General features: G+C 40.2%; 1 long non-coding RNA gene across 2 annotated transcripts; it reads left to right on the top strand.

The window, feature by feature from the left end:
* The first annotated feature begins 30,502 nt into the window (after positions 1 to 30,502).
* On the top strand, positions 30,503 to 124,039 carry LOC116448248. Of its 2 annotated transcripts, XR_004241854.1 has the most exons (16): positions 30,503 to 30,648; positions 31,656 to 31,790; positions 41,055 to 41,171; positions 43,517 to 43,595; positions 45,229 to 45,331; positions 50,711 to 51,137; positions 68,641 to 68,766; positions 73,019 to 73,070; positions 73,910 to 74,151; positions 76,083 to 76,304; positions 81,500 to 81,642; positions 95,498 to 95,741; positions 96,733 to 96,853; positions 98,268 to 98,386; positions 98,809 to 98,979; positions 123,349 to 124,039. It is a non-coding gene; the product is annotated as an uncharacterized LOC116448248 (long non-coding RNA). The 2 variants fall into 2 exon arrangements; XR_004241853.1 differs by lacking the exon at positions 30,503 to 30,648 and having other exon boundaries at positions 30,768 to 31,790.
* The last annotated feature ends 20,140 nt before the right edge of the window (positions 124,040 to 144,179 follow it).

The raw sequence follows: 144,179 nt of genomic DNA, 5'->3' as shown, positions 1-144,179 counted from the left end.
TATATGTACCCATATGGGTTTCTTTGACTTCATTATTTACTTGCTAGACTTGATCTGTTTTTTAGAGATAGTGGGTAATTCCTGTTCTTTTTCCTTACTTCTGTTTCTCTTTCTTTTTTTCCGATTTTGTTAGGTGATCCAGTCACAAAGTGGATTTGGGTAGTGACAGGTAAGGGGGGATGATGTGGTGTGGCTGCCTCCTGTGCTTGGTTTGATGTGTCACTGAGTTTGGAGGCAGGCAAAAGCCTTGGTGACTAAAGTTTCTTCAGTCCATACCTTCTGGTCCACAGACCATGCCAAACACTGTTTGTCATCTTGTGCATAGGATTGTAAAGTTACTTGTAGAAAGATTGTGACTAAAGCTGTGACTAAAGGAGGTATTTGTAAGCCAGACTTAAGTGTCAAGATACTTGTGTGGAGACATGTTTGGTAAATAGTGGATCTGTTACTTCATCTGTGGTAGCTTAGTTATTCATCGTGTGCCTTTGTCTCACCTTTTACATTATCCTATGTCACCATCTCATGCTGTTGGTTTCTTCATGTGCAGGAGGAGGCTGGAGGTTGCATTCTGATGTTAAACGTTACATTTTTATGAACACTGTTATAATCTTTAATCAATTTTAGTTATCTGATTATTCAAGTTCGCATTTTTTCTTGGTTCCTACTGTTATTGCCATTTGCTTGGCAGAGACGGAAAGAAGGTGACTGTTTCATCTAATTCATTACTTAGAAACTCATTCTGAGAAATAAAAAAAATTATGCAGCTGATTCCCTGCATTAACTGTATGGCCCTGACAACTACCTATCTCTTTCAGGAAATACTTAATAGGCTGAAAATAATGTGGTTTAGACTTTTTAGGATTTTTTTTTTTTTTTAGTTCTATCTGTCTTTGGGAATATAGAAGAGAAAGTAATATAGAATAATTTGGCTGCCTCTTTATTAGTGCATTTGAAAAGTACTTGACAAAGCTTTTTCTCCTGTATCTATTTAGAGATTGGGTTATTTGGGGTAGAGGCTCTGCCAAATGATGACTTGTGTTGGATATGTTATTTCATCCCTGCTAGAACTGAATTTCCTGGTGTCTCCCCACCATCAATTTCCCTGTACTTGTCCATCTGGTATAAAAATCGCTTCCACCCCCTGTCAAGAAACCAAAGTAGAGCAACTGAAACCCCAGCTCTGCTCTGCTGTGACCACAGGGAGGCAGCTGCTGAACTAGGTCAGAGGGTGCTGAAGTTCTCGCTACCATGAAGCGCAAGAAACTCGTGAGTGACATCCACTGAGTAACTTCTGCCATTTCTCCTTCCTAAATTCAATGCTGCCTGCCCCCATCGCTTCCTTTTGACCTATGATGCTGTGCCATTTTGATTGTGAATAGTGCCCAGCCCCTGCTCAGTCTTTGTAAAGAGCTGCTTTAAAAACAATATTTTGTTTGTCGCATTCATCTTTGACTACAGTGGTGACCTCTGTTATTACCTCCATCTTCTTACAGTTGATTTGCAAGAATCTTTGATCTTTGGTACATCTGTTGGAGGAATGCTAGTCTGCAGACTCTTGTATAAGATGTACCAGTTGGCAGATGAAGGTATGGAGCAAGGCTAAGCTAACTTATTCTTTTAATTCAGAGTTAATTGATTATCCTGAATATTTTACAGCCTGCAAAGTGGCTGCTCCGGTTTGGCCAAATCTAGAAAGATATCCTCTGAGAGAAGGCAGGCTACAACCACTCCTCCCCCACCAGGTTCGGGAAAAAACAAATTTTCCTTGAAGGAAAGTGAAAGAGATAAAAACTATTTATTTAACAAACACACAGGAAAAGGATAATGATGCTAAATAATAAAACCTCTCGCTCTGCTGAGAGAAACCTGGGAAAATTTCAGAGTTCTTCTGCAGATATCTCTCTCTCCCCCTCCTTGGATCTGGGATGGGGTGGTGGGCCCACCTCCAGGGCCAAGGCCTCGGTGGAAAGTCCTCCCAATGTATTCTGATGTTGAAACCATCCAGCAGAGAGAAAAGGAAAAAAACAAAGTCCCAGGAAAACAAAAGTTCAACTCTCCAGAGGAAAAGGAGCTGAGGGAAAAAAACCTGCCGAAAGCTGGTTGGAAAGAAAAGCAAGCCGGGGACTTCCCTTCCCTCTCGCTCTCCTGCTGCAGCTGAAAAAAAAAAGGTGTCTATCTCTGTGTGACCTTGAAGAAGCTTCAAACTGCTTTGAAAAAGTTTTGCTCAGTTTTTCCTCCCCCCTCTCAGGCTCAGTTTAAAGGCACAGAAAGGCACAAAAATTAATTTCTGGGCATAAGGGCACCGATATGGGATACACATCGTGAAGTCACGCCAAGACAGTGGCAGTAACCATAGCCAATGCTTGTCCTTATGCCTTTTGCCCCTGCTTCCTACCCCAAAATATGCTTGATATTCACTTCTCTTTTCTAGTCTGCTGGTGTGGAGGCAGGCTGGGTTGGATTTATTCTTCTGTGATGAGATTAAAAATAATACCAATTTTTTCTGACTTAAGAGGGGAGGTGGCAGAGCTGGGGGAATGGACTGTGTCTCTTTATCCCTTCATATAAACCAACAGGGTGCTGTTTTCATAGAAAGGGACAAGCAGTCAAAACTTTAAACATTGGAAGCAACATTCAGATAAATTGTTGTTTACAAGCAGGCAATTGGGAAAAGAAATAGGGAGAAAGGTTATGAGTAAACATCTGTGTCTTTTGCACAGTCTTAATTTGGCAATGAGCTGAGCAGATAAGAGTTCATTTTGCTGTAGCTGGCAAAAGTTGGTGTATCATATATATGGTGTATACACAGAAAATTAAATTATACCATGCTTCTCTGTTTATACCATTTTGTGGTATGAGAAATTGTATACATTTTATGCTAATGAGATGATTAAAATCTGTGATAAAGTTGTATACTGAAGTTCAATTCAAAAATACTTGCAATTAACATAGGAAAAAGTAAAATTCACATCTGGAGAGATAATGAGATAATTTTTGCATTAAAATATGCATTGATCATTGTTAATTTCCTGTGCTTTAAGAAGTTAAATTAAAATGCTAAGATTTGGACAAACTTGCTCTTGTTATACAGGATTGAATCTTATTAAGGAGTGGAAGGGTTTGTACTACTTTGGTTATTATTGTAGGTTTTTTTTAAGCATTTTCAGTACACGCCATGTGCTAGTCACAGATCTGTGAGCCCAGATCAGAAGGCAGAATGTGATCACCTCTGTTGCGGATGGTAAGTGTAAATGGCTTGCAGCCACTTCCCATGCTCAGTAAGAACCAAACACAAAGTATTTAAACATTCCTAAACATTTTTTTTTAATATTCATCCAAGTTTAATGAGAAGGTACAGAACTCTATTGTCTCTACCAAATAATAATCATCTGGCCTTGGGTGAAATGAAACGGATATTAAGAAGTCATAATAAAGATGAAATAATAGGAAGAATCTTGCTAATTATAAGAGGTAAAGTTTATCGATATCCATTTATTTAGTGGAATTAAGTAGTCTTTTCTTGTCTTTAGGTTATTTAATAGTCCCATGTGTATGAGACTCCAAACCTTTTTCATTGTGGTTCATTTAATTTCTTCTATTAACCTTCTGAACTTTGCTGTACAGATGAAGGGTATGGAGCTGTAGTGTCTACTGTTTTTGCTGCATGTTAAGCAGTGACACTATATTTAGATGATACACTCCTTTTTCTTCTCAGTGCTACAGGGAAAGACTTTGGCCTTCCAGGAATTGTTTTCTGTCAGTAAAGTGCCTTTTGTGTTTGGGTATTCACTTTTATTTGGGTGCATTTAGTCAGAAATAAAACCGTGAACAAATTACTGAAATTTAATCTTTGCAGATGAAGTTCCCTTTTCAGTCCTTTGAATACTGTTCTAAAACCATCTGGTACACTTAAATTCACATTTATGTGGTTGCTATAGAATGAGTATTTCCTGTTAAGGCTATCTCTGATGCAGACCGTAGTCTTCCTGAAGATAGTCTTGTTGAAACTCTTCACATTGCACCATTGACTATTTGGAACGTGGACCCTAAGGCTCACACTGATAATTTTAACTCCTATTACACTATTGATCCCAGAAATCTAATGAAACTGCATAATACAGTTTTTCCCCTAACTGTTTCTGCCTATTATAATATCGGTATTTGTAAACAAACCTTCACGATGGAGCAGCTATTTTTTTCTTAAGAGTCTCTCCCTGTTCAGAAGCCTGAATCAAAACCAGCTTGTCATATTGACTCAGAGATAGACTTGATGTTGCCTGGTCCATCTCCCTATACAGACACATTTTGACACAGTGTATTTGAGTGCTAATAATGACATTAGAAGATGTTGGAAGGAGATGTAATTTGGCATGCAGAAGTGACTTTGCTGTCATCTCCTATTTTCTGCACAATTGACAGCAGATACTTGGGGCTGAATTTTTCTTTCAGGTCAGATTTCCAAGGCATGAGACTGTCTGTTAGAAACAGATAAGACCAAAACCAATATGGAAATGGTTGTCGGAAGTGTCAGGAGTGCTGAGGATTTTAAAAGGGTGCTTCAGTTTTCTGTTTATGACATGACACAACAACGTATATTTCACTAGCAATAAAATCCAACCAACAACCCCATGCCAGTTTTTAAAATTTCTCACTGGGAAAATTTTGTAGGAGTAGTCTTATCAGGGAAGACAAAATTTTTTTTCAACTAATATATCTATTTTGTCACACTCTCTAGCTAGTACAGTTTAATTTTTTTTTAAAGAAATCAAAGTAGGTATAAATGCCCTCATGATCCAAAATGCTTTCAAGCTTTCACTGTCAGACAAGTAAAATTTATATCTGTACCTCATTTTTAGAGTTCAAGACACTCAAAAAGAGAATGAAAACGTTATCTGAGGTAAAACCAAAATAGTATGCTTTCAAGTATTTCCATAGATATTTCATACACTGCTGGTTCTCAAACAGCCCATTTCATATCCCACCTCTTCCTTTCAGCAAAAACAACTGGGCTACTTATACATTTCTTTTGGTGAATGTTAGTATCTAAACTAACCTGGCAAAACTTCCCTCAAAGAGCACCTGTAAAGAGCAACTCCTCCCCAGTCTGCTCCTCTACAGCCATGCCAAGAGCTGCAGTGAAGCACTGTGCTGTGACCATCTGAGTCCTTCTTTTTGAAGCTTGTGAGTGGTGAGGGTACCAGGGCTCTACCAGCCTGTCATATCCATTCCTGATTAGCAGTCTTTTCTTTTTGCTGATGTCCTTTGCCTTCCCTTTCCAAAGAAGGTTGAACTTCCCAAAGTCACAGCATCAGCCTGACAGCAGCAGATTTTATAATGAAAGGTTTTGTTTATTCTTGTATGCAGAGGAAGGGTGAGCTAGAGTGGACATTTTTGAAATTAGGTTTTGTAATTACTAAAAGTGTTGTATAAAAAAGCCCAGATACTGTTGTGACCAAAAAAACTGGTATGTCTGGCCTTGTCTGTTTGTCTGGGAATAGATGATACCTAAGAAATAGCAAAGAACATTTCAAGATTGTACAATTACTTCCCTGGTACGTGTTATAAGATCCTCCCACAAAGACCTGTGGGAGGGTCTTGTAACTTGCTCAGGACTTCCTCAGCCAGAAGGACATCTTTACATGTAACAGCTTTTGATAAATTTTCTCCAGATGCTTCACCAAATTAGATAAATCTTTATCACTTAATTTCCCTAGCAGACAGTTCCCTCAGTTTAGTTATTCAGTGGATGAAGTGACATCTCTTGATATTACCAGTTACTCTTTTTGACCCTTGTTCTTATGCTGGAAGAGATGGTGAGCAGTGATTTCCCTGTCACTGTCTCTGTCACCTGCCTTTGAATACATGTCTATCATAACTTCTCTTGTCTTTGCCCTGGCTGAGGCATTGTGATCTATCTCATCATATTGCAGACAGAATTTGTCTCCTACCTTTTACCTTTCCTCTTATACCTTCTAGCTGAGGTACATGTCAAAGTGGAAGTACACGAAAGAGTTCAAGCAGCAAATATTACATTTTTATGCAGATATGGTAAGATATTTTCTTTTCTGTTCTCTGCTCCTTTCCTAATAATTTCTAATGTGACTTTTTGACTGCTACAGAAATTTTGGAATAGTCCTGAAAATTTGACAATTCAGTTATTCAGTATAACCCCAAAGCCTCTATTCTGGTTGGTGACAATCGGCCCAAACCACATCCATATATATATACATATATATATATATATATATATATACACACACCCCTCTACACGTATATATACATACGCATATACATATATGGAAAATCCTTTCCCTCTTTCTACGTCTCCTGCTGCGTGTGTATCACTTCATTTTTTTTTTTTTTTTTTAATTTAATCTGGTTTTGTATCTGGCACCCAGTTACTTAGTTTTGTAAATTTCTGTTGCAATGTTTCATTGTATCTAAGTTTTTGTGGGTTGTAAGGAAAGGAATATTTCCAGAAAGCACTTTCATATCCCTATTCATTCTATTTCTAGACTGTTTAGGACATTTTTGTTTCATGAGCTTGAGCACAGATCCCTGAAAAAGCCCATCTGAAAGCAACCTGTAAATTGTGCTTCGTCCTTGAAACCAAAGCAGCAGCACCTGTTTGTGCACCTCTCTCACATGCCTCCTAAAAAGATGGCTTATAAATCAGATTTGCAACATTAGCAGAATTTGGAGGAAGCATGTGTTTAAATTGCACTGGCATGCCAAGTGTAAACTATGCCCTGAAGTAGGAGGACAGGACCCTGCAGGAAGACACTTGGAGGGTGAGTTTCCACACTGAAAGGTGCTGTAGGCACAGAATTCATGCTCTGACCATATGACAAGAAGTCTCTCAGCTGAAGTACATGGTTTAATTTGGTGTGAGAGATTAATTTCACAACTTGGTCTTATGACTGCAATCTGAAGAGTGACCAGTTGTGCAGTGGGCCAGATGCTGTTGATATTAGTTCAGCCTCTTAGTTGGAGAATTCATTGTGTGAAAATAGATCTTTGTTCTCTGAAAAATATGCTTCTTTGAATTTCCCTATCTTTACTAATTGCTCTAATTAATTTTAATAGTTTATTATCAATTTCAATTCTTCAGTAAAATCTGTAATGAAAATACTCAAAAGGAATTCTGAAAGATTTGGAGTGGAATAGTGTTTTTACCACATGATTGCAAGCGTGTCCCCAAAAATACAAGACTATATGTATTTTTATTTTTAATTGGAGAGGGGAAGGAGTGGGAATGTACGAGAGTTATAGTTTAATCTAGTGAACAGTTTTGCTTCTCAGTTCTTTCCCTGCCAGATCAGGCTTTGAAAAATAGTGAAACTATTTTGAGATTTTAATAAACAATCCAGGAAATTGGAAGTTTTCATTTTGACAGTTTCAAGATGAAGTATTTTAACTTTAATATCAAAAATAATTTTTCATCTTTAAGTATCTTTTTAGAAGAGGCAGAAAGCAATTTCATGTGGAGATCACAGATCTTGATTATGGGTGATGTCATGTCCTGTTGGATAAACAGTACAGGGAAAGTAGCTTAGCTGTTGCTGAAGATACACTTGCTCTGTAAAAAATAGAAATTTTCTGGTTTGGGGTTGTAATGAAATATATTTCCTAATTATCTAAGAGTAGTAAGGACATAAAAGGAAAAATTTTATATGGAGTTTAACAGAATCTGGATTATCTGTTCTTCAGGTTGCTGACCACATAACGAGTAGAGCGTCTCTCCCAGCAGGAAGGATGAGCGTACTTGCCCCTTTGTACTGGTCAGTAGACCTCAGACCCAGATAAGACTAAATCTGACTGATGATGGTTTTTAAATATGAGACCTGAAGCTGACTTATGCATAATACTCAAATTAATTTTTATCCATCTCTAGGTAACATTGTTCTGAGTTTTCTTTCCAAAAAATGCATTTCTGTAATGAATTGTGAACAAGTGACACCATGGGTAGTGGTGGATGTAGGACCAGCTACAAGAGCAATTCCCTATATAGTTAAATAGAAAATAGACAGGAAATAAATATTTACCCTTTAGTGGTAAAACTCATTATGGGAGCCCTGAAGTGTGTTTTTTACTGGGCCAGTATTTTGACTAGTAAACAATTATCATCTACTAAAGCGGCACCAATATATCAAAGATCAAAAAGCTAATGCCATGCTGGGATATCATTTTACAATCCTATATATTTCAAATATATTATTAGGCCGGAAAGCATAAGCATGTTGAATATTTTTTCATTTGATGGTAAGGAATAAAAATAGTTTAGAAATAATTTTCTCATAAACATGGAATATGTGATCAGGCTACTCTCCGAATGGTTAAAATGAAGTGCATGGGTTACAGCAAAGATGAGATAATAAATTGTGTGAATTATTCTTTTAGTTTATTTTTGTTTGTAATAAAACTTAACTTCTTTTGCAAGCATATATTTACAGGCTTTTTTGCTCCTGTTACCTTGCTTGTAATAAATTTTGCACTGTGCTGTGTAAGGCAAGTAGTACGATAGCCAATGATCAGGTTTGCAGTAATAATGAACACTGTAATAATAGTAATATAAGTATTCACAGGACTGTGGTGAGCTGAGGCTACCTCTCTCTGTGTTCAGGCTGGTCTCAGTCAAGTCCCCAGAGTCTCCAGGAAGAACAGCCAGTTTCAAAGCCTGGTTATTCAGCATGCTGAACAACAATTTCTAAATTGTTGGTTGGTTTAAAGTGGCTTGTGCTGTGCTGGGGACCTGCCTTGTCTTCAGCTTGAGTATCCCACCTGGCCTGCCCTGTCCCTCACCTGTGCCTGTGAATTGGCATCACTGTTCCACTGCTGCTGCTCAGGAAGTGACGTGTGGCCTCTTTCCTCCTTCCTGGATTGCCTCTTACCAACTAAATAGCTGAGCTTAACAGCAGGGGCTGGTGCCAGTGCTCTGTGGCAAAGTCTCATCTGCCACGGGACTTGTTCAAGGTTAGTCTTCTGCCTGTCACTGGGGCAGTTGCCTTGTTAAGTGGAGGGAACATATTGTCCCAGTTCTTTGCTTTTAGCTGTGGTTCCCTTTGCCCCTTTTTCCCCATTTCCTCTTTCCTTTAGTTTTCCCTTTCCCTCCATTTCTGTGAGCAGTCAAAACCAATATAACATCCTATGTTCAACTAGCTGTGTGGAAATGTATTTTACAGCTGAGTATATCTGCTTGAAAAGGGTTCTTCTCTCCTTTCTTTGCAGTTAAACTAGAAACATTTCTTAATGTACGTGAAGCATGAGTCCAGACTTGACTTTATTTCTGATCACTGTGTGATCACTGTGTTTAAGGTGCTTGTGCAATACCTTAGTTTTCCTCAAGGAATGTGTAATATTCATCTCTTGCCAAGCAAGGTGTTGGAGGACATGCTCTTTCTAATGAAACGCGTTTGGTTCAATCCCAGTGGTCCTTAAAGCCCCTTAGGTTGCTGCTAGGTTGCAGCACCCGGGAAAGAGAAGGCTGCAACAAGAAAAAGATGAGTCAAAGTATTTTTTGTGGGATAGTTATCCTCATCCTGAGGGTCATGTGAGCTTCCTGACAAGTCCTGGGATATAATATATGTGTTTCAGCATCAAGCTAGCTGGGGAAAACTTGTTCATGCATGGTCCCACTTACACCCTTGCCTCTCTCCACTGCCCTAGAACGGGACCTGCCCAAGTGCTGCACATCCAGTGCCTCCAGCACCTGACACAGGTGGGAGCCATGTGGGTTCAGTGCTGCCCTACCCCTGAGGAACCGAAGTCACTGCTCGTGTTGTGCAGGAGTGGAAGGCACTGGATGCTTCCCCAGTTCTCTCTCTTCCCTCTCTTTCCTTTCAGCACATTACATGCTCCCATGTGGGAAATGCTGCAGAGGTTTGAAGGGTCTAGGTACTGCTTTTGTGGAGATATGTTGAAAAGTTTTGGCAGAGCTATATTGCTTGGATATTTTGTAAACTTTGAAAGTTTTGACAGGAACTTAATGCTGGCCTTTGTATTTTGATGCCTAGATGCTTATTGTGTGGATGCCCTAAACTTTCTGTCTATAATAAGACAATTAATTCTTTTGATATTTTATTTTTTACAAGACTATTATGACTTGAACTGCTTTTCTCATGACTCATGAGAATGGCAATTGGTAACCCACTAATATTTCTGCCCACAAGGGTTTGTAATTTTAGAAGTAATCACTTCCTGGCTGATGTAGATTTTGTAATGAGAAATACTAGATTTATGACTGCAGGATTTCTCACAGACTGTTTTATTGCTTAGAGGAATTGCTTTCTCTGTTGGGAAAATCCATCATTAGATGTCTGCCTCAAATGTTTTGTGGGCGGTTTATGCTTTGAGAATGCTAATGCAATCATTGAAACAATAATGATGATTTGAGATAATATAATTGTTCCCCTTTGCTTCACTCCAGACACAGAATGAGCTGCAAGTAAAGCTAGGTGTGGGTTTGTAAGGGGACTTCACAGCCAGAAGGGAGTAATTGCAGTGTCTGGTTGTTGGGTTCTTGCCCCATCTTTTAGGATTATTCCACTTTCCTGGAATAGGTAACTGATTTCTGTACATACTAGCTGAGAAGGGTTGTTTGGAAGAGTGCAGGATTTGTCACAGTGATGATGACAACTGATTTTGAGGAAAGTCTCTACTGATGCATTTTTGCATGGAACCTCTTTGGGTGAAAACACTGCCTGCCTGTAGGACTGACGTCCTTGGGAAAGATGTTAGAGGGATTAACTCTTTGCAATTCCTAGTGAAGCTTGGGCCTCAAAGATGTGAATTTCACAGACCTGATGGAATTGAGATGTTTCTGGGCATGCCTGCTGGATGTGGAAATTTTGGAACCTCTTAAGCTTTTGTGATGGAAACTTTAGCGTTCCCAGGGTTAGTTGATGTAGGTTGTGAGGATTAAAGTTCTGTTTTGAAATAGAAAATATGGGTACCTAAGACTGAAATGTATCGTGGATCTGTGGCCAAGGTTTGCTGTAGGCACATGCTCTCCAGGGATGTGTTGAAGCAGCTCTGGACAGCGTGGCTCAGCTGTGTGGTGCCGGGCAGTGGGCACTGCCTGGGGGCTCTGCAGCTCCTCAGGCTCTTCGGAGCACTGCTGGGGGAGCCTGGCAGGGGGGTACTTGGCTTATCAGCTCTTTCTGTTCCTCCCATGTGATGATGAACTAGTCCAGCCTGGGAGCACTAGGCAATAACTGCATGAACATGACTCTTATTGCAGATAAGGAAGAAGTTGCTCTTATGTACAGTTTTATTTTCTGTTTATTTGCTCTTCCACTGTGAGTGGAGTATGTGTCTGCTTTTGTATTTAAGTGAAGATAACTTCTAAGCTTTCTATTCTAATTTAGTATCGTTTTGCCAGCTCTATGCCAATAGCATATCTCAGCAGAGAAACTGCTTCAGTCAGCAAGGACTTTCCTTCATGAATCTGTGTCTATAAAAAGAAATAGAAAAGAGAATGAGAGAGTGATCTTAGAAACATCATGCTTTGAAGCGCCACCATGTAACCTCCAGGGCCTTAATTTCTCAAATATATTTTCCTACACGTACTCTAGTGATGCTAAAGGCATCTGTTTCCTGGAGCATGGAAAGCAGGGTACAGAAGAAGGTGGGAAACTATCTTTAAGTCACTTATCTATTCCCTTTGCATCCTGCTCTATCTGCTGTTGCCCCCATGCCCACTTTTAAGGACCCAGCTGAAGCCCTTGTGTCACTTCACTGCTTCTGTGAAGCCGCATTGTTGCATGGATTAGCATTTCTTTTCATCTTCTTCTTTCTGTGTGCAATAGCTGTGTTCTGGGTGGAAACATGCTACCAGAGAATCACCTCTGATGTATTGAAGTTTCAAATCTTTGTCTGATTTAGCATATTTTTGCTTTTTAATGTGATTCATTTCTGCACTGCTGATCTTATTCTGTATTGAAACAGCACATTTGTGAATGATTCAAGTTAGTTTCTGGAAAACAGTTTCAATAACTTTCATTTATTTAAACTATTAAAATAGTTTAAAATACAGAGAACAGTACCACTCCCGCTTTCTATTTAAATTGCTCCTCTAACCATTGAAATAGCCTTGAAATAAAGTATCTTGGGTTCTGCTTGACCTGATTCAATGTAACACTTAAGAAGCAGAATTACTGAAAAGATAGTCAGATGCATTCCCTATTTGGCTCAGGCTATTGAAATGGGAAGGGTATGAGTTTGTCACAGCTATTAATATGATATTAATCCAGGGTATATTATATATTGCTTTAAAGTCTTATCAGGAGGACTGGATATCCTTCTGTAATGTGTTCTTTTGCTTTTTCTATACACTGGTATTTTGTAGATGAGCCGTTGCTCAATATGTAAAGTCTAAATGGCTCTTCTTATACGATCGAGTATGATGTTATTGAATGCCTTACAAAGAGGCTGTATCCTCTGCACATTAAGATTGAGTCTGGTGCTTATTACAAAATCCAGACTTTTCAGATGCTAAATATGTGTTCTATCTTACAAGCTAAAAATGGTAGACTCCTGACAGTTTTGGGCTGTTGAGGCTAAATGACTCTCTTATGTCCATCTTTCTCTTTTTTGTCCTTATGGTTTCTGTATTAGGCCCTAGTTCTTAGCAGTATTAAATATCTCTGTGGATCCAGATGGCTAGAAAGTAGTAATGCCGTTACAGTCTCTATTTTCTGAATCAGGGCTCTTGTTATTCTGACTTTTCCTATAGAATATCACTGTAAAAATGTTAGATATTAACATGGTGATAGCTTATTTTGTGTCTTCGATTGGCTGTAGAAGCTTTCATTGGTTATTTTCAGGTTGTTAAGATGTGTACTATAGCTTCATGCTGCTTAAGTTTGCTTCTACTATTCTTATTTTAGGTGGGTGTTCAGATGCACAAAGGAAAGCTTTTAAATCATCTATGTGTACAGTTCCTCCCATGATATCTCCTTGCTTCCATGTAAGTAAATAGTTCAAGAATTTCTTGGTTCATTTCTCCTCTTCTGATGAGAATCTCGTAAGAAAATTGCATGAAAAACCAAGGAATTAAACTCTCTTGTCTGCTTTTATGAATAGTCTGTCTCTTTCTGTCCTCTAATTTTTTATTGATTTATTTTTAAAAAGTTATTCTGTGCCTGGTTTATCAATTTGTTGGCAGTGTGTTGATAAGAACTTTATTTCCATGGCCTAGTCTCTCTGAGATAATTAAAATTAAAAAGTTCCACTCCTGTTTTCCTGCACTCAGTTCTTTTAGTTCATTCATTGGCAGCAGAGGCACAGTCCAGTCCTTCACCCTGTCCAGTGTTCAGCTTCCCATTCACCAAGATTAATAATCAGAGAGCACGCACATGGAGGGAGGTATTAATTGTCATTACTATGTTGGATTATATCTTAAGGAGTCTGGTTTTGCTCCTTACTGTCACAGCACCTAATTGAGTTTGGATGGATAAAACTATTTCTAGGCTACATCTGATGCATGATGGTGCTCCAGAGCCCTTACTTGTTTAAACATATAAGCCATTTGAAATAGGGAACACTAAAAAAAGTTAGTGGGGTGACAAGAAAAATGATCTTATTTTGGAAGGAGTGCAGATACCCTTAAAAAAAAAAAAAAAGAAAAAAAAGAAGGAAAAAACTAATAAACATGGATAGTGGAACTATTCATAAAAGACTCATAAAAGAGGTCATGAAAAGCAAACCTCCTAATTTGATTTTTAAAAAATATTTAAAGTACAGAAAGTGAGATGTATGCAGATTAGATTGTTCCCAAAAGAGGTTATTAAAACAAGTGTCACTTGGTTTTATTTGGTTAGGTTATTCATAAAATTGACTGCATAGCTATCTATGTGAACTTGCTGAAAAAGCATGAGAACTCCTGAAAACCTTTCCCTACGCTGTTCCTTTTCCCTAAATTTTGTGGCTTGTGCACATGTGGGGGAAAATATTAATTTGATCTGCATCTCAATTCATTCACCACTTCCAGAAGACAAAAATCTTAATTGTTTCTGAATAGGAAAAAAAATAGTTCAATCTTAATGTAGGAAAACTTGGTCGAACCACCACTAAGAAGAGATAAACGATGTGTAATAGATGTAGTTTAATACAAAAATAAAAGAATGAAAAGAATATTATGTACCTTTCAGGTTTGGGTTGTAGTCTTTTCTGGGAATTGCTAATTATGTTGCAGTGATTGTTAATAATGCAAGTTTATTATTGGTACATTAGTACGTTTTTAACTGTATCCATACGAGTAAGAAATGGGTACAGAGTTCTCAGAACTGGCAAACACAAAATTGAAGCTGTGTTGTGAAATGAAATAAGGCTGGAATTCAGCCTACAAGTTAAATTGTTTTTGAAAAAGTAATCAGCAAAAATACGGACTTATTTCATGGATAAGCTGGACCTTATGTTGACAGAGTCCTGTTCAAAATTATTTTAAGAACACTGCAAAACCTTCTTCCTTTGTGCAAAAGGTGTGAATAAATATGCATCCAACAGTAAACCACATTTAAGATATATTAGGGAAAAAAAAAAGTTTGTTAATGACCCCAGCTGCAGTTTGAGGACCCTTCTCCCTGGTATGGGCTTTGTATCCCTTGTTAGCACATGCAGATTCCAGCTCTTCCTTGTACAGGCAGCAGCTAAGGCCACTCCATTGCATTTATCACATTTCCTCTTTTAAAGATTAGCATGTAATAGGTGGACAGAAACATATTACAACTTTAAATCTGCATGTGCTCTCTTATTTTGAAACTGATGGAAAATTAAAAAAAAAGACCCCAAACCAACACAAACCCAGCAAAACAAAACAACCCACTAACAAATGAATGTTTAGCAATTGCTTTGCTTTCCATCTCCAAAGAGAGGATTTCAGCCGCATGCCAGGGGTTGTGTGAGGGTTGCAGAGCAGACCTGGGGAATGAAAATTAGATCTCTTGTCTAAGCCAGGTTGTCCTTTCTTCTTTTGAAACAGACCTGCATATACCTATTAGTTAGGGTATTTTCAGTCATTATTACACTAAAATGCTTATCTATTTTCCTGTCAACCACCTCTCTCTTTGCTGGTACTCACTTGGACAAGGTGGATTCTCTTTCTTCATTAATTACTGTAGGTGCTGAGTCAGAGAGCAGGGTCATGTAGAGGTGGAGAGAAGCAGGGGGAAGTTGTGGAACATGAATTCACAAGTTTGGCCTGGAGCAGACATGTTTCTTGATGCACAGGTAACAATGTTTCTTGTCCCTTTTCCTGTCTGCACATCTTTGTCTCCTTTGTGACACTCTCCACTCTTAAGAAGGAGGCTGGACAGCAGAGATCTTTAACATAACAGGCATATTTCTCAAAGGGAGCAGTTGAAATGATCTGACGCTGAATATGTTTAAGGCTAAATTGTGCATATTTATCCTTAGTTGAAAAGGATCATTAGATTATGCCTATGCTCATATAAAATCCACAGTAACCTGCAGTGAGCCTGTCCTCTCTTTTATGGTATTACAGATGCAACTATTTTACACATAAATAGGGCAAGATATGAAACAGAGTGCGTACTACTTTGAGCTGGGAGACACAGACCATAAATCAGGATATGTGTGCATAATTACAAGGTATCAGAACAAGTCCCAAGGGTATTTTTAGTACTGTAAAATGTTGGATAGACCTGCTTTCCTTCAGAACATTATCCTTCTAATTTCTTCACTCCTAGGTACCAGACAGTTTTGTTGGCCAGATTACTTGATATGGTAGCAGTGTGATAAATGGCAACTGAAAGAGTATATTGTGTTTAATTGCACAATCAGAGTATAAAACTACATCTGATTAAATAGTGCAAAGGCTCTGAACTAATTTTCTGAAAATGTCTCCAGGGTTAAACACTTTCTTAGCTAACATTTGGATGTGAAAGTCAGAGGCTTGTTTTTTTTGTACTGATGTGCAATATTTTGGCAAGAGAGAATCACAGAATCACTAGGTTGGAGAAGTCCTCCAAGGTCCAACCCTTAACCTAACACTTCCAAAACTATGGCTAAACTATGTCCCCAGGTGCTATATCTACACATCTTTTAAATCCCTCCAGGGATGGTGACACAACCACTTCCTTGGACAGCCTGTTCCAGTGCTTAAAAGTCCTTTCAGTGGAGAATTTTTTCCTAATATCTAATCTAAACCTGGTGCAACTTGAAGCATTTTCTGTCATACTATTGCTCGTTACCCAGGACTGCCTCCCACCTTGCAGCTTCTTTTCAGATAATTTTAAAGAGTGATAAGGTCTGCCTCAGCCTCCTTTTCTCCAGACTGAACAGCCTCAGCTCCCTCAGCTGTAAATTCTTGGCTGCCACTTCAGGATCTACTTGAAAGCCATCAGTGAATACCTGGTGCTCAGAAGCTCTGAGTGACACGGGCTGTTTAACACAGGCAGTGTCTTGGGCAAAATTCTCATTTTGATGCATGTAAAACTACAGCAACAAAAACAAACAAAAAATGAGGGAGGAGTGAGATGAATAGAAATGTCCCATCTGTTTGTATTGTCCATTTGAGCTGCCATTGTCTGAGGTGACAGGAAGGAGGAGGGTGGAAAACAAACCACCACTGAAATGAAAAAGCATGGGAAGTATCTCAGTGGTAAGAAAAGCCGTGCTTTTTTCTTTTTCACATAATGGAAGCTTCTGTGCAGCCTGAGAGTGTGTATTCCCTATTGCAACAGAGTTCGGGCTTAGGAGTTTAGTTAGAGCTTTTATGTGATTATTGTTCCTAAGAGCAGATTTCAACCCTGCTGTTTAGTCAGCATTGACAATTGCATCCAAACAAAAGGGGGGTTGTTTATATTTTTTTCTGCATTACCTGGCACTAAATTTCTAATTCGGCCCCCAAAGTACTGAATCCAGATTCAGTTTTCCCTGACTAATTCAACTGTGTATTTTAAGTCCTGTGCTATCCCCTGTACCATCCTACATTTGCACAAAACCAAAGCAGTATTCTTACAAGACCTTAAAAAAGTGGTTATCCCATGTAATTTCATAAGAGACTAACAAGATTCCTTGAGATGTTCTGTGTGTCATTCCTGTCTCTGTGTAAAAAGAAGCACCTTGGATGGCAGGATGGGTGCACCAAGTGCAGTGGTAAGAGGGGATAGAAGAACAGAGCTACCAAGCTGTCTTCTTTTTCCTTAAGGAAGATAGGAGAGGAACATGTGAGATAGTAGGTATGAGAGATCTTATCCATTTCATGGAAGAGGCTCTAGATGAAAAAATTCTGTCATGCTTTTGCAATGAAACTCTCCACTGCTACTGTAACACCTGTAATCTTCTCTGTGAGTTTCTGAATAAGAATTACTTGTCATCCTTTTATTAAATGCTTTTCTTCTAAAAGTGAAGATAGAAATGTCTTTTAATGTGTTTCTAAGGTTCAAAAGGAAAGACCTCTGCACTGATCTAATTTTCTGAAAGCCCCTTATTCTGATATACTTCTACCTTTTGTGGAGCAACTAGCTGTCATTTAGCTTGATTTAGCTAATTTACTCATATCAATTAATTGGATAATGAGCCATAGGCAGGCTTTCGGTATCTGAAAACTATTACCTTCATTTTCCCATTTTCTGTAGGAGAAAATGGACTGTACAATTTCCCCAAATGTTCTAAAAGCATATGTCTATTTTAATAAAATTAAATTGCCACAATGTTATTTGTCTTTCCTGTTCTATATTATTTTCAAATCAATTTTTTACATTGTTCTTCACTTATTTGTACTGTGTAAGGACGTTCTCATGTCTTAAAATGGTGACATCACTCATGATGCCTGAACATCTGCACCTGTTGCTTAAATTGTGTAGCTTGCACTAGTAGCTCTGTGGGTGATATGTGGCAGATAATTTCAAACTAGATAGATAATCATAAAGCTAGTTTGCTGTCATTTCATTCCTTGATCTAATAGATAAAAGAAGTCAAACTCATGATACATGTTTACTACTATGGATGGCTGGGCGATTCTTTTTTTTTGTGACTTGTTAAAGTATTTGTAACATAGCCTAAAATATTTTGAGATTAAAGGTGCTACACCAACTAAAGGGACATTAAGCAATATGTGTCCTAAACACAGACCTTATCCAGCACTTGGAAATAAATGCAAAAAAACCTACTTTGCAAAGGTATTAAACATTTAACAGCCTTAAAAATATATTTTTAATAACCTTATAAAATAGGCTTTCAGCTTAACTTTTATGCAGTGGTAATGTTCTTCTTCAGATTTTCACATATACTGATAATAACATCAAAACACCTTTAAAATTCACCATATGAAGCATTTGGGGAACTTTTTTATTAAGTCTGGTACTTTTAGTTTTATAATTGGTTAGAATTATTACTATCTGACTTGCACCTGCCTTTTCTTTATGCTCCCACCTAGGTAGTTAGTTTAGTGATATTGAACCCTACTGATTTTGACAAGATAGAGCTTTCAGCAGCAGTTCAGGGTCTCTGGATTTTTCACACTGTGGACGGACTTCCAAGGTGACTGGTGTTCAAGATGCAATCTTTGCATCTTAAAGATACCTCCTCTGTGAGCAGATGATGTCAAAATGTATGTTTCACTTTATATACTGTGATTAATTTCTATGAGTTTGAGATATCACACTTCCTATGCAGAAGGGCTGGATCTGTAACTTTTGTGTTTGTCCTCATGACAGGTCTGTTTTCAATACACAGTTCAAATGTATGCCTAAAGCAAATAAACGCGCTAAAGAACTCACACGTCTAAAGAAGGTGAGGTTTTTTCCATATTTGTATTATTCTTATTTGTTTCAAACCATGTAAATCATACGTATTCTTAGCAGGAAAATTGCAGTGGTGGGAAATTTTATATTAGCCCTAAGATAGACCTTGAATATTAAGGGTGAATCTTTTAAGGTTTTAATATGTGTTAATATGCAGTTTCCAACAATTAGTTGAAACTCTAAAGGTGCATTTTGTGAAGGCCTGCAGCATATTCCTGAGGGCTCGTTATCTTGTCAAAGCTTGTAAGATATGGACACTGCAGGAGTGATGTTGTTACTCAGTGGGTTAATATGGAGTTAGATTTTTTTGCATGGTGCTAGGAGGGAAATGCTACAGTAGATACAGATGGAGATGAAAATGCAAGATCCTGATTCTAAATTTGTTTTGGACAAATTGGATTTGTTACTCTTCAGCTTTCATTCCGAAAACTCTCTTGTGACTTTATTGTCAGCTGAAGTGTTTGACTGAGAAGTGTGTGCATTTTAGTGATGGATATAGTGATCCTGGTAAACACTTTGGGGCTTTCGTGATGCAATATGCTGTGTAAGTGTTTGTGTCATTTTATGAGGGAGTGGGCAGAAGTTTATTTAAGTAAAAAGTAGAATAAAGCCCACACAGTTTCAGCAGCCATTAGTTTCATTGAAGCTACGACAAAGATAAGAGTTAAATGATTTGTGGATATATACAAATGTCGTAAAGTAAAAAAGCAACACAGAATCCAATGCCATTATTGCTGGGAGAAGTGCCAGCATTCTCATTATTTTTAATGACTTCCAAATTGGGCCCGTAGTGACTGATGAGGTAAGCAATTTCAGATGGGAAATGTGATATACTCAATACTGGAACGTGCTGAATGCCCTCAGTTGTTAGGGGCCATGGCTGTGCTCAGGATACTGTGAGAGGCAGCAGACAAATTGTAGGTTGAAGGTCACTTCTTTACAAAGAGAAAAATGAAATTTTTTCTAGGTTGCTGAATAAAATAGAACAATCTAGATGATAAAAATTGTATGTAATGACACTGCTCATGAAAAAACATTCATCACTGAAGAAAGGTAGATACTAAAGAAAACAACTATAGCTCTTTAGATTCATTCCAATATTAAAAAAAAAATTAAAAAGCACCAGACAAAACCCTTAGTAACTGTTTCTGTTTATTAAAAAAGATAAGCATCTTATGAAGATATGGTAGTTGTTAATAATGAAGTGACAGCTGTGAGAGGCACTTACCTCAGAAGCGGGTGGCCTGTGGTTCCCATGTGCCTGATGTCCCCCTCCTGTACTGCTGGGTGTGCTGGAGAGCTGTGTCCCTCAGAAATCCCACCACCACTCATCTTGACTCCTGGTAGGGAGGCAGTGCTTTGGTGTCTCCTCCTGTGTAGGAGGGAGTTTGCAGAAGTAGTTCCTCCAAGAGGGAAGGATCCCAGTTGGAAACACCCCTGACTGCCTGTGGGGCTGCCTGGCTCCCTGGGCATTAAGCAGGATGTGCAAGTCAGGAGTACTGAACAGTAAATCAGGGAGACTGCAAATGCTGGAAATGTTTTAATGGCAAAAAAACATTCAGAACCTGGGCTCCATTTTTTTCCCTCTGGCACATATTTTCTGTATGTAGAACAGGAGGCTGGGCAGCTTCTTGCCCCCATCTGCCCCAGGCTGACCTGCTGGCTAGCCTGGGGATAAGGCATCCCTTATCATCCCTTCTGGCTGGGTGTACCTGCAGAGCTATGGTTCCTATTGTGCCAAATATGCTAAAAATTAAAATATTTTCAGTTTTTTAAAGGTGCCTATTGGGACTTAAGGCAATGAAAAACAGTGCTTAGTGCTGAGCAGAGAAGTTGTATAGTGCCACTCATGATGATGAAATGTCAGCTTTGGAAGTTAAAATTACTGGAAAGATGACCCAGTGATAGCACGCAAACCCAAAAATTTGGCAAATTTAAAGCTTAACACAAAGCTGTGATTTTTTTTCTCTTTTTTTTTTTTTTTAATTTATTTTTAAATGATGGAGCTTGCTGTGATATGATACTCTGAAAACTAAAAATATAGCTAGTTTGCAAAGATATTAGATAATTTCATAGAATATTGGTCAATTGATGGCTATTAAAAAAAAAAGATGACAGGCAGCCCCTATCTTAGGAAACCCATAAATTACTGGTTGCTCGAATTTCAAGAAATAAATCAGAGGAAGGCTCATTCTCTGTGCCTCTCTTTTGGTTGCTCCATTACTGATCACCACAGAAATGGGGCACAGTGGTGACCTCACCCCAGAGCCAATGCTGTATGCCTGCTCCCACGTCCAAAGGTTATTTGCAGGGTCAAATGTAGATGTAAGAAGTTATTATTGTCTCATTTATAGTTCAGCTGGGAGCCTTGCAGTCATCATCCAAGCCGTTTGTGCCCTGGTGGTCCTGCCTGTTTTCAGGCACCCCAGATGTGGTCTTAGGCCAGAGAAGGTGAAGAACATCTCTCAGCAGGCTAAGTAGCCTCTGCAGCCGAGCCACTGCACATGGAGTTGCGTGGAAATACAGGTGAGCGCTCTACTGTATAAATTTTCACTGCCCTTGAGTATAAGTTACTCTACACGCATAGTAATATCCATAATTAAAATACTCTCTTGAAGTAAATAATTAAATGAGGATTACGGTTATGAGCCACAAAGCGACACAGGTGACAGGGTTACCTTAAGTAGGACAATTAAACTGTAAATTAAAATTAAATTTCTCCATGTAAGTAGAATATTGTGTAAGGTAATTATCTAAGAGTAATAGGTTAGGTCTGTACACTGTATCAATAAATCCTAGAGATCTTTAGAAAACAGATTTTCTACCCTTTTTTTTTGTATCAGTATTAAAAAAAGAAAAAATTTAAATGAGAAAAAAAGCCCAAAGTACAGTTTCAATGTTTTTTGGCAAAATTGATGTTTTGTTGAAGTTTCGTTTAAGTGACATTTTTCCTTAGCAAATGCTTTTATTTTTTTTTTAATGTAGTGCAGATATTGAGTCCTGTGGGAGTGTTTGCTGGAGAGATGCTTCTGTGCCTGAGCAAAGCTTGGTTAGAAGGAGAATGTACCATCAATGTTAGAAAGTTACAGCTTCTCACTTACAGGATGCACTATAATTGGTTCTAGCTATTAGCACCTTTGTGCAAGCTCAAAGATTATTTAGTACCACATTACTGAATTCACTATATTTCATGTTTTAAAAAAAATAGTTCCTGTGTGAGTTAAAAGTCAGGTTTTATTTCATTCTGTTTTAACAGAATTAATTTATTCTCCAGGTACAGAGTGATCCTAGGTCCTGACAGTCCCTAAATCAAGGAGTTATGAGCTGCACAAAATGTTCTCTAGATAGTACAAACATGTTTTTGCTCTTTATTTTTTTTTTAAACAGATCAGTGTTGTAGAAAATACTAGTTGTAAACAAAATTTTGGAAAAAACCCCTGGTGTCCTAGTCCAAAGTCAAAAAATCTTTTCTGAAAAAAAAGTCATGATTTTTGAGAAAAAGAAAAGATTTGTTTTCCAAGGAAATGGTGTTTGAAAAACACTGTAAATTAATGCTACAACTAGAAGTCAAAAAATAGTTTGGTTGTTTTTTTTTTTTTTACAAAAATAACGAAATGAACTAAGTAAAAATTAGCTTTAGGAGAAGTAGATATTTAAAAACAAATTTCAGGAGTTCTGGAGGCAATCTCAGAAGCTTTGGGCACTTCTAGTACTACCTTCATTACTCCTTTTGGAGTTACAGATATTTTTGGCTTTGTCCAAGGGAGTAGGGCAGCAGCTGTTGCAGGGGCAGTTAGGGCTACTCTGGTGTGGTAATGGCAGGATTTACCAAATCCTTGCCACTCACGGTCCCTCCTTACACAGTTATTCTGACTTTGTTCATCCAGTCACTTTTGTGAGTCAGAACGTTGTGAGCATGTGAAGGGTCTGTGCCCTTCTGTCCTCAGCAGTTTACCGGCAGGTCACCGCACTCCTGTCATTGCACAGCCCCGTCATGCTGCACGGTGGCTTCCGGGGAGGGAAACACGGCCGGGGCTTGCTGCTATCTCAGCTGCTTTGCTGGTGTTATTTATCACAAAAGTAGGAGAATTATGTTATCTAATGCTTAGATGATTTGTTATGATATGCTACACTTGCACAGAGTGGGATTTTTATTAAAAGTTTTGTTAAAGTAAATAATCAGAAATTCTGATTAAAAAAATCCAGATTAGACTCTGAATAGAGTATTTCTGTATCTTTTGCTAACCTTAGAATTTAAACCATGCCAGGCTGCTAAAGCAGAGCATCAAAATGCCTCAAAATATTTTAATACTTCTCATTTTTTACTGAGTCATTTTATACTGTAATTTTTAAACTCTGCTTCTAATGTTTTAACCAATTTATTAAGAGAAACAAGATTTTGACATCTTTGTTACTCTCAATTCAGAGAGAAAGGAACAGTTCTGTCTTTGATGTACGATCTTAAAGCTGGAACAATTTAAATCACTTTTTAGATATTGTACTCCGTTTAGTAAAATATTTAGTGCCATTATGATAGTGTAAACCATTAGACTGCAATTACACTAGCACAGCACAGAGCCTAATAGTTCTTTTGGAACACAACAGTGATGCATGATTGCTCCATTAGGATTGGAAGTCTTGAAGCACTAAGGTTATTAAAAAAAATGAATCACATTTACGGTCTTGATTTTGTTAGATTGTAATAAAAATATCTTATTTATGGGTATAAGTACTACTGTGTCAACCTCTTAACGAAGTATTAAAAAAATAGTGCAAGAACTGGTAAGGGTTCTTTGGATTACGGTTATGAGGTTTTTTTGCCTTGCTGCAGCTGGAAATCCAGAACCTCATCTGTATCTTCCCAAATGTGTTTTACAGGCAGGTTGTACTGCGGCGTGTTCTCAGGACTTAAATGAGACTGTTTTTACAGATATTTATGAGCAGTGTTTTGAGGATTGTGAGAAAGTTTAAATCATGTTATTGGCTAAATATTCTTTTTCAAAAAATGCCCAAACGTACAGCCAATATGCTCACATAATTTCAAAGACAAATACCGATGAAAGGAGGAAGCATTTTCTTTTTGCTACCTTGCTTAGCTTGGAAAGCATTTAATAAGAGAGTTTATACACATAGCCAGCTTTTCACAGCAACAGGGGAATAAAAAGCATTTTGAAAGTAAAAAGGAGATGGTAAAAATTTTAAAAATGAGATCAGCCACTGAAGAGCTGCATTACCACTGATAGTAACATCTAACAAACAAAAGTGATTTCATTTGAAATTGCTGGCATTCCTTTACATTTGGGCATATGGATGTCAGTAGCACATCTGCCTGTGCTTAATATAGTCAGACTGCAAAAAGACTGAGGTAGTCACTACTGAGATAACTGTTGGGGACTAACAACTGTAGGTATTTGAAGATAATTCTTTATCCAGCAACTGATGTACTGAAAAATAAAGAAGGAAAAAACCGTAATTGGCTGACAAATTCATTTGAGAAATTAATTTAGAAGTTTAGCAAGAATTTCTGGGGGTGTGCAAAAACCCTTGAATTTTGGGCAGAAAATTATTTGTGTGCACTTCAAAAGTGGAACGAGAATGAGTTTTGCCTATGATGACATGAGGGATCCTGGGCTTACCCTGGTGTTGCAGGAGTAAACATGCAGCAGCTTGGGTGATCAGCTGGTGCAGGGGCTGAGCTTTCCTCATTGCATTCTTGCTGCAGGAGTGCACCCAAGAGAGAGGAGAAGCAGAAATCAGAGGGAATATGAAGAGTGAGAAAGATGGTTAGACTGCAAGAATAAAGAGAAAGCAAGAAAAAGAGAATGTATGGAATAGACAGAAACAGTGATGTCCCTTACTGTTGGGGCCCTCCCCCCCTGCCATGGGGTCCTGGAGAGGGGCCCTGGGGGGAGGCACGGGATTTCCCTGCCCCTGGTCAGCCTCGTTCCCCGTTGGTTGTTTTGTGTTCCCTGTGCGGGCAGGGACCCTCGGGTGCCGTGATTGCCTCAGTTCCTCTGCAGAGCCCCGGCCATGCGGCTGGGGAAATAAACATCTCTCTGAAACATCTATCAAGAATCAGCCCATATATATTATTTTCCAAGGGCCTCGTTGTTTGATACATCGTGTTGCAGTAGCCCCACTGTAACACCTTGCTGTAAGGGATTCCTTGTTGTGAGTGGTGGATGAAGAAAATTTGTAGACTTTTAATAGCTTTTAGGTAGAGTTAGACAGTATCGTCTGTAGTAGCTCATTTCTCTTAGTTTGGTTGACTTGTCTTTCACATTGAAAAGTAGTTCAAGTCAGTGGAAATAAACTTTTATCTTAGGCTGATTAAATATTGTTTAACTTGCATTCTCTGAAATAAGTGTAAAACATACAGAATATGTTAACTGTCTGCATCTGCAGTTAACCCCATGCTTAAGTCTACGTGAATTATGGTTTTGATATGGAATTTAAAAATGTGTGAGCATAACTTAAAACACTCTATTAGTGAGAAAGGGGGTGCATTTTAATACAGAATTAACAAATATGACTCAAGGGTAGAAGGTGTTGTTTTAGAAAAATGATACAATTTAAATAAGGCAGTTGAAAAGAACACATTAAAATATCTTTTTTAAAATGTTTGTTCTTTGAATTGTATCCATTTGCTTGACAGAAACATGTAAGAAGTTAATTTGTATGAGCTGTGGTACAGGAGTGACCGGGATCCTTTTAAGGTTACTCTGGAATGGAGGGTACTGCATTCTTTGCAGTAATTTTTTTTTCTTTTAAGTAACGCAGAAATAGCCATGAACCTCTAACATTCAGGGTCATGTCACAGTTCCTGGATTTGGACTAGCAGCTGGACCCATCCACCAAACTCCTGCGGGCTTGGGACTCTGCTGACTGCCATAGAAGACAGTCCTATGGCTGATAATCACCTCCAGTAACACCAGTTCCTTAATAGCTGTCAGGAAAAGACAAGTAATTGGAAATATGGCAGTACTGAAGGAAACTGCTTCAAAAAGCTGCAAGTCTCTTCCTCACCAACTTTTATATAAAGAATCCCAGGCAGAGTACCTCAGCATACACAACACAGGCTTGTGATCTTTTCTGTGTATTTTAGTGGCAAGATGGATGTTATCTTCCCTCTTATTTGGGATGCTTTCTAACAAGATTTACCTACCATTGTGCAATTGTCTCTCATCTAGATAATGTGGGAAAACTGCTAAAATCAAGCAACAAAAGTTCTGTATAAATTACTTTGTTGTGTATTAGCAAAAGTGTATGTAAAGAGTCCTGTATAGCCTTTTAGGGCAAATCCGGTTCCTCCCCTGTACGCTGTAGAAGCACCGATAACTTTAAGTGAAACTTGGGGTGAATCTGTACACTGGTAAGTGACTTTAGCTGTCTGTGCCTTGGCTTTGACTGCATCCTCTGGCTGTTCTCAGCAGCTGCTTCTTGTTTTCGAAGCTCTTCCCACATTTTATTGTTTAAAATGAACTCTGGCTTTGAATACTGTACCTTGATTTTGTTGTTGTTCCGTTTTGTGGCACTCTTGCAAGGATTTTTTGGCTTATTTTCTAGAGGAATGAAGTGAATATGGCCATGCTGGTGTCTCCAGGGCACTCAGTAACTGCTGTATGCTGTTGCTGAGTTTCAGCCACGTTTGATGGCATGAGATGTGTGGAGTCCTTCCCAGGCTGTGCACCATATCTCCACCTGTGTCACTGGGGCACCCCCACTTGCCTTGCTGATGCCTTGTACTGGCAGAGCTAATCTTAGCACTCTCTTTCTTGATTACAGTTTAATGTAGTTAGTTAGGATTTTGAAGTTTGTTGACTTGTTTTTTCTCAAATATCAGCTGTCAGAAGCTCACACAGGTCTCATGAAGCAGGTGCAGTTTTTGAACTGATTTAAATGAAGAAGGGAGAGACATTTGGTAAATATTAATTGGGAGACACTGAGTCAGGAGAGCAGGCAAAATGGAAAAAAATTATGAATTTGACAGTGCCCAACAAATGTTGGGGTTTTTTTGTTTGGTTTGTGTTTTTGTTTTTTTGGGGAGTTTTTTTTTTTTGTTTGTTTGTTTGTTAGGCAATGTAGAGATTTGATTTTGTGATTCTGTGGAGTCCTTCAAAAGGCTGTGCCCTCTGACTCATTAATGGATGGAAGCATTTGTTGCCTGATTGTGTGGCACCTCAGTCATTATCTTTTTCATGAGTGTTCTAGTTTTGGATTCCTTCTATGTCTTCTAATATTTCAAAGAAGTAAAAATGATAACATGGGAGATAAACATGGAAATTTTTTCGTCCAAGTAACATAGATTGCAAAAAGCTTACCTTGAAGCATTGAACATGAAGTGAATGCAGGAGTCCGAGCCCATTTTAAATGCTATCTTGGTTTTATGACAATTATATTACAGTTTCCTAATCCATGGACCTACCTTATGGGAAATATTTGTAGATAAAACTTCATGGATCGTGATAAAGTAAGGAAAATGTTCATTTATTCTCTGATGATGCTGAAATCTAAAAAAAAAAAATATTATTGCCTACATGAAAAAAACAGGAAAAAATGTTATTTATACTAGCCAGTACATTTCTACACATTTTTCAGTGAGATTTTTGTTTATTACTGACTGAAAGGGGAACTTTGACATTGGAAAGAAGAATTCATTGTGTTCAGACAGCAAGAAGGCTATGGATTGCATCAAGCTCTTTCCCCCTCGTGACTTTTCTTCGTTTGTGAACTAAATCCTCTGGTATTTGTGTGCTCAGAGTTTTGCATGGAGCACTTCAACACAATGTGCCTGCTTGGGGGAGTGGAAGGAATGGCACACTTTTAACAATTGTCCTTGAGGCAGAGAATGACAGGAAGGCACATTGCCATGCATCATGCTTTATTTATGCATGTGGAGTGCAAGGTAACCCACACTGGGGTCTGCTGTGGGAGAAGGCACAGTGGTGTCACAGAACTCTGAAAGTTCAATAAAAGCAATGAAGGACGTGCAGCTTCTCTGTATCTGCTCTGCATAATGGCAACTCTGGTTTTTACAGTGCCTGGATGCTTGGTTGTCCTGGGATTTAGTGAAGGACATGCTGAACCAGTGCATTTGCTGTGCGTACTTCATGCTGATAGTCTGGAAATGGAGCAAGTCAGAGAGAAATGTAGCTTTTGGGATCATTAAAAATCCATTTTCATTAAAAGCCATGCATTGCAGTGACATACTTATTTACACATTCATCCCCTGTCTGCCTATGTCTTACAGATAGAGTGAAAAAAGAGGCTTTTCACAACAATTTTAAAGCCTAAATGAAAGAAAAGCATTCTATTTACCTTGAATTACTTACACGCTGCACTTGTTTGGCTCTTCTTCACGCTGTGTTGAATGGCAACTACTCTGCATTCTTTCTTTACCTCCAGTTCCTTTTGTCCTATCTATCTATCATTTGTTTTTATCTATCTCTTCCGCCTATCTATTTCCTCTTTGTGCTTGGAGTTGGTTGCAAATTATATTTGTGATGCAGGGAGCTTACAATCTGACTGTCTTGATATTATTTTATGCAACCATGACTACCGTAAAAATTGGCTTTACCGCCTATTTTGTGTTATTGATTCAAGCCCATTTCAGAATTAACTTGTTTGGAATGATCTGGCAATGTTGTGTGCCCTAGGTTCTCTCAGGAAAAATTCATCTCTCATAACTAAATGCAATAAAATGTTCAAATATGTCTAAACACAGTTATATTTTGAATTTAGATGAAAACCTTATGGAGTCAATCAAATATACAAGGCATGTGCAAGTTTTAGTCCTAGACTTACAAGTACTGTATTGCAGAAAAAAAGTATTCAGAGACCAGCTTTTTCCTAGAGATGTGTCCCTTATGTAGGCTTTATGAAATGCCTAATCTCATCATTCATGTTTCTATCCTGAATTGGTTCGACATAATTTTGACATTTTGACTGTAGGACTGTATCTGTAATTCGAGATTATTGCCTACATTCTTTTAGGGATTTGACGTCTCAGATCTTAGTTTTACATTTGTCCTCATGGTTAGGTACAAATATTTGTGTGCTGATAGCCAGTGGAAAGTAATCTATGAAAATAAATCTTTCCTCATTAATGGCTTGACTGGTCAAGTTTGAACTTCATCTTACAAACAGAGAAAATTAGATGCTGGTATAAACAGGAAGATTTTAGAACATGAATTTATTGTAATGTTAAAATGTCCAGGTGTTAGAAACTGTTCACTGACATCAGATCCTGTCCTGACTATCGATAACTGACTCCTAAAACCAGTTAAAAAATAAAAAGCTCATCTCCAATCAGAATTTTTTCCAGGTACACAAAAATGGGAACTAAACTTCTAATGACCTAATAATTTAGCCAATTTCATTGCTATCAAGGCTGCCTGGGTAAGGACTACATCTCCTGAATTGCAGATTTCAGGTTTGCTGGTGTCCCTGGCTGGTGACAGAAGCCACTGGCATCTGTGCAGCCGTGCCCAGCCTCCCTGACCAAGGTGTCCTAGGATACATTGTGCTTTAGGAGCAGATTAGCTTTTTTTTGGCTGGGGGGAAAAAATGTACGCCAGATACGCTTTGAAATGTTTTGGTAGTTCTGGAACTGGGATACAAATTCTTCCTGTGTTTCCCCTCATGTTTTTTTTTTTCCTGACCAGTGAATCCTAGTTCTTCACTTCTCTCTTATTGTCTTTCAGAGTAGAGAGTCTTTCTTGAGTGTGTATTTTAAATGTGTGGAGAGGAAAAAAGCTACCCAGGTGAGTAAACAACAGATGCAAGTCTATCCTGAGAGGAGTGCAGTATGGATAAAGAGCTATTATAATTCCTCCCACATTTGTGTTTTCGTCTACTTATGAGATATATACGTGTGCCTTGTTAGCAAAGATGTTATAATGCAAAAGCTAAAGTTTTCATATCAGAGGAAACATGTATTGTTAAATGAGCTGAGAACATTCTCCCAAGGGTTAGTATTTCTCTTGTATGTGTGAAATCCTACTGAAACAAATGGCCCTATTATTTTAATTGGATCTTTTGGTATTAGAACATTTTTCTTTGTACTGTAGTAAAGAACCTTCTTTTTCTTTCTTTCCTGAAAATGGGAAATGAATAAACACAGTCAATGGATCAAAACATTTATGACTTCAGCAGTAGACTATACCAAAATAAACAGATGCACATACACATATATGAATTAAATTCATGTTTTATTATGCATTCCTCCACTCTCTCTGAAAATCTAGAAACAGGGTTTGCACTTTTAAAATAAGTATGATTAAGATCTTGGTTGATACCTTGTTTGCAATACTAATAATGACAGAGGCACTTAAACCCAAACCAAAACTACAAGAAAAAGTTACCATTTTTAAGCAGAACATAGTGAAAAATTTTGGGAAAAGATTGTATGTGTTTAATAAGTGAATTACTAATTGGGGTCTGACACGCCTAACAGTTGTGAATAGATTTCAGTTCCTGAGCTGTTATATGCCTAATTTGCTTCCGTGAGTGAGGGATTATGCAGTATAATAGGTTAAACTTCTATAGACTGTTCTAATCTGTTTTGTAGAAGATCAGAGAAGGAAGGGAGGAACTCTGTTTATTATGTTGTGATCAAAAGCTCAATAGAGTAGAAATTTTCTATGAACATAGGCTTGAAAACTAATTTGTTGTATGTTTGTTTCCTCTCTTTTCTGCAGCTGTTCAATTACAAACTGTTACTGCTGGTCAGAAAACCAAATATCTATTCTCTAGGGTAGCTACATTGTACTCCAGTGTTTGAAGACTTGGTTTCTTTTATAATTGGACTGAAATATTGATTTTTTTTTTTTTAAAGGAATTCTCCCACGCCTCCATCTGAATACTATCTGAACGTGCTCATGTATGTATGCACTGTGTGTTTAATATATAGATACAATAATAATATAAAAATTTAAACAAAATTAATTGCACTTATGGAGGCAAAACAATTTTTAGTCACACAGAAAAGATCAAGGAATGATTTGTTAAGGGCAAAATGAAAGAGTTATAGGGTTAGTATTAATTACATTTTCTTGTTTGCTTTTACCAAGTCTATGCATATGTCCTTTAAAAGGACAAATAAACTTTGAGGGGAAAAACACTTGTAGACCAACTAGAAACCAAAAACCTGGGTAGACTTCCCTTTTAGAAGTTGCCAAATATTGCTGTAGAGCCCTTCACTGAGGGAGGCTCCTGTGGGGCCATGCGTGGGACAAGGACTGCTCTGTTCAGCGTTGACAGCTCTAATGTGGGATGCCTTGGCAGGGACCAGCCTCTCCCATGCGCAGCTTGCAGAGGGCTGCTGGCTTCAGTTGTTGTCTCACATGCATGTAACTAGAGATCTACTGGTCACCTGTTTATTACCTCAGAGAAGAAACTACAGCTGCAGTGACAAGCACCGAGTTGTCTCATTTCCACTGCAGGGAGAACCACCAAAATGATGGATTTTGTTTTTCATCTCTTCACACAGAATGATCTGCTATTTTGAGTAAATTAACGAGATAACTTGCTACTTGCTACTTCCAAAGTAGGTCAGAGCTGCTCAAGCGTAAATTGCAGTAGCTTTCTGGGAATTAGTGCTGCTTTCCCCGTCCTCTTCCCTGGCAGCCCGTGCCAGCGTGTGCAGCCTCCTGTTGGGTGCTGCTGTCCGCGGGTGCCGGGTGCTGCCTGGCTGGAGCCCGGCGCTGCGGGGTCCTGAGGGCTGCACAGCACCTGAGCCTTGGCACAGCCCCTGGAGCAAACGGCGTCTTGCAGCTGTTTCCATGGCAACACATGTGTTAGAAAATAAATATTTGCTCCACTTTCACAATTGTTGTTATGCTGAGAATTAATTGACAGTAATGTTTTTTCCCCTCATTGTGCTTTGAGAGCAATTTAGAAATAACCCAGAAGTGTTTATGGGACAATGCAGCATCTGAGACTATTGCAGCTGGCTGTGTCCTGCCACGGATTTGGGCTGGAGAGGAGTAGGAGCTGATAAGACCTCTCGGTTTTGGGTAAAAGGTGGGTCAAATCCTGTTCTGCTCTGCAGAGTAGTCTGGAAAGTGGCTGTTTTGGTGGGTCTGGGAGCAGTGAGCAGTATGGCTGGTGGGAGGGCAGGAAGGGGCTGTGGGATGGGCACAGCTTTAGGTGGCCCTTTGCTGACATCCTCTGCTCAGCATAGCCATCTCTCAGGTGTCCTCCAAATGCTCACTGCCACCCCAAGTAGCACAGCGACTCACGTCAGTTCTTAGAATTAAAATCCTAAGAGTGGGAAATGTACTGCGGTAGTCCTGTAACTGGGAATGTACTCTCGGCTATATGTATGCAACTTTAGGCTATTTTGAAATAGACAATAATGGATAATTGTGTAAAATATGGTTATTTCTTAATAGTACCTGCTCATTTCACTATCAAAGGCTGTGAATTCTGATTTTTAAAAAAAATCAGTTACTTCAAAAATTCCTGGAATTCAACCGGTGTTACAAACATTCAGATTTATAAATCTTTTTGGAATGTATTTGTTTAGTTTTTTTGATAGAGGGAAGTTTTCTTGTGGGAGGAAATTTTTGGCTGCTTTCTACTGGTTTGCTTTCTGAGGTGTAAGCTGGTGGGAATAAAGACTTGTAGAAAGCAGGCCAGAAGTTCTGCCATCGCAGCATTAGAAACTGTGGGAACTGGTGTCACGCAGCATATTATTAGCTCAGCTGTATTTCCTTATCTTGATCTATTCTGTTAGCAGGACACACTGATTTTGCCCAAAGCCAAAATGTGTTTTTTTTTCTGCTCTGTTTGGGTTGTGTTATACTGTGCCTACCAGTATGGCATCAGTGTGCCATAAACACCATGACTAGTAACTATCATTTGTCACGATAAGTGAAACCGATGTTTGTCACCAATGTAAATCAGGGACCAAACACAATTTCCAGCACAAGACCTTTTGACAGAGCAGTTATTGCACCCCATTCAAAGCAGGGATTACTGAAGTGTTTGAGTCCTTGTTTAACCATGGTTCATCTTTCAGCACCATGAAAAGTCTCTTATCTGTCAATTCAGAGTGTCACACAGCTCTAGAGCAAAACTTCAACCCTAGGGGACCAGGAATAGTTGCCCTGACTCTTGCTACTGAATGGGCAGTGGTATTTTGCCACTAGTTCAAGGGAAGGAAAACATGTACATTGGAGAAAGAATTAGTGACAGTCGAAAATTAGGCCCATTTTAAGGAACTGGGGCTTTACACTCTGTGTGTGTTTACATTAAATTGGTGATTTATGTAAAGATCAAAGTAAAAGGTTCCTTTCTCCCTTCCTCCTTCTCTCTCTTTTTTTTTTCCTCTTGGAAGCACATTTAATGCTGAGGAGTAACTGAGGAGATCTTATTGCAGGACTTTTCATGGAAACACTGTAGATCTTTTAAAAGACAGAGGAATTTGGTGGGAAGAGAATAGCTCTCTGTCTTTGGTAGTCCCACTGCTCATACTGTGAAAACACGTTCTGAAGATGGTTTGAGGCATTCTTGTAATTCAATATACACAATGAGCTGAATGAATACCTACCAGCTGAAGAAGGTAGATGAAAAGGGCACAGATCTGTTTGATAATTATTAATTTGCTTACTGTCACTGTTGTGCCTTTAAATTTGTTCATGAAGAAATTTTCAATTACATTGGTATTGCTGGAAGGAGTAGGTTTAGAGAAGTATTTGAACTGATGAACTGCCTAACATGTAGGGGGGCCCATCTTTTGATCTTGTTTTTGCATATCATATGTTTTATCTAGGCTGAGCTGTATCTAACTTAAGAACTGTGCTTGATCTGGGAGGCCTTTTTGTACAAGGTTAGAACAAGCCTGAAGAATGCTATACAATTAGACTGGTAGATCAATATGTTGATATAATATAGTGAGATGACATGATGTTAATCTTGCTAGAACCCAAACATGGCTTTTTTAGCACCTAATGGCTCTATCAACTGAACAAAGGAGGTTTTAATTTAATAATTAGTTTGCTATTTGCATTGTTAGTCTAACCACTAGAGAAAAACAATGCCACATACCTAAGCTAGTAGTTGTTGATTATTGACTTCAATATTCATATATTTGGATGTTGGAGGGTTTTGTAGCCTTTTTTTATATTTGTGTTTAAATTTGACAAATTGCAAAGAAAGGAATGATTGTATCTTTTCAAGACTTATGAACATGAAGCACAGAGTCAAATGTGAGCATCAATAAAGAGTGATGACTGCCAGATGGGCAACAGAATAGTGATAGGAGCTGAAGGGCTGTACAATTTACTTTGCAAAATGAAGCAGACGTAAGGGCTGTAATAAATTCTTGTGATAAAGTGTTTGAGTTTTGAGACCACATTTGAAATCTGTCCTGCAAATATGCTCCTTCCAAGAAGTCTTTGAAAAATGGCTTATGTTATATTCCAAGGCCAGGTAAAGATAGGACACTCTTCGTTCTTTACATGTATCCATGTTGGACTTTTCCTTGAGGCAGAATCTGCATCTCTCTGCCTTTTGATGGTGAATGTTGAAAGTTTACCTTACGAATAGCGTAGGGACCAGATAAGGTAAGAAGAGGAGGAAAGCGGTATTACCGCAGGTTGTGTGTTGAGTCAAGCCACACAGTGCAAGTAAAAAGAAAACAAGCCCTAACATGGAGAAGTATAGTCCTGGGGAAGGGCCCCTTTGGGTTATCACATCCAAGTGTCCCCAGATCACACAGCTTTTCTGGTGGGAGAGCTTGGGAAACCTCCACCCCACTCTCACATGAGCCCCAAAACATACACTCATGGTGCACCTGGGCCCTGCTACCTGTGCTGCTGGTAATGCAAAGGTACCTTAAAACCCTCACAAACAAATCTGAAGACCTTCAGCTGTTTAAAGGCTGCCTGACTGAAGGACTGCTGGAACACCCAGAGGAACCACAAGTATTGTAAATACTGGGAGTCCAAAGGAGTGCCAGGCATTGGGTTGCACTGGGGTCTTCCAAGGCCAAATAGCTGTGTTTAACTTCTGGGAGCACAGGAGCTTGCTGTGTATGTGCTGGTATAGCCAGGTGTACCTTGCAGGATGCAGGTACACCCTGCAGGATGCTCCCAGGCCAGTCCTGTGGGAGCTGCTCCTGGGAGGAGAGCTGGTTGGAGATGGCTGTGCTGGGTGTCGCCTGCTGGCTGGGCTCCCCTGGCTCTGACCAAGCACAAATTCATTGTTTTCCGACCGTTTAGGGACAAGGAATTCAGAGCATGGAGAGAGGCACACAGTGGTTAGGTATCCACCCTGGCAGCAGGACATCTGAGACCCACCTTACCAAAAACTGAAATGCAGGGAGGGAGCCCTGCAGGTTCATAAAGTCTTCATCTCAATCAATGATTGTGAGACTTATAAACCAAGTCCTGCTTTTGTCAAAGTGGCTTAAATATTGGACCAGATGAATTGATGAACTTTCCATAAATATTTTAAAGAGAAATTGTTGAAACTTTTGTGTAAAATTCACAAGACCCACTTGCCTTGTCTCTTTAACAGTGTTGCAGAGCTGAATTGTCTTGTTAGGGAATAGCTAGTCTATATATTTTCCTTTCATAGGAAAGGCTCTTCATTTGGCTTCTGATTTTTAGTTCTGTCTGCTTGTTTGTTGACTTTTGTTCTTTTCATCTAATATCTGGATTGGTGGCATTGCCAAGGAAAAGCAACAAAGACAGAAAGTGAGGTTGCTTAGGTGTATATATAACGTGACCTACAGAGGCAAATTTTGGAGACTTATAGGAGCTCTGCTCTTGGCTTAAAAGGGAGCAGGATGGATTTCTGAGCACAGCATTTCAGCTAAGCTGAGCTGCTTGTGGTCCTCAATAAACTGCTGAGGAAGTGGCACCTCTGCTCTTCCAAGCCTTCTCTATACCCAGGGCTTACCCAGTAGCAACTTTCTATATTCATGGTTGCAAAATATTCTGTGCATGATACACGTGCAGCTGAGAGGGCTGTGAGCCTTGAGGAAGGCAATTCTGCAGCAGAGCACTGCTTTTTCAGGAATCCTGTCTCTCCTCCACCTGGGATGCCACGGTCTGTCAAAGCATAACAGCAGTGCAGGGGAGGTGGATTCACTTTTCTACAGAAATAGGTAAATGGTGTACTTACTTGCTTATTTTTTCTTTTTCTTAGCAGAGCTATGTGTTTAAGTATATTGTCCATTTTTTGTCCCCTTACTGCAAGTACACATTGGAAAATTAATAGAGAGTAAAGTGGCAGCTCCCAGAAAGAGATTAGAAGAAACAAAGGCAATCCTTGAAAGCAAAACATTATTGACAATAGGATTTGAAATATGCATTAGATTTGCTTATTTATATAGTGTGTAAAGTACATATGAGTTTTGTGACTTCTTTTGGATCTACACTTTATTTTGGTTTATTTTCCTTTTAACTTTCAAAAGAATAGGTACCTACTTTCAAATGGGAGCCTCTAAACAGTGATAGATTTAGAGGTGCCCAAGTTTACTCCAGAACATGGAATTTCTGTACACTTTTGATGATTCAAATTTCTGAATGCAGGATTCTCAGTCTTCTACTTAAAATTTTCACTTAAAATCAAGCTCTCTGTGTAATAATCTTTTTATGCCCAGCATTTGTGCTTAGAAACATATCCTAACCTATCACGGATGTAGTTAAGACAATAATTTCAGTTTAATGAGCCAGATATCCCCTCTCAAAGCAGGATACTATCATCAGGTTTATATTTTATATGCATATGACTTGTTTTCAACTTGAAAGCACCTACTTAAAAAATCCTGTATCTTATTCAGCAGTGATTTTGTTCCATTGTGCAATGTCATTTTCTTCTTTCTTCCTTCTTTTGAACCCTTTTTCCCTCTTCCTCGTCTTTCTTTTCTTCGTTCTACACCCTTTTTATATTTTGTACAGATTTCCCTCTCCTCTGACATTTTTATCATTTTGAGGCATAAAATAGGGCCTCTCTTCTCCAGCAGCTGCGACCCCATCCCCTGCTGTACCAAATTGACACTTCTGCAAGCAGCAGCTCTACTCAGTCACTCAAAGGCTGCGGCTTTCACAAGTGTTGATTTAGTGCAGCAGGGGATGATGTACCAGCTGTAAAACTCAGACAATAATAATAATAATAATGCTTGTGAAAAGTCTTATAATAAGAGGGAAAACTAAGAGAGTGTGGGGAGAAAAGGTAGGAAGGGGCCAGGTGGAGGGAGGAAGAGGAGCAGTGGTCCCTGTGGGGTGGTGGGGTACTCGGCTGCCCAAGGAGCAGTGGGGTGGGTAGGAGTGCAGACCATGAGCTAATTCTTCTCCTCCTTCCTCTGTCTCCTTATAAGAAACTCCTGAGACTGACAGTGAAGATGTTTTGTGTTTCTGTCAAACTGGGGAGTTATTTTGGGATAAAATCCTGGTGGAAGGGGGTGAAGGACTTAAAATACGACTGAGAGAGTGAGGGGTACCTGTGTTGTAGAGTCACTTAATATTTGCAAATGCATCTTTTTGGGTGACAAGATATTTGATATTTTTATTCTTAAGTTATATATTGCATATCCATGGATATAGAGGATGGATTTTTTGAAATATACAAGTAATGTGTTGTTATTTAAAGCACATAAATGGAGAGCTCCTTCTACATTAGCCCTGATTTACCCTCAGTAATGTTCCTAGATGAAACAGTTTACAACTGCTTTGTATCTGAGTATTTAATAAATTGTTGGCAAGACAAACTTGAAAAAAATATTGTAGGTTATATTTACTGACCACTTTTTTCTTTATTTTCATTCTCAGCCACTAACTCAGCAATTCACTTATTTCCATGGCTATGTTTAGCTATTCATCAATGATCTTAGAGCAGTGAATGAAACATAGTATGTGCTAAATATTGATATTGGTAATGATATACATGTATGATAAGACAGAACAGTTTCAACACAGACATGCAGAACATGTCAGTGGAGACTCGAAAGGTGTTAATATAACTGTGTACCAAATAGTATTGTTCATTTAAATCTGGTTACTCATAGCATTTCCCAGGTCTGTGTACAGAGTATGAATTTTTTCAAAGACTATTGGGAAGCCTGTTTCTTCTAAGTTCATTTCAGACATGGGTTTGGGTTTCTTTAAATTAATGGGAAATAAAGACATACTTAAAACTGAATGTGTATTTGAAAGCTGGTGGATTGAGGTTATATTTGTCAGGTCTTGGGTAAAACTTCCATTGTCTGAAAAGCATCTCCTTTTTTAGTATTTAGAGAGATGCTTTGTAATAGGCTTTCACAGTGATCACCTTTGTAATCTTGTTGTTCATCATATTAATTGAAGAAGCTCCTTTCTGATAACCTTTGGCTGTTCAGGATATATTCCTAAAGCCTCAAAGGCTGAACAAACTTAGGAAAGACATAATAGATCATCCTGCCTGCTTTTTTTTCCAGTGTAGAATTATTTCATTGAGAACATTTTTTAGTGTTATGTCAACTTTAGTTTTTAAAATCCCTAGTGAAAGCTTCCATATCTCTCCTTGGGAGACCATTTCACAGGCTAATACATCTTGCTGTCAGGAAGACTTTCCCAATACTCTGCTGAGCTTAAGCTTTTTCTTTCCATTATTTCTAGTTGTATCCTTTTTCCTTGATAGCTTTTACACATTAAATATTTACAGATTTTTTTGTTCCTTTAAGAAACTTTATTCCGTTTATCCATATCTTTTTGGTTTTGAAAAACCCACCTAAGACCTTCTAGGCTGTGAACTACATTTACCTTCAAACCATACAACAGTCAGATGCTTGCCACAGCATTTTCTTCAGGTTTGCTTTTTTAGGGTTCAAAAAACACAGGAGATTCCAGCTATGAGAAATCTTATAAGTAGCCTATTTTCATCAGTGGTTTGAGATAGGTCCCTTTGCTTTCTTTCTAATTCTGGATGCACAGCTCTTCTAGCCATTGTGAGTGCAGATCCCCAACTGCTACTTGGTTCTTAATTTCTCACCTCTTGGTGCTCTGCTTCACAGAAAGCCTGCATACTGCTTAGTCTTTGTATTTCTGCAGCTTGCACAAAATTCACTTCATTCTTGTTAGGTGCAACTGTTGAGGTCAGAACTCAGAATATTTCCCAAGAAGTAGAAGGCAAGAGAAAGGAGGGTGATGCTCTACTTAAGTGTGAGGCCTGATTTGGAAGTCCTGGGTTGAATTTTGGCTCCTTATTCAGGAGAAATTGAAATATGTCTATGCAGGGAAATGCAGAGAGCTGCAAAAAGTTTTCAGGGAGACTTACTAGTATGGGCCTGCCCTGTGTTTGCATAATTCAGGGTTGGAGGAAGGGGTCCAGCCTGTGCCAGCTCAGAGCACAGGCAAGCCAATGCATTTCTACCACTGAGAGACAGGCTCTGCTTCTCTGCACATCCTTCCCCTTCTTCAAGGAAACAGTTGCAGTCTCCTGCTGCATGCTGGTGGGTACTGGTGCTATACAGACCAGCAGCTGTAGGCAGCTGGAAAAATTTGCTTTCTTTTAAATGCAACTCTTTTGGTTATTATTGGTTGTAAGTGTTCTGGCTTGCAGGAAAGAAACTGAAATGGCTTACACAGCATTCAACTGTTATCTCCAGCTTGGTTTTCTAAGGAAATGTTGTTTGTCTGTCAATATTCTCTAATTACTTTTGAACACAAGGAATGTTTTCACAACTGAGTTCAGCAGTGGTAGAGATCCCATCCCACAGTGGCCTTGTGTGGTGGCTTTGAAATCAACAGAGGCACTTTTGGTGTCCTGGCTGACAAGCATGGTGTGCACCTGAGGGCATCATGACTGGGTAGCACTGGAGCAGCCCAGGAAGGTTTTGAGGAGAGACAATGTGGGGTAGGGAGTTTGGTCACTTACAAGTGAGTCACAAGGCAGAAAGTATTGGTTTTCTGCTCGTACTTGAGCTTTTCCTGAAGAGTTTTCAGACTGTTAGAGACCCAGTGCTTGTCTAATAGTTCTCTCAGAATCAATAGTTAAACTTGCATTGATTTCTGCTGACTTAACATGCTTAGGATTCCAGCTGTACTGTGGAACTTGAGATCTCGCCGTTTCACAGAGGCTTACCTGCCACAGCTGTCTGACACTTCCTGAAATACTAAGGACAGTTTCCCTGAGAAGTGTGCAGGGTGGAAACACCAATCCAGGTGCCCTTGTAACCTTTGTAGGTGTCACTACCTGCCAGGTTGCTGCTTCTCCATCCATTTTACAGAGAAAGCCTGTGCCTGGTGCGCTCATTCCCACTTATTCCCAGGTCTGCATCTCAGAATGGCCACTTGCTGCTATCTCTCTTCATTTTGGCTATTCCAAGGCATTTTTCCTGGAAATTTTAGCTGAGTTTTGACTAAGATTATTTGCCAAAGAGAATTTTTATTTTATTCCTTTTTATGTGTCTGATTTGTAGGTGCTGCTATGTATATTTTCTTCTTTACTTATACTTGCAATATTTTCTAAATTCACATCTTCTACAGCTCTTGACAATGAGATATACTACCTAATACATGTTAGTGCCTTTATTTCTATATTTAATTGTAAAGAGATTACTTTCAAATGTATTTTTGAAACAGTTTTAAAGAACAATGTTTACTGGTAAGTTTCCTTTAATTTCTTTTCATTGAGAAAAGGAATTAAAAGAGTAATGATATTGCACTTCTGCTGACTACTCTGCTTGACTGATTCACAGGGTATTGCTCTTAACATGTTGTAGGAATTAAAAAAAAGTGTCAAACTTTTTTTGGCACCAAGCTACAGTAGATCCTGTTAGAAGAAACATATGGCCTCACACTAACAGTGTTAAAGCACTGCTGAAGTATTGCATGCATGACATTGACAAATTTCCTCTAGGCTTTTTGTTTTCTGTGCTATTAAACATTCAAAGTCCACTATTTCATTACCACTGATGATACAGAGAGCCTTATTGACATTCTACCCATCTGTTCATAACATGCATTATTAAATGTGAAGCAACTAGTAGGTAGGAGTGCACTTGCCAGCTGTACAATGAATTCTCAGCAGTTTGGTGCCCTCTATAAATTTTTCTAGTATTCTGCCAGTTTCTCAACATAATTTGCAATGGGGATATATTTTTTTTTAACGTTTCACATTGTACAGAGAAAAGTTGCTTCAAAAGAATTCTTTATTTTGTTATCCTTAATGTGAAATCTTTAGATATAGTTTCAAAAAACCCAAGAGTCATTTAACATACAAAGACTGTTGCTGCTATCAGATCTCACTAACCACAGTTTCTGGGTTTTTTTCTTTCTTTTTTTTTTTTTTTTCTAGGAGCAAATCTGCTGCATTACCTATGAACAGGACAATGGGGCCTCAATGAGTCAACCTATTCATATATTTTTGGAACCCAGAGGAATTGGTTTGACTATTTACAGATTATAACAGTTGGTAGTTGAATGTTTTATTTTCATTCCCAGTTGGTACAATATGTTCACAGCTGATGTTAATGGCTTGCCCATTTGATATCACATATGGTCCACTGTTTGGGTCTCCTAAAGCTTTCTTTTGTGGTCAAGTTGCTTTAAAACTTGTGTATATTTAGGTTTGTTCTGTCTGCTGGAAAGGTGAATATGAAATGCTGAAACTGGGCAGCTTTAGAGTAAATCAGCAGTTCTGTTGATAACGATTCAAAGAATTTGCGTCTAAATGTCTCATAAAGAATACTTTTACATAAAATGGATTACAAACAAATGTCTTAGAATATCATGTGAAATTGTAAAAGAAATGTCCTTTCCTCTTTCCTTGTCTTTGAAACTGTGATGGAGTTACCCTCTAGTGTATTGATACCACTGAGCACCATCAGGACATTTTGCTGGATGTTCAGTTGCATTGGAAACCAATTTATACATAATTTGTATTGCTCAAATCATCATTTGTATTTTTATTAGAATATTACTGTTCTGATAATGTTTTGTGAAAAGATCTGAAGAAGCAAATTAATTTTTCATTTGGTTTCAAGAATAAGAGCATAGGAAAAGTGAACTAAAAAAAATGGGAACAGAAATTAAAATTACAAGCCTGTCTGAAGTTGTTCTCCTATGATACAGGAGTGTTTATACTGACTCTGAAACATAACTGATAAAGCCACAATCTCATAAAAAGATTATTTCCAAAATTATTGCATTACCCTCTGAGAGCTAAAATTCTCATTTATTCGTAGGAGTAGATCATAATAGCTCTAATTCCCTGAGAAGTGGGCATTGTATGATAATTAAGCAGGGTAGTACATTAATTGTCCTCCACTTCACCTCTAGATGTTTAACTCCTTATCTAGTCAACCAGCAAACAATAATGCTCATTTATTTGTGCCTTACAGTTCAAATAATTTTTTAACTGGGTAATTTATTTGAAATAGAGCAGAAGAAGCATATTCATGTGAAAAGGGCATTGAAATTGTGTTAGATTACCATTATTTAATACCATTAGGTGGTAGGATGCAGGTTTTATGGTTGTATTTTTCAGCCATGCAACTTTAGCCAAATAACAGCAACGTGGTTTTGCATGCAGGAATATTTCTCTAACTAATGGGATAGATTTAGCAGTTTTTGCCACATGGCTACTGCTTTCTGGTGGCCTCTCATCGATGCATGTTAGGAGAGCAGGTACGTGTGTATTGGAAGTGGTGCCTGTGCCTGTGACGTCTGGCTCCTGGATTAAATGAGGTAACTGCTGGTAGGACAGAGGCTCTGGCTTGTTTAGTTTAAGGGGAAATAGTGCATGTTGCTGGTGTAGAGTCAGCCCCTGGAAGGAGACTGAAATGGAACTGAAGTAGGAGGCCTTTTCAAGTGAATAAAGTCAGTATTCAACCTGGAGTACTAGGGAAAAAAAAAACCCAACTAAACCAAATGTTTTTGCAAATGAAACTAATAGATTAAGCAGTTTCAGGGACTTAGAAAATGACAGTAAAATTTCAGCCTGCTAGAAAGTTCACTTGAAATGTCTTAACAGAAAAGAATAAGGAGATCAAATTATTAATGAACAATCTTGGGAATGGAATGGGTACCTGTTGATGTGGTATAAAGTGTTTGTTAGACAGGACTTGGCCAAAATTTGGTGAAATTTTGGGTACTCTGACTGTACCCAAGAGAATTAAAGAAGTTAGTGATGTTGTCTTTCCCAACTTATTAGGTAGCAATGGAAGAGCGTGCAAGAAGAATTTGGACTTACTGGACACAAATTAGATTATATTTAGAAAAGGATGTATTTCTCCTAAGTAGCAGAACTAAGTGTTAAGAACTAGAAACAATACTGTTGAAGTATGGAAAGAAGTGTTACACTGATTCTAATCTCTGACTAACAAGATCATTTCTGATTGGTACATGGAGAATTATGTGCTTCCTGGGGGATTTTTGCTTCATTTGTTAATAGCTTCTTCTTATTATTATCATCATTATTGTTATTGTATCATCCAAAACATGTGAGTGCTCCAGCAAAAGCATCTTCCTGTGGTGTTTCCCTCCTCTCTGGGCCCGTGCAGCTGGGGTGAGTGGCAGTGTTGGGCGTTGCCCTGCCCCTGGGGACTCCTTCCGAGCACATACAGGCAGCCCGTGCTCCTGTGCCTACTCAGCTAGAGGCTGTTACCCACCCCAGGCCAGTGATGAAGCTGTAGGTCAGACCCTTCAAAGAACCACCAAAATACTGACCTCACTCTCTGCCCAAAAAATTCTTTTCTTCCCAAAGCAATAAGATTTTTGTAGCTCTCCACTAAATAGACTTTCTTCTTGTTTTGACAGAGAAAGAGCCTGAGGCTGGAGCTTGCTGAGAACACCACGTGGAAATGGCTTGCTCAGCTGCCATTGCTCATCAGGGAAGGTGAGGGGTGGGATGGACTTGATGAAGGCAGCTTCATCTTGAAAAACAGTTGATTAGAAAAATAACATCAAATTGTATCTTATCAGCTCTAGATGTATTTCAGGGAGTCCTCTCTCCTGAATGGGATGAAATTACATACAGTGTTAACCCAGAGTCTTCTGCAACAATGTAAATGAGTTGTTAACGTGGCACTTCATTGCAATAATAATTCAAAGCTACTAGCAGGCTTGATGGGTCTGCAATAAATGTTTTATTATTTAGGAAAAATATACTCTACAAGTTGCAATGTGCCATGCTCATTCATGCTGTAAATCAACAAAGATCAGCCGACTGAATAGGGAAAATGAAAAGCTTATTTAGGAACTGACACAAGCTTTCAGATGAGCAGGGATGGCTGAAGTTAACCGCATTCATTTTTCTTTACTTGTCACAGTTGCCACTTGAATTTCACTGCTAAAGATTGTGGGTAGTTTTGCTTTATGAAATTATATCTATGAAAACAATATTTGCATTTATATAGGCTTTGTTATAATAAAGTTAAACCTAGCACACCCCCTTGCCTCCACAAACAAACAAACCAACCAGCCAACCAGAAACCTCCATGTTAAAATAATATTTATCTGTCAGTTTTCCTAGATCTGAACAGGATTCAGTTGAATGGTTCCCACTGGCTGCTTTAAAGGCCCAAAGCATGTGACCATGTAAAATGCAGAGCTTTGGCCATCTCTTCAACTTCAGCTCTGCTGTAAGGCTGCATCTCTCCTCACAAGAGTAAACCCAGGGTTTTCTTTAAAAAAAAATCTTGATGTGGAGTGAGTTAAGGCACAGATTGGGTGACAGGGGTTAGAGACTAGGGATTAACGTGGTCCTCATGGTGTGGTTATAAAGTGCCTGAAATGGGCTCAATTACCATCCTTTTATGTTCCCTAACACCTGAAGATCCTTTCTTGAAGTTTGCAGCACGGAAAATGCAGATCCTGAATGCTGAACATTGGCTTGTACTGAAAACTGTACATGTTTGAACATGGGCTAAAGCCCCTTGCAAACTCTCTATGTTGATATCCTTAGAGAGATGTGACTTCTTTGACTGATCAGGGGAAGGAGAAGCCAGGGCAAGAGAACAAGTGAGTTAAGATAACTCATCCCATGCCTCAATGTAGGCTTGGAAAGGACAAGATTTTCTAAGCCAACTTTGGAAGTTATTCTCCTGCCCTGACTTAGGCTCCAGAAAGAATGAAGAGAACATGAAAATATTTTTTAAAGCGTTTTCCTGATGATGCCACACCCTTGGGTCATGGGTCTCCAAAGGGAAGAGCTACTTTTTGCATGGCAATTAAGCTGGACCTGACCAATGAGGATGGCAGCAGGGACTGAACATATGAGGAGAATGCTTCAGGACCAGAATGGTATGACTATGCATGAGCCTCTGACTGCAACACTATCCTGAGAAAGCAGCTCATGGATGGAGGAAACAGTAGGCAAAAAGCCAACTAGCAGGTTTCTGTTCAGGTTTATGCCTGCTGGGGTGTGTGTACTGGAATGTGCATTTGTATGAACATTTGTGTGTACGTATGTATATATACAAATGAAGCAATTTTTTGTTTCTCTGTAGTTATCTGTATATTTGTTCCAGTTTGTCAGGTGTTTGTGTCTGCCAGTGAATGGATGTTTTCCTTGGTTGTGGAGTTACTTATCCAACTACAAGATTCACTGACTATCTCAAATATCCATTCTCGGTAGGTCAGTTTGCATGACTTAAACGTACCATGATTTTGTTGTTGTGCCCAATGTGCCTGCAGGAGAGGAGCCTAATCTTGTAGCCAGCAAAACTGGCTGTGTGCTGAGAAGGCTGCTGAGACTAGAGTTCGGAAATGATGGAAATACAACAGTTTTGCTGCAGGGGTTGTTCCACTGACTTGGTCTTGAACCTGTTGGGTTGATCTGATGGCATCTCTGGTGTCAGCATCCCATGGCTTGGAAGCAACTTCCTTGAGGCAGATGCTCTGCACTCCCAGTGAGTGATGATGAGTTGGGTGTGTTCCTCCAGCCCCTGGGACAGCTGGCGAGGCCCTGCTGCTGCTGGCTGTTGATGGGGTGCTGTTGGCTCCTGTGGCTGGACAAAGCTGAGGCCCTGGCCTTCCCATCTTGCTGAGGAGGCCTCAGGACTCTTACCCTGAATTTCTCATTTTGAGTTTTCAGGATATACATGATGTACAAGAAACCCTTGGAAGTGGTATGTTACCTTCCTCTATTTATTTTGTCAACCAAAAAATTGAAATTACTTTGCCCCTTTGGAAATAATGAGTGCTTTGTTTGTGAGAATAGTACATGCAAAAAAAATTAATTTGGAGAGCTGTCTTAGAATTATTTCAAATAGAGTTATCTGAAGCTTTTGTCATCATAATCACTTTAAAAAAGGCAAACATAAGCCAAAGACTCTAAAAAAGTCACTGAGATAACACATAGTGAAAGGTTTTGAGTTTGCTTCACTGAAAAAAAGTTTTTCTTCTTGAGCCAGCCATTTATATGCTCAGGAAAAGTCCAATTAAGATGACTGAATCGTAAGTGTCATAAAATAGAGAAGGCAGAGGACATTTAATTATAGCTGTGCTGCCAGGCACCAATAGAACAAAAGAAAAAATGTTCACCTAAAGCACAAAGTACTGCCTAATACATTTGCTCTAATAAAGAGACAATATATGGTCTAAGCACACTCTTCTAAATAGCTCAAAAAGCTGCACCTTCTGATTTCCATGAAGCTGTTTTTCCATTTATCAACATAGTTTAAGAAAAAGTAATACCCTTTTAATATTGAGACCTTCAACTTTGGTCACAGGTTGAAGAAGAAGCGTCATGCATTAAAACAAAAATGTTGCCTGAGAAAATGAATTTGTGACCCAGAAGAATGTATAATTGATGTGTGTGGTTGTCTGAATGGTAGAATAACAATAGTAACCATTAGAAATGAGGGCTGGAACTAGTCAGGCAGTGAGGCAGGATGTATTTTATAGGTCATCTGGGCTCCATTCAGATCTACAGGTTGCTATTCCTTCTCCATACTTGAAAGCATTTAATAGATTATTACAAAAGGAAAAGGATGGTATGTAATAATGGTTTAAATTGAAACTGTGTGTATATATCACCACTTTGTGACTTCTAAATGAATGCTTCATTTTTAAAATTCTCCCCTGACATACTTGAAAGTTTGCCAGAGCATCAACGAATTAAAACAATGAATTGACCAGCAGCTAGGGTAAAAGACTCTGAATAGTACAGTAGAAACAGTTGTTTTCTTCTCTGGCATAGACAATCAAAAATAAGAAACAATCCCCCCAAAATTTGTTCCAAAGTTGTTGTCTGTCGTCTTCAAGGCAGATGAATTGGTTTTGTTCTCTCTTGTTTCATAATGTTAAAACAAGAAAAAAAATACAGAATTTTGGAAAGAGATTTAACTGTCACACAATCAAAGCCAAAAGCACATAATAGTGAAGTCAAATTCAGATTCCCTTCTTGCCTGGAAAATGCTTCTTTCGTATCAAAATTGATACAAGTTAAAGGGTGGAGAATCTTTTGTGCTTTGTTTCACACGAACATAAAAGTTTTATTCCTGCTTTTAATGGGTAGTATTTTACAAATGTAATGGAACATAATTTTACCAGGTTTCCCTAAGGGAAAGTCATGGCATGATTACATAGGCAGTCCCATCTCATTTAGTATAATGCTTACACTATACATGCAAATATACTACGTAACTCAAGTTAGAGGTAGATTGAATAGCATTCAGATAATCATACAGCAGTGCAGATGCTGAAGAAAGTTTTGCAGGAGAAATATACAGTGACTGACTGGTCCCTTGCAGCCACACATACCCACAAGTAATGTTTTTCTGCAATGCAGAAGATTCAAGCTGTGCCAGAGAGAAGTACCTGGCGTGTGTATGATTTGTCACTTGAGGATGAACGTCTTAGCTTGTCCCTGTTGATAGCATGTCCCAGTGAGCAGAGAGAGTGGTAGATCAAGGGGATGGGGACCTTTGTGGCTTGCAATGTTCCCAGCAGCTGGGACAGCCTGGAAAGGGAGCCATCCTCTTATGGGCAGAGCTCTTGCACTGTTACTCAGCATAACTGGCTGCAGGGCAGTGGGACGCAGAGGGGCTCCGTGGGCATGGAAGGAGATTTAAGCCACCTCAGGTAGAGGCACAGGGTAACAGAGCTGGGAGTGTAAGGATGGCAGTGTGTTCTCTAAACTCCATGCACAAGGAATTTTTCAGCTAGAGATTAAATAAATCTTTCAATTGTGAATAATAATGATTTAACATAATGTAGTGCAAGATGTAATTCTAGCACTTTTGGTATAAAGAAGCAAGTAAAAGTCTGTGTTATAAGCTAGTATGAAGGGCCTTACATTTATGGGAGTTGTAGGAGTGCTCTTTCTGGGGTGGCTTGTGCATTGGTGAAAGAGAGATCTGTAAGAGAATTGTTCTCTTTCTTCTTGTAGAGGATGATTGAACAATTTTAAAACATTTTACTAGTACGTGTGAGATTGACATACTCTCTATTTAATGAACAACAGGTAGTCTTTTGCTTCTTGTTTAATTTTTTTTTACTGAATTCCTGTCAGACTCTCTTCTCAGATCTGACTCTTATTTAATCTGATGTAGAGCACCACAGAGAAAATATGTGAAGTTTTCATCTAAGTGGTAGAACAGCTTAGTGTACATAGACCTAGTTTTGATGCTGGTTGTTTGTATATACACAGAGGAGACGATTGTAACCTGCTTGGAGTCAAAGCAAGAGCAGTTTCTGGAGCTCTCCTGGGGCACCACTGGCAGCAGAGCTGCTGCTTCTGCACCAGGTGTGCAGATGTGTTGCTGTAACTGGCATGTGGATTGCAGGCATGAGATCAGCAGTGCCTCTGGCAGCTACTGCCTCTTCCGGTAGGCAGATTCCTTCTTGTTCTTTTCAGGGAAGGTCAAGAATTAACAAATAATAAAACATGAAGCTCAACATCTTTCTGTGTTAGATTTCTTTTAAACTTTTCCTCTGTCAATGTTAACATCTCAGATCCGTAGGGAGGAATAGCAATAGACAGGTTAGCACAAAATCTCTATTGCAGGTATATGCCTGTACGTGCTGTGGAGAAAACTGGCTAAAGATGGTATTTTGAGAATTAGTTATCTTTTTTTTTGTACTGTAGTTAGTGCTCTCTGTTCACTGACATGTTTGAAGCCAAACTACCTTTTAGCAATCAAGAGGAATCTTTGTTTAATGTATTTTTGCTTTATTTTCTTTGCATTATTTGCCATATCTCAATTACATGCCAATACTCAGCAATGTGAATTGTATCAATTTCGTTTTTAGTCAAGTGTAAAATTTATCATTCAGATGAACTAACATCAGAGCAGTATCAGACTGAGAAAGTGTTTGCTCTTCCTTGCTCATTAGTTAGCATTTCATATGTGAGCGTGGGATGGATAAATTTCAGAGTGCATCTGATTTAACCTCTAAAAATGTATCTTCTTGTCAAGACTTAACTACAGACAGCAGGTAAGTACCACTTAGTACCAAGTGGGATGGGGAAGTGAATCAGGAAAAAAGGTAAACCTCAGGGGTGGAGATAAGAAGAGCTTAATAATTGAAATAAAGTTAAAAAAAAAAAATAGTAATAATAGGAAAAAGAGAGAGGAGTAAACCCCAAGAAACACAAGTGATGCACAGTAGAACTGTTCACTGCTGTCTGACCGATGCCCAGCCCATCTCCAAGCAGTGGTCAGCAGCTCTTGGCCAACTCCCCCCAGTTTATTGACAGAGCATGACCTTCTGTGGTGTGGAATATCCCTCTGGCCAGCTTGGGTCAGCGTTACCAGCTCTGCTCCCTCCCAGCTTCTTGTGCACCTGTTTGCTGGCAGAGCATGGGAAACTGAAAAAGCCTTCATTTAGAGCAAGCACTACTTAGCAACAACTAAAACATCAGTGTGTTACCAACGTTATTCTCATACTAAATCCAAAACACTGCACTGTATGTGTGTGGACGAAAATTAACTCTCTGCCAGCTGAAATCAGGGCACCTCAGGTCAGTGACATGGGTATTCCAGTGCTGTGCCAGCCCAGCTCAGGCAGGAGGACAAAGATGCCTTCCATCCCAACTTTGTCCCATGAGAATGCCTTGTTTGTCTGTCTTTTCACGCTTAAGGAGACATTTCCAGATGGAATGTAATACTGAACTCAAGTTTTGCTTCTTTGTTTGCTTTTCAAGATCGGTAACAGCTTAGTATGAGCACTGCAGTTGGTGATACTGTCAGGTGTCCCAGGTTCCACACCTGCTGCTGGCATTTTCCTCTGCAGTATAAAAGGGTGCCTCTGGTTTTTCTGTTTGTAAAACAACTTTAGCTGCATTCTATAGGACATTTGTAAACCAAGTAAACTGGTAATGTGGTTTAATGTCAGCACAAGTTCGGTAAAGGAGCCTTTTGGTTAACCAAGGCTTGTTCCATTTGTAGGAAAATTCAGATAAATTAAGGATACGTGTGAAGTAAGTGCACCAAGCCTATAGCGCTTTAAGCTCCTCTGTGGATGATCTAATTCAAAAGGAAAATGGCTGTAGTTCATGGTAGCTTAATCCTCTTTACAATAAAGTCGAATACTTTACCTCTCAGTGAGAATCTCCACACAGGGATTTAACGCATTTTGACTTACATGCATTATCATCATGGGTTTAGTTGGTTTATCTTAACTTCCCTGGATGATCTTTTGTAGAAAAACCACAGACACAGATATCTAGTACTAGCTTATTTAAAGCATAGTGATGTAGTCATGTCCTTAATCTGATATAGGTTTTAGTGTAAACATGTTAAGTGATAAGTGTGAACTGCATGATTAAGTGGTTCCTATACATTCTGATCCCAAAGGATAACAAAGGTAGTACTCTATTTGCACTGCCCAGAAATAATTGAAAAGCCTCAGTGTAAGTGCTTGGCATCTGCTTACGTGCTGGGCCCTGAAATGCCAGCGACTCCTCAGACACAATTCCAAATTCAGGAATTTTGGAGCTGAGGCTCTACAAAATAACTCAGGTGATTACTCTTATCTCAGTCTGTCCTCTGCTCTGTTTTGCAGTCCAAAGACAAAAGGATACTACACTTTGGAGGACCTTTGCCTCAGACGGTTGTAAAATCAGCAGTGCTGGAAACACCTCTCATCTTGTGTGGAGAGCTTCAATCCCATACCTGATGGGAAGGAAGGGAAGAGGAAACACTGACCAGAGCTTTTTTCAGTCCTTGAAACAGTTTTCTTTGAGAGAATGACATTTTTCATGCCAGACAGTTGGCAAGGGTCAACTGGACAAGATAGAGCCAGAGACATGGAATCCTGCATGGTGTCATCAGAACTGAAGGTTATGAAAGTCTTCTTCTGAACAGATTTCACCCCAAAAGTGAACAGAACACACCAGGGATATCCCACGGCAATGAGAGTCCTTGCTCCAGCTCAACTGAGTCAACTGGCCACCAAGTCAAATGGAATAGCAGATGCCATCAGCACGATCGTAAGTCATATGAGGAGCGGCTGAGGGAGCTGGGGGTGTTTAGCCTGGAGCAAAGGAAGCTGAGGGGAGACCTTACTGGTGTCTACAGCTACCTCAAAGGAGGATGCAGCCAGGTGGGGTCAGTCTCTTCTCCCAGACAGTCAGCGATAGGATAAAAGAACATAGCCTCAAGCTGTGCCGGGAGAGATTCAGGTTTAACATCAGGAAGAATTTCTTCACTGGAAGGGTGGTTGAGCATCGTAATGGGCCACTCAGACAGGTGGTGGCATCACCATTCCTGGAGATGTTCAAGAAATGACTGGATCTGCCACTTAGTGCTATGGTTTTGTTTACACTGTGGTGTTTGGTCAAAGGTTTTACTCTCTGAAGCTAAAGAAATTCCCTACTACAAAGCTGGGAAAGAGGAGGCTGATACTCAGAAACATAGTGGCCGCATGAGAAATCCTGGAGTGGCTGCTGTTTTCATGTCCACTGTTGCCAGCAGAGGGGAAGCATGGGCTGTGTAGGAAGATGTTACTACTGCTGCAGCATGTTGCCTTTTGTCTAAGTTCCTGTTGCCATCACATGTCAGGAGATGCAGAACGCAATAGGAACACTATACCACAAGAGGAGCAAGGAATTCTTTGCAGGTTTTTAAAAATCTTTTTCTTCTGCAGCCTTGTTTGAGTAGTTCATGTTATAGTGACTTCAGCTTGAAGCTGAGGGCACTAACAAAGCTGTTATATAAAAGCATTATTGGTATTTGAGGAATTAAGCCTATGTTTGAGGAGTTAGTTTGCTGTGTCTTATGTTATTTTTTATTTTAGCAGTGTTTGTATACCATGCTTTTGTGAGTTAATGCATAACAAGCTGGCTAAAAGTCTATGACATTAGTGAAACGGTGAACCACATAAAAGACTAAATTGCTTTTTCTCTTTCTGTAATTGCCACTACAATAAAAGCTGCCTTTACTGTAAAATTTTTCAGAGTTAACCCCTGCAGAGCTCCCAGGTTGATGAGGGAGAAGTGTGATTAAGGGTGTGTAAAAGGGGTAGAACAGCTGACTAACAGTAACTAGGGGTGCTCAAGGGCTGTAGGCAGCAGAGGGCAAAACTTGCAACCATGTAACCCAGTTCCCAAATGAATGGCAGTGCAATGAGCAAGGGTCAGCTGTGGTCCCTCAGCACAGCAGCTTTGGCAACCCTGCTTGCATCCTTTCCAATAGCCTTGCTGAACATGGCAGGGAATGATGGCATGGTGTAGACAGACAGTTGTGACTGCAAGCAAGGAGAAAAAAGGGAATTGATTTTTTTTGTGTATTCTCTGTGGCCACTGTTTTGAACAATAGTATAAATATTGTGGAATAGGAGGCCGGGTGGGTCAGTCCCCTGACCACCTGTCTGTGGGCAGAAGTTTCAGCCAGTAGAGCAATGGAAGGATTTGATGGATATGCAGTTATTTCCTGTGGGATAGGCATGCCTCCATCCTGGTAATTATGCCATCCTTATATTAATCTTAGATATAAGCAAATCTCCTTTTGCAGAAACACCATCCGTGTGTGCGTAAGTATGATAATTAATAAGTATAATAATTCACTGTGTACCAAATGTGCATAATGTAATACATTGCAAAAGTTAAAAAGAGCACCCACCAGTGGTATACAGGCTTGGTTTTACAAATCTAGTTTTGTTTTTAGAATGTAATGAAAATACCACGCCATATCATTAGCATCTGAGGGACTGTCTCTGCTAGGGAGATCGAACATACTCTTTTCAGTATTCACATTATCAAACAATCAAAATACTACCACTGATGATGAATGCTTGCCTTGCTTTACGGTTCCTGCATGATTTGTCCTGTTTTATTGTTTGGTGGGTTTTTTTTTTTTTCTTCTTCCTATTAGAACAGAATAATAATTTTGAAAGCATGGAAAATAGCAGATTTTTAAAATGTCTCAGATACCATTTTGTCTGGATAAAGGTTTGAAATGAGTAACCTGCTGTTTTAAAAAAGGTTGCTAATTATCTGAATTTCACTGTGGTTTAATTAGCAGCATCTACAGTAGAACGTGGGAGGTGGTGCTTATCACCTGCCAAGGAAAATGTTGTCTTTTGAGGAAGTTAAGTTATGTCAACCAAAATAGAGCATGATTTTAGATCTCCAATACCATTCCCTTTCAAGTCTTTGTGGGCAAGGGTGATTGAGTCTTAAGTGATTAAAAGAGTGGAGAACAGAGGTATTACTGCCATGACTATCTCTGGGCAGGTCTGAGAGCCACCAGTATCCTGGGTGCTTGCTGTGAAAGGAGATGGCTCTCACTGAGCATTGCAACCTTCTTCTTACAATTTGAGAAGAAATTAAGCCATGTGTCAGTTCAGGTGTGGCAGACTAATAATTTTCTATCTGTGAACCAGATGCAGGTTAGCAGAGGTAAAATATTTCTGTTAAAGCATGCTCTGTCTCGATGTTATACCTTTGTTGTCCTTGTTAGGTGTTTTAATAAATGGAGCCTGTAATTCTCTTTGAATGTATCTGATAGCTAAAGGGGCTGGTACAGGTAGCAGTCATTTGTTATGGACAGCTCTGCCCATAGCAGCTGCATGCATGGAAATGCTGGAATCGTCTTAATGAGGGGGCCGGTCTGAGCTGGAAATCACTGAGGTCAGCAGAAAGGTGGCATTTAATGTCCACTGGATCAAACAAAACAAGGTTGTATCCTTACCTTAGGTTAGACTTGGTAAAGCTTCTGTAATCCAATATAATAATTTTCTTGCCTGCCCTGTGAGTTTCCAAGCATTTTTTTTCTTCCTCCAGAGGCTGAGATGCAGAAAGCTGGTATCCAGGACAGGTGCAGTTATGTCATAGTTAATACTTTAGTGATTATTCCACTTTCACAAAGGTGTTCTGGGTGCCTTCTGTTTAGAAATGGCAAGGAGTGTATAAATATATTTCTGCTTTTTAATGTAGGAGTGCCTCTGCGTCCTTTCTGGAGCAATTCCCACTTTGCCCGGTCAGCTCTGGACGCAGCAGGCTGCGGGGGCCAGCCTCCGGAATCCGGGAGACCAGAGGTCTGGCTCGTGGGTCCTTCCACAGGACCGCGGCAATAGAGGCAGGTGGTGGAAGAAGGAGGCAGGCTCAATTGTGGATGAAATCCGGAAGGTTTATTCTGTCTCCGAACAGGAGACCCCGCCCCCCGGGGGTGTCCAGCAATGAGCAACCCTGAGTGCGCCTGCCAGGGGTTTTATGGGGGGGTGGCGACAGGGGAGGGATGGCAACGGCATCGAATCAGGGAAAGAGAAGGATGGGTCTGCGGGATGAGGGACACACAAGGGAACCTATCTTGGGAAAGGAAGGGAGGGATCCTCCCCCCAAGACCAATCACTCGACGCCCCTGCCAGAACTTTCTAGAAGCTTGGGAGGGGTGCCGGGGCGATTGGCAGGGGTCTGGGAGGAGACAAATAGAGAAAGCAGGGTTATATGAACACGAAACCAGGAGGGTATAAACTGGGATGGTACAATAACACGAAACCCAAAGGGGAGACCCGGACTGAACCAAACAAGACACACTCCCACATAGGAGAGTAAAATGAGACACGCATATTCCATTCACAGGATGACGGACTTAAAGTTATTTTGGACTTCTTTATTATGGTATCCACAGCAATTTTGAATTTATTAGGCAAAGGAGAAAAGCTAATCTGCAGGTCATAGGTAAATTTTTTTTAATCGAGTCAACCCATGAAAGCTAAGCCAAGAAGAAGACAAAAAAAAGCTTTCTATTAATTATTTTGATATTTTTGTGGTAAGCAGACAATTCCAATCTGTGTAGTGGTACTATGTAAGAGTTTTTGTAGTCCAGTTTATTTTTGCATGGCATGGACACCCTCATGTAGGTACCAGTACTGTGATAGGCTTTATTCAGTGCATCAGATGCATCTGTGGAAATGGTGTGAGTGAGATTCAGTGAGCCCCTGTTATGATCCGGTTTAAACTCAGAAAAGCAAAGAAAGCTAAGCCTCTGTGCATAAACTGGAAAGGACTTAGAAGGTTCAAAATATTCCCAGAAATGAGATTAAAACCAAACGAGGTTAGACGTTGGTGCCAAAAAATTGACGTATTTTATTTAATAGTAGAAGAGGCAAAGAGAAGGGAAGAGAAAAGAAAGAAAGGGAAAAAAGAAGTGTGCGTGGGGGGTGGGGGAACAGGGAGAGGTGACAGGGGTTAGGTGGAAGCAGATCACCCATCCGAGGGTCCCAACGACGTCTCGTCGCTCCCCTCCATCTGCTCTGCTGCTGGTGAGGGTCCCCCATTGCCGCCACACGCCGCCGACAACAGAATCTCGTGGATTAATACCCACTTTGGGCCAGGTGGGAATGCCCATGTGCCTCCCTTGCAGGGGCCAGTTTGACACTGTCCCTTGCAACACTGAGGGTCTGTTGCATCATTTCTGGTGCAGGGTCTGGAGATCCCTTTGAGGGGGGCCCCTGTGATGGGCCATGTCACCCCTCCTGCTGTGGATAAGCTTCCTCCCCCCCGGTGAAGACCCCTCAGCTGGGCTCCTCTGCACAGTGGAGGATGGGCAGTCACTGTGCCTCTGACCAGAGGCTTTTCCCAGATACCCAAAGCCTCTCCTCCCTCCATCCTTTGGTGCAAGAGGTCTGTGGGAGCCTGGCAGCTGATAGCCCTGGGGCTGCGGCCTCCACCTTGGAGGTGTTAAGCCTGTGCTCAGTGAATGTCCCCAGCCCTGAGTTGTTACTTTATCTTATCTTCATCAGTGAGAGGTGTAAGGCCTCAGTCAGGGCCCCATCCAGGGTGCTGTAGTCTTCTCTGCAGCTTTTGTACAATTTTAAAAGTTCTTTAAGAAAATGTTTAAGTCATAAACTATAATATTTCAGTCTCTGACAGCCCCATAAACCAAAATTAATTCCTCAGGCATTCAAGAAGGTATAGAAACATCATTAACACAGGCTGAACATTTTTTTCAGAAAAACTGCCTTTTATGATATTCTGATTTTCAAAGCATATTAACAAAACAAACTGAAGACAAAACCTGCAAATGAAAATTCCCCATTCTAGGAGATACTAAAAAGCAGGGACCCAACAGAAAGGGGTTGGTTTATATAATTTTGTAATTTTCATTCCCTTCCTATTAGCTTTTCACTTTTTGCTCATGCGCAGCTGTCTCTGTTTCTCTCATTGCTGTCCCATGGGAGTGAGTGACTGCGGCATGGCTCCCTGTGCTGTGGCCATTTGCTTCTCCAGAGGTGCTAATTGTCCTTTCCTCTCATAATGTCTAATTGATCATATAATAACTTCAACCCAGAGCATAGCTTTCCAGCATGCTTTTCCTGCAGTTTGAAACCTCTCTTTCAGACCTAAAGAATGGCTTCTTTGCTTGTGTATTTTCCCCCCAACTCTAATAGTTGGTCTCATAAAAGATATTACTTCTCTCCATAAACCTTGACTGTCTAGCCTGCATTTGTGTTCCTTGGGGGCAGCAAGCAGGAAAACAACCTCTTCAAGCCTGGAGTTTCCTTATAGCAAGAAATTGTAGCCATTGAATTATAGTTTTAAACATTAAACTACTTGTTTGACCCCATTGCACTGAATTTGGACATGCATTGGTCTTAAGAATGAAGCAGGATTTCCCAGGCTTTCCAGCCTGATGCTGGTCTGAGTGACCCTGCTCTGCCTCTAGATCCAGAAGTCCCATCAGGGAAGTACTTGAAAGCTTTGGCCATATTTTAGTGGGAGGCTGTGAAGGGACATAAGAGTCCTGTTCAGAAACAGGGACCCAAACTCCAGCTGGGGTGGGAGTCCCATTGTGGCAGTGCCAGCAGTGTCCCAGAGAGGCCAAAGGCATACAGGGTGGATGGGGGCAATCTGTGCAGTGCTGGGGCCCAGCCCTTGCCCTGATGTGTCACCTTCAGGGAGATGAGAGCAGAGAGGAATAGAGCAGGGCCATGTCCATGGCTGTCCCCAAGGTCACCAGTTACAAGAATTGTGGCTTTGCCTTTATATACATGTTTTTGCATTTGGCTGTATTGCAGGGCACAGACAACCTGCTGTATCTGCATTCATGGGCACAGTTTGCTTGTGGGAAGTTCTGTGGTAACCTTTGCACAGCTCTTAGCCTTTGGGTTGGCATACCTGGAGGAGTGGGTTTCCCCTTACTATTTCTAGGCTATTCTAGCTAGTCAGCCTTGCCAGGTAAAAAATCCCTGAGCTGTTTCTTAAACCAGATAATAAAATATGATGCAGCAAACTAAGAGTGGGTCTGAACTCATGCTAGGGCAACCTTCTGGGTCATTCAAAGCAGTCAGACTTTTTCAGACTGAAACTGGTAGTTTGGAATGTGGTTAATCCATCTATATTTTTTTGAAAGTGACTTTATCAATTGGTTGCCTTTAACTTCTGATAAGAGATATTGATGTAAGACGGAGATTGGTAAAGTATATGACTCATGAAGATATTTGCTTCACTCACTTGTAATTTCTAGTGCAAATGTGTAGTCAGCCTGCACTTAACTGAGAAAGAAATGGCAGTGTACGAAGTAAGTAGAGCAGATTAATTAAATTGGCTGTTCTTGTTAACTCTTTCTGCTACTATAAAAGCTAGCAACATTGCGTAAGATTAAAAGGTGACAAGATAATGCATCGTGATTTCTCATTGCTCTAATGTGTTATGGGATAGTCTAGATTCATACTTAGTTAATTCAAAACGTAATTAAACATTTATATAAATAAGTGTTCATTATGTTAAGAAGCATTAAAACATGGTTATAAACACTCTTTAAGTAACTGGCCAGCCACACAACATTGTTTTGACTGTTACTCTTCATTAGACAGTTTTCTTTGTGGGTTTTTAGCAGTATCTTTGGAGTGTGTGGTGCTCTCTGATGTGAGGTGGTGAGTAGAGGGCCCCAGGCAGTGCAGCACAGTCCCCACCTGCCTGTGCTAGGGGCAACCCTGACACCTAGCTCTGCTCATGCTGTTTCGCATCTCCCCATATTTATGACTGTTGTGTAAAATTCACGAGTATGTTCCTAATTCCCTAAATATGCTGATTCCCACTTTTCACAGAAATGCTTCTTGTCACTTAAAGCTGATGAGAAAAGATGATTTAAGGCACTGGGGAAACTTTGTCCTCACTCCTAGCTGCAGTGAGAATGCTTAGCTTTCACCTCATGCTGGTTCCACTGAACTGTGGGGTGAAACACAGGTGTGGAGGGGCTGAACTTCACACCTACTGATACCAGGGAAATAGACAAAAATGTGAAATAAATGTCACTGGTACAAGATGACTTCCTTGCTTGAAGCTGGGCAGTTTTGCTCTCTCAGCTCATTGCTATGGAGACCTGAGCTGTTTGGTGTTAGTGGGGTTCCTCTGGGCTACCAGTCATCTGTGTGTCAATATTAAAAATTGGTATTTTCCAGACTTCTTCCTCCCTCTAGGGTCTGTGCAGCAGCTCCCTGCCCCACTTCCTGCACTACTGGGGCGATGAGGGTTGAGCAGTGCCGAGTCTGAGTGCAGCTGACAGGGGCAGGGAGGCACAATGCCAGCTGGACTGGGATACAGGGCCTTGCACCAGGTGTGCTCCGGTTTTACTGGGCTGCTGGAGTTTCCATTTTTGCTCTGGGGCAGCTTGCTCTCCTCCCTGAGCCCTGCCACCCTGCCCCTGCCCACCCAGGGGCTGTCACAAGATTCTGGTTCCCTCATTGCTTTGTTGATGGCTTTGCCCCCTTGCAGGATATGTTAGGAAGTAGTACAGGACGTGTCTAAAAGCTCAGAAATCAGGGGTTTTTTAAACGCAAGTTCTGCCATTGCCCGAGTAGTGGCCAATGTGGTGCAGGCACTGCCACACACGGGCATTGCTTCTGGGGCATAAACACTTGTTTTCGTCTGTTCAGGGTTTGGCCTGACAACAAAGTAACAGAGGAAGGCTCTCCAGGGAGGAAAAATCTTACCATATCAGGCCCCAGAAGGGTGGGGGAGCCAAGGGAAGCCTTGCTGTGGGATCAGAGTGGTGTGGGAGCTGGTGGCTGGCAGATGGCAGTCACCGGTAGGGACAGCCGCAGAGCCAGGGAGGTCCATCCGGTATGGAGCAGGAATGGCAGCCAGGATCAATACATCACACAGTTTGGTCGGCAGCACCAGCCGAGGAGAGTCAATGTTCAAGTCGTGATGGGCAAACAGCAGGGCCAGAGACAAAGGGAGGAGCGCGAGTGTGGCGAGGCGGTGAGTGGGAGGCAGCAGTAGAGAGCAGCATGGAGCCGTGCTGGCGCGGCCATGGGCCCGATGCAGGGCCAGACCTGCTGTGGCAAAGCAATTCCAGCACGTCTTGTCTGCGTGGGGAGCGCTGCTGAACGTATGGGCACGTTTCATCGCTTGGCAGGGTGTTATGGGGACCCTGGGCTTGACTCGGAGCGTGCAAGGTGGCATTTCAGCCCTGCGACAGCCGCTGCGTGGCGGGCGCGCCATCCCCAGCCAGGGCAGCGGCTCAGCTGCCTCAGCGCTCCCACGGCTGCGTGCGCTTGCACGGTCGCGCTGCTGATCTGCTTTGTTGGGCTTTAACCTGACAGAAGGAAAGCCTTCAAGTGCTGCTAAAAGGAATAAAATTATAGTTGTACTTTAGGGAGCAAAAATGATCTCTTTTGGCATTGTGCTGTTATTGCAAATTGTGTGTGTGTGATTTATCCTAATTAAAAAAAATATGACAGACATAAGCCACAGAAATGTCTGTAAATGACACAATCTGGTCCTGTCTTTGTTTATCACTATCATAATGCATTGCTGGCCTCCTAAAATTATTAGCCTTTGTGACTTGCTAATAGCCACGGACTCTTACTTGTGAAATGGAAAGGTGTCCAATAGTAAAGCAGAATGTGAGCATTTCAATGTGGGATCAGCATTTCACTTGGTTATGCTAGATCATTCTTTATTGCTTTCTAAAAAAAATTATTTATTTTCTGCCTGTTTGTTTAGTGGGCAGAATTTTTCAAGCTTGTAGTTTAAATACAGAAAGCTGGAGTGGGGTTCAGAATTTTTCCTTTATTGGAGTGAATTAAATGGTTCTCCATTACATAAGACTGCTCTATGAAATTAATAACAGTCATTTCCCCATGTGTGTTGAGTGAGTTTTCAGATCAAACCAGACCACTGAAGGGATATACACTGCTGCATTGAAGAAAGATGCTGCGATATTCTGTATCAAAAAGGTTAAACTCATCGGATTCTACGTAAACACTCATTTTACCCCAGCTAACCTGTAAAGATTTCATTTTGCTTCATTTATCTTCTCCCTTACCCTATGCTAAACCATTCCCAGCTTCGAGGAAAGAATCATGTCTCCATTCATTTCCTATCTTGCTGAATTGCCTTCGCACTTCCTATCATCTGCACATAATCCTATTCTCTCCATTATTGTCTTAATACCAAGTACAGCACAAGATAATGGATAGGCACTGTAATAACAGTGTGGCCTGTAGGAGCCCCTCGAGGGAAATATCTTTGACGCTGGTAGAATATTAATGCATCCCAGGTCCCTGATCTTCCTCTTTCACTTCATCTCCTGTTTTCTAAACTACATAATGACTTTCATATACATGACAAAAGCATTAGAACAGAAAAAGACTCATTGATGAGCAGCAGGGCTGTGTGATATTAAGAAGCACTATTCTCAGTTCTTTGTACAGTTTTTGACCACCATCAGAGACAGTGTATGCAGGTAATTTCTGATTTGAATAGATACAGGCATAAAGAAGCATTATTGTACTCTGTTAATCCAAATGCCCATCACAGGCACTGCGTGAAAATAAATTAAAATGTAATTCTTCAATAATGCATCTGTCTACAGGATGATTTTCAGCAGATTAAAAACAAACAACTTGATATCACTTAGGCTAGTGGATTGTTATTGAGAAGCTTAATCATCAGCAGATTATGAATGGAACAGTAAATCAAAGCAGGGTATGTTAAACAATGTAGATTGTGTTGTAGCAGCAATTTACTGTACATAATTTTTTAATAAAAGGGAAAAATTGATTTTTGTGAGCGTAAACATTGAATCCTGTGAGAATTTAGCTGTTGTTATTGAAAAGGGGAATGTAAAAAATGTTATTCTTGTCATGTAGGAGCAATAACCTTTCATTCCTCTTACAAAAACCAGAAGTTTGCTCCCTTTAGGGCTGCCTTTAAGCATAACTCCTTTTCTCATTTTTCTTTCCTTTTGTGACATACTTTCTTTTGCTATCATATTTTGCAAATATGATGGTGTATTCCTGATTCACACTTCACCCCCCCACCCAAGATGTGCACCCTAGTGAAGGGGGAAAACCCCCAAACTTTCCTTTTGCCCTGAAAAGAGCTCTCCAAATTCGCACTGTGGGCTTTTGCTTTTAAATGGAGATCTGCAAGCAGATGTCCATTGCTGCTTGTCTTCAAGGTCTGGCTTTCACTGCTCCTGGTGTTGGGTTTCAGGTGAAACCTCAGGCTGGGGCCTCGGCAGCAGCCCTATCTCCCCCTGCCTGCTGCTAGTTGCTGTACGAGCAGAGCAGCTTTTGACCATCAATCATTGCTGATAATATCTGAGGAGAAAGGGAGAAATTATTTCAAATCAAGGGAACTGAGTTAGGAGCAGGAGCAGCAGCAGTCTGGTACTGGCAGTGTGCTGGAGGGGAGAAAGACTAAAGTCTGGGGGAATCAAGGATGAGAGCTAATATATAAAAGTTCTCATGGAATAAGGTCTTGAGATTAAGAAAATTTGAAAAGTACTTGAAAATTAGTTACATTCTAAATGAAAGATTAAGAAAATTTGCACAAAATGCACAGATACCCTGTGCTTTATGATGGTGGCTGTTTCCTGTGTTAACTGCTAAGTAAATGCTAAGAAGCATCTTCTAACTTCAGTGCTCAATCCTGACCCAGCCTTGCAAGGGGCTCTGGGGAGTCCAAGGAAATGTCAGGGTGAGTGACTGAAGCCATACTAAAAGAAATATGTCCCAAGAGTAAAAGAGGAGACAGCCTGTCTATTCCTGGGCCTACTGTTGTTTTATGCTCTAATTTTATTTTCAGATAATTCATTTGATTGATTTCACTGCTTTTAATGTTATTTTTTCTGTTTTGAACTCACGTAGTACTGTGAAATAGTCTAATATTGAATTATGCTGCTTCTGCATTTTAAACTGTGCTCAGCAGGGTGGAAAAATATACGTGGATCTAAAAGACATTGGACTGTACATCAGAAACCTGAAGCTGTCCCTTTGGAACCTGGTAAAAACTATGTTAGCAAGTTCTGTTGTTATCATTATAAACGCAATGCCTTTTCTTTCACATGTGTTTACTTGCCAAGAGAAAAAATGACATCCTGTGTGACACTGGTAGTGTGGTATCCCAGTTTATGAGACTGTAAACAAGAAGAGGTGAGAAAGAACTCAGTTCATTTCCGTTAGTATTCACTTAAAAATTGTTATGGTCTAAATGTAAGTCTGGAATCAAAATATTAGGTTGTTTATTTCACTTTGTTTTCAAAAATGAGTCTGGTGTATGGCTTTTGTTACTCTTCCATTTTAGCTGTCCCAAAATGAGGAGAGAAAGTACTTTAAGATCATACTGTAAAGACAATACCTCTCAAAGTTTTTTGCAGTTGTGTCACCAGCATTTGGGGGACCACCATTTGGGGCAGCCTTGGCAAACCCTCTCTAGAGGCTCTGGGAAGGTCCTGGTTAGCCTGATATACCAGTCTATTTTATGTGCAGAGACCCTTCACAGCTTTCCTTGTATTTATTGACTTCACTGTGTCAGTCACACTTCTGTGATGTTTGGTGTAACATAGTAAAGTAGGAATTATTACTCACATCATGAATACAGGAAAGTCAATGACCCCTAGCAAAGGCTGGAGACTCAGTGTTTTTGGTTTTGCATAGGCTTTTAGAGTAGGAGACAAACAGGTTTCCATCCTCAGAGACAAAAAAACAGGCCTGAGAAAAAAATAATGGCTTGTTGGTTTTGATTTTGGTTTGGCTTCTTTTTCCCCCTCAGTCTTGGAAGCCCAAGGACATCATGGTCCCAGTCCTCAAAAGAGCTGTATCTTACAGCCCTTGTACCTTGGATCAACTTTGTAAGTGAAGAAAGACTTTGAAGGTATTCAGATTACTCTGTATGAAAGATAAAAATGGATGTATTTGTTTTCAGCCTTGGTTGTAGGTGAAGCCAGGACAGACAGGACAGGAGTCTGCAGCAGTCAGGAATTTGTCTGGGTCATGAAATCTGTATCAGAGTGAATGAGTGGGTCTTCCCAGGGACTCTGAGTTGGGTGGTTGTGATGCCAGAGATGGTTGAATTCCATTTAAAGAATTCACTTGGCTCCTGTTTGTTGTTTCTGACTTACTAAATGCTGCTAATTATTGCTAGGGTTTTTTTCTTACTTATAATTACCTTCAGGTTTTTGACCAGGAAAAGTGCTGTCTTTGTAGGGCTAAAGTACAACTTTGATGTCTTTCATATACTAGCTTCTTCTCATGACCTCTGGCATATGGCAAAATTATCTTTTAAACTGACTTCTAACAATTTTATAATTCAAACCCAGTTTTATTAAACAAGAAAAACTCGTTGTGACCCATTTTGACTTTTTTTTTTAAAAAATTCAGAGTTATGAAGTTGAAATTTGCAGTTTAATTTAACTGTTATACTGTGGTTTACAGCTTGTTATGGCTCTTCTTTTAAAATGTATATTACTAGCAAGAAATCTAAATAAATTATCATAAGCCATTTTCTCTTTTCTCTCTCTCTGTATTTCTACTCTTAGAGAAAAAGATGTGCTCCATTAGAGTGTCATTGATATTATCATTTTTCATATTTTAAGAGGTACTGCATGTGCTCTGTGTGAAATACACTTGAAAGGATTTTTTTTTTTTTGTGATAGCAGTTTATGTTGTTTCTAATCTTAATCCAGGCATCACTAATTTTGTGTTTGCAAGTAAACATGGTAATGAATGAGAATCCTCCTAGCATTGTAATTGATGTTGCTCTTTTGTATCCTGGATTTCAAATCTGTGTGCAATTGTCAGTGCCCTATAGAAATGTTAATTATCTTGAATAATCCTGTTTGCCTTCATCAGGCTGGAGCAGTCCTAAGCAGTAAGAAGGTATCATCCAAGATAGTTGGAAAGAAATATGGCATCAAAATGATGCAGAAAACCAGACTGGTACAGTTGTAGCCAGGATAGGGAATGGTGCTGGGGAAAGAAGGAGCACAGGCTATAAAAAATGGCATAGGCTGTGTTTGGTAGAACTGAAGGAGATGACCTAAAAGACAGTAATTTGAAGCAGCTGCAAGATGGAGAGCTGGGACCATAGAATAACATCTCCTCCCCACCCAGGGACTTGCAGGGGTTGTTGTCTATTCCTCAGACATGCACAGGCATTTTGTGATGGTGTAGAAAGGAAGGAATAGGACAGACTGTGCTTTTGGCAGGATGGCTCCTGGAGCACTGCGTGTGCTGCTCAGGACCGGGAGCGCTGGTGGGCAGCAGTGTGCAGATAGGGGGGTGCAGCCAGCTGCACTGCAGGGCTAAGGAGCTGCACTGCCCTGGTGCTGCTGTTCAGAGAACTGCATTTGCTGCCAGCTGCATTGCTGTTTGACTAGGCAGCTTCCTTGGGCTTATTCCTGTTGTTTGAAGTAGAGGGAGAAAGTGCTGCAGCATCTCCCATGGCATTAGTTAGTAGCAGTCAGACTTCTTTTAGAGATGGTAACTGCAAGTAAGAGTAGGGTGGCTGCAGTGCAGCTGAGTCAGTATATTCAGACAGCTGAGCTGGAATGTGTTGGTGCACCAGGCTCTGCTACCTGTAGGACATGTGAACATGTGCTGGAGAGTGGTGTACACAGTTAAGTATGGTGTAGATTCCTTATCAAAATGTCAGTTCACAGTCAAATCGCAAGTCTAGAAGTCAGTGTGGAAGAATTAACCTTGTCATAGAGGTAAAAAATCATATTCATATATTTACAGAGGGATAGGGGCACTTAGAAAATTTCTATTTAAATTGTTGTCTTAATTATGGAGTCCTCTGAGGTCCCTTGATGTGGAGGGGACAGTCAGTGAATTTTGAAAATAATACAATCTGAATGTTATGATCATCTGAAATAATACAGAACAGGATATGCTTACTCGAACTTTGAACCAAAATTTGTGAAACTTTGAACCTCTGTGTTCATGATAACATGGACAGCAGACCTCATGTGCTGAGAAGAGAAAAATTACTCCTATAGAGCACAAAAATGGCTCTGGTTTGCAATTACTTGTTAATATAATTTTTTTGGCTAGTTGATGCATTACTAGAATGTTTTGTTCATATCATATTCAAATTTGGACTGCAAAGGCATGGATTTTTGTAGGAAGACCTTACGTAATTAAATATAGGAAGCTCTTGAATAATTTCTAATACTTAATGATTACTTTTTGGATTATGAGGCATGCTTAGTGACTACTATTTTCACTCTTTGTTATTTGTTGAGCCTAGGTTGCACAGTATTTTTTCTTTAGTTTGCAACCACTTTGCTGAGGTCTCTTCTGTGATCATCCATTTTTCTTTCTGGAGACAGTGTCTTGGATAGCAAAGTGGAGGCAGAGCCGTTTCTGGTGAATTCAGGCAAAGTGAAACTTTGCTGTGTAGTGGTGCTGGGCACAATTCAGGACTTCAGCAGGTACCTGCCATTATCAGGGGCTCTACCTCAGTGTGCTCATTTCTGATGTTGCTCTATCAGCATTGTTTCTTCAGAAATGTGGGACTACTATAAATTGCCTCTCAGACACTGATGAAGGAACATTAATTACTGAGGTGCCTTCTAATTTCAAAACTGGAAGTTTTTTCCTTAATGGACTTCCAGACTCTACTATGTGGAGATTAAAGTGAATTAAAAAAACTCATCAAGAAATCTTTCATGGGCACCAAATTTTGCACTCACATTAAAGCTGTTCTCAAATACTCCCCTGACTCCCTCCTGATATAGTTTCATATTTTTTTCAGAACATGACTGATCCCATTAAAAGGCATTAACATGTTTTTAATCTCATCATCAAATTTATCCTGTTGATATTGTTGGTATCTTTGTAATGCAATACAGAAAAAAATGAAACTGTAATTTGGCCTTTTCAGATTTTCAGTGCAGCTAAACTGACATGCTGAATTGTACCAACCCTCATGCTGTCAAGAGATGCCCTGAAAAAGCTCTTAGACCTGATTATCCATTGGAACAATGGCTGTGTCTCTAATTTTAGACAGCTGCAAGCAGGGTGACTCTCTGTGAAGAAGCAGGACATTTTGTGCTGCATTCCCTTCTCAGGAACATGAACTCTTCTCCGCTTGCTTAAAGCCCTGCTGTTTACAGGCCTGAAATCCTCTTGTAAACATGTGCTTCTGCACCGTGAAGGCTTCAGCTTGTAGCACTGTCCTATTCACAGACACCAGTCCCAAATCCTTGCCTCTTTTAGCACTCAGTGCCCTGCTGTTTGCACCTCTGAAATTCTTTTATGTAAAAGCTGCGCTGTCTGACTGAAGTCGTGTTCTGCTGCCCTCTTGCAGAGAATGCTTTGTGTGAGCATATACATTTTTCCTGGGTAACATTTTCTTTTCTCAGAAATTCAGAATATAAATATTCACTTAGACCGCACTTCCTAAATCAATGACGTCTTGTCGATGGGAGTTAAGTTTTCATAAAAATACCATTGTCAGGCAAGATTCTGTAGAGCAGCTACTAACTAGATGGGGGAAAATTGAATCTGTGAATAATTTGGTATCTACATATCCCTGATGACTGAATCGCACACCTGTAGCTGAGGACACTTCTTGTAACACTGCTTTTAAGTGGTAAAGTTACTGAATATAGCAAAAGAAATCCCCAAACCCCATAAAAAACCCCACATAAAAACTGAGTATAGATTTGGAAGAGGGGATATGTAAAATGCCTAGTTAAAAAAAAAAAAGAAAAATCCTGTGTTGAAGTTTCAAAACTCAAATGAGCATTGTGTGTGGAGATAAATCATTCCCAGAGGCAAATGCTGCAAGAAAATTATTCTTGTCATTTTCTATTCGTTTCCACTACCTTGATTTTAAAATCAATACTTCTAAAATATGTACATTCCAAGCTGTATCTGCAGTGCGCTGCTATGTGTAGTGTTGCATCACACCAGGGCAGGCTGTGCTCCACTCTCTTCTAGGTGGAAGCTGTGCCATTCCTGGCACTGTTTTAAATTGCTTGTCCACCTAGTGGAAGTGATGACTGAGAGTAGATGTTGTTCGTGTCTCTTAGCGACTCACTCATTGTCTTCTGTTGTGATTCTTTAATTTCTAGAGTGTATTTTGGGCATTGCTGTTACACAACCATCTGGTAGCTCTTGAATTTATGGAATCTGCCAGGGGGACATGTGCTGACATTCAAAAAGAGAGTAAAAGACTGTTAACCAAAATATTCTCCCTTTTGTTTAATAGTTAATAGTTGGCTTGTACTTGTCACACCAGAAAGTTCTTTAGAAATAAAAAAGCAAATTAAAAAGATGCCACAAAACCTTCTGTAATTCATCAAGCTGTGCTCCTACTGCTGGTTGACCTGCTTTCATATGGATATTCCTACCATTAAACAGACACACAGTAGTGTTTGTGTGTAGCAAAACCTGTGTGCTACAAATTGGTGGTGCAAACCCTTGAAATGTGCATAAGCAAAGCTACACGTATTACCTACTTGCCTTTCTGTGTGAAGGTTTTAAAGACATCCCGTTAGGGTTTCTATCAGATGGAGCTCTGCAGTTAGTGACTCCAGCCCCTGCCAGGATGTGCCATCTCCCCACATGCAGCTGCCAGGTCTGTTCTTCCCTGTTCACAGTAACACCCCATCCACCACAAAAGATTTACCTTGAGTACTTGATTAGCAAACAATGAGTTTTATTTTACCATGCAGAAGGCACTAAAGGAAACTCTTTTGCCTAACTGCACATATGCATTTATTAATTTTCTACTGCTCATTAGTGGTGCAGTGAGCAAAACCTGCTCATAGAAAGCCTCTGAAGCCAAACCCTTTGCACTGACACCAAAATTAATTTGTCTGATTTCTCTGGAACTCAGAGCTGGAACATTAGTTCTCTGGAACTAATGGAAGCATGAGGAGAGCCTTCCCCTGGGAATCTATTTGTTTAATATCTCTTATGGATGCTAGAAAACAGTTATGAAATCTTTCAGTGCTAAATTATTTTCCAGATACAATTTGGTTACTTGCTTTCATATAATTCCTAGAACACAAGTTCTGGCTTTTACAGGTTAAATTACCTTACTAAGACTAGCAGAAAATGTATATCAAACTTTTGTGCATTAGATGGAGGTACTGTTCAGAAACGTCTTGTGGTAACCAGCATGTATATGTGTATTATAGAAGCTACTGTGAAAGCTACAGTGATTCTAATGCTACTGAAGATTTAATATCAACTCTTAATCACTGTGTATAATCATATGATCTTATTGTTAATTCTTTCCTTAGTGGTTCTTGCCAACAGAGACTCTTGGCTAAAATGAGTAGTTGCCTAAATAGTACTCGGGAGGCAGCAGGACAATGGCATATGTGGAGCCACTTCCCTTTCACAAAGGGTGCAAGCAACACCTCTAGGTAAGCAAGAGTTTGCCTGTGCTGTGACCATGCTAATTTGTGGTTGAGTGCTGAACAAATCACAGCTTTCTGCTACAAACAGCAATCAACAAATCCCTGCTGGGCACATGGATGAGGTGCATTTTCCCACCCTGTGCTTGCAGCAGAGTGCAGTGCACTGAAGCTGCACTTACAGCATCAGTGGTGGGAATGCAGTGATTTGAATGATCTGGTGCAAGAGACTCTTTCTGCTGCTTCTGTGGTGAAGTGCCCGATGGCTGAAATGTACAACACAGGGTATCACTGATACAGAGTTGCACAGAGTGCAGACTGTTGGGTGCTGAGGTAATTGTCTGCTGAAGATGCTGCTGTCATTTCAGGATGTTGTTAAGGGCATAGAAAATAATATTTAAGAAGTGCTAAAAGTAGACACCATGCAAGTGAATTGTAATGCATTGAGGGGAAAATGTGATAAACTACTCATAGCCTTTGACAGTACTCTGTGACACCTCAATTTTCAGAGAAAATGATAAGCTTCTGATAAAATAATAAGAGAAAAAGAAGAAAACAGAAGTCTTTCATCTGCTTCCATCTCTCTAGTTCACAGGAGTGAATGCTGCTACAGGAGCAAGAAGCAGAGGGTAAAGGAGGATTGAGGTGGGAAGGATTGTGTTAATACCAAGAATAGGGGATATGATCAAGAAACACAATCAAGATTAAAGAAGAAAGAGAACTTTATGTAAGCTTAAAGGGGAAGAACTTGGTATGCTGCAAAACAAGAGAAGAATAAAAAAATTGGTAGTCTAATGTATTCCTCCTGGAAATACATACATGCAATATAAATTAAAAAATAAATAAAATGTATTAGTTTTTCCAGTGGGGCTGCAGCAAAATTTTTGCTAAGAGATGAGCTAACAGAATAATAATGAAGAATGTTGCTATAAATTCTCCTAAAACAAGGAGGATTTTTTTTTAAAGAGGAATTTTACTAACATGACATTACTAAGGAAGTTTAGAGCAGAACTCGTTTTAGAACCATCTTTGCAGGTTAAAGTGAGCATGTTGAAGGCAAAATAGGCAATAATGATGTAGTGGTTAGATGTGAACTACCATCAATATTCAAGTTAAAAGCTAGCAGAAATACTAGGGTAAGTAGAGGACCATTAAGTTTCATCTCACTCGTTTCCAGTCTTTGAAAGGAAGGTGAAAAGGCAGGAGGAGAAAGCAGTACTACAGAAAACAGCAGAAAAAAATAACTTGATGAAAATGATACCAGATCTGTAGAACTGGAAAGACCTAAAGGATCTATTCTTATACCAATAACACCTCTGAGATAAAAACAATGGAAAAGACAGAGGAATTATTTATCATCTGAGATGGAGACAAGAGAGAGGGAAAATACAGAAAAAGTTTAGGATAAATATTAAGCCAAGTTCTTAAAAGTATGGTTTGCCCATGAAATTGTGTCTGTGCTCTGTGATGTGCCACGTTTTGGTAGAAGGCAAAATTCACTCTTGAGTGCATTTTGAAAAAAAGATCATGTCATAGCAATACACTGGCGTTCTCCATCATCCTGTGCTCAAACTCTTCTCAAAGCCTGAACATGCAGGATAATGTTTCTCCTTACAGGGTAGGGACAAAAGCTTATACCTTTCCAGAAGAGAGCAGGATAATTTTTGGGAGATGCAGTTGAATATGCCGTACTAAATACAGCTGAAATTTGATACAAATTGTTTTTGATACAACGTTTGGGAACACTCCTCCTATTGTTAAAGGCATTGTGAAGAATGCGATGTACCTGGTGGAAGCTGTAAAACTCCTACTGAAATACATTGGAAAGCCATGGTGCTGTGTTAGACAAAAAAGTTAAGCATAACCTGGAATTTTCAGGCTTAAAAAAGAGAAAAAATGAAAAAAAGAAAAATTTACTTTCAGTATCTTCAATGAAAACCTTTCCTGGGTTCAGACCAGTCAATCTGTTACATCCATATAATGAATCAGTGCACATGGTATACAGAATGGAAGAGATATATAAGAATAACAAAATAATTTTTTAGCTAATACCAACAGACATTAACCTGCATCCTGGGACTTTGTGTAGCCTGATGTAATGCTGTGTGTTTAGGGTCAGGGAACAATGCCTTGTCCTGGAGGAATTGCTCCTTTTTCCACAATGAAGACAGTGAAGAAGTCGGGAAAATATTGGGGACTATTAGTAGGGTTGTTTTGCGTTCTTCTCTTATATATTGCCTATTGGGGATGGAAATTCTCATGCCACATTTCTGTGGTGGTATGTGGAAGAAAGCAGGCAGGCGTGAGGGGGAAGCTGCTGTGCAGGAGGCTTTCACTCCTGTAGTCAGCCTCTGCAGTGCCTTTGTAGGAGCTCTGCTTTATGTTGCAGTGTAGGGAGTTGCCAGGAGAGGGGGGAAAATGGGGAAAAACGAGGTTTGATTAATAAAGCAGGCTTGTCCCTTGAGTGAGAAGCATGGGTGATGTATCAGTGCCTGTACCAGGCTTTAGCTGTAGAGCTGTACATCCTCAATTGCATATTAAAGATTAAGGAAAGACTCCAAAAGCCTAAACTGCCAGTCTCCCTGCATGTCTTTCTGTGAGCATCGTCTCGTGCCATGGGTTCAGGTGATGCTCTTTCTTGTTTACACAACCACAAGCTTCTTGGAGCATCTGCCTTTTGCTCGTGCCATGATTAAATTGTACAGGAAGAACATGTGTTTCTCAAATGTCCCTGCAGCCCTTTGGATATGATTGTTTTAAGTTTGACAAGAGGAGGCAAGGGTGCACATGAAAGTGTGCAGTTCTGAGTTTGTTCTTTTTGGTGCTTTCATATTGCAAAGATCAATAATTTACCTCCTGTCAGGTGAAACCAGGAGATTAGTTGCATTAATTTTTGAACGCTTTCTTAGTGTCTGTAAATTGATCTTACCTTGCTGAAGTCATGTTTGCAGTCTTGCTGTACTGTGGTGGCAGGGGAGCTACACTAAGCTGTGCTGGCTGGATGTACAGCTTAAAAAGCACTATATGTGAATAAACATAGCTGTTGTAACAGGAGGCCGGGAATCATCAACAAACTGGGGATTTGATGGGGCTGGGCACTGTTTTGGTTTAGGCTGATTATTGGATTTTTCATCCAAAGTAATGTTTTGTTGTTTGTTGTTTTCTTCTCAAGTACATCCTCTGCTCTTGGTTTAGCTCATCATCCATACATACAGCACAGAGATTTAGGCTGATTTCCAGTGCTCTCAAAACGGCCAGTCAGCCCTTACCTAGCCTTGCATGATTGCCAGTGTTTTGTGTGTATGACAGGGTGCAGAAATTCTGTGTTAATGTTCTGGGGGGGTATGTTTTCAGCTGAAATCAAAGCAAGTGGCGCTGCTTGTCCTGAGCACCTTGATGCAGTGGCACTCTAGTGGCTGAGGTGCTGTGTGTCTCTGACCCCGTAGGCACCCAGTGAGTCTCAGCCTCCTTCTGCTCCTGCCTTGCTGCCCAATGTGGGGACATGGCCTCAGGTGCCTATGAGCCCTCCCAGCTGGCCATGTGATTCTCTACATGTAGGTTTGGGCACAGCCGGTGGGCTTCTGGTGCTGAGGAGCACTTGCTGTAGGAGAGGAGCCATGCCTGCCCAGCAGTGTCTTTGGATGAAGTAGAGGTTCTTCACAGGCATTTTTGCTCCATTATCCCTCTGCAAATACTATGCCTGATAGATATTATAGTGCCACCTAAAACATTGCTTACTTACATTATTCTGAAAAAATGCTGGTGGTAATCACCTACCAGCAGGCAGCAGTTCCCTCTGAGTCGAGAGGCATCAAAAAGCCTGATGCTGCACTGCTCCCCTCAACGGCTCAGGAACTGCCCTTGGCCCATGGCACTGCTCTCTGTGCTACTGTGAACAGATGTAATTCTCTGATCACATCTCTCATTTGTGCATTGATTTTGAACTAATGATGTGTTTCTGTGTGCATACCTAGGGGAAAAAAAAAGGAAATACTAGAACTCCTCCTTCATTTTGGACTGTATAGCTCAGAGCTGCTGTGGAGGTACTGCATATAGCACTGCTGCTGTTTCTGGGCTTTTATGAAGTCATTGGAAAGATTTAATTAAAACTGTTTTCTAGGTTTCATCTTCTGCAGGAATGGTCTTTTAAAGATTCTACCCATGGGGTATTGTTCATCCAATTTAAGGTATTGAAATGCAGAATATTATTCTGGTGTATTTACTCTGTGGAAATCTAGACTTAATTTTTTTTCCTGAACAGTTTGCTGCTATGTGGAGGAGATGCAGTCCATGTTCTGCAACTGCTATGAGAGGTGAGATTGAAATGAGTTTGACTCTCTGCTGCATTTTATCTAAAGCCTGCAGGTAACTCGGCCTCATTGTGTCTGAACATCATAAATATTTATTGTTTTTCTATTAAAACATTTCCGTAGATATCACTGTCATTTGTATTGTTCTGTATTTAACTAAAATATGTTTTTCTCCTTGAGATTTTCTCTAGTTCTGGTCACAGTACTGCTTGATTTGTCCATACAAGCTATTCACTCAATCTCTAGTGCTTGCTGGCAGGGTTTGTTTAGGAATTGAATACTGTGATATTCCTAGGTGTTCCCACAGGTGCACCATGAAGGCATACTTTTGCATTGCCATTGCACCAGCACTCAGATTCCCCAAGTTTCTCAGTGTGCAGATCACAGCTGACAGTTTAGCCAAACCATGAAGTTAGCTGTGCTGGCACTGTAATGAAAACACTCACTGCTCTCCTGTGCTGGAAATCCTGTTTTCAGACTCGGTTGCCCACAGCTCTTTTCCCCACACATCATCCTGGTTTTGCAGCCTCCTCTGCTTTGGGGAATTTCTCACCACATACTCAATTGACTTTTCCTACTGGAAATTGAGCCACAGTAAATATCTTACATGATCAATTCTGTTCACCCACAAAATATGACTGGCCCTTTTCCTCAGCTCCCAATCAATGCCTTGTCCTTTTAATTTGCTCTACTTTCTACCTTTCACTTATTTATTTCTGCAGCCATATTCCCAGGTCATTCTCTAGTTCTATTCAAAGGAGTTTGCACCTCTGCTGTTCAGGATGTCTCCAAAGTCCGAAGCTCTTTTCTTTGGGTGAAATGCAGTCCTTATGTCTTTGCAGACCTTCTCCCATGCCAGAAGCTCTCCTCCCTCTCAGACATTTGTCCTGGTCCAGCCTGCTCCCATCTCCATGAGACTCTTTCTGTTCTTGCCCAGCCCCAGCCCTTGGTGGGGTCTGTCAGCCCTGAATCTGCTTCCAGCCTTCCGGCCAGGTGGACTGGGGATGCAGGTCCCAGGGGATGCAGCTGCAGGGCCATGACCAGCTCTGCCCACCCTGAAGGGAGGTGACCAGACAAACTCCTGGTATGTATCTAATGTTAAACTTGTATGCTTTTGATTTACATGCACAAAACCATACCAGCTCCTACCCTTACAGTATAATTTCCTCCTGCTAGTTTTCCTTCTTTTGTATGGTGCCAGTTCTGTATTGTTATTCATTTTATGTATCTTTTATCATATTTGTCAGTAAGTCTCCAGCAGACCCAAAGCAGCAGGCTCTGTTTGCAGCAGTACAGCTACCAGAGCTTGGCAAAATAGCAGTGCAAAATCATTTGCATTAGAGCTAATAAAGACAGCTGGAATGGGCCCCAAAATATGTTCAATAAACCAATAAGAGTGACTGCTGTTTATACTCCTACTTCAGTAAAACTAACTGGTTTTCATTCAATGTTTATAGTACTATAATTGTGTAGTGCAGTATTTTCCTGCAATTTAAAACTAATATAATGGTCAATGCCTGCCGACAGTTTGCTAACAATTTCCGGTCTCATGCCTTGTGCATTTTATTTCCTCCATATGAGGGGAGGGTGAATGTCTTGCCATGTACTTTGCTGTAACTCCTGGTAAATGCTGTTTCTTTTATTGCAACCATTATAACTATCACTTTGGGGAATAAAAGCATGTTGAGGTTTTTTTAACCTCAATTTCTGTATTCAAAATTTTCCAGAAATCTTCTGGAGGAGTAGAGAGATCATAATTTAGGAAAAGAAATATATGAATTAATCAATTAATAGAATTCTTCGAAATTCTAGATGCTAACACACTGCTGTAGCTTTCCTCTGCATTCCCCCCTAGCAAGTTGAGCTTATCTGTCCCATGGAAATGATTTATTTAAAATAGAAGTCTCAGACCTTGAGACAATATTGTCCTACCAAATCTAAATATCTTGGAAATACGTGCTTATTCTGAAACATGCACATTTTGGCTTCCATAAAAGAACATGCCTATTTTTTAGATTGCTTGATGCATGCCAGCAATTTTTTATAAAGAGGATAACTGATAGACATTCTAAATAATAATGACAAATAAATAACATCCCTTTCTCACAATGCTTGACAATGCAAGGATGCTGTACAGGATTATATAGGCAAAAGTAACAGGCAAAATTTTCCTTTCCCCTTTGCCATACATGAAACAATAAATCAATCCATACTAAGTTCATTTAGCCATATTTTACATCTTCTAGAACTGGAATTGTGGAGCCTACAAAACAATTTATATTTTATCTGTACCATCTAATTAATTAAATGGCCCCAGAGTACCAGACTCACAAATCTCGTTAATAGCTGAATACTGAAATAAAGACTGTTCACCCCTACTAGAATAATATTTGCATATCTCCACCTGCGATGGGTAATAAGTACCTGCCACAAATCAGAATTATGAATTTTGCACGCCGAACAAAACCGCAGGGGAAATTATACCTCAGACATTCCATAATAATTGCAGCTAAGCTGTTTAGTGCCATCCACTTATTCTGCCTGAAGTGTTTAAAGCAGCAACAGTTGTAAATGAATTCAGGCACACATTCAAGAGAAAATGTTTTAAAAAGTTTTTCTGTCTTGCCATATGTAATTATCTTTATAGAAATGTTCATCTACAAGTTATAACATGCTCACATTTAAAATTGCAAATTAAAAAGTAAGCTACTCCAATTAAACTGCATTTTATAAGAGCATCCTTGTAAGTTTACTATGATGATACAGGGAACAGTTTGGGCCATGTTTATCCCATTGATCTCCCAGAACTGGTGATCTGTTCTTTAAACAGCTGCAGTAAGGGGCCTGATTTTTCAGTGCTTCTTTCCCCAATAACAAGTGATTCCTGGGGGAGATTTCACTGTTAAATCTTGGACAGAAATGTACTGCAATGTAGATAGTCTTTTATAGGCTGGGGAATTGGGACATTAAAGTAGGCAGCACGAGTTTCCTCTGGTTTGTTTATTTTCGTGACAGGAATGGAAACTTCATTTGGAGTAGAGCTGGTGGAACGGTGAGATGCTCGTGGTCTCATCTTCTGACTGGGAGTGTAAAGGAATGATAATGCCTGAGTTTACACTTCATATAATGATACGATTTTGAGAGAGCCCAAGAACTCTTTATAAGCACAGGTCCTGCTCAGTCAACCACATTAGGACAACAGTAGGAACTGGACCATGCTTTGCTTCAGGAACACAGGTTGGTCTGTGAATGTGGTATGAACCCACCCACTGTGTGTGTATCTGCTGCTTGTGCTCTGTGTGCCAGTTCCCACTTTACTAAAAGATGCTAAGAGCAGTGTTTTGAAGCCAGAGCAGCGCATGGTGCAGGTTCCACCTCTGTCTCCAGATGAAGACACGGAGGCATGGGACACCACCTGTCCTTGTGGGATCCCTGGTCCCAGCCTGCCACTCTGCAGGAGCTGGTGGGGGACAGATCTTTGCCACCACAAACATGAGGCATTAGGTAGCAAACTGGTGGTGACAGCCCTGCTGCTTCTTGTGATGTGTATGCATGAATTGTTGTATTATAGACTTTAGAGAAGGCAAAAGACCAACAAAAATAACTCCTCCTCCGCTCTGGGTCTCACTGAACACTTGGTGTTTTATGAAGAGCTAGACTTCCCCTTTCTGCAGCAGAGGTGAACAGAGCCAAAACTGCAATCTGAACTGTATTTGTGATCACTGAAATCAACTTTAATTTTAAAGCTAGTCTTCTGATTTTGGAGTATTTTCTCTTAGTAATGCACAGCACAGGCAAGCCTGGGTATCCACATTTAGGCTGCAGGTGAGAGTACGCTAGAAGGAGTGAGACACAAGGGAACCCTATTTCCATTAGATGAGAAGGGCAGAGACAGCCCAGAAGAAGGCACTCGATGGAAGGTGCAGATCAGGGTGTCTGAGAGGAAACCAAATCCTGGAAGGGGCAGGCAATTTGGGTAAGCATTCAAATGCATATGCGTGTAGATAAGCAAATTCACCTTGGGGTTAGGATTATGTACACCCGTCACTGTGGCCTTACAACCTGCAAATATAACCTCACTATAGTGCTTACTGTCCCTTCAGAAGAGGAACGGGAGAAACCAGGAGAGGATTGCCGCTGGAGAGGCAGCGGTGCCCTCTGCCAAGCCCTGCCAGCGACACACAGCCCCCAGGGAAGGAGGCCCTGGAGTACTGCAGCTCCTGTGCCTATAAATTTCCACATCTGTATGCTGCAAGGGGAGCAGTCATTTTGCCAGTGTTTTAGTAAAGGATTAAAAAATAATTAGGATTTATATATGTTCAAAAGGAAGGGGTACATTGCAGCAAGTCACAAGATGATTAAGTTGGTTGATTGGCTCTGCCTAGAATGACACCAGTGAGCATGAGGGTTTAGGAAAATAGCTGATAGCCTATTACCATGATGAAGTGCAGATTAACACTTCTTTGTATATTTTAGAGGGCTAACAGATGAGGTCCCTTGGATTTTTTTTTTTCCTATTACATAAAATGGCTATAGAAGCTGAACTATAATCCCTCACTAACTTACACATTAGCCCAGGGCAATAAAGATGTTTTTATTTGAGGCAGATTTCATGAAAAGTTGTTCAGTTTTATCTCTGAGTACTGTAATGTGCTGAAGGCATTTAAGTGTCCTGTTGGGACACTCTGTCCTGGAGAGCAGTTACTCTCAAAAGGACAGCAAGGCCATTGGAAAAGCTGTATTTTCTGCCAGAGGATCCTGCCCTTTCCCCTCAGTCCATCTGCCACTTTTTTGTCTTAGCTGTGAACAGAGGCCAAGCCACACTGTCAGACTGCAATCTCTGCTTGCACTCTGGTGGGTGCAGATCCAGCACCAGACAAACACGGTTGAAAGGGAGGCCTTGGTCTTCTTGCCTGCTTCCTCAAGCTTTGCCAAGTCCCCCTTCCTCTCTTCCTGCCAGCCATAAAGGATCCTGTGTCTCTGCAGTGAGGTTGCAGGTTTTCCCTTCAGTTCACACCTGTTACCTGGGATGTTCCCCAAACCAGCAGTCTGGTTCCCTGCCATAAGTTGTCCCTTTTCCTGTCTTTTCTGGAAGCCATTAAAACTTGTAACACAGCTCCCATCATCTTAGCTTGATTTTTCACAGAATCCTTTTCTCTAACCTTGACAAATGCAGCAGTAGTTCAACCATCCCTTCCCCAACAGCTCATGCTATCCAGGCTGCCTCCCTCTGCACATCCCTCCTGGCTAATTCCCTTGCTTTCACAGATAACATAACCCACTTGTCGTCTTTCACCCATCACTTGATATCAGACTGCAACTGTCTCTTGGCTCTCACTGTCATTACAGGATGGTTACATTTGCTATCAAGACCTTCATGCCTTTTCCTCTTATTCCTCCACTTTCTCTCCCTTCAGCTGGCAGTGGCACCTCATAATTACCCATAAACCTGGCTTCTAGCTGTGATTCAGTGCTGTACATTTGTCTCTGTGGCTTCTATGTTTGGAGGACTGTTGGCTGTACAGGGGTCCTCTCTCCCTTTTGGGTGATCCCTGCTCCCTCACAGACACTCCATCTTTCTTTTGTTGTCCAGTTCCATTCTATAGAAGCTCAAATACATGTAAAAGGTGTGAGGGTATCCCCTCTCTAGAGCCAAAGTATAATCTTTGCTAGTAGCTAATAGCATCAGAAAATGCTAATTTACTGCCATGTAAATACAGCAGTATATGGTCTTAGTAGCAGCACTACTTGGGTTTAGTCCCCTTCCAGTTGTATTCATATCAGCTGGCCTCTGTCTGGAAGGCAGATAAGGAGTTGGCATTAGTGGTTTCTTTCCATAAACTATTATGCAGAGAATAATCTCTGATTGATGAGGTCGTGCCCCACTACCTTACAAAGAAACACGTGTCTTTCCTGGGTTGAAACATAAGGCCATAGTTGGCAATCAGTCAGCAGTTTCTCATCGATTATGACTGGCAGGGATTTTTATTATGCTTATTTTTGGTTTTATTTCCTTCATTTATCTAAATCTACCAAAATATTTCTATTTAATCTTTCAATCTATAAAAAGTACAGATTTCATCTTATAAGATGCTTTAAGTATGTATAATAAAACGATGGCTTTCCCTTTACCTTGCACATTCCATTCATATTGTAATTTTTTGTTCAAGCTTAAGCGGTCCATGTTTCATTAAAAAACCCCACAGTATTCATATTTCTTTCATCCCTTATAAGATGGTAAAAGCAATGTTGCTTTGATGAAATTTGGCAGGTAAGAGGATCTAGTTGAATCATCTCAAACCCCTGGAGTTTTGGGCCTCCAGCTATTATAGTAGAGCAGCTACGAGTATTCAAAAATTGGTCCTTTGTTTGCACTGCATTTCCAAGCCATCTGTAGCACACAAAAGCCACAGCTCTCTTTATAGTTCAGAATGAATATTTAAAAGTTCAGTTTTAGATTTTATTTGTAGCACTTCACATCTTTCTATCCCATCTGTCTTGTGTCTCAGAGCAGTTACATTGAACTGTGCTAGGCAATGGCAGTACTTGGTCTTAGAACCACAGGTAAACGCTGTTTCCTTTCCATCTGCCATCACAGGGTGTGCACGTGTGTGATCAGGATCTGCACTGAGCACATATGGGTTTATTTATTCACATCCTCTGCATTTTTATTTGAGTATTGACAAGCAGCTGCAGATATCAGGTCATCCTGTCTGAAACTTTTCTGTATATTGCCAATGAGTGGCAGAAAAAACAAGCAACTGCATGAGTGCTGCTGGCCCTGGATGGTGTAGCCTGGCACCGTGGTGTGGCTGGCAGCACCCACCCCAAACTGGGCTGCCCCTACATCGGGAAGCTGTCCTTGGACCCATGTGCTGAGCCTCCACTTCCACAATGTGGCTGGGAAGTGACAAGTGCTCTTGGGAAAAGGGAAGGCACAAGGATACGTTGCAGTGAGAGGGGACTTGTGTCAGTTGGTGTGGAGGAGGCTGTAGGGAAAGGGGTTGAAGCTGCTCACTTCAGATGGTGTTAGCATATGCATTTGTATACTCATATATATGTTCCATGGAAAATTTAGCAAGGAGCAACAGAGCTTCTCTAAATTACAGGAAAAGAACTCATTGTAGTAATTTATCCTGTTAGAGTATTATCATCTACTTGTATCAGATTCAGTATTTTGTGTCTAAACCTTAGCTGCATCTGACAAGAGTGCCATTTTTTTTCTCTTCTGTGTTTAACTAGATACCTCTTTTGAGTCAGAGGTATTAAAAGAGAAGCAACATATCATTCAGAAAAAAATGAGAATCATCTACCTCCCATTAAGTCATTCTTCAGTTTTGTTAAATTGATCATCCCTTGTTTTTATTTTGTGCTCTGTCCTGGGCATGGATGGGACACCCTGGTGGAATTTTTGTTAGACTCTAAAGGTGTAAATGAATCATTGCCCTTAATGGAGTTCTTACTTTAATAGTTTTTTTAATATGGAAGTATATAAATTTATACATATATATGTATGTATATATGTATGTGTGTATATATTTGTATATATGTGTCTCACCATCCCGTTCTAGAAAAAATGAGTGAAATATATATGTTAACACATATCACTATGAAAAACTTTCCTATCTCAACAAGACCTTAAATACAGCAATCATGTTGCAATTCACCACAAATAATCTGTCCTAAGAGTAATGTTGTCTTCATATGAAATGAAATTAAAGTAAATTAATGAAGACTACGGTATCCTGAATGGAGATCCTGGGATTGACTAAAAAAACAGAGTTTGTAAAGCCAGCAGTTGAGGTTCTTAAGAGTCTATTATTGCCATCTAATGAGATAAACTTAAAAGGGTAAGAATTATTCAGGTTATTGTTCTTGTTACTGTTTAATAAAATTAAAAAGAATTGTTTTAGAACAAGCAATTCTGAAATATTTGACAGTAATTTAAAGTAGATTCTTATTTAGATCTTTAAAGAAAGCTGTGTGCAAGTCTGGCAGGCATGTGCTTTCATTGTTTCTCAGTCAGGTCTTCCATGAAGCCAGATGCTTGCTTTTCCAAAAATGAGCACCTTATATAATATTTTAACTAAATTTCTCACTGATCTGTGAAGGTTTATATCACTTTAAAGAAAAAAATGGGGCAATGAAGAAAATAATGTTTTTTCCCAAACTTAGTAAAACACAGGTATTAAACTGTTGTTTCTGGTAGCAGTGCCTCCAACACAGAGGTCTGAACCTCACTGGGAGTCATAGGAGTGCTTCATGGCTCAATTCCCATGAAGATAAGGGATGTTTTTGCAGTGGTGGGCCTTTTCCTAATGAAAGGCGGCCTTACCTTCTGGCTTTGCATTTCCTTACATATTCCTAAGTATTTTTTCTTAGGATTTAAAAATTTCTTAGGGTTTAAAATAATGAGCTTCTCTTTTTCACAGACCTCTGTCATCTCCAGCTAGTGCTCCCTGGAGAATTGATAGTCAAAAAGTGAACCGTGTTTCTGGTTGAATATCACATCCAATTCTTGAGTTCATGCACTGCCCACGTAACTATTCCTGTTGCTTTAAACAAGCACCCCTAAGTAAGTATGAGAATTTCACTTCAAATGTTGTTTTGGTTATTTATTATTTGGGGAACTTTTGTCTGTTATCACTTCATGAGAGACTGAAAAACACAGACAAGTAAACTTACATAATGTGCCCAAAGCACTTTTTACTGTGAGCAGCGCAACTCCCATGGCTCCAGGAATGCCATGGGGATGAGCAGGTGATGCATGCTTAGAACTTCTTGGGGCTGGGAAAGGACTGTGCTGGAGGTAAGGAAGGCATGATAAAGGCATTTATTGTATATTGTCTATTGTATGTATCTACTGTACAAGAGCTCTGCATTACTCTCCTTTTGTATTGAACTGGGGAATAAGCTTTGATCTTCAGATTGCAAAATCTAAGCTATAAAGAATTTAGAGGAAAGGTGAAAAAAGAAAATAATTTAGCTGTTAGTTTCCTTTACTTTGGGAAATGAGTGGAGCAAAAGAAAGACTTTATGGAGGATGGGAATGAAAGCTCTTCTGGCTGAATGGCCCAAGTTATTTTGTTAAAGACAGAACTTGCAGAGTGTTGTTTGCTAACATGAGCTAGCCACTGTTAGCGAGACATCAGGTTTTTGCAAAACTCTTCAAGTGAGGGAGGTAGTCAAAAGAAAGAAAAAGTGTCACTATTTTCCCTGTAAGAAAATCTCTAAGTTGAAAACTTAAATAATGGAGCCTTAGACCATGTCTTATGAAGGAAACACACTTAAACCCAAACATAACAAAAAAGTCTTTCTCTGGGGAGCTCTGTACCCTTTAGTCTCCAGCTGACCTACCTTGCCCCATTGGAAAGGCCTGAGCTCCCCAGTGAGCAGTCAGGGCTCTGGAATCATCTGGTAGCCTTTGGTCTGACTAATGCTTAAAAGTCTCTAGGGCTGCCTATAGTCTCAGGAAACCTTTTTTTTTTTCTTCATTTATTCTTTTATGAAACCTTTGTTCCTTCTGCAGAGTTGTGTGGCTGATCTATTGTAAATCTTTGTTCTATGTGCTGTTTTTAATCCTTTTGCTTTGTGTGTATAAAAAGCTGCAAATTTTCTGTGCCTTGCCTGTCTTTATCCTCAGCGGTGAGGTTCCTTCCCCAGCAGTAAGTCAGCGGGGTGGAATGACTGCTCTGCCTGGCTGCTGCCTGCCCATTTGTGCAGGTGTCCAGACCTGTTCAGCTTTTTTCTGCTCTATAGTGTATTTAAATAGCAAGGTGGGTCTGGTTCTAGTCCAAGATTTCTTAAAATAGGAACCTGGACTTACGTACCAAAGTGCATTCAGAAATACTGAAGCTTTGACTGGACTCAGAAAAGCTTCTTTTTTAAGTTTTGTAAGAGGTTGATTTTCAGGCATCTCAAGTATTGATTTAGGAACCTAGTTTTAGACATCCAGATTTTTGGATCTGGCCCAGATGTGTAGGTACATGGTGGGACTCCAAGCTGTAGTCTGTCTAAGCAGAAGGATGCTGGAATAGGGTTTATCTCCTCCAAGTGTACACATGCTCCCCTCTCCTGCCTTGCACACCCGGAACATGCAGACAATAGCAGTGTTTGCACTGAGTTCATGCTGTCTGATGGCATAATCCAGCTGCTTCAGTGTAAATCAAAAAAGATTTCAAAAATGTGCAGGTGTCAAGTGCTGACAGAACAAGCAATTAAAAATACAGGAACTGTAAGATCCTAAGAGAACATCTACCCTGAATTTTTCAATTAATTCCATCTGTATTGTCCTGCTCTTCAAAAAGCAGGACCTGTGGCTGCTGTGTGCCCGGCCTGAGAAAGCCAGCATATGTCTCCAAGGGCTTCCTGAAATGCTGTTGTATAATTTTTCTTTTAACATGAACTAGTGTAGCCTAGGGACCAGTTTCTTTAGGATAGCCAGTTCTGAAATATTCAGCAAAGTTTTTCATTGTCAAATGTATTCCATTTAATATCAAGCAGTGTGACCAGTTAGGGTGAGAGGAGAAAGACAGTTGTCTTTAAATTCTGAACCCTATGAGGTACCTGCTCAAGCTCTCCCAGCTTGAGAAATCTGCTCCCATGGAAGAGGATGGGCAGGAGTGTGGGTCCATCTGGGCCACGGCTATAGAACAGGGTTGTGCTCAAACACTGTTTTTTCAGCACTTCAGGCTGGCACATGCTCGCTCTGAGTGTGCAGTTGCACTGCCACACTTGGTGTGGTCTGTGCTAAAGGCTGGAAGAGGAAAAGCTGAAATAGAGAGACCAAGGGCAAGGATGAAAGTCTTCACCCCAGAGTATTGGTGTATTTGGTTTTTTACCCACTGTAATTTGTGAATGGTCAGGTCAGAAATGCCCTTCTGTGCAGCATGGCTGGAGCAACAACCTGAGTCCTGCTCTGTCTGCCAGCCTACTTCTTATCCTTCTCCTCAATTAGGAAGTTCTGCAAGTCATCTCAAAATCAAGAGGACGAAAAGGTACATTTGAAGTCACAGCATTAAGGTTCAAAATATCTAGAGGATATTTAAAAATTTTTGGATTTTATTCAATTTTTCCTTTCATAGGGTGATCAACATTTGCTGCCCTGTAGCTGAAACTGAAATGAATACTCATGTAATTTTGCAAAAGAATAAGTGGTAGACAATAGGAAGTTCATTGGTAGCAATTATGGTTAATGCTGAAAACAAGAATATGCACCTCAAACCACATGTGTGATTTTCATAGGTCAGTTTATGAAGTTGCAGAGAAGGAGGATATTCAAATATTCACTCGTTTTTGTGAACCCAAAGACATTTTTCAACCACGTGTTCACTGTACTTCCAGAATTCCATCAGGCTGCATGTATGCACTCAGTCCTTAAAACTAGTAAGATGTCATTAAAACATTCATTGACACAGCCACTGTCTACATTAGCTAGACCTTCAACATTACTAATTCAGCTCTTCCTGCATTTGCATGCAGCACTTCAACTACAAGGCTTTAATGCTGTTCTCTGTTTTGTTCTGCTGTCAGGTATTCAGCTCTGGTGTCTTCCTTGCTGAAGAACTTCTATATTACAGCTCTGAATACAATCTGTTTTGTATGCTCATGAACTAGCTCTAGGACTCAACCCTCCCCTATTTTATCTTCTGCAGTGGTTAATTTTTCATTTCTCTGGCACCTTGGTGAAAAGTAGTCAACACAGTTAACAATATACATTGTGCAACAATAAATATTTTATTGGCTATATAATCTGCACAATTCACAAGTTTGATTTTTTTCTGGGAATTTGAATAAATCTGTAATTTTGAATATTTGGTGAAAACTCATTTTTTATAGTATATTATGCTATTATCACTGTAAAATGTATGATCTGCTTTTTAATGGGAGCTATAGACATTACTTTCACTTTTTTCTTTAACACTGCTAAACTCTAATAAAGCTGTTTTATAGGCAGAGTAGTTTGGAGCAAGAAATACAGAGGTTTCACCCTGGGAACAGTATATAATTCATATGCTAGTAAATTATAGTGTATTCCTTACACGAGATAGGATTAAGGAGTGTCTTTTTTCAAATGTGTCTAAATACTTATATATCTACTTTATATATGAATTTGTTGTACAGTTGTTTTGTTTTGTTGTCTTTTTTGTTTATTCTGTTGGAACAAACAGATTTCTTTATTTATGTCTAGCTTGTGGTTCCTATCCTCAAGCCCATTGTAATTAAGGAAAAAATTCTGTTCTTTTCTACTCTGGCATTTCCCCTCTATACTACCGGTTTGTGTTTCTGTTCATGGTTTCATATACAGGAATCTAGGGATGAAGATTTTTTGGTTTCTTTATATATTAATAGATTGGGCTTTTACTGTTGTGCACACCTAGAAACTGTACTTGATCCAGGAGACAAAAAGATAAATTACTCTGTATGCAGGGTATTGAACTCCTATCACTATACTGTGATATATTAATTCTTTCTTAATGCATTCATCCTCACTGTGTGCCTATGAGATAGGGAGACTAAGTCATAGTTATCTCAAAGATGGGGGATTAAGCCACAAAAAACCCCTAAGCAACTTGACTAGGGCTGCACAGTGTGTTTGTAGCAAAATAGAGAGTGATCACAGCTCTGAGTGGCGGTGTTAAGTACGGGCTCATTCCCCCTCTGTTCCAAGTCTTCAACTCTTGCCTCAGAAGTTATGCTTTCATTCTGTTTGACTAAAATTCCATTTGAAATGAACCAGTAGTTCTAAATGCAAGTATCATAGTCTGCAAGCCAACCAAGGGATTTTAAATATCATGTTACTGGGAATGTAATTCCCCCTCATTTTCCCCTGTGACTTTTGCATTTTTGGAACTATTGCCCAAGTCTTTTGATGGGGCACAGCAACATTAGTACCTATTTGAATACAAACAAGATTATGACAGGAAGATGGAGCAGCTGATTATTGTGGAAGGGTTTTATGCACACAGGGAGAAAAATATTTTCATGTCCTCCAAAGGATGAGTGAAAAAGGGAGAAAATGAACAATGCCTATCAGAGCAGAGTTATCCACCATAGCTGGCTGCATTTAGGATAGTGAATACTTTCCAGAGAGGAAAAATGAAAGCTCAGGTGCTCAAACAGTTTGAAATGAGACTTGCAAATGTGTTCAGAAAACAATCTGTGATTAAAGAGTGTCTGTTTTGATTACAATGTTTGTTTCTATGAAAGAAACTCATATTTGGTAATGCATTTGTTCCAAAACTGGTAACCTAAATATTGATGCAAAGTTGTGCAGTAGGTGCACGGATTAGCTCAAGGTTTAGAATTCCCTCAGGTAACAGGAACTATCAGTTGTTTCTCTCAGATGAAGATAAATGTGTTTGCTGTTGATGAAATAGTTGTCTTTATTCTTGTAATGGAGGACTTTACTACTGCTGCTCTTAAATGTCATCCACCTTCCCAATGTCTTTCTTTTTTCCACCTTATCTGCTCTCAAAAACTCAAGACGAAGTAACCTTACTGAACGTAAACAGTTGTTGAAGTTTCATTAACCTCATCTTGCCTCTTTGTGTGAACTTAGTGACTAGAAGATCTTTACAACCACTTTCAAAGTGATTATTGTTCTGACAGTACCTCCACAAGGCTTGCTGTCTCGCCGCTGCACTGAACGGGCTGTGCAGAGGACACCATCTCGTGTTTTAGCTGGGAACACTAAGACACAGATAAAGGAATTCAATCATCTTCCTATACTAAGTAGTGCAATTTCTTTGCTTTTAGACCTATGGATCTTTGTGTAAAACTGCTTCTGCATTTTCTTCTTCCTTTACTGTCCGACTTTTCTGTCTCTAATCATCCTTTTCCAGTTCTTCCTTTTCCTTGCTAAAGATATGGCTATCACTGAGCTGCCCCTTGCTTATCATCAGCAAACCCACCTTTCAGAAAGATCTACCTTTTTGGCATGTTTGAAGTCAGTAAGATTTAGCCTTGTCATCCTTTCTGAGAGTCCCATCATTGACTATAACCCCATGGTTGACTGCTGTGTTATGCAGAACTAGGAAGGCTGCAAGGATGTCAGATGTGGTATTGAGTCTGTGCTTTGACAATTGGAAAAGACACCGAGAATGAGATTTCACAATCCCAGAAGACCTTTGAGTGATCAATGAATTCTGAGTAAGTGAACTAGTAAGTGAACTTCTGCTGGTATAAGGGCAAAATCAAATTAGATCCATCAGCTGTTTCTGTCCTGGATAGCCACTGTCGCCTAGAAATTATACAATAAAAAAGTAACTAAATCTGATGTAGGAGACAGGGGATCAGTGATGTGTTAGAATAAATGCAATGTAGCAGTAAATCAAGCACCTAAAATACAAACCATAATCTAAAAATGTTGCCAAGGAAAAGACATTTTCTATTTTCAAAATTCATGAAAATTAGGACTGAATGGACTGGGGAATAAATCTTGTTCAAAGTTCACTTAGTAAACCAGTGATGTTATGAGACTGAGCTTTGATACCCTTGTACAATACAGGCTCATCACATTACAAGTTGGCATTCTGATGTGAAAACGCTTGTCTCATTATTAATAATTGACAGAGCACATGATGGTATTCACTACAGGAGCCTATTAACTGAGCATTGGCAGCAGGATATAGTTGCAGGGAATAGCCTTAAACATAAAATAAAGGGTATTAACTAATTCATGTAGTTTCCATTCAGCTCTTAGGACAGTCTTGACCTGCCACCTTGGGAGAAGATTGCTGTGGTCAGTCTGGAGAACACCTTCTCAAAGGTTGTACCATACCCTGAGGCTCCTCAACTCTCCAACATTCTGCATGTAAGGAGGGAATTGGTGCTGAAGTGGGGCCACTGACTACAACTAGTGTTTATTAATTTCTGTGAAGGGTTTCAGAGAACATCATCCCCCAAAGAGCAAAGCTGCTTGTGCTTGGCCATATGTCTGTATTCTATGATGTTCACCACTTTCTTCCCTCTCTGCCTGACACGTCAGTGAATATTGGTCATTGAAAGAGGTAGCTGAGTGGGATCTGGTTATAACTATGCCTTGAGAAATTTGAAGTCATAATTCAACACTCAGATCTGAATTAACAGCTTCACCCACATCGTAAATTATTATGCAGAGAGGTAAGAACCAGAAAATGATTTTTTTTGTTTATTTTGTTTTCTTCCCTTAGGAGAAAGAAATGATATTCACAACTTATAGCTCTAAGGTCCTTAATTGGTTTACAATCAATCTGCAATTGTTCTTGGTTCTTCAGGGACAAGAAAGCCTAAAATATCCTGTTTTATCATTAAAATCATCAGATTTATAGAACCAGTATTTTGTAATCAGTATAGTCTGTTCTCCCAAGTGGCAGGCAATATTGATGACATGTCTGCAAAAGGTGGGTTAGACAGATCAAGCTGCTGAACAGTAGCAAGGGTACTGATATTGGTGAAACAGTGTTCTCTGCTGGAAGGGAACTAGGAAAGAGGTGCATCTTTTCACCCGGGGAGAGGGAGGGGAATGTTGTTTTTCTCATTCAGGTTAATCTTATTTATAAACTGTTAACTTTGTGTTGATTAACTTACAAGATGAATTTTTTCCTCATAATAAAGCAGCAAGAGACTTGTAGAGATACTGAGTTACAGCATCTATTGCATCTCATTATGATGTAGTAAATGGTCCCTAGATATTATGGTATATTCAGACCAAACCTATTCTTCACTTCTGTTCTTAATTAGCAACTAAAAGATAAATAATTTTGCTGTCATTGCAGCACAATAACAACCAGGGCAAGGCAATGACCAACGAGCCTTGCCCTAAATCCTGTAGCAATAAATGTTCAAACAAAAATTCCCCCTCCCCAACTTGGATTTATTAACTTGAGATGAATGATTTGGCTGTCAAAGTCTGTCAGTGCCATGCAATGAAAATAAAATCGGTGGCAGTGCCTCGTGTGTGAAGCCACTCATAGTATCTAGCCTTAAACATTAGCAGTGAAGCTCCAACTGTAGTCTGCTCCCCACCCCCATTCATTAGCTTTCTAAATCCTCCTGTCTTTGTGGAATCACTGCAGCAAGTTGAAAATGATATATGTAATGAAAAACCCTGTCTGCCTAGTGCAGAGAAGGTGGAGAAAAAGACTTTGCTTAGCAGCCGCTGCTGTGCTGATTCCAGCAACGATTAGTGCAGACTTTGTTAGAGAAGCTCACCAAGAGCAGAATATTAAGGCACAAAAGGGAAACTCATTGTTTCTAAAGATTTGCGTCTGCCTGGCTGGTTTTGTTTCCTTTTAGAGTTCTATGACCAAATGCACATAGAGACTTCAGCGGGAAAGAAATACAGACGTCTTTGAGGCTTTATTATAATTTGGGGCTATTTTCAATATTATGCTATAAATACAACATTATCTTTTCAGTATGGGTACCTGATGAGCAGGAAACAATTCAGTTTCTGCTTCAAGTGCAGGCAGAGGGAATGGCACTGCATCATAGTGCAGTCCAGTTCAAGCCAGTAAATGACTGGTATGGGGAAAATATCAACAGATAAATGTTTCTGAGTTTTCATGAACTGTGTACACACAACAATATGTTGGTTATTTAAAAAAAAAATTGTGTGTCTTCTGCAAGATACACAAAAGAGTTGATTTTTCAGAAGCATTGGATTTCACAGTGCTGATCTAAGTCAATGACAGTGCGGGTGTTCGGCATCTCCAATGCCGCTCTATAATTGTACCTGGTAAGTCAGGGTAAGAAACCTGGATGCATAACAGAGGACTCAAGCACATTCTTCCTCATAATGTGAAACAAAATATGTCTCATAACTATACAGCAGTGGCTATTTTCTTGGTGGGAATGTAAATTTATTATACTCCAGATGTAGCATAACCTAAGAGGCCAGCAATGCAGCTTTAGGGCTTCCAGTTCTATGGCTATCCCTTTGGTTTCAATGTATCTACATGCAAGCTGTTGTGGCTTGGGCACAGAAAGTTTTGAGATATTTGCATTCACACATACACAACCACATTTTTCCTTCAGGTGCCTGGACAAAATTTCATCTGTTTTGGAAGCTCTTTTGTGTCATGCACTGTAGAATACATCTTGGAGCCAGATGCTATTCTAGACTGCTGGACTTTATAGTCAGATTGTGTTGTTAAAGATGCTTTTAAATTGACTTGGTATTTATCCCACACACAGCATATAATCCAACTGTTGTTTGTATCCTGGTATACCTTGAGGTGCCCACAGAGATAAAAGCTTGTTTAATACCCAACATGCTGGAAACTTGTATTATGAAAAAGTCCTTGCCCTGAAGAGTTTTATAATTTTCAACTAATGTGATGTGAAAAACAGGAGGAAGGAATATAGATAGCATGGAGAAGTGAAATGAGTTGCCCAAGTTTTGTCAGCTGGTTTCCAGCTTGTAATCCAGTCCCTGAGCAATGAATCACACTGCTTACCGAAGGCCAATTTGTGAAGGAATGAGCTCCTACTGGGAAGCAACAGGCTAGTACATGCCTATTGACTTCCCTGCCAGATCCTCCGTGTCTTGGCTCTGCACTGTGCTTTACTACTCAGCATAATGTCCAAAAATGTTCACAGCATAGCTCAGAGGTAGCAACAGACTTGGAAAAAGCCACAGATGACCCTTTTCTGTGTGTGTGTGTATTCTGGATGCATGCATAAAACTCCTCAGGATGGCAGAATATTACAAACGGTTACAACAACATTTGATTAATGTCTTGTCTCAAAATCCACTTTGAAGAGATGCCTCAGGTATTAAAATGATAAACATGTAGTGCTAATCAAAATGATGTATATTTTTAGGATACAAGAACTCAGGGCTAACAGTGCCAAGTCTAGAAGTGCTTGCTTTTTCTTGTAATCAAAGATACACATTTACTTCTGCAATCTTAGCATGAGACTTCCTGAACCCATTGGGCTTCCATTGGGGTTGCTCAGACATGGTCAGGTATTACTGAAGATCAGGTGGCTGCTTCTTGTGAATTGAGCAAATATGGAGATATTCTTACTTTCAAGTTCTATTTCTTTTAAGCCATTGTGATGCTTAATAGAGATTCCTTTAAAAAGATTCATTCTTGTTAAGTTTGCTTTCTTTTCCATTGTAATTCCTTCATTGCATATTTTAGATACTGATCTTTTTTTTTCAATGAAAACATCAAAAATGTGTTTGTCAAATGCTCTCAAGTTCTGAATCCTATGTTCTGTAGACTGTGGGATGTGCAACTGTTGTCTTTTACCTTTGTCCCCTGAAAATTTTATTTAAAAATAGAGAGGAACAGATGACAGCCTAACAAAAGGTCCACAGTGTACTGTGTCCCCTCCTCCATCCCTGAGCCCCTTGTTCTAGCAAAACTCCTTTGCTTTCTCCTTTGATTTGCACCAATCTACCTTCAGAATTTTTCAAACATTGCAGTGCATTAAACACTACAGCAGATGGTGCTTTTTGACGGTGCCTTTCTACATGAAGCAACATTTTGTAGTGTATTCTGCATTATCAAAAAATCAAACATGTAATTATGCAAATATGTATGCCTTTATAATAATCAAGTTTTATTGTAAATGGTTGATGCACATCAATTTGATCCTGTAGTGCTGCTTTAAGTGCAGTTTAAGTGGCTTTTCAGTGTACCCAGAGGCAACACAAATGCATCTCTGGAATATTAATAAAATTCTGAATCTTTGAGACACCAACTGGTACAGCATTGCTTATACTGATTGAAACTAAATGCTAATCCTTTCCTTTATTTAAAAAAAGTCCCCTTTGTTATTTAAAACACTGATACTAGTGCGATATAAAGGGCCATTTTATTTTAAATTGTATTGTAATGTAGTTGTTAAAATAATGTCTAATCATACTATATTCAGATTCTACAATGTAAATTTGATGAGACAAGAATCCAATCATTTTACAGTCATGAAAACAGAGATGTATGTTAATATGTCCAGTTCTAATTCTGTAAATTTATTAAGGAAATATCTGGTTTTAGATTTTAATCCTGAAGGCTTCCAAGTAACTGATTCCTGAATGCTCACTCAGGTTTTGCTTGTGAAATTTAATAAGCTAGATACGTGTGGGGAAAAAAAATTCAGCAAGGATTTTGACATCCATAATGAAGTGTAAACTTTATTACTGATCTGATCCTGCCTTTTATACATTGGTTAACTTCGTTGGTCTAATGACAGCCATCTCTCTGAATGCACACACAGACATTCTGCTGTGTTCGAATCAGCAGACGGGCTGTGGATACAGATAAACCAAGACTGTAAATTATGTTTTGCCTGTTTGTTCCTCCTGTTCTGAAAGCAGGGCACGAAAGGAGCAGATTGCATTGTTCACAAGGAGAAGGCAGTAGTTGTACCATGTCCCCCTTACCAGTTCCAATAGGCCGGATGTTTATTTTTTGGGTTTGCTATAAACAGAGGCTCTGTTAACCTGAAGGCAGATTGAGAAGGCAAAGAAATGAATATGCTTCCATCCTTGCACTGCCTGGACTTTCCTCAAAACTAATTTCCTGCAAACTTCATGAAGCTTTATAGGTTGAGCTTTCACTCTGTAAAATTTTTGCCTTCCTTTTGGATCTCCATTTCCAATTTACCTTCCTCACCATCTCTCTGCCCTGCTATTTTTGTTCCATGCAGTTGATTATTGTCTCTCTGCCCTTTGTCCTTCCTCTGCCTCTTTCAATGGTATTTTTTTGGTTCCTTTCTGTGCTTGTGTTACCCCCCTTCACTTCTCCCCCTCACAGATTTTGCCTCCTCTGTCAGCCTTCTGCTCCTCATATTTTTTTCCAAATGTTTCTCTCAGTTTCCCCATTTGGTTCCTTAGTCCTTCCACAAATGTGTATTTCCTAGCTCCCATTCTGCTTTCCACATTCCCCTTCCAGGTTTTACTCTGTCTGATTTCTGTGTTTATCTTTTTATTTTGTCCCTGCTTTTCTCAATTCAGATTGGTTTAAAATATTGCAGGAAAAGCTGCTCTTGAGAAATTTCATCCAGATTGCTCTCATAGCAGCTGCTGTCCTGGCACTTCCAATACTGAATCAAACCTGAGCCTAGGGGATAGGAGGTCCTTAAAGGATCAAATCACGACTTCAGAATACTACCCAAAATATTGGCAAGCAGAACATGGATATAAACCCACAGCCGAGAGTAACTGAAACCTTTCACCACAGTTTTGACGTGATCTGATATTTTAAGGGTGGTGTTTGTTTTTTTTTTTTTCTTCTGAAATAAGGATTTTTTTCTCTCCTTATTTAGCATTCTTGTGACTCCAAAGCAGGGAAGAGACATCATGCATCTTGAGAAGGCTCTAGGGCCCTTAAAATTTTCAGTACATTTTTGCTTCTTTGCTTAATATATAAGCTCATTTAAATACTAAGTTCTGAAAAGCTATCACAAGAAAATTGTGTCAATAAACTTTCTGCTCTTACTGAGACAGCAGGTTACTTAAAGTAATCAGAGATGCTGAAAAACAACTGAGATTTTTCTGAACTGAAAAAAGGAACTTCAAATTAATAGAAACATTTTCATAAAATCATGAAAAAGAAATATATAAAGAAACAAATTAGTAAAGTAAATGACTCCTGCCTTCAGGATTTGTGAATTAATTCTCATGTATGCAAATGTGAAAATAAAATTCATGAGCAACACAATGAAAATTGCTGACTTCCCTTTTTTCTTTTCAGCTGTGACCACTCAACTTGGTTTCTTTTTAATAGTATATTTTGTCTCATCTTAAATGACATTCATGGTGAAGTTACTTGCTTTTTAAAAAGTAGTCCTTTAAATATAAATTCTGTATGCCTGTAGCACTGAAACAGAGAAGCTGCCTAAGTTAACTTACTTGATTATTCACAGAAGAAGATACCCAGATTCCTGAAGTTCAATGAGCAAATGGTTTTTATCAGTTTCATAAATCTGTTTGGATGTGAAAAATCTATAAGTACTATTACCTTTTGATTGCATTTAATATTCAGAAAGCAAACAATACCCTGTTTCGCTTCTGATTTTTATTTCAGTTGCATTTCATTTCAAGCTTAATTTAAACACAATAATAACAAAATCTATGTCTAATGCCTTGATTTCATTTGTAAAGCCACCTAGACAGCCACACGCTTTGGTGGGTTTTTTCTTAATAGTTGTATGTCAGGAATGCTTTAGATATGCTTTACCTGCATTTTATATGGGGCAAAGCCTTGAATAAGAATTATAATATTTGAATGTGATTTTGCACAAAAAAAAAAAAATGCAAAAAATTGTGGGAAATCTGGAAAAAATATTCTTAATGGGGTAAGGCTTGATAATATAAGTTTTTAAAGTATGAAATGATAGGCAATGTTCTGCCTTCACAGAAAAGATTGAAACTCATAGTCAATTAATGCAGTATTTCAATTAATACAGTATTTCATAAGATATTTGTCTTTTTAGGCTGTATTGGTCACATAATAGTGAATAAACCATGAATAAAATACAGCTCAGTAACTGCCTGGTGTTTTGTTCTACATAGGCAAACATCTGATTACTGGTGTGGCTAGAGCAATCTAGTAGAAGTCTTCGTGCAAGCTCAGAAGCTTGGCCAGGCACAAGGGATTTCACTGCCAGTTTATATGCAATGGAGTATAGGCTGTCCATATCTCTTGATTTACTTTATCCTCTATTCTGCCCACTCTGGTGTGGTCTATGTTAGACTGCAATTACATCTGAGTTACAGGTCTTGAAAAGAGTGTGAACAAAGTTTTAATGTGGTTAGAGATTGCAGAGCCAAACCCCTCAAAAGTCTTAAACTGCTCAGCAGCCACCTTTCCATGCTTTGCTTAGTGAAAAAGCAGCTCATCACTTTGCAGTGGGGGTATCTGGTACCTCCCCAGCAAATACTCCTCAATGCTTCAGTTGCCAAATTCCTCACAAGACCTTCAAATGAACCCCCATGCTCATAATAATTTCTTCTGGTCGGTTGAAGTGCTTTAGCTCTGACCATTTATGATTCTATTTATTCTTTTGAGGCTAACTTATCTGAATTCAAAACCTAGTATGTGTCAGTGTAGGTGTTTTTAAGTCAAGGTGGTTGGCTTAATGACTGCATTGAAAATAAATATATTATTATGATACTCTTTAGAGGAAAAAAGGTAAAGAGAGACACTGTTTATGTTTTATTTTTAATGATCCTACTAAATCCCAATCTTTGCTATTTCTGTCTTCTTTTGAATTTTTCCACAGAGAAATTTAAGTGTTAAATTTAACAAGGATTAAAATAAGGAAAAATATGTTTTTCCATGGAGAAACTGAAATGCAGGAATATATTATTTTGTACTAATTATTTTTATTCTAATTTTTAATACATTGCTTACAGGTGCAGTGAAAAAAGATTTTTGTCAGTAAAATGCTCTCTATGGAATCATGAATAAAACCGTATTTTCCTCAACCAGCTTCTGGTACACTCATCTGCCAGGGGAAGCCCAGGTGCCATCCTTGCAGCAGCGTAAAGGTTTGGAGCCCTGGTGTCAGTCCCAGATGTGAAAGCTGTCCCTGCAAGGCAGACTCAGGCTGAGCACATCTCTTCCTAATCTCAGAGGCTTCATCTGGCTCAGCCACCTGCAGCATGGGCAGAAGGATTTCTCCTTGTCCCGGGCTTCAGAGGACAGTCAGCAACCTTCAGGTGGTGTGACAAAGGTGATGACACTCTCTGGATTGGAAAAAAGGCACAAAGAAAAGCTTTTGTGAACACTTCACTATGTTGTTGGGTTTTTCCCTCCTTTCCACCTGAGGAGGTAATAGAGGACTGTGTCTTCTTTTGGGTTTAAGGGAGTAATTGCTGCCACTCCACACACTTCAACTTATAAGGAAATGAGTAAATCAAAGCTGTAAGAACTAGTGAAATAGTCCTGAAATAACATCTGCTCCAGGCTGTGTTCAAGAATAGGTGGGTTTGGTTAGTAGGATATTAATCCTGCAATTTCCTTGTAGGAGTAAACTTTTGAGACTGGTGAAGTTCTGCTGAGAGCTCTGGAACTTGCCATGACATGCTGCCCACATTAGGAAAACCGGCAGCTGCTTTTCTTTAACTGTGATTAGGACAATATTTCTTGACACTTATTTAATTAAATAGTATTTCAAAAGAAAATCCTTGAAACCAAACTTTCTCCCAGATGTATCCCAGAAATGCCAGCTGCCTGGTGGCCTATGCTTGGCTAATGGTGTAACCCAGGCACAGTCCCTCCATTCACAGACAGATGTCTCTGCAGTGGAGATCCTGGCTATGAGGGACAGGTCCGGCTCACTTTTGGTGGAAAGCTTAAAAAATCTGACTTTTCTTTGCAATGTATCTCTGAAAGTACTGAACAGAATTCATGTTTTCAGACTAGTCCTGTGTTTTAAGTCTGTATTTTCTTCTGAACCTAAAATTCAGATGAAGTTTCTAAACTTGTTTGTTGCTATGTTCTTAAAAAAATGTAGATTGAATTTCAGAGATGCTTCCGCTGCTATGTTGTTCAAGAAGGATATATGCTTCTGAGAAGTCATCTTAAAAGAGTTCTTTGACAGACTCCCACTTTGCATCTTTGGCTTTTAACTTTGAAATTGGCAGGAGAGGGTTTTTTGTCCTGTTTCTAAGCAAAATGAGACCTGTGTGACTGAGCTGCTTTTCTTTGCTCCTCTTTTTCAGTGCCTTCTGTCAAATAATTGCTGAGCCAGTTGATCAATTTCTATCAAGTGGTACAGGAGAGAGCTGTGAGACGTGAACTTTAGGAAGAAAATGGGTACTTAAGTATGTCCAAGGGTCCTGGGTGAGTGCTTTTACCAGGGAAAAATGACCACAAAGCCAGGAGCCAGCTCACCAGTCATCCCCTCGACTTTGCACCAGCCACAGCAGAGGCTGTTACCTGCCCCAGTGGGAGAGGTTTATGAGGGATCCTTTGGGAACTGGCACCTCAAGGACATGGGAGGCCCCTGTGCCACCAATGACACAGTGAGGTGTTTGTCAGTGGATTTACAGTGAGATATTGCTCAGGAGCAACTTGTTATCTTGTGCTTGGGTCTCTGCCACGTAATATACTTCACATGAGGCCCGAAGAACACACCTATCTTGGGGTGGCTAGGTTAGCCAGAACAGACAATTAGATGTTAAATAATTAAATTGTTTTAGCTATTAATTGTAAGTGAATGTTGTTTTTAATTGCACTTTAATAATGCCATGCCCTTTATAACCAAAATTAATGTTTTCTGTCTCTCTGTTTTTGAAGTACATGTCAATTTAATTAAACTATTAATGGTAGACAGATTTTAAGTACTTTATATTCTTCATTAAATTGTATCTGTTCAACAAGCATAAACAGGAAAATAGACTCAGAAGCAGATTCATGTTCTGCCTGATAAATCATTCATCATCAGATAAGATGATGAGGCATGCTTGTTTTTCTGTAAGCTCACAATGATAAACAAATCCACTTTTGTATTGTAATATTTATTGAGTTCATAGAAAAATAAACAAGACTGTTCACTTTTTATATCAGCAACAGGCTGAAAGCTGCTCTTTGCATTTATGACTGGTCAGTCAAGCAATATCTTGATGCTCTGAGGGTCAATCTTAGTTCATTTTGTCTAGGGTGCTTGTTAGCATAGCATTTCTCTGGTCTAAGATATAGTTCTTTCAGGGCCATTCAACTGCAGTAATGATGAATATTTCTACTGTTCCTGCTGTGTTAGCCAATTGTGTCTGGAAAGAATTAAAATAGCTTCTGATTTGGCAGAAATGATATATTTATAATGCAAATGTTGAGTAAGTCTCAGTCCTTGTAGGACTGCAGGAAGGCTGATGGAAACAATTTTTTGAAGATTGTGAAAGACAAATTATGGCAAGGTCATTTCTTCTCTGTTGGTAAAGACTGCAAATCCTAGTGGGCTGTTAATGGGCTAACAGGCAGAAATTAAGAAACACTGCAGCAACTGCTTGTGATACATTCCTGTGCATATTATACAGGCAGACAAAGATCTAACTGGTTATAATAGAGACAACAAACGTCCTTCCTTTGTGTGGCAGATCAATCAATAGCCAGGCATGTGATCTTGTTCACTATTATGTTAGTAATGAAACCTTCTTGTGATGTGACAACTGTGGAATAACATTTGGTCACAAAGCTGGTGTTAACAAGCACAACTGGCACTCTGGTAATTAGACTGATTCCTGGTCTACTTTCACAGATTGTCGATAAATGCAGTAAACAACAGGCTGCTTTCTCTCAGAAGAAGTTATATGAAGTTGTCATCCATTTGACGGTGTCTACTGTATTCTCCTTCATCTTTTATCAGATTCTGCCAAGGTGGGGATGTGCATTTCTCTATAAAATCATGTTTTACAATAGAAACTTTGCGTGCATTGTTAAACCATCTCCTAATTAACCTCAACCTTTTCTTTCTCTTGGGAAGAAAGCTAATTTCTCAGTTACAGGTAGGCAGTTAGATGGAGATGTTCTTCCTCAAATTTTCAATGTTCTCCCCTCTGATACAGCTGTGTCTGCTGTGGACAGCCATTTATATTGTTTAAGGATAAACTGAAATCTTAAAAGCTACAGATTACCCTTGATTTAAAGGCCAAGAATATAGATCACATACAATTGTAGTATAATTTTTTACATTAAACAAAATAACTACATTCAGCCATGGACGTGCTAGCCAGCTTTTCCATCACCAATTTAGGACTGTTATGTCAAAACACATTTGCTGTGTTTTTCTCTTTCCACAGACCTGCAGTAGTGGAAAGGTGAACTGTAGTTTGGTCTTTTCACCGTCATGGCAGAGTAAGAAGGAATGAGAGCTCCTTCCCTAGGCCCTGTACCTCATCCAAGCTCACAGCCTGGCTCCGCTGTAACTCTGTCTCCTCCACTTCCAAAGCAGAAGAACTGAGTTAACTGAGGTACATCTGGGAAGCTGTTCAGTTTATTTTGCACAAGCTACGTGGCAAAGCTTAAGCTGGAGGCACTGTAAAACCAGCAAGGGTTTCTATGCTTGCTCTCCTTTCATAAGGTGCACTCAGAAACTGGAAACAGTGCACAGGGGATGGTGAGTAGTGGCAATGCCATGGCATGTCTGGGCACTGGGGCTACCTGGCACTTTGCTCAGATCTGCGAAGTCCAGCTCCGTGATTTCCAGCTGATTTCAAGGAGCCTTACAGGTTTGATTTGACCAAGAAGGGTTTCTTTCTTGTACTGGGCCATGTTTTGACCACTTGCTGCAGCTAAATTCACTTTGAAACATCAAGAGAGTAGTGAGCATTTCTTTATGGCCATTATCATTCGTTGCTAGATCATAATTCCCTTTGTAATCGATGAAAAGCAGTAGGAAGGAGTGTTTTACAGTAGGTACCTAGTTTTATGCAGGTTTAATGCAGGAAGATGCCTCATTAGCAATCAGTGAACATAAAAACTAAATTCACACTCATAAACCAGGGAGAGGTTTTGGACACATTCACTGAGCCATAGGTATCAAGAAGTTAGAGGATATAAATAGCAGTGAATGCAGTGTGCTAATCTGAATGGTTGGAAATGAATATCAGAGGTGTTTATTGCTGCTCCCTTCACAGCAGTCTCTGTTCTGATAAACCACTGAGGAAGACCAGTGAGGCTTTGTAAGGCTTGTAGGTTTGTACCCTATAGGCTCCTAGGAAGGAACTGTGGAAGGTAACAAAGGAATGTGTGGAGTTTTGTCTGATGGGTCAGAACAGTGTTTAAGGAGGGATTAGCAAGAGGCCTGTAGGTGTACCAAAATGCCATGCGCTCAGGGAAGGGGCAGAGCGAGAATCTCTTTTGACTTGTGGCTGGCTGTAGATGGTGGTATGATTTTGAGTGGGACCTCATGTCACACAGAATGGGTAAGGTTGGAAAGGACAGCAGTAGATTGTCTGGTCCAACCTCCCTGCTCAGACAGGGTCGTCGTAGCGCACACTGCACAGGACTTGATCCAGATAGTTCTGGAATTTCTCCAGTGGGGGAGACTGGAAGGCAATCTGTTCCAGTGATCGGTCACCCTCACAGTAAAGAAATTCTTCATATTTAGGTAGAACTTCCTGTACATCAGTTTCTGCCCATTGTCTCTTGTCCTGTTGCTCAGCACCACAGAGCAGAGGCTGGTCTGTCTTCTGACACCTCCCTTCAGATACTGACAGACATTGATATGACCCCCTCTCAGCAATCTCCTCTTGGCTGGAAAGCCCCAGCTGCCTCAGTCTTTCCTCATGAGATGCTCCAGTTCCTCCATAATCTTCGTCAACCCCCACCAGACCTGCTCCAGGAGCTCCCTGTCTCTCTTGCTCCATCGTTCCCTGCAACTGGAGGGACAGAAATGAACCCAACTTGTGCTACAGATCCCTTGATCTGTTGACCAAAGGCCCTGAGGTCCCTCTTGATTGTTTGCAACCTTCTTGTTGGGACCCTGTCACTGCCTACCTGGAAAACCTGGAAAAATAATAATCAATGGGCTGTAGCAGGCTGGGAAGTTTCTTGGTGATGTCTCTTGTGCAGGCCCCAGGGAAGCAATACAGCTCCTTGTGGGTTGGGTCTGGTCAGTGTATTGGGCCCTCCATTCCCCTCAAAAGACTTTATTTTCTGACTACCGGTGACTACTACCTTTCTTTTTACTTCATGGAGGAGGTTTTGATGCAGGGGGTAGGCTGCCCAGTCCTAGGTGATGACTCCATCTTGAAAGAACCTTCATTCCTGTACACATTTCCCCAGTCCTCATTTTGCTGGTTCTCAGATTCCACGGCCTCATACCTATTTTATAAGGGCACCTGGGAAGGTGAGGTAAGTCATGAGGGGAATCACCTGGCACCTCAAGCAGAACCCATTTCCACTCTGCACAATCCTTCCTTGGTTGGGAAGGCACTACAGGAGGGCTAGGTCCGACCTCCTCCTGAAAGCAGGGTCAGCCATGAGGCCAGACCAAGTTGCTCAGGTTTTGTCTGGTCTGCTGTAGTGAACCTTCAAGAGTGGAGATAATGAAGCCTCCCTGGGGCACTGTTTCACTGCTGTTCTCCTACCCAGAAATCACACTAAGAGTAAAAATGCATCTTTTCAATTGTTTCTCCAGTTTCAACATGATTTTGTTTGGACTCAGTACTTCCCAGAACTCCACACAGATTTCTATGGCTAAGCCTCACATCTATTCATAAAAGACTCAGATCTGCTGTGGACACAGCACTAAGACTGCATTGACTGTCAATGGGAGTCTATAAGCAGTGAATATTTTTTTGCTGCAGGAAGTCAGAAAATAAAGTCTGGGCTTCTAGAGGAGAGCAGGTTCAAGCACTACTAGCTGCAGTAGGTAACAAGAACATTCGTGTCATTTAAAAAAGAGGTGGTTGGTCAAGAGCATGTTGAAAGCATCACATGTTTGGAGAAACAAGCTCTGCACTTGGGAGGTAACTGAAGAAACAAGACAAGGAGATGTTTTGCCATTCGTATCACTTAAGCTCTGTTGTTTTGAGATGGTTTTACCGCAAAAATGATGATGACAATGCAGAGTGTTTCCAGCACATGTCTGGATAATCTTAGCCATAGCTAAGATTGCACTATTCAGACCTTGTTGATGCACTGTCTGTAGAAAAGGTTTTTGTCAGGAAAAGCACAGCGTTCTCGCTTCTTAGGAGTATATTTCACATTCTAAAGTGATTTCTTTAGTAAGATTGAATAAATTCTAGTTTATTAGATTTGATTTCTAAAGAAATGTAAGGAACAGAGTACAGCTAAGTGACAGAGAAGTTGCCTTGGCATTTTATGTTTATTTGCTATCAGTTACTTCCATATTAAATTGCTCCATTTACAAGCTAGTATAATTTTTTTCCTAAGTGCCTGCTGCTCCGTCTAGTTGTGGAAAATGAAGCTCAGTTGTTTATGACCTGTGCTGTACTTCATCACTAACCTTCAGCAAATGTACAAGTTCTGCAATGAGAATAAAGCTTCACCGGTGGTAGCACAGCATGAGGCAAAGTATAATGCATATTACTGTGGTGCACCTGTGCTGGCTTTCCCTTGCTTATTGGGATAAAAAGTGCGCTTTATTAGCAGGCAAATAGGTAAAGCTTAAGAGGCCAATCTTCTCTGCTTGGCATATGGGGCTCCCATTAACATTAGTGAGTAAAATGGATATATTTTGACAAGAGAGCAGGGACATGAGGAAACAGATAAGTGCAGAATCCAGGTGACACTTTCATAGTCGCTTTTCTGACCAAAACTGAACGTTTTGAGTCTCTAAATGTAAAGATTGCATAACGTGTTTTTATTACTTAATAACTGTCAAAAACCTAGTGAGGAAACCAGGTCTAGTCTTCACCTTTGAGAGAACGAAGTGCCAACTTCTCCCCAGCCCGTGCTTAGGCCTATCCTCAGTAAAACACCTGTTTGAAACCTTTCCCACACTCATAACAGTTATCTTCTCGTTTTTGTTTTCCCTGTGGAAATTATTAACTAAAAATTCTTTAAAAGGGAAGCTTTTGTTGCTATCTAGATATCTCAGATTTTTTCTGCACCTTTTGAAGGCTGTAGATGCATGAAAGAAGATGTGGGAGAAGGATGAAGATCACAGATTTTCTTCTGGTGATGGACAGAGGTGTTGTGGCTCTGTGATCTCCAGCAGCCTTTCATGTCACAGCCCGTGCAGACCAGACCTGCTGTTGGGGTGGATGCTCTGTGATGGCTGGAGGGAAGAGATCAGCCTCTCCCTGGAAGGACAAAGGTGTGGCAAGCATTTCCTTAATGTTGAGTTTAGGCAAAGACAATTCTCTGAATGTCCTTCTGCACATGTACAATATATCTGTCTTCCCAATTTCTCACTGAGAGTTAGATCCTGAATTTTTAACTTGACTGGATAAGGTAACTACCCAGAAGAAATGAGAGATCAGCTGAGGAGGTTTCTAAACTAGGTTTGCTGGGGAGCCTCAGGCTTATTCTGGCTTTTCAGGATGCAGCAGTAGCCAAGAACATTTATTCCCATTTCCACTTGGCGAAGAAAATTTTTTTCTTTTTAGTTTTCTTTCAGCTATGGGGTTCATTGCAATTACTTCTTTTCTGTCTTTCCAAAATCCAATTACTGAAAAGCTACTTTTTGGATGCCCTTAGCCAATACCCTGAGTGTCCATTTAAAACAGCTAGACACAGATATGATGTATAACAGCTTTTTGGTTCAGTGGCAAAACTGAATCCAACTCAGATGGACTTGAATCAGGCAGTTTATAAGTTTTTTACAAAGTTAACAAAAAGTTATTTATATTCTACATCCAAAGAAAAATATCTTAAATATTTGATGATTTCTTTCCCAACTTTTTTAGTAGGTATTTTTTTCAATCATAACACATTTTCATTTCCTAGTGGTAAAGCTATTTTTAGAAAAAAACTCACTTTGGAATATCACATTTAACATACTAAAATCTGTTTCAACATTAAAAAAAAAAAATTCCTTCTACCTTTTCAGCCAAGGCTCTGTCCCGTACTGAGCACAACAACAAGAACTGCCCGCATCCCACTGTGCCTCAGTTTGTGAGTGAAGTCAGCCCGGTAGGGGAGGGGCTGCACAGCCCTGCCTGGAGATGGTGGGTGGTGCCAGAGACTGCTGTGACCAGCGGCAGTGGTCTGCTCGGTCCTGCCTGTGTTACTGCTGTGCTCCACAGACTTGCTCAATTGAGTTCGAATATTTTCTGGGCTCACCTCAATGTGCTGCATTTTTATCTATGAAGCTCTTGTGATTACAGTCTAGGCAGGGCATGATTAAAGAAGAAGACCCTACTTTCCTGCTGCCCAGCTAAGTTTCGTGAACTTCTGGGTAAATTCAAAGCCTGGTTAATTTTTTAGTGTATCTGCTGGGGAGAGGGCTTCCTGACACATTTCAGATCTTTTGTCACTTGGAAACATTGAGCCAATTTAGTTGACATTTTAATTTTTGTTGGATTTATAATTGTGCTCATGTGTCAAGAGGTCAATTTAGACAGCTCAGTAAGCTGGAAAAGCTAGCAACAAATCGAATCAAGTGAATATCCTTTCATTTCGACGTCTTTCTCTGCTTGTTTCAAGCCCAGAAGGAGGCCTTAAAGTTGATGAGAAGATAAATTCAATTTTACTTAAAGCTAACTTTGGCTCTTAGCTCTCATACTACCTTTCCCCATCTTTGCCATCCATCCTATTGCAATCGTTTAGATTTGCCCCAATAGTAGTTTGCCTATTAGCTTTGCTAATGAATTTACTACTGCAGAAGACCACTTGCAAGACTGTCCTAAACATAATGAATGTAATTATTTAGCACAAAACCAGGGCAGCATCTTTTTTTCTCTTGACAAGAATAATTCTTTATTCTCTCATTAGCTATGTGCTTTGGTCTCAGTAAACTAGTTATTGACCTGCTCATTTAAGGAGCTTCACTCTAAATGCTTCTTCCCTTATTTAACTCGGACAAGTTCCTCTAATTTCCCCTCACCATGCAATGCTAGCCCGTAAAATGTAACCATTGTTCATTTGTTGTGAAGAGAGCTGGAAGACAGGAAGCTATTCTTAGATGGATGCTCAGCCTCCTGAGCCCTGCTTGCTTGTCCCTGGTTATAATGGATACAAAACTGTATGGGGCTTAGTAGACATCATGTAAACTCTATAGGAAATCTGAGCCAATGAATCATGGAGACAGACCCCCACTGAGCATTGTGTGTCTGAATAGACTGCAAATAGATAGAAAAGCAGCTTAAGCAAGTGGCTTTCATATGACAAGAATGCATAAATTAGAAATGAATTGGGAGTATCTGTTGTTTTAAGGCAGTTAGATTTTTACTTTCTTTATCATTTTCCTCTTGTAAGAAACCACTAATTACTCAGACTACACTGAAGACTGATGCAGAGTTTTTGCATGTGTGTGGGTTTTGTTGCTCTTTAAGCCTTCTCCTCTGGATTGTGCTGGCTCAGCCTGGCAGTGCCATCCCATGCTGCCTCCCCACCAGCTGTACAGCTACCCCATTCCCTCTAGCAGTGTCTGTTGGGACATCCTGGGAGACTCCCACCTGGAGCATGACATCCATCCCTGGGGAAAGCAGGAATCCAGTGGTATCAGGTCTGTAGAGGTGCAGGTCCCCAGTCCCAGCCAGGAGCACAGCACCAGCTGACCTGGGGTTATCCTTTGGCAGAGGTGGCAGCCTCTCATCTCACCCTTGCAGTACTCAGCGCTGAGCAGCAGTCAGCTGCCTCCTGTTCTCCTTGGGCTAGTTAGGACTCCTATCAGGTGGGCCCTGACCATCAGTGAATAAAAGCACATGGCATTTCCAGGCAGGCTTCTGAAATCAGCCATTGGCTGACCAGTGGGGACATCCCAGGGGCACCAAGGAGCAGAGCCTGCTTGGCCTCCCATCTGTCCTAAGTCAAAGGGTGGGCTGTGGGTAGAGAGGCTGAGATTGCAGGGCCGTGTAATGAAGGCAAGGATGAGGAGAGTGCAAAATCCCGAGACATAGCCTTTCCCCAGCCTCATGGTAAAAGCCTCATCCCAGAAGGAATTTTTTGCATAGGGATTCAGTAGACTTCTCCAAGAGGGATACTCACTCACTACATCCATGGTCTGGAAGTGGGAAATAGTCAGCATTCACAGCCCCATCTCCTGCTGATCTGCTTAGTGAAAGCAAGTGAACCACCCAAGGAGCAGCTGCTATCTACCCCAGCTTTCTCTGCAGCAGCACTGCAGATCAAAGGCTAGGAGTGGTAGGGATATGTCCTTCCCCATTGCCTTTCCAGCTGGGACTGGGAGAGAGTGGAGGATGTTGATGGTGTGGCTGAGACAGAGCAGCCTGAAGGAGGACTGGCAGTTCTGGTGCAAGCTCACCTGCCAGCTGGGAAAGGGACATTTCACTTGGAGATAGTGCCATGTGGACTGTGGCTGTTCTCATGCCTCCTGCATGTGATGAGCTGGTCTCACAGACAGGGTTATGGTGCTCTCAGGTCTCAGAGAGCAGGGTCAGGTGTTTGCAGGAGTGCTGCTGCTGGCACCCACCTTCTGCTCAGCAGCAGCAGAAGTCATCTCTCCTCTGAGGCAGCCGATGTAGTGGTGGTGGGTCCAGGAGCTGCTAGGTTCAAGGGCTGGCAAATGGGCCTCTGTAGTGGCTGACTGCCGTTTTGTTACTTGCTTTTTGATTGTTTTCTGGCTTTTTTTTCTGTGCCTTTTTTGTTAACTTTGATATTTTCTAAAATGAAATATCCTGTCTCTAATTGTTCACAGATTGTGATAATAGACTGCAGGCAGATGGCCCATAGTTTGTGGTCCAGCAATGATATGAGAGAGACAGCAGCCCTCGGTTGTGTTTATAAATACCGGTGCTGAAGCGTCACTGTTTCCTATGGCCCAGTGTGGGCTACATTTCCTCCTGCTGTAATGATCTGGGTTTCTCACTGTGTCCCTTATGCCAGAGGCCCACATGAGGTCCCTGGCTATCTATAATCTGTATGGCCTCTGATGGGTCTCCAGATGGGCCCTGGGGGTGGCATCACTTTGTCTAGGGAAGCAAAGAGGCCTTTGTCTTTTCAGGTGGGGGGAAGGTGACACCTGAGGGACCTGACTAAAAATGGAGGGGAGGAGAACAGGCAGGACAGCTGAGAGACCCAGCCTGGGAGGCCGACACCCTACAGTGAGGGCAGGCTGGAAATGAAGGGGCTGTGCCTGTGGGCAACCTGTCAGATTCTGTGTCCCAGGGACACATCTCCTCATCCAGCCCCTCTGCTGATGGTATTCCAAAAGCCAGTGCCAGGAGTGCCACTGCCCTGTCCAAAAGGCAGTTCAGCTTCTTGTGAAGCAGTTGTCCCCTGTGGGCTGGGGAGCTGCTCTAGGGCAGCAGGGGGAATGTGAAGCACCCTGTGTTTATGTTTGCTGTCTGCGGTGTGTCTGTCTTGTGACAACCACAACAAATCTGTGGAAACGTGGCTCGCACAGCATAATGTAAAAAACCATCAGATTTTGTATTAGAAGTGAATATAAATTACAAACTTACACACTGCAGAAAGTCAGTGTAAGCTATTTTACAAGGGCATGTAGTGATAGGATAAGGTGTAATTGATTTAAACTGAAAGAAAGATAGGTTTAGATAAGATATGAGGAGAAAATTCTATACTGTGAGGGTGGTGAGGCACTGGAACAGGCTGCCTAGAAAAGCTGTGGATGCCCCATCCACAGAAGTGTTCAAGGCTGGGTTGAATGAGGCTTTGAGCAACCCAGTCTAGTGTAAGGTTCACCGCCCATGGCAGGGGCGTTGGAACTAAATGATCTTTAAGATCCTTTCCAACACAAGCCAGTCTGTGATTCTATGGTTTATATTTAAGAAGGGAAAATAAGGCACTGTATTTTAGCTGTCTGGCTTTCTCAAAGTTATTCCTAAAATTCTAATATTTTTAATAGTAAACCTTTTAGTGTGTGATATGAGGCAGTTTACTTTCAAGGTGTTTTTCAATTTCTCCTAGGTAGATTTAAAAAAAAAATCAGCTTTTTTTTTAAGCTAGCATTTGTCTGTTTGAATGTAATTGTGCTGCAAAAACTTAGCAATAAACACCTTCACCTTAGGGAAAGGTTAACAGATTCATTGCATTTTTATGTTTAAATAATGATGCTTTAATGTATCTTTTTCTTGTCTGTAATTCCAGCTGTCTTTATAAGAGTAACTTGTCTTGTCAGTGCATGAATTCTCAGATAAAAATTAGACAAATTATGAAGACGTTTACTGTCAGCGGAGGGCAGGCAGCAGGACAAGGCAGCATGACTAAAAAGTATTGTTCAGAACCGTCTTCAGCCTGAGATTTAGAAGGCTGTGTATCCTCATTCTGTTCCAAACGGTTTAATTACAGGTTCTGTGGGGCTTATTGGTGTGTGAGATTGCAGGACCAGGTCTCAGTTCCCTAGTCATGACTCATGGAGCTGCTGCCAACCATTGTGTGGCTCTGCAAAAGATGAGAGACGTGCAAATGTAAAAATGGTGTGCGAGGCACTAACTGCTCTCTGATGTACCCTGCAGTACCTGAAAAGACTTTTCTTTGGGTCTTGTTGAGGACATTGCAGGGAGTTCTCATTTTTTCTTGACTTCCTGCACCATGAAAGGCAGAATTAGTTTTGAATGGCAGCATTTTCCTAATGGCCCCAAGTTTCACTTGTAATGGCAATAGCTGACAGGGAGTTAATGTGTGTGTAACATGAACCCTTCTCAGTCCTCAGCAGAGGGAGTATAGTGCTGTGGCATCGTGTTTTTCCAACTGGTCAGTACATTTCTAGCTCTGATAGCTGTTCTTTGCCAATCCTTGTTAGTTATTTCATGTGAAACATCAGTAAGGAAAGAGAACAGTGTGACTGCAGTCACTTAATTCTACAGAGCTCTTTCTATTTCTTAAAAGTCACTGTTTTCCTATGAAAAATGGTGTGGCACTGAAATATTAGACTGTAAATTGCAACAGGAAGATTAATATGTCTTCTATCTTGATAAGTTTTCCCATTATATCACTAGCACTGAGATCTAAACTTGTTTTTCGAGGTTTTATATAACTCACAGAAACTTTGATTTGATGCACACAATCTTACTATCTCTCTTCCACTGCTTGACTGGTCTTTGCAGGTTTGGTTAGATTTATTTAACAGCATTTTAGCAGAATCAACTGTGTATCAAGTGATTACCTATAATACAGTTACAGCACTTCCACAATTGAGTAAATGCTAAAATAAGAAGCAGGGCAAAACATGATGAGCATGTGTTAGGAAACAGTGCTGAGTTATGAGTTCTGCCTGTGCAAGACAGCAATGCATAAAGGCATTCCCCAAGATTTATATTTGAAAATGTGAACACAAAAGATGAAGGGTTTAGTATCATTTTTACTTTTAGAGGGAATGTCCTTTTGAGGGTTAAGGTGCAAGCTGTTTCTTCATCTCTAGCAGTGGGCTTTGCCTCCCACCCACTAAGAGAAGAAAGTGCCCTGCGACACTGTGTGGACCTTTGGTGAAGTTACCTTTTTTAGTTGCTCTTCAGGAAGCCTTTTCTTGTTCCAGCTTTGTGAGACTCTCAGGTAGTCTTGTCAGAGCTGTTATTTCCAGCCTCATTGTCCACTTGTGGTGTGTTACCTGAGTACAGGACCCTCCTGTGCAGTGGAGAACACAGGCACACGTGTCCCCATCACAGACATCTTACTGTTTAGCAGAAAGTGGAAAGGGAGGCAAAAAGCCCTGACATCACAAAGGCTTGTGCTGTGTGATAACCTTGAATCCATGATTTATTTTTCTTCTCTGCAAATATATATTTGTAGCTAAAACCACCCTTTCAAGCTTCTCTCATGAGACTGATAATTTCTTGGCATTCCAAGAGAAGGGGGTCACTGGTGTTCAGAGGAGCAGCTGAAGTAGCAGCATTATACAAAGCATAAACACTTTCATAGTCAGTAAATGAAAGCAATGTACTTTGCTCCAATACTCATCAAACAGAAAGAAGAATCTGTCTCAGCATGCTGTAGGATGATCATTAATTTTTAATAGTGTTAATGTTTATTAGTGACAGATGATTGACTTTAAGTGCCTTATGAATAATAAATAAATGATGTGGATTTTGGGCATCTGCCTTAGATTTGTATGCAAAGCCAGTGGGACTAACCTTCACAGTTTGAGAGAAGTGTAGCTTCAATTCCTCAATATATGCTGTAACACAGACTGTAAGACTTCTTGGGCTTTAGCTGTGATAAATCTGGAAGGCCTTTCTGTTCCCTTTCTTAGGACACATTGACTGCTTAGTGGCTTCAGAGTGAGAGGGGAGCTCACTGCAGCTCTTTTGGCTAGGGCAGAACTGCAGGAAGGTGCATTATTCACTCTGAGGCTCTGCTGGATTTCATAACACTTAAACACCTGTGTCCATCAAACAGAATGCACAGGATCGCAGCTAGAGCTGCTCTTGACTTTGTAATTTCATTGACTGACAGTTTAATATCTATTTATTTTCACATCTGACTCTGGTATAGACAGGCTGGCATCCTGAATGTCAGGATATTATGCTGACAACTGTGTTTTTTCATTACTATAGAAAAAAAAGGATTCTTACTCATAAGTAAAGAGGTTCCTTTCAGGCTCAGCAACTGTAATAAAGACCAAATTATACTTCATATAAATTTGGTAGTAAGAGTGATAGGTTATGTGTACATATTTATATAGGAACAAGGGCACACAGTTTTCAACTTTCTAGTAATCTGTCTCTTCCATATCCTGTGAAATGCCATGTAATCATATTGTTTAAATAGCTGGAACAACTGCCTTAACCACAGACTCTCATAAGCAGCATGATCTTTGCTTAAATTAGATGTTTAAAATTGCTCTCTTATTTTGACCCAATTTTATTTACTTTCTAAACAGAAGCAAATGGCTTATCCCATCTAAATTCTACAATATTTGAAGCTACTTAAGAGAACGTTTCAAAAAAAGAGAAATGTGTGTGTTTTGGTGAGGCTGTGCTGATGTTTAGAGAAAAAAGGGTAAAACTGCTTTCATATTGGGCACTGGCCAAGTGGCTGATGACTCCATAATAATGTTCTCCAGATGTTAGGCAGTTAAACCAGACCAAAATGCTGTTGCTAACTTATTGTTATTCAGCATTTACTATATAAACAGAAAATTTGTATTTAATTCCACTTTAGTTCAATGGATTGTGATTAATATTGTAATTACCCCAATTCAGAGAACTTTTTCACCAGACTCTTCTGGGTTTTTTCAGAGCATAGCACACTGTACATCAGCCCTAATTATATGGTGTATCTGACTGGGATCTGCCCTGTAATCACATGCCCTAGCGTACCCTGAACTACTGGGTCTTGTCTCAGCAAGGAGGAGACACAACTGCACTCTGTAAAACATTTCAAGACACTGAAATTAAATTGCATCTTATCTTGGAAAAAAAGAGAATTGCTGTCAAAATTCACAGCCTTCAGCTGGTCATCAGATGATGTGAAATCATCAGAACTCATCTGCTTTCTCAGCAGTCACAGCATTAATTACTTTCATTAATGAAACACCTTGCTTATGATTTTTGAAGATTTTTTTATTATGCCTAAGTGCCTTATCTCTGTTGCAGGGTGTAGTCAGAGCAGACAGTGTTGCACACATGTGGTCAGGAAATGTGGCACTCTGCTGACAGGATATAGGGCATCCCCATCTCTTTTGGGTGGGCAGATACTCCCACAGTAGTGCCTCTTAGTGCACCACAGCTGGTCTTCCTTGCCTAGCCCCGGCTTGGTCCGTACACCCATCTTCAGTCTGGCTTGCTGCTCTTGAGCACAGGTAGAAGTCTAGGCTGGGTTGTCTTTAAGGGTGGGAATCTGGGCTACTCCTGTTCCTGGAGAGGCACATCAGTGCCCACAGTGGGTTTCTGCATTGCTCTTTCAGAAATCATAGCACAGCTTACACACTCGGAGAGCCTTGGGTGTCACACATTCCTTCAGGAACCAGCTGGTGATGACAGCATGCCTGGCTTTTCCCCAGTGTGTCCCTGAGATTAGTCACCTCACTGCTCTTAGACACTTCAAAATCCTCAAAAATCAGGCCTCCGGCACATGTTGGGTGCTTTGCTGTTGCCACACTGTACAAATGCAGATGCAGAGACCCACCTTGGTGGTCAAAGGTAAAGAGAACACAGTGTTTGTACCTTTTGGAGTACATAACCATCAGGGTCAGATTTTGCATGATAAAAGCAAAACTGATTTCTGTGCAGCCAATCAAAGGGGCAATATTTTAAGCCCTGGTAAGGGCTTTGTGCTCTGCTTCCATTTACAGCAATGTCAAGAGTATAGCAAGGACAAATGGGAATCATGCGTGATCATAATGTTCCTATTTATATACACATAAAATAGAACAGGCTTTTAAAAGCTAATACAATTTTCTATTATAATGATAACCTTAATAACAATATGGTTTCACTGCAAAGATATAAACAAATATAATAGAAAGTGAGATAATGCCATAAAATGGATGCATTGGTTTTGGAATTTGAAGGACACCTGCCAGAAAACATTTACCAATCCACAGCAAATGAAATACAAACTTACCTTCTGCTGTTGCCTGGATATAGCATATTTACTGTGCAGTTTTCTTATCACTGTGGATTTCGAAGATAATTAGTTGTTGTTGTTTAGTGTATAATATCTGACCTAGAGTTTACCAGGACTCACTAAACAAATGTTGAAATAAGAAAAGAGATAGTACTCTTTTTTTAATTCCTTGGAAGATGCAAAACTGATAATGTGTGTTTCCACAGTGCAGCTCTACATGAGCTAGATACGTTATGATTATCTCAAGCATTTTATTGAAGTCTTCTGTTTAGATTTTGCATATACTTTGCTGCTAGCTCAATTGAAATGATCTGCAGTTTCAAAGTAAAAATTAGGTTTGTCTCCTTTAATTATAAATGTTAAAAATATTGTGAATGAAGGAAGAGCTCACCAAAACACATCCTATGAACATTGTACCTATGTATCTAGAATGTGTTTTTATAAAATATTATAGATTTTATTTATGAAATTAGCCTTCTTCCTCTTATGGCATAATTTGTCCCATAATTTGCTTCTTTTGCTGAAATCACAAAATACTCAAATTCTCATAAGACATTGATTTTCTTTGTAGCTTCCATTTCAGTTCTTTGCTGATTGTGTATCTGTTCCTTTTAATTATTTAGCAGCCTTTTGTCACATAAATGACCAGTCTTTCCTCTCAGTATGAAATACCCATAACCATGAGTGCCGGAGTGGATTGCTGGGTGGTGTTTATTATCATGTGTTACTTCACCATGTCTTTACTTATTCGCATTCTTGGCACATTGGCAATCTGCTGATTTTCCCTCCTCTTCTTGCTGAAGGATTTCTGGGGAAAAGGACCCATCTCCCACCAGATGCTGAGGTAGCTGAGCTATAATGTGTAGTAGCCAGGAGCAGGAAGGTCTCTGGGGTGGAAAATGCAGGGTAAGAAAATGCAGAATTAAAAAAAATTCAAGGATGGCTTGTGTCTTTGTTGTTGCTGGGTGACTCCTGCTTTCTGCCCAGTTTAAGGCTGTCAGAACTTGAACTTCTCCCTCTTAGGGGTGACAGGAGCAAGAAGGAATGCGAAATGTTTGTTTCTTGTTTTCTCAGGCATGATTTATGATGCCCAATACATTTGGAGGTGGGCTAGGAGTATTTGGCAGGAGAGGGAGGACCTGGAGGCCAGAACTGTCTCACCAGTGTAGGAAAATTGGGAGCATGGCTCTGCAAAGAGCTGGAAGGGAATGAGTGCTGAGCTGCTGTGTCTGCTGGGGATCTGGGGCAGCGAGTGGGGTGTCAGCACACAAGGCTGCACACGCAGTCCCTGGGCAGCAGCCAGGGCTCCAGCACACCAAGACACGGTGCTGCCCGAAGCAGCTGCCTGCTTGTGCACAGCTGTGTCTGAAATGTGCCCTGGGAAATGGTTGCAACATAGGCAGAATCAATACACCTACCTTTACTTGAGTTCCACTGCCTTTCCCTCCCTGACAAAGTGTGGGGTTTTTTCTGGTGCTCCCAGCTGTTGTGATTTCACAGACTATCAGGGCAATATACCATAGATGCTTTCATTATTACAGAAAATGCAGCTAGGTAGGTAAAATGTCAGTCTGAATGCTTCCTTTGCCCGTGTGACGTAGGTTTAAATCTTGAGCAGGGCATGTGATTTCAACTTGCCTTGAGCATAATAAGGAAGTAATTATTCAGCTATTGAGAAAGGTTCTAATATCATTACAGCCTGAATGTCCAGGCGATATCTGCCTATTATTTGAAATGGTTTCAAAATACTTGGGGAAAAAAACCAAACAAACCCAACCCTCACATTCAAGTCACATGGGAAGAATAAGAGTTATAATAAAAAAGTGTTATGAGATAATTCTAAATGTCAGTTTAGCATATTTTAGCCTATTGGATCTTTATACAGAGTTGAATAACATCTTTCATGAAGTAAATGTCTTTTTGGTAAACTGAAGGGGACAATAATATTTAAAGGTCAGTTAACATGGAGAGCTGGTTCTAGTTATTATTATTAAAGATCCAGCTATATTATCTTTACACAACATTACCCCACAAATCCTTATTAAAACTGCAAAAAAACCTGCACATCTTTCCTTCTTTTCCTCACCCCTCCTCCTTCCTGCCATGATCCTGAGATCCTTGATTCTGCCTTTTCTTTGGATGTAACAATTTCTCTAGTGGATAGCACTGGATGATCCTCACCCTGCCTCTGCCATGCTGCATCTGAAAGAGTCATACATTATAGTTGCTGTCAGTGCTGCCAACTAGAAAAAGCCCTCTCATTTCTACATTGCATTTCAGCCTCCCACGTATGACATGAGCTACCCTGCAAACAGTTGTTTAATAGTTTTCAGCTGCTTAGGAAATGGTAGTTGATTTCAAAGGGATTTTTTATTCAGAGAGAAGTTGCAGTAGTGGGTTGTGTGACTGCTACTGCGTTTAATTGGAAGCAGGCAGGCTGTCTGTCTGCCCATCTCACTGCCCACCCAGCCGTGACCAATTGGTATTAATAGTCTGCACAATGCCATGGTTCATTTATGCACAAGCACCCCCTCCCCAGAAAACTCTCCTGGGAGGGATACTGTCACAGGGTGCATGTCTCCCAGGGCTGGGGGCTCGAGGGGCTGTGCTGCAGGCTGGCAGCACGGGGCGGGCATGGGGCTCTGTGCCCCGGCATGCCATGTTGTCACTGTCCCAGGCACATGGCTGGGGGCTTCCTCTCACAGCCCTCTGCCAGTGCCCAAGCTATGCTCTGCTTGGGTACATCTCCTCTTGTCTCTCAGCATCTACTCACAGGTGTGAGCTGTGAGGGATGTCTGCTACATGGGATGGAAGAGTTTGCTCTGCATTCATGTCAGTGTCTGGACCCTTCTCTGGGCTGTGCTTGCAGCCCTTTTGTTGTCAAGATGGCTTTGAACAAAGAGGCAGTTAGTTGGTTTTGCTGAGGATCCCCAAGCAGAAGTTGCTGCCAGGATTTGGTGCAGGGTGTTGGCATGAGTGAGGTAGCTAGCCAGGAAGTGAAACAAAAGTGGAAAAGTGATGACCAAAATAAGGAGATGGGATCATGTTTTCGTTCTTCATAGTGTTGGGTGTAGAGAAACCCAAGTGATTTAGGAGCCCTTTCAGTCAAGGTGGACATAGAGCAGGGCTGGGGCAAGCTGTTACCCTGCTCCTGGGCATGCAGAGCATGAGCAGGGACAGGATGTGCCGGGCCCTGTTCCTGATGGGCAATTCAGATGTAAACCTCATATTTTAACATATAGAGAGAGTTTAGGTAAAGACATATGAACTGTGCTGTGTTTGATGGTGCCAGTGCTGGGGGCAGCCTGGCAGCCCTTTCTTTCAGTAGTGGAGATATATCCGGTGTGCCCAGAAACATGATGAACATGAAGAAAAAATGAAGAACAGTTACACAATGTTGAGTGCAATGAGTGCTTCTCTGTGCTGAACAACTCTGCTAAATGCAATATGCAGTTTGTAAAATGGCTTCCATGGAGAGACTGCAAAAGCTGACTGTCAGATTTTTTATCCTAAGAAACCCCAAAAAAAAGAGAGGTTCAGTGCTTGAGTAGCTAATACCTGTGGCAGCTCTCCTCTCAGCACTGCACAGCAGCCAGCTCTCCTGGCCTGAGCACATGCTGCTGTTAAGGCAGCCAGGTTAGCAACAGGCATGCAGGTACCAACAGCACAGGTGGCTGGACAGGGTGGAGGGCAACTGTCAGAAAGTTTTTTGCCCTTGGTTACTTTTTGCAACCCGTTAAGCTTGAGGTTGCAGAGATCTAGAACTCGCACTAGTGGGACACTGCAGAAATAGCCCCTTTCCATTGCTGTGGGAAGGTCCAGAGTGCCAGGCTTTGTGATGCTACTCTAGTAAACACTAAAAACACATGGAAGCATTCAGCCTTCTGTTTTTCAATGTTCTGGGCTCCTTCATGAGGTCTATATTCATAGTTATACCCTTGTAACAAAATGTGCCTTCCTGTTTGTGTTTTTCAGGTCTGTTTCCAGAGCATCCTAACTTCCTTTCTTTCCTTGTTTCATTTCTGGATGAAAATCCAAACCCACACAAGCACTTTGTTTTCCCTGCGTCTGGTGTCCTTGGCTCCCTCTAAATGAAAGGCTTTAAAAGTGTTTTTTTCCCAGATTAGTATCCTCTCCCCTCTTGCGCTGGTTCACTGATGACCTCACTGGTCTAAATATAGGCTCACCTTCCCCAGGCGCAGGAGAGCAGGACCACACTGCAGCTGTGGCAGTGATGGAAATGTTGCCTTTCCTTTTAGCAGCTACGTTGGCTTCCATGATTGAAGCCTCACTGTCTCCAAGCCTGCTGCAGCCTCTGCAGCCCAGGTTTGGTGCTGCAAAGCAGGGTGTCTTCAGAAGGGCTCCTGCCCAGCATTGGTGCCCTCGCTCGAGGCCTGCAGAAGGCGGAGGTTTGGGGCTGGCCATAAGAGATGGAGAGGGTAGGAAGGCAGGGCTGGGGCTGGGACACCGCTGCCTGCTGGGGAGGAAGGCTCTTCACTGCACAGCTCCCACAGGAGGAGGTTTGTGCTGGGGACAGCATCTCTGGGGCCTTGGAGGGCTCTTCTTCCTGAGGAAACATAGAAAGCTGAAAGATGCTCCACCTGTCCTTTACCCCTCCAATAAATGTTGTGCCCTGTGCCCTCTAGATGTGAGAAAGAAAATGTGATTAAAATGGTAAAATGCTTTTATTTGTGAAATATTAGCTTTGTGTAATATGTATTCAAAAGCAGATACTCATTTAAAGGTTATATTTAATATAGCTCTGCTCCAGTTTTTCTTTTTTATTATTTTCTTATACATCTTTTCACTTTCTAAGGCAATGCTCCAGTGACTACTGCAATATCATAGCTGCTTTCTCTCTCAGTACACAATTTGACAGCATTTATTCTTTCCTTCAGTGAACATAATTACTTCACATATGGAACCTGTGATAGCCTACAGGCATCTGAGAGAAACCAGAATCATACAATCTGTCCCCTTTGTGAGCTTAATTTACATTCACAAGTGTCATTTTAATAGTGCTGGCAACATGTAGGATAAAAATTACAGGTCAGCTGCAGCATGTCACAGGGAACTGTGCTTAAGTCAATAACATGGTATTATTACATTCTGGATAATTTTACAAGGTAGATCTCACAGAAGGAATTTGACCCCTATTTCTTTAGTTTTCTGCCTTTTGGTTTCCTTCATAAGGTAATTCACTTAGAAATAGATGTATCAAAACTGCAAACATGTTGACAAAGAGGTTAGACTAGTAGGCATTTCCAAATCTGAAAGCAACACCTTTCCCTTGCTGTAACTTGTAACAGTGCTTAGAATTACCATGCTCTGGCCTATTTAAAAATTCGCACTGTTAATTCTTGAAATTTGTTTTCCTGATCCATGTAATCAAAATACTGAGGGGCATAGCCTTCTGCCTTCTCATTTCATACAGTTGACAGAAGTTTGAGCTTTCTGCAACTGATTATTTTTTTAGTCAGCAAAACCACTCTCAGGCTAGGTATTTTACAGAAATTTTGTACAAGAAAAATGGTGAGTGTCACAGAGACATGCTGCATACAGACCTATGTGCAATTCATGATTTAATTTATATATTTATAAGACCTAAAAATAATAGCTTATTTTTTATATGGGCATCTGTAATATAGATAAAGGTGCAATAGATAATCTAATAAACTTCAGGTTATTTGTTTTAGTGAAAACTTGTTTTGGGGTAGAGCACTGAATTCAAATATCAAATCAATCTTAGTTACCATTACTGATTATTTTCTGTTTTTACAAACCCCATAATTTGCTGCATTTTAAGCTTTCAAAGTTTGTTTAGGGCTTATACAGTTTGCCCATAGTGCTATGACATTCTAAAAGTCCATATATACACAGACAAGGCAAATACACTCCCAGGTGTCTTCTCTCTGCACACATACCCGCACACATCCATTCCCTGAACCACACAGCCATTTACTCCTCCTCAAATTTGCATCCTTCTCTTGCTGTAAGCACTTCTACTCATTCGAGGAACACAAGGGGGAAAAAATCTTTTATCTAACGATTCATTTTCATATCACTGACAGTACTGGAGTTTGAGCAAGTTTTTTAACTAAGCCCCCCCCCCGCCCCCCCCCCCCCCCCCCCCCAAAAAAAAAGGACATTTTTTTCCTCTGAGAAGGCTAGATAGAACATACTCTTAAACTAACAGTAAGGAATTGGATGCATAAATACCTAGATATAGTGAATATGTCCACTACCTGAAGACTTGTAACATGGGTGAGGATGAAGGAAAAATGCGTATAAACCGCCCAAATAATTAAGATTAAAACCAGGAAAATTACAACTGGAGTACTTCGCACGTTTTTGAGAGTGAAGGTAGTTAGGCACTGGAAAGCATTCCTTTTGAGACTGGTGGAATACTTATCAAAACTTCATGTCTTTCTAAAGGATGTGTCCCACTCTACTGGTGGTCTGATGTGAGAAGTCAGTTAGTTTTGTTTCATTGTCCATGTTTAAGTCCACCCAGGCCTTATAAAACCACACAGCCAACCTCTGAAGTCTAATATCAGCCTTTACTTGGGAAAATATGTATTTGGGGCACTGGGAAATTTTCTTGTGTAAGAAAAGTGTCTTTTAGTCATATTCTTCACAGTCTGGCATAGGAAAGTGTTTGCATTCCAGATACTCTACCCTAGCGGGAGGCTCTGGTTTTGTTTCAAGCTCTCAGCTGCTGCAGGGGTGTAGACTGGGAAACAAGAGCCACAAAGGGCAGGTTGGAGGTGTTCCACCTCTGGAGCTCTCCCACACACCCATCTTAGCAGAACGAAAACTTTTGTCATGTGACAGCATATGTGCAAATATTAATATTTTATGTGCCTGATGACCTATTGACCAAACTCTTTTACCGGTGGAATATTTGAAACATGACAATTTTCATTCTTTGTGAGGATCTTGCATGAGCTACAGTTCAGTTGCAGAAAAGTCTCATTTATTCCACTGGAGATGTGCTGGAGTGTCTTGTCTGCCTCTCCTCAGCTTCTGTCTTCTCCCTTGGCTCACATTAAGTTTATTACTTGTTTGATTAATGGTTGCCACATCTGGTATTTCTATTTTAGAGAAGGAAAAATAAAAGAAGTGTTTACAGAGGAGGCTTTGCAGACAGGACCAAGCTGGGTGCAAGGCCCTGCCTATGAACAGGGATTACTTCTGCTTCTTAAAAGATAAGGGACACAATCAAGTTTTTGGCCTGACATCCTCTTTTCACCAGTAGAACACAATTGTGCTGATAACTTTTGTGAGAAGAGGCTGAACATGCAGTAGGTGAATTCTGTTGTTGGGTCTAGAACTGGAGCCTTTGAGCTCTCTCTTTTTGCTAGCTTGTGATATCAGGCTCTTTACACATCCTTTCTCTGTCACGTCCTGTTGAACAGATGTTTTTTGGTGAGAAAACTTATCTTAAGAGCTGTTTTCGTCAACCTAATTTGGAAAAAGGTTTTGTATTCATCAGCAATGGTTTTGAACTAAAGTCAAGTCTTCGTGCATTGGTTTCAGGGAAGTTGCCAGGCAACTGGGAGGTTATAGCTTGTAGTCACACCTGGCAGCTTGTGGACATAATCAGTTGGTTTTGCTTTGCAAAGTAAAGTAAGAAATTACTACGGTGAGATTGCCCAAAATGGAGTTTTTTCCAGATTTGGGAGGAGTTCTGTGCTTGGCTGGAATGATGGTGCTTGGCCGTGCTTGCCTGGTGGCACCTGGGGCTCCCTCTGTGCACTGCAGGCAGCACAGTGCCCCAGTTCAGTCCCTCTGGCCCAGTGTGCAGCATCAGGACAGATGTAGGAGTCTGGATTAGTGCAGGCAGTCTTTCATATTGTATTTTCTGAGTGATGGGTAAAGGAACAAATCTACAGATTGCGTGTGTGCTGTTTTAATTTACCACTTAGAGGATGAAGCTGAACAGAGTCTGTGGTTAATATGAATTTTAAAAAGATAATGAGATGTTTTTCTTCCCAAGCTGGCATACAATCTTATTTTCTTTACTCCTCCTCCTCCAAAAAACCCCCCTACCAAGCTCTTGTCTCCAATTTGTTCCTAAATACAATATCAAACGCCTCCTCTGTGCCTCTGATGTATGCTCGAATCTGTGTGCCACTGTGTTGATTCATCTGGAAGATGCCCGGCGTGTGAGTGGTTTGGCACAGTGTGGTACAGGAGAGGAATCTGATAGTGAGAAAGGCAGAGGCAACAGCATAATTATGAAGGATTTCTTCCCCTCATACTGCTTCTTGTTATTTATTCTTCTCTCCATGTTTCCCCTGGTTATTCCTCTTCCTGAAATGAAAATAACCTGGCAAGAAAACAATGTTTCCACTCCCATCAATTTTAGGCAAGGAACACCAGGCTTTTTTTTTTTTTTTTTAGCATTTCTAACTGAAGGATGATTATTCACCAATATTTTTTGTTGAAGCAAGCAGGCTTGTTAACTGTGGTGACATTTTTAGTGATGCTATGATATCCCAGTGTCATTGTTGCTTGATTTATCAGTTTCTAAAGGATTATTTTGTTGAAAAACTTACCATGGATCTTGTGTTTAAGGCTGACTTTATATGCATATGACTACAAGTGTGTGAATTTGTATGAAAATAAGGGACAGAACTGTTAAGATGCTTTTTCTGTTTTGGGCTTTTGGCTCTGTGTCATAAAATACAAACTGGAGCCTTGAATTTCCATGGTTTAAAGTGGCATACTTAAACTGAGAAATACTGTAATTGAGATCAGCTCAGCCACAGCCATCCTACAGTTTGCATCTGTTTACTCCCGCTCTTTTCCAAATTCCTGACTCACCTTCTCTTATTGCTATACTTCTATAGGACTATTACTTGCAACCTCTGCCTCCCCAGCTGCTCCCTCCAGCTATGGAGGGCTATCCTTTCCCTCTCCAACCTGTTCACCACCACCTGCTAACCAGGCACACTTTGATCCATTGCTGAGCCTCTGGCTTTTGCACGTGGCTGCCATGGGTCTTTGAGGGGTTACAGATAGCGTGGCTGGAGGAGTGGGATGGCAGTCATGATGGGGAGTCTGTGGGGTCACCCTGACTAGAAAAGGGTGAGGACAAGTAGGGATCCCATTCCCTTGAAGAGAGAACACTTGGTGAGAAATCCCTTGGAGGAAAGCACGAGTCTGCGGGCGCAGCTCGCTGCAGCTCTGGCAGCTGGAGTCTGAAGCAGTGGGTAGGTAAATGTGAACACTAGGTACCTGCTTGGAGATGCAGCAACCACAGACAGTTTGAAAAAACAAAAATTCAAAACTGGAAAGATGCGACCTTGATGCTTTTTAAACTCAATGAAAGCAAATGTGCTTAGATTTCCTGGGAAAAAGATGCAATTGGAAATTCTGTGTAAGTGTAAATATGTGAAAGCCAAAGGAGGTAAAGTTTTTTCCTAATTAGGATAATTAAAAAGAAAAGCAGTCTGCAAGTTGAATGCCAGACACAGAGCACCACAGCTCTTTTGCTATAGCAGGAGCAGATTTATTCATGGAGTGATGCATCCTATTCCTTTTCTCTCCTCCGGCACCCAGGCTGAAACCTCCTGCCTGGGTGAAACCTCTGCAATCCACCTTGGGCTGTACAGCATTGCTGGTCAAGCCAGTATGATATTTCCCCTTCTTCCTCCCCCTCTTCCCCCCTCCTAATTTTAAAGTGACTAAAACATGTGGTTCTGTCAGTCTTACAGTGGCTCAGCTCACCCATCATCTCCAGTTCCCCCAAAACTCTCTGGGAAATTCAGGTGCTTTGCAGTTCTCTGAAGCAGGTCCACGGGGTTTGCTGCGTTAAATCCAGACCACAATGTTAAAGTTACATAGCTAGAAGGGACAAAGCACCCTCTTCTGGGTAGGCCCTCAAAATCAGATCAGCTGTCAAAAAATTGTTTTGTCCTGAAGAGAGAAGTGGCAGAAAAGGAAGGCAGAGCACATTTTAGGGCCACTTGGGAGCCCTTTATGTGGGTTCTGGCCATTTAGTCTTCACTAAAACATGAATGCTTACCATAGCAACCACATCAGCCCCCTTCGAGAGAGCCACTGCTTGAATAAAGATGGGGGTTCACTGGAGAAAGTCTAACAAACACGTGTAGACCTTTTACAGTGCTGTACAAGGAAACAGTCTCACTTGAGGAAGCAGACATGTTTTCCCAAGAAGCATTGTAAGAGTTAATGCAATATGCTGCTAGCTTTCTCTGCCTCTGCTGCATGCTTGCTCCTGGGAATTGCTGTTATTTGGGTGGTGTGGGTGGGGGATGGCAACGGCGAAGGGGTGGGCAACCCCCATTGCCCTGCTGCCTGCACTGCTGGGAGAGCTCGCTGCCCAGAGTATTTTGGATCCTTGCCCGTTAAAGCTTCTCCCAAACTCTGCACATGCACATTGAGTCACTGTTTTCCTGAAATCTCATGCTTGGTAGGTATTTTCCTCAAGTGCGCCCTTTTGCTTTAATCCCTGCTTAATCTTACAGAAAGATGCAAACAATTTTGTATCATCTCTTTGCCTTGGGAAGTCTCAGAGGTGTTCAAGAAATGCTTCTGTGGCTTTTTATTCATTTGCCCCAAGAGAAGACTGGGGTTTCCCCCTGCAGTAAGTAGGTTTGGATATAAAATACTAATAGATCAACCTCCTGGAAAGAGGATGCTTTGATTTGTAAAACTGGAAAGAAAATGTTTATCTGGGCAGTATTAGATTAGTCACAGATTAATTACAATTGTCAAGTATTATTCATCTGTAATAAGAGTGAATTCTTCACTCAAGATTCATAGCAAAATAACATTATTTTTCAAATAGAAGTAATTTAAATGGAAGTAAGACCTTCTAATGCCACCATCTGTACAAGTAAATTACTTTCAGAGTAATTAAATATGCATATCTGGGCTGTGTACTGTACTGATGAACCAAGTTTTATGGAAGCAATATGCTTAAAAATCCCTTAGGTATTAAAGATGAAGAACCCATGGCATTTTGCATTCATATAACCATGAATAAGAAAAAATATTTTTTCTACTGCATAAGTTTGGGGAATATATTTTTATTAACTTTTCCAGGTTAATTAATATTTTTGCCAAATAGCAAATACTATCATCATATTTATTAGTCTGACATTTCACAGGGACTTAGAGCTCTATAAGAAGTTTCAGCATTGTGTGTCTGAATTTATGATTGTGACACAGTCACTCATCTTCTGCAGATTCCCAGGAAGCAGAGCAGTGCAGTGAAACCGAAATCATTATGTTGACTGAATTCATTACTGCCGGACTCGTCCCTCCATGAAATAGCACTGCTCAGCCAATTGGGATTCATGGTCACAACCCTTCATGGGATCATCAGGGTTTATAGTCCATAACAAATACAAATACAGACAGGAACAATAACAGTCTGATCCATCTGATCTATTGCCGCACCTTGTGAGACTGTCGCGAGTACCGGAATAGTGACTGGCCGCGTGTTTTCTGTTGTGCAGATGAATGGCACAGTTGTGTAGGAAGGAGAGGCTGTGTCTCAGAACACGGCACTGACAGCATGGTGTTCAGCGACTAAAACCCATGCTTGCAACACGTTCTTCATGACTTATGGAAAGCACTGGTGTGTAGGGGAGCTTTGGACATTTGCTGGAAGCATCTGAACACTGTGGAAGTGCTTGGTTAAAGAAATACGTGAAGTCAGTTCTGTGGAGCACTTCAGAAGAAGTCTGAAATCCCAGCAGCTCAACCCTTTCAAAGCAGCAAATAGAGCTGTCTACATACTACCAAAATGCAAGAGCAAGTTCAAGCATAAAGACACACAGTTGGCACATCTCTGCAAGTCAGCCACTGCATGCTGCATGTGATATATATTTTATGCTTATGAAACATGCAGAGGTTCCCTGACATCAAGAGACTTAGTCTACATGCAGCACTTTCACAGTTATCTCCTCAGATTAGTTGCAGGAGTCTGACAATGGATGGAAGACAATGGATCAATTCTTTCTGCACCCCAAACATAAAATAAGAAATTGTGGCCCGAAACACAGAAAAGAAATGATGAGAGCTTCATTTCTCTACTCTTAGCCCTGTGCTAACACATGTGAACCACTATGTTGTGTGGGACCTGCTTATGTGTGTTCTAGGTCATACTTTGTGATAGATGGAGGTGGATGTTTATGTAGCCAAGAGGAGAACCATCAGAAATGCTCTAATCTGGGAGGTTTTGAAATTTGAATGGCATAATTCCTGACCTAGTGTAAGGCAGTAATTTGGTGACAGGTTCAGCTGCATCCAGTCTAATTGTGCATGTGTATTATGCTGGAGGTAGCCTGCATGAGTTTTCTTAAATTGCCTTTGTGTGTCTAGCAGATTTTCTGTGAGGGTTGAGGTTGAAAGAGAAAAAAGTAGGAATTTGGGTGTGAATGTTCTGGGTGAATCCTTGACAAAAGGACTTTTGGCTCTGTGGGATGGCTCCTATCAGGGCTGCATATGAAAGACTTTTATAGTACTTCTGAGAAAGCCTGATTTTCAGGTAAAGGTTTGACCTGCAATAGGCAATATATACATAATACTTACTGCTTTTGGGCAGTAAATTGCTTTTGGGAATTTAGGAATTATAGCAATAATGCAGGGACATATGCAAAAGAAACTCTACATAGTCAAAAATAAACAATTGAAATGTGACTCGGTTCGGCTTCTGAATGTGGCCACTTTGCCCTGTCTAAGTCCATGTTTATGTTAAAACATTCTTAGACTGGCATTATTAGCATAATGTAGCCCATTTCCCAATAATTTGAAAGTGGATCTTCCACGTGCTTGAACATGGCAAGGTAGGGCAAGGACATTAAAATCCTCTTTTCTTACTCTGTAACAGTGTCTTGTGTTGAGGTTGTCTGCAATTCTCACAGAGGCTGGAGCATTATTTTGCATACCCTTTTCCCCCCGTTTATCTTCTATTTACTTAGACAAAATTGAGAGAACTTTTTTACTTGCTGTGCTTTTAAAGCTTTAAAAGCTTTTGCTGAAAAGGTACCTATTTTCTTATCACTTTTTTTTTTCTTTCTCCAGAAAAAGGCTTAATTTGAAGTTCTTTTTTGGCAGCTGTATTTCATTGTGATACATTATGTCAGGGCACATCAGTCACATGAAGATTTATGGAAAAAAACATACCCTTTTTAGATGTCCTTCTCTGCAGTCCTCTTCAAAACACGGTGTTTTTTCAAGAAACTCAACTATCAACAGCATTATGATTCTTGAAATATCGTAGGTGTAATGACTTCCTCTTCCTCAATTATATAAATGTTACTTTAAAAAGGAATATAGAATTTAATGTGGTGAACTTAGTAATTCTAAAAAAAAATTGACCATTTTCACCTTACCGATGTTTACTTTTTAGCGGTGAGCAAGGGTTTCTCTTCTTTGTAACCAAGATAATCCTATGCCGTTCCTTATTTTACCATTAAATGAGATACATTCTGAATTCAGATGAAAATGAGGTACCTTGATGAAAGCGGGCTTCAGGTGTCGCACACTAAGCATTGTACATTTCTCTTTGCTCTGATCCTCCAGCACACATAAGATTTCACCTCTTCACCTTTGAACAAGATTGCACTAACTTCGATCTTTTCAATTTTGTTCAACTCCAGGGAAGGAGCAGCTACTTGAAACATGTTATAATTTAGACTTTCAGAGGTTCTTAAAAAAAAAAAAAAAAAAAAGGGAAAAAAAAAAACAGAAAGAAAAAAAATCTTGAAAGCATGAACTAAAAGCTGTAGATTTTTATCTTGAGCATCAGCTTTTATAGCTAGTGTGTAATGGTTTAATACCAAAAACTGTCTCCACATAGAACAAAACAAAATACAGATTTAAAAAGCACACAGAATTATTAAATATAAATTTCATTTTAGGTAAGCATTTTATCCTTTCCCAGGTCAAAACATAAGCTTTGTGTTCTTGCTCCTTTGCTTATGGCCTAAACCTATTATTTGAGCCTCTGTACTTGTGTGATATTAATTCATGATACTGACAGTTAATCTGTTTTTATAACTGTTATTATCTGAGCAAAATAACAAAATAGGTTCTTCATTTTCTCTTCCAGTCTGAGAGCATGTAACAGTGGGGAACAAAGTTAAAAGTATGATATTTTCAAGATCTTACATGGTTTTGCAATATTCTTAAAATGATTATTACCATGTGCCAGTATGGTAGTTATTTTGCTATTATTTCAGTATTATTTGGGTTTGTTTGGGTTTTGTTTGGGGTTTTTTTGCTATTGCAGGACAGATTTTCACCCAAATACTGAAGAATTTTAAATCACAGAGCACTACTGGGGCTGTACCAGCCCCAATGTGGCTCTAAATTCCTAGGAAGTTTAATCAAAATTCTTAATGATTACTAAAAGTTTACGTTTTTTTCTCATTGGCTCCTTTTTATTCTTGCCTAGTTTACTCAGATGTGCATTATTTCATCCCTGTCTTCTCTGCTGAGACTAGAGTTGTTTAGGGAGGCTCATGGTAAGTAGCTCTTTGTGTCCATCCTCTTGCTTTATTTTGAGGTTTGTTTTGCACAACAGTGCAAATGGGGACAGTTTCCCCCTTCTTGGATGTGATGCTTATTGAATTAATTTCCATTAACAAGCTGTTGGAAGCAAGTTAATGCCACATTAATTTACTCTTACATCTGACTTTTCCTGCCTATTCTAAGGGTTGCTTAGACAACAGATCATCTCCTAAATATCTCATAAAAGGTCTGAAGTCCACTCCCCGCAAAAGTGGAATTATGATTAATAATTCAAAAGAGTAATTTATATCACACTAAAACTTGAATGACAAAAGAAATAAAGATGTTGGTATACAGGTGAAATTATTGGTAGAGATAATCTCTACAGAGATCCTTGACATGGTTACTTACAGGGACCAAGTAATATATTACTATTCATGAGCTGTTTATGTTTTCTTTTTCTTTGCAGTGTTCTAGGTGTCAGACAATCCTGGAACCAAGAACCTCAAATCACGTTTCATCCTCTGGTTTCCCTGAAACTCTTAGTTACACGTTGAAGTTACTGGATTTATGTTCTGTTCAAGGTATTTGCATACACACTCCTCTTTAAGAGCCTTTGATCTGTTGTGAGCTGAAGGTTCATTGAGATTTTTGGTTTGTTACTTTTCATAACACCTTTTGGCCTGATTTTGTGAGGTTAATCAGATAACTTATTTTGAGATGTACTTCATTTTCTAGCCTTACCATCACATATGCCTTTTGCAGGTAAGCCCCACTTCTAATCAACTTCTATAGTAGCCAATGCCCCATGTCACCATTTGACTGCCACCTATTCAGACATCTCTGTGGGAGGGTTGTGATAAAGCCATTTGGGCTCTTTGGTTATACAGGACATTGGCAGGTGTAGCAGAAAACTTCAGGTTCTCTAATGACAATGGGGTTAGTGGCAGTGTAAAATCAAAGTCCAAATGTCCTAAACCAGAAGTACTGAGAGAGAGATTGCTCACTGCTAGTTCTGGGGAGAAAATATGACACCCTGGGAGAGCTGATCCTTTTAGTGTTGCCCAGGTACCCAGTACTGCAGTGTGTGGCCAGAAATTATCTGTGAGTGAGACACAGGATATCACTTGCAGACTTCAGGACCAAGAAAATCCGCTCATATCCCAGTGTCTGCTGGCTGTAGCTCCAGGCTCTGTCAGTGTCACAGGAGCAAACTCTCTGTACTTTCCTACTCTAGACAGTTTGCTGCTGCCAGGAAGCACTCCAAGGAAGCACTGACATTTCCAAAGCATTCAGCCAATGAGCATGGGTGACAAACTCATAGATTTGTGGGGGTTTGAGGTAGATGTCCCCATCCAGGTTTAATGACATCATTCTACTCCACTTAAATGCTTACATTTTCCAAATTTTTTGCAGTAAAAAGGGCAAACCCAAATTTTCAGTCCGCAAATCAATGGTTTCTCATTGCAGAGCAAGACACAGTTTTTTAAGTAATACATTTTAATTTTAATTTTCCTAATTATATGCAAAACAATATGATTGTAGTACATAGGACAATACCTATCTTAAAGAAACTATTGTGTAGATAGATTTTCTTTTAGAATAGTTGGTAGTTAAAAGCTGTCCTTATTTCACTGAGGAAGTAAAATCCACACTTGTTAGGCTCTTATTTCATCCTCTTTCCTATGGTCTCACCTTTTTGGCCCCACTAACTTTCATGTCCATAATGAACTCCATTTAGCTTCCCTGCAGCAGGACCTTGTCTTTGTTAATCACTGACCCAGCGGCATGAAGCTGCATAGGAGAGCAGGTTATTTTTTTTTTTTCTGGATTTTCTCTACTTCCTTCAGCAGTTGTGACTTCTAAGAAACTGCAGAACAAACAAGTATAAAAGATCAGGAAGATGGCCTGAAAAAATAATGTTTAAAAGATGTCTCATTGTACTCAGTTCTCCAGTAGCTGCCAGCTACAGGTTGATGGCTGAAATCTTAGGAGGAGTTAATGAGATTAGATCTTTGGCAACTGATTGCTTAATGCTGTCTTCTCATTCAGTGGTGTCATGTTTGGGGGTTTTTTACTTTTTTCTTTTTTTCAGTAACCATATATAAACTTATCATGGAGATCAGCTGGGACCTCATGGCAGAAATCTCATTTAAAACAACTGGAAATTACTTCACCTTGGCTCAAGCCACAGCATAACAGATACCTTCTCCTCCTTCTCCAGCCCTGCTGTGAGTCAAAGGCATTTTCTGGGCTGTTACTTTCCTGTGCTGAATGACCTTGAGCCTCTTCCTGTTGCCCCATCTTTGCTTGGCTCAGCATGTGCATCTCTTGCTCTTTATAAATATGCCTGCGTGCTCGCCTTTGCTGTGTTCCTTTTTCTCCACAGCTGAAGGTATTGGTCCTTTGTCAGGCATTGAGACATGTTTTAGTTCATAAATGCCTGTAGCAATTTTCCATGCTTTTGATAGTGAGGATTTTTTTCACCTTATTAAAAAAATGTTGGTATTGTGAAATGCATAGTACTCAGCTACTAGTGTGTTTCCTTTCTGCCCATGCTTGCAGAGTGAGGGAAAATTAGGTGAAAAAGTAGAGTAGCAGCATTTTATACTTGTTTTGCTGGGACATAAATTTGCAGATTTGTGAAGTGGGAGAGAATCAGCCCACCGTGACTCACAGCACAAACACAGCACGGTTGGAAGAGCCCAGCCTGGGTTGTGTGTATCCTTACTAACAGGGAAAGCTGAAATGCTAATTGACGTTGCAATCTGCTTCAGGTCAGGTAAAGGTCATCAGACCCCTGCAAACACTTAATCCTTCCCATGGAAGCTTTGTGGGATTCCCAGGGATCCTACAAAAATAACCTTTATGTTTGCTTACGTGGAGAATCTCTGCAGGAAGCAGAGCTGGCAGAGTGGTGGTAGAGAGGCGTGGGGATGGCAGAGGTGTCAGAGGGATGAGGAGGCTGGGCAGAGTCATCACCCTTTGCTTTTTTTTTCATGTTAAACACCATGTAAATACTGCTGTGAAACAAAGCTGCCACTCTTTGCTACCAATCACCTCTCAGATCTTCAGCCTCCTTGTAAAAGGCTGCATCAGCTTTTCCCAGATGTGAACACTAGGACAGATTGAAGCACAAGCTGAACGTAATGGTGAATGTAAGGTGGGGCAGGCACAATGCTAAGCACTGTGCAACTTCCAAATGAATGTCCATACATTCAGCAAGGTAATGTAGCACATGCATAACCTAATTTTTGCAGAAATATAGGGGCTGTGTATACGCATACCTGTGCATGCTGAAGTGCTCTGCTGGGCTGAGGCCAGGATGTTCAGCACTGTGTAGGTTTAGCCCTTCCAGATGTCTCCAACGATAAAAGGGCAAGAAAGTGACAGACAGACCCAGTAACAAGGAAAACAACCCAGCTTTTAAAAGGCTACTTTTGGTAATAGGTATTTTGTGTACTGTGGCAAGATGTGAATTACAAAACCCCTAATAATAATGTAGTTCAGTCAGGGTAGCCTTGAAATTAGACCCCTAGCAGAGAGGTTGCACTGTATAATGATAGTACAGTACCATTTGTTTCAACACATTTAGCACTTCAAAATGGTATTTTTTTGTTAAACACCAGATGTTCCAGTGACCTGAGTGCTGACTTTAAAAGAATACACAATAGAATAGTGTGTCAAGGTCAACGGCACAAATTAATCTGTATTATCATGCTGTCATATTATCCCATATGCCCCATATGAGAAAGATCTATGGCTAGTGCTTTCCTTACGTGCAACTGTATGGCGTGTTGCAGTACACAGATTTTGAGTTTCCAAAGCCCTCAACCCCCCCTGAAAGGAATCTGATTCTTGCTTTGATAGTTTAAATTGTAAATGTAACATTCTTACAGTGGGTGAGGGCTCTATGGGTATGTGACTGTAGTCTCACAGAACCAGAGAGACATGCAGCAGCACAGTGAGAATTATGTCTGTTAATTGTAAATTCTGCCTTAAAGGACTTCAAAATAACCTGGGTTGCTTGGTTATCAGCGTTTTTCTTTGACTTAAAAATGTGGTAAGGCACAAATGAATAATTGTTTACAAACATTTTAAATAATAGTTTATCTGCAATTGATACTTTTGTCTCCATGAATCCCCTATATCCCTTCTCCTTCCTGCCCTGTGACTTCTAAGCTATTGCTGCAAGATGGCAGGATGTCAATGCCCCCCAAATTGAACCTGTGATTTGTTTTTCTTTGATTTATGGGCTTGTAGTCAATAAACTTTATAAAGGAAAGTATCAGACTGAGCAATCAATCAAAGATAAGCAGATTCTTGTCCTTTAAAAGCATTTCACCCCAGTAAGCAAGGGCCTCATTCATCTTTTACAACCACTCTTGCAGCTTTCAGCTGAGAAAGGACTCGCTGCTGACTACATTCCCTTCTGCTGAAAACTCCCCTCTTCTGAGCTGAGATTTTTAAAATTCATTGCAGCAGTACATTTCCTTCCCATGTTATTTGCTATCTCTAAAAGGGCAGATTGTTTGCATGTTGTTACTAAAGGTAAATCTCCTTGCTGTGTAGAGAAGAAAAGGCTTATGTTTTAAAGTGTCAGAGGCATGGACTGTTGTTTTACAGAAACAGTAGTCATTTTCTTTGTTATTTTACAAAACAAAACATAAAAAAAAGGTTCCTGTTTGTTTTTTTTCATAGTATCTGAATTTCCTTTTGAGTCAGGCAAATGTTATCCTGCATGTTTTGCTTCTCTGAAGCACAGATGGTGTGCATATGCAGATTGGTGATTTTTTAATCAAAACAGTGACACTTGGGAATATATGTAAGTATTGTAATAATGCATTAGTCAGGAGTGATGTTGTAACACACTGAGATCATACACATAAATCTAAGACACCATGTCTAGACACCCCAGGGAAGATGGCATGCCATGGGTTAGAGCAAGCATTAAGGAAGTGCAATATTTCAAATATGATGGGAAAATAATGCAATTTGCAGACTTTAATAAAACCATTGGGGAATTAATTTCACTAAGGATACTCTCTCTCCCAAAACATCTATGTTTCTACATTTTCTTCATAGATAATCAGAAGGCAACGCACCGTACCTGCTATCTCAGGCATAAGCACAGTACGATATCTATGAATTGTGCTGCATCTTTAATATGCTGAATATGAAAATAATCCCTTTATAGTGCTTTAGTAGTACAAAACTGCATTATGCAAACAATGCACAGACAGCATAAACCTTGGAGATTCAGAATTTGAAGAGCTTATAAATTAATCTCATAAGTGTTGATTTGGGCATGCTCAGGGAGTACGCTCAGCTGTAAAACTTGACTGACCTAACCCTCCCAGTTTTAATTATTAGCTTTTTGATTATCAAATATTAAATGAAGATGTGAAATTTATGACATTTGCATGTATCATTTTCCTAGCTCTGTAAAGGTTTTCTAGATTTTTTTTTAAAGAATCCTTGCTGTCTTTGGCTGTTTTTTGTTATTTGTTGTCTTGTATAGCTCTTGGCATATAATTTTAATCAACCAACTGCCTTTTAAATTTTTGCAGTTGATAACTACTCACAAGAAAGTAACTTGCAGTACTATGCCAGGAATGTTGTGATAAAAATGTCAATTTAAACCTGGCCAAGGATGACAATAATAACTATTTCCAAGTGAGAAACTTGAACAGAATACATAACACAATAGCACTTTTTACTTTCTGCCAGTGCAATACGTGCAGGAGCTTGAAAGGTTCCCATAATGATAACCCTCACAGTCAAAACCCTGCTTAAGAGTTGTCTGCATTGGTAGCTCCATCAACCTCATCATCTCTTGTCATCTGAAAGGCTGATAGTAGAAAATCTTCAAGACAACTAAACATTTTTAATTAAAATATCATCAACTCAAATGCTGGCTGTAATCAGTCCTATAAATTCTGCAGCTATAGAAGCTAGTGAATGAGGGAGCTCAGGTTTTGCCAGTAGTGACAATGGTTTATAGCCTGACCGACTGAACTCTGTTTCAGAAAACTAGTTGCATATGCTAGCATGGAGTAAACTCAGACAATTCAGCATTTGCCCTCCCCTCATCTGTCTTTTCCTCTCTGGGCTATAAAGACACTCATCCAGAATCCTTTATTAGGACAGTAAGCCAATGTGAAGATACTTTGAAATCAAAACCTGAAACATGATGGGTTGGGACATAAGCGATACTTTGAAATTGTCAGGAGATTCCTGGAAAAGATGAGTTCACAGAGCTGGGAACAACATGGCATATGTCGTGAGGCCTCTCTGCATACAGCCCACCTCCTTCTTCAGAAAATTGTAAACCACCACTTATATTTAGCTCTTCCCATTTCCAAGTTAGATTTTGTCTTCTAGGACATTCAGGAAATGTGAATGGGCCTCAGGGCTTGTGCAGGGGTAGAAATACTTCTGCAAAATAATAATAACGAGCAGCTTTCATGGATCTCCGTGGAGATTTCTTCCCTCTGAGCATCTTCCAAGGTCTTTGCCACAGAGCAGAATATCTCTTCTTTTAGGCCAATCTTCCTGTCGTCCTTTGCCTCTTCCCACCTATCTGGTGCTACACAGCTATTATTAGTGTGTTTCATATTTATTATATATTCATTTGCACAGTCCTCATTTGTCTTTTTCCTTCATACTCCCTTACTCTGGAACTTGATCTTTGTTGAATTTCTGCTGTGTTTCCACCAGCACTTAATCTGTGTTAATTATTGTCATCCTTCATATTACAGTATTACATCCTTCATTCTTCATATTACAGTATCCAAATTCTACCCACTTTAAACAGTATCACATAAAGATGCACTAATGTTTTAATTTCGAGACAGGTTTTGGTAATATCAGTTCTTCTGAATGCAATGTATTACAGTCAGGTTCAATAAATATAACCCTCACTGTTCACTAGAATAGAAACCAAATCCTGGATTCTTCTATTCTGTGGAAGCTACTGCAGTTTACTTCTAGCATTTTCTACCTATTAGATGGATTTTTGCTCTATTTCTTCATATGGAGGAAGAGGTTCCATGCACCAGCTCTGGGTCACGTACGTTTTTGCTGATAACTCCTGGCTGCATCCCACTATGTCTGATCTTCAGAGGCACACTTGCACTGCTCCTCCCCGTGGAGATCCACAGCAGAGAGAATGGGGTGAGGAAGGTGCGCTTACCTTCTCTCCTGGTTGCATATCCATGTGTGGTTCGGATCAAAACATCCTATAGATCTAATTCTCTAGCTCTGGGGGTGTAAATGATGGCACTGTCATTAGCCTGGGCTCAGCAGAGGGTCAGCCATGGTTGGGGATGAGATGTGAGGGGAGCAGGAGGCTCCTGGTGCCTCCTTGCTGCAGCCCCTCGGCCCAGACAGTGCACAGCCTTCACTGGTCAGTCAGAGATGGTCATTAAACCTGGCCATGGAGAACAACTTGTCATCCTGCAGGAATATCAGATGCTAGACAGACCATTTTAACCTTGCTTAACCTTTCACTGTGCTCCTTAGCTAATGAGATGAATGAGAGTTTTTTTGGTGTTTCTTGACCTAGATCTTTTACATGACAGTTCTGTGTATTTGAGCAGCCTAATGCCTTATGTTTTGTAAATCAATATAGCTTTATCTATTTTTAAAAAGCTAGAAATGTTTCTTTTTAGGCATACTATTGTATCCTATAAATAATATTGATTTGTTTAGCCTGAAAAACTATTTAATTTTGAATTGGCTCACCTTGTTAGTCAAATACAGTTCTTGGGTAAGTCCAAGCATGAGTCTCATCACATTACTTTTATCCCTATGGTGTAGCAAACCTGGTGTCAATAAATGGAGAATGGGATCTCCTGTGCATAAACAATATCTAAATTTTCAATTTACGGAAGTTTTTCAGACTCTGGGATTTAATGGGCAAACACAAGAAAGCAGTTATAGCAGATTGCACAGCCTCATGTTACCTCAAATAATGCAAATGTTATAGGACAGTGATGGGAATGTTCAGCATTAAAAGCCAGCTTTACATAGTGTTATGTGAATTGCACTGGCTCAGCTAAAAAGGAAAACTTAAAATTTGATTTTCTATTTACATCTTCAATATACACTTTTCCTAGTTATTATTTTACTTGTGTCCTTCCATCCTTGCCCTCCTTCCATTGACTGAAGTACAAATACTCTCATTGCCATTTGCAATGTTCTGAAATGAAGATTTCAAGACAAGAGAACAAAATACTGGAATTCAAGGTTGGGGTCATTGCTCCATCTGTTGTCTGCTGTGTTTGACACAACCAGTATTATACTGCATGTACAACTAGAAAGGACCAGTACAGTGATGTTTCTTGCAGGTGCTTCAGACACATCTAAAGGCATTTTTGAACATAACTTCTGACATTACCTTCCCATGTGTTCAAGACTCCTGTACCAGTATTTTCTCAGTTTCAACTGAGAATTGTTGAAATTGTCCAACTCCGTGATAAGATTCTTATACAAGCCCTTGGATTGCACGGTAAATAGGTACCCCTTTAATCTGTTCACATATAAGACACAAAATCCTGATTCAATTATCCTCTCATAGCAGATGTTTGACACTTTAGGTACCAAATAGATTGTACAAAGATTGGCTCTGAAAGTACAGACTGAATTCATACACAAATGCAGGCATGATAGTGATTTTCAGGCTCATATTTTACGTTAGCATTATACAAATGCAACCAAGGAAGTGATTAATACATTTCTCTGTTGAACTTCTGAGACATTAGTTTGTGTATTATTACTTGCAACTAGCTTTTCAATTTTACTGCTATTTGCTTTTCTCAGTTGGTAAGGACAAAATATCAGGTTGATGATTTACATTTTATGTGGGGAAAAAATAGGAATTGCAAGAAGGTCAGTCTGAAGTTTTATAGAAACATTAGAGAAGCTAAACAGCTTTAACTCTTAGTTCCAGAAATTAATGCATAGTATTGTTTTCCAAAAACACAGCATCATCTCATGACTTTAAAAATGACTGTGTGAAAAGCACATAAGTCCATTTTGTATAAAAATGAAACAGAAAGTATTAATATGTGCTTGCAAAGGGGATGCCCATATGAATTTGTGATAGGCATCTAACTGCGGAGGTAAGTAATAAGCAGGTATTGACTTCTATTGAGACCAGTATCGAGATTTGTCGACCCAAAGAGGTTACAATTGACTGAAGAGTGGGGCAGTAAATCTTGTTATTGAACAAAAAGCTAAAGTCAATATATGTATTATTATAAACATTTTTCTTTTGGAAGAGATAATAAGGGCGGAGTGGTTTAAGACTTTAGATTTATATGGCCATGATAGCATACAGCTTCTTTTATTTAGTCAAAGGAGAAGAATGCCTGGGGGGAGGTTGTGCTTTTGGTTTTTTTTTTTCCTTCCTTTTTATTTTCATTTTAAAAAATTTATTTATTTTTAATACTGCTTCACCAATCATGCCAAAGCAGTAAAGCCTGCATCAACTTTCACGTCATAAACCCTTATTCTCATTGTTTTATAACTCAGCAATAAAGGTTATTTTCAGATTGAAATTTGGCCTGCAAGCTCTTTGCCTAAGAATCATTTTTTCCCCAGAAGGGTGAAAGGAATAAAGATGATCTATTGAACTATTTATTGAATTTTAGAGGAGCACAGAAAATACGTGTTGTGATTTTTATATAATTCAAGATTTAGATTGTATTCCTTATTGAATATTATTTTCTGCATAAAGCTAGGATTTACTTGATCATAAAGGTGTGGGCTGAAAATGTTCTTTCAGTGCTTTCAAACACTTGCTAATATTAATCCATGCCTTTATTGTAAACAAGTATGATTTTTATGATTCTTATATTTTAGTCCACTCTATTATGCTCTGGTCAGTACATTATATTTTAGGTTATTTCTTGGAAAAATAAAGAGACAGAGCACGGAAGAAAACAGAAATCCATCCATCTGAAGACATTCAGCTTATTAATTAATAAGTCACACACATCCCATAGTGAGTGACTGAAGAAATAGCTGTTGAATTGCTATTTTATAACGTTTATATGTTAGTGTCTTGACTGCCAGTAGAAATGATCCTCCAGTAACTCAAAAATTCTCTAACAAAAATAATTTGTTGTTTTCCATTGCAGAAACCATCTGCCTCCTTCCTTAGTTCACAAGACCCTCTTATGTTTCTCTAGGATTCAGGACTTGTACTAATTTAGGAGGCTCACTGAATCTCTTTAGCAGCACAGGCTACAATAAATGCATCAAACATATTCTCTGCTCTTTGCACTGGCTTGCTGTGAATTTAAAAACAAACCCTAGCTTGCCACCCTCGTCTTGGAGCCATTTGGTGGCCTGGTCTCAGTGCAGAGGGGGCTGCCCCAGGCTGGCAGTGGAGCCCTGGGTGTGCCGCAGTGCCCGCGCTGCGCCTGGCACGGCTGTGCCGGAGTATTGCGTGCTTTGGAGCAGGAGGAGAGCTTCCTTCTGCAGAGGGCAGAGAGGAATGACCATCCCATCCAAACCCTGGGTCCTAGCTCTGCTCTGCTGCTTGGTGAGGTGCTCTCTGGTGCTCAGTTTGCAGTTCCCTTGATTCAGTTCCCTTCTGTGCTCCCACGCTGGTGGCATCACTTGCAGTGGCATTCTGAGCTGGGAATTACTGCACTGTGGCTGATGGCCAGGACCTTTGCCCTCCTTGGAGAAGTTCTCCTCCTGTCTCTGTATAACCTCATGGAAATATCATCATGGACATTATCTACTCTTCTGTCAGGCCTCAGTACGGTGAAAGAAACCTTGAGAAGTGTACCTCCCACAAGAGCAGTATTTACAAATTCCCTGCAAAAATAACCAGACTTATTTTGAATTGAATGCTATTTCCTCTCGCTGTTTATGCAGTTTCTGCTCTGGAAATGTATAGGAGGGAAGGATAATTGTCTCATCCTCAGTTTTGCTGCATTTAAAACATGCACGCAGATGAACACTCTCACTAAAACTATGTGACCTGAGGCCTTAGCTTTCCACAAGTCTGACCATTATTTCGGGTCCTTTAACTTTTGTCCTCCAAGTAGCAAAGAGTGAAAACACAGAAAAACCATTTTGTAATCCTTCAATATGTCATAGCTACATTTTTCTCTGTAATATGGAGTGATTGTTGGTACTTATGGTGCATCAGGAGTGCATCTGGCTGGGGATGCTGGTGTTGCCAGACAATGCAGTTGCCTTCCTCCCAAACACGAATGAGAAGCTCAGCTTGCACTCTTACCCAATATGGACAAGCAGAGTGGGACATATTTGCTTATTTCACCGCAATTAGATAAATTACTCTGAGTTTAGTCAGAGAAGGTTGCTAGGAAGAAGTTTGGCTTAGAGTACCTTGGGCTCCAACCATAGTCAACTAAATCTATGGATTCTTATGCTCTGCCTGAGGCTTTTCATTCACTACAAGCTAATGTACTTCAACTTCGTCTGCTACAGTATATGAAGGAGCAGTTTCTTTCCAAAAGCATGCATGTTCCTGGAAGCACACCAGGTTTTGAGAAACCACAGAATCTGGCTGTGCTTTGCCCACTTTATTGCAGTTTCTGTCTATAGATGCTGATGCATTTAAATTAGTTGCCATTTCCAATCTATTATAAAGGCTATAGATGAAAATCTTCTGTAGCTACAAAGTGCCCACAAATTTATTCAAACCTACTGAAACTTCATTCATTTCCATTCCCAAGACAGTTTCCAGCCTTCCCCTATGGATATGCATGCTGTTTAATGGCACATGAATTAGCATGTCTGCTTGTTGGCACCAATGTGGTAATGGTGGCAGTTGCTGATAAAGCTCATTAGATGGAAATAAAGGATCTCAAGTAAGTTAATGGTGAAAAACATCTGAATTTAGTAGGAGCAGATCTGTGAACATAAAATGAGTCTGTAATATATTGAGCTTCAGCATGGTCAGGCTCTGGCTTGTGGCTTCTTGTTGTGGGGAGATTTTTTAAAATTCTGGGTTTACTTAATTTTGTTTTAGAAAATCACCTGATTTTTGTTGTATGAGCTGTCTAAACTTTGTCTGCTGGTGTCTTTTTAAAACGTGCTTATAGAAAGTGAATTGTAAGCTGGATTTGTGAAGTAGGAGGGAAAATCCATTTATGATGACATCCTTTTCCTGAAGCTTATGTTGGCCAACTCTGCTGCTTCTGAATGAGATACACCTTTTTAAATATATACAATTTAAGCACAGTATTGTCAGATAATGCAAAAATAGATATTCAACCAATATATCTTGGGCTGAACGTCCCATCTGAAAATGACAGCTTCTTTTCCAGTTTGAAAATAGTACTTCTGCACTCATTTTCCCATGAATACACCATTGCCTTCTTTGGTCATGCTGAACTACTTTTTATTCACCGTACAAGGTAATATGGTATCAGAGTAGTGCCATGCAGATCTATGATGTGGTTTTTCGAATAAATACACTAGGGTGATTTATATGGAGCTTATTAGTGTTCACAAAGAGCCAGATCATGATTGATTTGACCCTAATTTGCTCGTTCTGATTTTCCACTGTTCAAAAATTACTCTGTTTAAGCTGGAGATATGCTGCTCTCACCACTGTTTGCCAGAGTGGGATTAATAGTAGAATAATGTCAAGCCAGACAAACTTAAACTGGTAAAGTTACTTACTTTTTAAAAAAGAGATGGGATTAGTGGGTTATGTGGGTGAAAATCTTTCTAGTATCACAAGCCTTGTAAGCCCAAAGAACGTTTTTATTATAGTCAGTGGGGGATGTTCAAACAAGGAGAAGTTGAAGAGCAAAAATGTGATTCTAGCTGATTCTTGATCTTGCTGGGGGAGGCTGTGCTTTGATTTCTTTCAGGAAAGCACAGTGCACACCTGTGGTATTATATAAAACATTACATAATTATGAGAATAATACCCTGAATTTTCTCCCTCCAGCTCTGGCCTAGTCCACCTCTAATGAAGCAGCAAGTGTGTGGTGACTTTCATTCAGATCTGTCCTTGTGGCTTAGCTTGCAAGTGTGTGAATTTATACATGGTGCCCTTGGCATTTATTTTCTGGTGTTGCTTTTGGTTATTTCAGGGGGAAAGCCTACTGATGTTCCCTTAAAATAAGTTTACTATTCAGGCCAGATTGTTGTCTTTTCTTTCCTGCCACGCTTGCAGCCTAATTGTATTTAATATCACAGTTCAGGGCTTTCCTCTCTCTGCTCCTTGTCACTTAGAGATATTTAAAAGAGGATTTAAACCAGCTGTTTTTTGTACTTAATCCTTGATCCCTTCTGCCCGCCCCCTGCCCAAGCTTGCTCATTCACTGGAAATAGCAACCTATGTCCACATTTTACTGCTCTAGTTTATAGTAATTTTGTCTTATGCCTTTGGAGTATAAATGATTGTTCAATTCAGACATTCAAAATGAAAGTGAAGTTGCCAGTGGAAACGGGTGACTCATTATACAATGAGTGAGTACAAATAAAAAGGTGCCTGAGTATAATAATCAGAAGATATTGACTTTTGTTGAGGTCAGGATCACAATTTATTAACCCAAGAGGTAAATATTGACTGAAACTTTGGGCAGCTTTTTTTTCTTCCTTTACTTATTGCCCGGAGAAGACTGTAGAGGATTTACTAAATAACTCCATCTGCTTGCACAGTAAGATGGAGACTTTTGCATTTTGCCTGCAGTTTTATGCTCGTCTTTTGTTCTGGCTCTCCCAAGGGCAAAACGATTTATAGCGTATTTTAGAGGAATATTTAAAATCATGCTAATTGCTGTTTCTTTGTCATTGATTTTGCTCTTGACAAGCCAGAATCCTTCTCCTGAAACAGGTTTTGCTTCTGAGCGCTTCTTCAGATGATCCCAGCCCCAAACTGGCTGTCTGCATTTTCTCTCCTGCCCTGGCCATTGCCCTCTCTGATGTCTTGGGGACCATTTTTTGTGCGTGGGTGTGTCTAAAAACACAAGGATATTGTAGCAGCCATCAGAAAGATGCCCTTGGGAATGGTGACTCCTTGTGCTGCTGACATTCTGTTCACTCTCTAGAAAGGGCTTTACAATCAAATTATTTTCCAGCTGCAGGGACCCTTGTTTGGCTAAAATGAGCACCCTGAAACTGCTATTCTGCCATCTTACTTGGAAAACCAGGCTTTTCCAGGTTTCCTCCATTTCTGTCTGCTCTGTGCTTCCTAGGGTCTGCACAGTTTGTGCTGAAGTTTATGTTTGGGATTCCTGGGGCAGTTATGAGCCTTTTTGGAGCAGGGCACTTACCTGCTTTAAATTCAGTCACATTTTTTGTTTGTGCTTACCTGTCGGGTTTTTTGTTGCTAGTAATTTATGGGGTGACAGTCCCATGGCTGGCATTTTGCTGTGGATCTGGTCCTTGCCTCAGGAACCACATGGGTGCAGAGCTCCCGCAGGCCTGGCTGGGGACCAAGGGGTGTTGGTTGCCAGATGCCACCTCACAGCCACTGCTACCACATCTGGGCAACATCTGTAGCCCTTGACCTTGCTGTCTTCCAAGCTAAAAGAGATGGTGTAGTGAGAATCAGTGTGACTTTCTACTCTTACAGGCCAATTTATAGATTTGCTTCTTTTCTGTCCTCCCTTTCCTCCCTTTTCTTCTCCTTCCCCAGTCTTGTATTTTGTCAAATAATCTGCTGCTTCTTTTTCAGTGTTCTCATTGCCCATTGTCTTGTATCTTTGCTCCTGCATCCTCCTCAGAGTAAGATTTTTTTCTGTTTAGAGTCTGATTTACATGAGTAAGGCCTCAGGATAATCAGGCAGTATTGAATTTTCACACAATTTTAAATATTACAAAATAACTCCAGTGACATTTTATCAGGAGAGGGCTGCTTCATGAACATTGGAAAAGTGTCCTGAACCTGCTGATAAAACGCATCTGTGAAAAAGGGACTGAAAAGTATTAGTATCAAATTGTTATATATGAAAGCAAAGTCCTAAATCAAACTTTGTCATCTGTAGATTTTGGTGGAGGTGTGGACATCTGTATAGCAAACATAAGCCTACTGAAAATAAACTTTTCCTCACTACCTCTGCAGAGCCTTCAGAATGGATCCACAGATTCTTGGGCATTTATAGACCCCAGACTAGAAGCCACAGCCAAAAATCAGTTTAATGTTCTCGGAGGATCTTTCCTGCTGAAGCTCAGCTTTGCTGAGCTGAGGAACCTGCCCCAAATGGTGACACAGGCTGATTTAAAGAGTGCTTAAATCACTCTGTAGTGTTCGACTCTAGTGCTTCTGCTGCCTCTTGGAGACTCCAAGTCTGTTCTGCACACTTCTACGTGTCTGGCTCGTGTCTGGCGTAATGTAGCCTGCATGACCTGATCCACAGACTCCCATTACCTCTACCAGTGAGGCCCATAAAACACTTTTGGGCTCAGACCAAAGTAAAAGGGCCAGAGGAAATGAGTTTAAAAGCCTGAGCACATCTCCCAATGGACATAACAGTCCACATCACAAAATTTATATACACAATTTGAAATAATTGGCAACTTTAGGAAGCAAAGCAAAGAGCAAAATGGAGCTACTTTAGCTGATTATTTATGATCACCTTTTGTCTTAGATGTTTCTGTAAGGAAAATCTTGCCTGTTTGGTAGTTCAGATCACTAATGCTGAACCTGAATTACTCTGTTCTCTGCTCTAAATGAGAATCACACATTCACTGTCTATTTAACAAGTGATTTTGCTGTATTTTTAAATTTAAATGATTTGTCTCCCTTTATTTCCCAACGTTTAGGTGAAACTCCCTCCCCAGGCTCTGCTACCTCTCTGTTGCCCTCTAAGTACTTCATATGAAAGGTCATAGGCTCACAATACTGACTCCTTGCAAAGTTCAACTGGCTTTCTTTTGTAGGATAAAGCCATTCCCCATCTCCATAGCAAGGGAGGTCCCCTGGCAGCAAAACAAATGTGGTTAGTTATGTGTGGCATGAACCTCAGCTGCACTGGGAGCTGAGCTCCGGAAAACATGTAATGGTAATGTATCGAGAATTACAAGGCTAACCCATCAGCCGCTCTCAAGAAATTTAACTCTGAAATGTTTTATTTTGCCTAGGGAAAGTCTATTTGGGTCTATCATCTGCTTTCCAGGAAGGTCCAGCACTCCCTGCTCCCCTGCTCCTTAGCAGGACGGATGGCATATAAAGAGGTCAAAGAGACTACCAGTGTCATGCCATAAATCAGTGGTTCAGCTTAGAGGAGAGCCCAAAAGGCTTCTGCTCATCTGGTGTAAACTGACTCATTCTGCTGCAGTCAACAGAGGATCTGACAGCAGCAGATTTGCCCCAGGAGCTTCAGAATTCTCACTTTTATCTAACTGGTATTTCAGACATTCTTTCTCTATTGTCAATGGCAGAGATTTTATTAATATCCTCTTAATAAGTATATTTCAACTACAGCTTCATAGAATATCCATACTTCCCTCCCTGCCCACAAATAAGATATTACGTATATGTGATTATAAAAATACCAGTAGCCAATTTAGTTTAATTTAAATTTAGATTTTGCCCTAAACAAATACTGATGTGCCCTGTATATTTTTACTGCCAGATCATGATTTACTAACTCCGTTTTGGGGGTTAAAGAGAGCATGACCTTGCCCCATATTAATATTTAAAGATTACCGTGCACATGAAATCAGATGCTGACACAAGTCTCAAAGGACTAAGAGGTTTTTAATCTTTTGAAGAAGCAGTGCCACACTGAAAAATGTATTACTACATTCAAAACAGAGCATGTAACAAATGTCCCACTAGCAGGCATCAGAGACTGCAAATTTCATTCAGTGTAATATGGTCCACAAATACCAACTTTTTTCCAGAAGGGAAATTGCAATGCCACAAAGGCTGATGCTTGACACCATAGCAAAGGCCAGCAGCGGCATCTCAGACACTGCAGTAAAAGAGTTTGCCATCCAGTTCTAAATGCAGGAGCTGTTTAGTGCCCTTTTCAAGGCAATACATAGATTTTACTCTTTCAAAAAGGTGAAAGTTTATATACATTTCTGTACGAATGCAATTTAGAACAGTTTAGGAACCACATGGTTCTTTGTTTTTACAACAGCACAAGCCTAAAATATGAAAACCTCCTGATTTTCTTTTAATGCAGTAAAAAAGAAAGCCAGAACTGTTTTAATAGAAAACAGAAACAGCTGATATTTAACATAAATGAATAATTTTTATGCCTTTTTTAGAGCACAATTTTTTTCTTTAAAAAAATTCAAGCTTAGCCTATTAGCATCTTTAACTCATGTCTTTCCACTACATTTAAGCTTCAAACAAAAATATGAACTAGCAAGCCATAGAAGAGTCTAATTAGTTTCTCATTGCATTTTGGGTGTACTCAGCTTGCACAAAAATGCTGTAGATGAGGTCTCTGATTACAGTAGTTCCTGTGTTTTGATAGTATCAGGCAGGTGTTACAGGACTTGAAAAGTCATGACTGAATGGCTCTATCCACTGTCCTTTTGGGTGGATGACAGAGGTGGCAGCTGGCTATTTCTGGTCTCTTGTGTCATGTTTCTGACA

The sequence above is a fragment of the Corvus moneduloides genome, chromosome 9 (assembly GCF_009650955.1).
Source record: "Corvus moneduloides isolate bCorMon1 chromosome 9, bCorMon1.pri, whole genome shotgun sequence".
Taxonomy (NCBI): Eukaryota; Metazoa; Chordata; class Aves; order Passeriformes; family Corvidae; genus Corvus; species Corvus moneduloides.
Note: the sequence above shows the minus strand (reverse complement) of the source record. Positions and strands in the feature narration are given on the sequence as shown.